This window comes from Xenopus tropicalis, chromosome 4, assembly GCF_000004195.4.
Source record: "Xenopus tropicalis strain Nigerian chromosome 4, UCB_Xtro_10.0, whole genome shotgun sequence".
Lineage (NCBI taxonomy): Eukaryota > Metazoa > Chordata > Amphibia > Anura > Pipidae > Xenopus > Xenopus tropicalis.
In genome coordinates, this window is record NC_030680.2 from 16,511,576 (window position 1) to 16,655,754 (window position 144,179).

Here is a 144,179-nt window from a genome sequence, read left to right on the forward strand (position 1 = left end):
ACGGAGGTGTGTTTTTTTTTAATTCACCATCATATTCTATGGGGGTCATTTACTAAGTGCAAAGCAAGATGCAACAGTGGGTGCAATCCTACATGTTTTTTGCACTTTGCACCCTGCCCTTAGAAGAACTGGCACTGAAACGGAGAGCAGAGACCGGGTTTGCCCCATGAATACAGTATTGCCAACATTCGGCAGCTCTGTATTCATAAAGACAAGGTGGAAGGGCATTTTTGGACTCCTTAATTCCCTTGCACTTGCATTCGGGTTCCCACTAAATGATCCCTTATGTATTATGAAGGTTGTATATAAATTAGGGAGTAACAGAAATTCTCAGATTCATGGACAGGATGGGCAGAAAGGGGCAGAAAGGGGTTTAGACCTTGCCCCCACAGCATCACAGAGTCTGATTAGGTAGAGCAGATCAAAGTACAAAGTACATATTATGATGAGTAACTATTGATAGATATTTTCAATAAAAGAATCAGGGATATCCAACATGTGCCCCCCCCCGCAGATATTCCTGGCGGTTATGATAATAACTTCATATATCACTTACCTAACTACCAGGTAAAGAAACCCTGACCAAATGTTGACCCATGTATTGAGGTAGCAAACTATGGGTCTTGTAACCCATAGCAACCAGTCACATGATTGGTACCCAGTAACTGATATGTGCTGTAGATGAGGAGAAAACTTTATATTGATGATGTTACAGTGAGACAGTGGTGTCTCTGGCCAAGGTGCAGGGGTGGGCTTGCAATTGGGCCCCCGTTAAAGCCAATGAATGACCAGCATCACTCTCTGCTCCAATGCAAACTCTATATTATGGAATAATAATGAAGGCTGGTAAATCCTCAGGCTGCTCAGACTTTATCAGGTTCAGATTGGCACAAAGAATCCCCCAGTGAGTTCCAGTTTAGCATTTGATTACAGTGTTTTCTGGGTCAGATTAATAATTCATGGGACAAGCGAGTGGAACAGCCGTTGTCATCTTGTGTCACATTTAGGTAGGTGGCCCCGTGACAGGAGGAACAGCAGCCGCTGCATCACGTACAGAGGGGGAATCACTAGATATATATAATCCGGTGTAAAAAGTCATTTTCCTATTAAAAGCGTATCATAGAAAGTACATATATCTCTGGCCATTAGAGAATCCACTGAAGCCTGTGATTGGTCGTAGTCCAAGGAATGTCGGACTGAGATCTGGAATTTTTATTGTCCAAACAAGACAAGAATTACATCTCACTTCTCATTGGGCATGAATTATTCACAGTAAGAATGGTACAGTCCTGCCCCATAATTAGGTCACAGTTGCACTTAAAGAGAACCCGTCACACTACTGGCCTTAGAGGGAATCATTAGGGAAGACTAATAACTACAGACTATACAATTTCTTTCATACAATACAGAATACACACATTCCCTTCCCCTTACCTTTTATGAAATGCCTTCTGCTCTGAGAGCTGCCATGATGGGGGTGTGGCTTTATATGGTATTCCTATTGCCACACCCCCCCTGTACAGGTGTGATTACCCTGCTCCCGTCAGACATGCCATTAAACTCACTGCAGAAAATGGATTGAGAGCGTTATATTAACCACAGATATACCAGTAAGATTACCACAGATATTACCGTCGATTCAGATTGGCAGAGATTGAGTATGTGGTTCACCTTCAGGATAACTATTAGTAGGTTATAGACCTTTTCTTTTCAATTGGTCTTCATTTTTTTTAGAATTTCCTTTCCTCATCCAGCTTTCAAATGGGGGTCACCGACCCCAGCGGCCAAAAACCAGTTGCTCTGTGAGGCTATTGGTATTGTTATTTTTTATTCCTTATCATTCTATTCAGACCCATTGCTATTCAGATAGATATTCGGATAGTCCAGTCTCTCATTCAAACCACTGCCTGGTTGCTAAGGTAAACAGGAGCTTAGCAACCAGATAGCTGCTGACATTCCAGACTGGAGAGCTGCTGAACACAAAGCAAATTCAAAAACCACAAATGAAATATGAAGGCTAATTGCAAACTGTCTTTGTATGGCAGTCGCTACATCATACTAAGAGTTAATTTAAAGGTGAACAACCCCTTTCATGTTATACTGTAATAAAAGAAGCATAGTTTGCACCAGGACTGACACGCAGTCGTATTCCGAACAATAAATCTTCCATGAAAGACACATGGCCACATATTCCCCCTGATTGCGACTCCATCTCATATTATAGATTGCTATTCGGATGGCAAATGAAGGCGGCAGCGGGATCATTGCTCCCTGGGATTGCTATTGCTTGGCTCAATTTCCTGGAGGAGCGAGGGCTTTGCATTTACACGGAGCATTTTTACAAATTGGCACATGTGGATCAGAACCCACTCGGGCAGATCTATCAGCTGGGAATGTATTTCCGTACTTCATACGCGGCTATTTTTCACCTGTTTGTAAAATTGTGGGGGGGGGGTTTGTTCCCAAAGTGCTTTTCTCTGGACGTGTCCGTGGTATTAAGTGCTCATATATATGTGCAGTTGCGGCCTTTCCATGGGCGTCCACAGAAGGGGGCAAGAGAGGGCACTTGCCCCCCCCTGGAAAAGTAGCAAAAAAACAAAAACCTTACTCCGTTTCTGCACTTTCCTCTCAAGCCCGTTTTTGCTGTGCTCCGATTGGATCTTTCTTCTTGTGGATTCTCCAATCAGAGCACAGCTTCCTTGACAGACAGTAAAATTGACCAATCAGAGCACAGATGCACACAGGGATCGGGAGATTTTGCAAACTGGAAACAGAAATAAAGACTGAAAAGAACAATCTGCCCCTGTAACTTTACCTAAGAACCAACTCTCAACTTTTGCTGCAGTTTTCATCCCACAGGTACTATACACAGGTACTATACACAGGCACTATACACAGGTACTATACCCAGGCACTATACACAGGTACTATATACACAGGCACTATACACAGGTACTATACCCAGGCACTATACACAGGCACTATACACAGGCACTATACCCAGGTACTATACCCAGGCACTATACACAGGCACTATACCCAGGCACTATACCCAGGCACTATACCCAGGTACTATACCCAGGCACTATACACAGGCACTATACCCAGGTACTATACCCAGGCACTATACACAGGCACTATACACAGGCACTATACCCAGGCACTATACACAGGCACTATACCCAGGCACTATACACAGGCACTATACACAGGCACTATACCCAGGCACTATACACAGGTACTATATACACAGGTACTATACCCAGGTACTATACCCAGGTACTATACCCAGGCACTATACCCAGGCACTATACACAGGTGCTATACCCAGGCGCTATACCCAGGCACTATACCCAGGCGCTATACACAGGTACTATACCCAGGTACTATACCCAGGCACTATACCCAGGCACTATACACAGGTACTATACCCAGGCACTATACCCAGGCACTATACACAGGTACTATACACAGGCGCTATACCCAGGCGCTATACCCAGGCACTATACCCAGGCACTATACCAGGTACTATACCCAGGTACTATACCCAGGCACTATACCCAGGCACTATACCCAGGTACTATACCCAGGTACTATACCCAGGTACTATACACAGGTACTATACACAGGCACTATACACAGGTACTATACACAGGCACTATACACAGGCACTATACCCAGGCACTATACACAGGCACTATACCCAGGCACTATACCAGGTACTATACCCAGGTACTATACCCAGGCACTATACCCAGGCACTATACCCAGGTACTATACCCAGGTACTATACCCAGGTACTATACACAGGTACTATACACAGGCACTATACACAGGTACTATACACAGGCACTATACACAGGCACTATACCCAGGCACTATACACAGGCACTATACCCAGGCACTATACACAGGTACTATACACAGGTACTATACACAGGCACTATACAGTTCTAAAGAATCACTAGCTGACATTAAATTGTTTTTTGCCTGACCTGACATCTATAATAATTTATAATCTATCCCCTACCCTAACACATGGAGGGTAAGTTAACTCTTTCCCTCTGAAAAGAAAAAGTGTTTTTTGCACTTACTATTTTTTTTTTTTTTTGTCATTGTTTTGTTAATTTATAGTAAGTTACAGTGGAGCCAATGTTGTGTATCAGTGCCAGTGTTATAGTGCCAGGGCCTGAATATCTGCCATCAGTACCCACTGCATCTCCCTGTATATAATGTGCTGGGTTTGTAAATACGGACTGCGTCTCACTGTATATAATGGGGAGTCAGTACCCACTGCCTTTCTTGCTATAAAACTAACATAAACACATCTAAAGGGGTGGTTCACTTTTAAGTTAACCTTTAGTATGTTATAAAATGGCCTATTCCTAGCAACTTTGCAATTGGTCTTTCTAATTAATTTTTTTGAATAATTTGCCTTTCTCTTCTGCCTCTATACAGATTTCAAATGGGGGCCAAAAAATATTGCTCTGTGAGGCTACAATTTTATTATTATTATAATTTTGTATTACTTATTTTTCTAAGTAGGCCCCTTAACTATTCATATTCCCATCTCTTGTTTAAACCACTACCTGGTTGCTAGGGTAAATAAGACCCTAGCAACCAGATAGCTGCTGAAATACCAAATGGAGAGCTGCTGAACAAAAAGCTAAATAACTGAAAAACCATTAAAAATAAAAGTGAATTCGAATGCGAACTACCCCTTTAAGCTAACTGATCACAAACACAAATGTTTGCAGATCCCCTAACAGAACTGCGCGTATGAATACTTTTACATCCTAAACATTTTAGGGTAAAAAAAAAAAAGCACCCCCACCCGCACTTTTGTACAGTATCCCTGGGAGTCAGTGGGAACGGCAAGAGGTAGTTGGGAGGTTAACTTTTTACGCCAGCAGCGAATCCACTAAGTGTCACATTAGCTGTAGGTCAGTCTGTGTATGGGCCATCTTTAGCCTCCCCTAGTATCATCCTGCAAAAAAAAAATATATATTTTTATATATATATATATATATAAAAATATATATTTTTATTTTTATATATATATATATATATATATATATATATTTGTCTGTTGCAGGATGATGCTAGCTTACTTGCCCCCCCTTGGAAAATTTTCTGCGGACGCCCATGGGCCTTTCCATGCTGGGTGCCTTGGGAGAGACTCTCTATAGGCTATAGTCAATGCATTTGGAGGCCATATTCAGGGCCGCTTAATGGTACCAGTGGGCCAGGAGCCCTGCTGAGAGATTTGCCTCAGACGGCAGCAGCCTACTAGTCACCAGCGGTGGCAAAAAGCTGCTCCCAGTAACTTTAAGAGCTGAATTTCCGTGCAAGTACTCTCAATCCACCTTATGGCAGCAGTGCCGAAAAGGTAAGCACGGGGGTCCGGCATCTCGAAAGGTGGCATTAGGGCTAGAAACGCCCCTGCAGTGGGCCCAGGGCAAAGATCTTATGGGTGGGCCCCCACAACTGCTCCAATACATTTCTAATAGGGTAATGTTCAAGCGCAGGAACTTGGATACACTAAGACAGACAGAAAAAAAGTCTGTGCTTCCTGAAATAAACACGAGGTCCAGCCATCTTGGCTTGCCAGCCTGTACCAACAGCCCCGGGAAAAGATAAACTGGGAACACAATCGACAGCTTTTTATGAAAAATCTATCCTTTAGGAACAGGTGTTCTAATAGGAAAAGTAAATGTTACATTGAGATATTCTATTGGAATAAAACGAGGGGTCTTCCATTTCCTGGTGGGACTTGGGTAATTGCCCCTTTTGGCTATTATTAAAATGGCCCCGGCCACATGGGATCTTTCATATATAGGGGTTGCCACCTGTTGCCCTTTTATCCCCAGTGCCGTTCAGTTCAATATTGGCTGCCCACGTTATAGAGTTCTGCAAACCAGACAAAAACCTGCTGCCGTGATCCTTCATTTTGGTTGCCCACCTATCCAATTTTACCCAGACAACCCAATTTTTGGGCAGGACTCTAAAACTTTAGGAAATCTGGACAGGACTATAAAGTGAATAATGCCGAGATGAGCCAATCATCAATCACTGCATTGTAACCCTGTCCCTACTGTCACTGGTGGCCCATGGAATGGCACCTTCCCTGCCTGAACTTCACCTAATAAAAAGGAGGCTACCCTATCTCTGATCCAAATCTGGAGCTTGATATCCCCAGTTTGAGCTTTCAGGCCCATGACACCTTATTCTCCAGGAATTGTACTGAAGGCTAAGAGCCTCCCAATATCTCCATCTGGCAAAAGGGAAATCCCAGCAAGGTCATTCATATCTACTTTGGACCATATAAATAGATATCTGTGCTTTGGGTTCCGGTGGGATATTGGAAGCTGGCCATGAAGGGGTTACATTGGTGGAACCAATTAAACATGCACCCTGTGTCCTTCGCCGGCTCCTACTGTGCCACCATGACGTGCCCGGGCAGGGTGAAAATGGTTTGTACAAGCGCAGTATATCATATTTTGTAGACATATGAAAGCAATTATATGGCGAGAGAGAGAGCTTTAATGTCCTTCTCAGGGAACATTCTGATTGCCTCACGGGGGGACGAATGCTAACGTACAATCTGGGTCAATGTGCGTGCCGGGACATACGCGCTCTTACACTGGCACTCTGGTATTGGATAGATCAATCAGAGAGGGGGGGATATTAATAACATGTGATAATAGATAGATAGATAGATAGATAGATAGATAGATGTTACATATATAAATATAGTTACATAGTTAAGTTGGGTTAAAAGAAAAGAACCAAAATCTATCAATTTCAAACCCTCCAACCGACCCAAGTACAGATAGATGATAGATAGATAGATAGATAGATAGATAGATGATAGATAGATAAATAATAGAGAGATAGATGGTAATAAAACAGACAGATGATAGATGGATAATTTGATGATAGGTAGGTAGATAGATATTAGATAGATAGATAGATAGATAGATAGATAGATAGATAGATAGATAGATAGATAGTAAAAAGACAGGCAGATGATAGAAGGATAATTTAATGATGTGTAGGTAGGTAGCTAGATGAATAGATAGATGGATAGATGCTAGATAGATAAACAGACAGAGAGATAGATACTGTAGATGATAGATAGATAGATAGATAGATAGATGATAGATGATAAGATAGATAGATAAATAGATAGATAGACAGAAAGACAGACAGACAGACAGACAGATAGATGATAAGATAGATAGATAGATAGATGATAAGATAGATAGATAAATAGATAGATAGACAGAAAGACAGATAGATAGATAGATAGATAGATAGATAGATAGATAGGTGGATGATAAGATAGATAGATAGATAGATAGATGACAGAAAGACAGATAGCTAGATAGATAGATAGATAGATAGATAGATAGATGATAAGATAGATAGATAAATAGATAGACAGAAAGACAGATAGCTAGATAGATAGATAGATAGATGATAAGATAGATAGATAGATAGATAGATGATAAGATAGATAGATTAGATAGATAGATAGATAGATAGATAGATAGATAGACAGACAGACAGACAAACAGACAGATAGATGATTGATAGATAGATAGATAGATAGATAGATAGATAGATAGATAGATAGTAGAGAGATAGATGGTAATAAGACATACAGATGATAGATGGATAATTTGATGAGGTAGGTAAGTAGCTAGATGTATAGATAGATAAATAGACAGATGGATAGGTGTTAGATAGATAAACAGACAGAGAGATAGATCAAGATGAGTCCAACACAACTTGCCCTCAGTGCACCAATATGGGCGCTAATACGAGTCAATTTTGGACAAACCAGATGACTTATTCCAGTGATCTTACTAGATGTTTTTTGTTCATTTAAGGCCCCCAACCCCAAAACAGCCTAATGGTGGCCTGAACTAATTACACTGATTGGCATATAGATGAGTACGGGGGACCTATCGTTCCCAATTATTCATGACAAAAAAGACCTACAAACTTAAATAGTAATTATATTATTAATATACCAACACTAACCCTAATAATACTGGTTTCTAGCAATGATGGAGCATTTATGAGACTGCTGATTCATTATGGCAACCGACGTCTACGCTCTTACAATGTGGCCCTTGTTCTGGAGTCGCCATGGGAACCCCCGTGCAGCCTGGGATCTGGCCGTTGCTATTCATGTTGCACAGCAGCAAACAAAACCGAATTTTGGCATTTAGTGGATTGAACAGACTCCCAATGCTTTCCCTTTGTGTGGCCCTTGGTGGTGTTTACATACAATCATGGCAGCTTGGAGACCCAGGCGCCTTCAGACAAAAGGTTCTGTTTGCCCAATTCATTACTGACTGCAGTTCAGAACAATATTTTGCTGTTTGGGCCACATCTGGTTTTCAAAGAAAAAGCTTTAAATACATATTTCCAATTTTCAGTGCCATAAATTCAGCATGGGAACTCGGGAACTTAGGAACTCAGGATCGGCCCAATCCAAAGGTGGGCATATCAAGGAAAGATACGCTTGTTTGGCGACCATACCAATAGAACAGATACGTCACTGTAGGCCCAGCTTAGCTTTCTGGTGGAAATCATCATGGGTTAATGGAAATTTTCCTAGAATGGGGCCCACTGGGGGTACAATATGGTGAAAACCTAGGGGGGCAGCAGTTACCTACCCATTCCCAAGTATTCCCAAGATTTACTACTGGCCAGGGATTAGGATCATTCTTTACATAGCAAATAATTCCCTCTGCCATTTAAACTTTTATTCTTGAACCAACAAATGTATTTGTAGCTGTAATATTGGTGTGTAGGCGCCATCTCAGTGCATTGTGCCTGAGTCTGAGCTTTCAGCCAGCGCTACACATTAGAACTGCTTTCAGCTAACCTATTGTTTCTCCTACTCCCATGTAACTGGAGGAGTCCCAAGCCGGACTTGGATTTCTTACTATTGAGTGCTATTCTGATACCTACTGGGAGCTGCTATCTTGCTCCCTTCCCATTGTTCTGCAGATCGGCTGCTGGGGAGGGGGGGGGGATATCACTCCAACTTGCAGCGCAGCAGTAAAGTGTGACTGAAGTTTAGGAGTGCACAGGTCACATGGCTGTGGTACCCTGGGAAATAAAGAATATGGCTGTGTTTTTGAAAAACAGATTACAATGCGGGATTCTGCTGGAGAAGCTCTATTAACTGATGGGTTTTGAAACTGGAAGAGGAGGAAAACCACTTAGTGCTTGAGAGACAACACAGAGCCTGAACAGTAGTGCAAAGAGGGAGAAAGAGAGACAGAGTTGGAGCACCCATACCCACAGACAGTCAGAGGCACTCTCCCACAGAGGCAGCTGATCACCTACCAAGCTGTTGATGCTCTTTCAAAATATTTCCTCCTATCTTCCTATGGATAAAAATTCAATAGACAAGGTGTTACATGAAACTTGTATATATAAATAGATGTTGATTACATCCCATTCTTAAGAAAACATAATCTCCCTCCCATTAGTTGCTCTTCCCTTCCCAGTCTTTCATTTAAATGGTGCCTAACGAGACGATGGTTTAGATATCAATTGTGTAGAGCAGGAATTGGCATCAATGGTATTGGTATCAATGGCTCTCACTTGGCATTGTAGAACATCAACAGAAGATGACAGTTACGACACCTAAACAATTACCTTTGGAATTATAAAACGATGTTACTGATGGGTCCCCTGGGTCAGATGGGCTAGGGATGAATTTTGGGCAACCATTTTTTTTGGTTGGGAGCAGATCAGATTGGGGGAGTGCTCTCTCTCTGCTCCCAAAGGTTTCCTGCCTTGGAACCTAAGCGGCTGCAGAAGAAGCATATGAATATGAATATGGCTTGGATGTGGCTCCTACAATGGCGGCATTTTGCTGGTTAGGGTCGGGGCAGGTAGAGTTTCTGATCCACACGTCACTACACCACATTAAATCATAAATACAGGCAAGCTTTATAAAGTTTTTAGACTGAGGGGGAGAGGTGTCGGTTTGAAATGTCTCGTCTACAGAATTATCTGCAAGACATAAAGGAGACTATTTAACTACATCTCATTCCTTCTGTGCAATCATTTTTTAATATTTCTAGATTAAAAAATCACATCTTGTAAAATCCAACACCGCTACCATTGTTTCAAATTTAATTTCATGCCAAGCTAAATTGCCTTGTATCCAATTAGCATCCAATTGCAGCCTGCCAGTCATCCCTCCTTGCTCTTCTACCCTAGCTACATCCGTATCCGAGCGGCTCCTATTCGTGCTGCATACGAGTTTAGAGATGTGCGTCACGCCACAGGTTCAGTCAGCCACGGGGGTCCCTGCTCTAGTGGAGCTCACAACCCAGTTAGGCTCTGTTTCATCAAACACCAAGTAACCTGCCTGTATATTGTTAGACTGTGAGGGACACTCCTATACACAAGGCTCAATGCAAGGAGAACCCTAGTAAGAAATGACCCAGGGCTGGAGGCAGCAATGCCACCTATTGTACCTCCATGCCATCTGATACCCCTACTGATGAAGAATAAAAAACAATGCTACGAGTCACTGAATCAGGTAACCTATTGTTTCTCCTACTCCCATGTAACTGGAGGAGTCCCAAGCCGGACTTGGATTTCTTACTATTGAGTGCTATTCTGATACCACATGCCCCCTTATGAGGCCCAACGATTGGACAGGGTCCCATTAGCCAAGGTTGCAAACACATGAAAAAATTGCTGCTTCTGGCTTAGTTCTGCCTAGGACACCCCAAATCTTTCTATCTAATCTAACTGACCTCCAAGTTGAGCTTCCAGAAGAATCTAGGACAGCAAATAGGCATTATCCCAGATGTGTCCCTATCTGGCCTGGGTCCACCCAACAAAGGCTCCTAGAGCAGGGCCGGAACTAGGGGTAGGCAGAAGAGGCAGCTGCCTAGGGCGCAACGATTGGGGGGCATCAGGCAGGAGCCTCTCCTACCTACCCCTAGTCCTCTGTCTTTAGTTATTGCCCCCGCCGCTTGTCCTTAGGCGGTGGGAACAATGATCCATCACATCGCGAACCCCGCCCCCCCCCTGCGACTATGCATGTGCACCAAAGCGGGGGGATGAGGAAGGTGCAGGGGCGAGGTGGCCGACTGGGTTGCCTAGGGCGTCTGGTCGGCTTGGCCCGCCCCTGTCCTAGAGTATCTCAATGTAGAATCCAGCAGTGGCTTTTCAGTACTTTGTCCCTTGCCTTAACTTACGCCTAAACACACATCCATCCTTCTTCCTTGATGGGGAGTGCTCAAGAGAAACATCTTAGGGCTAAAGTAATTACAGTGGCAAAGCTTGTTATTGCGTATGCTCCTGGTTGGTGAGCAGTGCCAGAGAGGCTCCATATGGATGTGATGCATCTAAACATAATGTTGGCCAACCCTGTTGCAATAATCAGGGCAGGTCCAGGGCAAGGGAGGACACCATGGGGCATTAGTGAGGGGGAAGGGAGTTTTTTGGGGCTTTTTGTTTCCTTCTCAGTTAAAGTGCTATAACAGATTAGAAGGGACCCCGGAACCGGAATATCTCCTCCTATTGTAGTTTTAGGCTATACTTATAAGTTTAAATAATGCATCCTTCTGATTGGATGAGATATACAGATATGCATTTATAATCTCACCTAAATATGTCATTTAATGCAACAGCTTCTTTAAAAAAAACACAACAAAACAAGCTAAAATGGTTGAAGTGAGGGGAGTGTGGGGCAGCAATGCAGTACACAACCCTCTAGCCAAGACTTTCCTTCACCAAAGCGTTTCCCGGGCTGTGATTTGATAGTAATGGTTTAATTGGGGGGCTCTGCCTGCACATAGCATTTACACATGAACGGTTCCCAGTAATTACACATTTCTGTGCACTTCAGGCTGGTGTAATTGCTGCTTGAAGCCCAAATTATAACTTAGCGGTAACTGTAGATTAGGCGCCGATTATAAATCTTTTGCTTTTATAAATAAAGGAATAAACTGAAACGGTGCTTTAGGGAAGGAACTTGAAATATTGAAGAAATGTAAAAAATTCATCTTATAATACTCAAAAGCCATGTGTAGCAGCGCTTTGTGATGTCATAATGTATCAAACAGTGCTTGTGATGTCATGATTTATCAAAACAATGCTAAGTGATGTCATGATTTATCAAACAGTGCTTGTGATGTCATGATTTATCAAAACAATGCTAAGTGATGTCATGATTTATCAAACAGTGCTTAGTGATGTCATGATTTATCAAACAGTGCTTAGTGATGTCATGATTTATCAAACAATGCTTAGTGATGTCATGATTTATCAAACAGTGCTTGTGATGTCATGATTTATCAAACAATGCTTAGTGATGTCATGATTTATCAAACAGTGTTTAGTGATGTCATTATTTATCAAACAGTGCTTGTGATGTCATGATTTATCAAACAATGCTTAGTGATGTCATGATTTATCAAACAGTGCTTAGTGATGTCATGATTTATCAAACAATGCTTAGTGATGTCATGATTTATCAAACAATGCTTAGTGATGTCATGATTTATCAAACAATGCTTAGTGATGTCATAATGTATCAAACAGCGCTTAGTGATGTCATGATTTAGCAATCAGTGCTTAGTGATGTCATGATTTATCAAACAGTGCTTAGTGATGTCATGATTTATCAAACAGTGCTTGTGATGTCATGATTTATCAAACAATGCTTAGTGATGTCATGATTTATCAAACAGTGTTTAGTGATGTCATGATTTATCAAACAGTGCTTGTGATGTCATGATTTATCAAACAATGCTTAGTGATGTCATGATTTATCAAACAGTGCTTAGTGATGTCATGATTTATCAAACAGTGTTTAGTGATGTCATGATTTATCAAACAGTGCTTAGTAATGTCATGATTTATCAAACAGTGCTTGTGATGTCATGATTTATCAAACAATGCTTAGTGATGTCATGATTTATCAAACAATGCTAAGTGATGTCATGATTTATCAAACAGTGCTTAGTGATGTCATGATTTATCAAAAAGTGCTTAGTTATGTCATAATTTATCAAACAGTACTGAGTGATGTCACTTGACTCATTGAAACCTGTATGGTATTGGATACTAGGAGACTTCTATTTATTAAGACAGGTCCTCAATTGCACCCCCTATTTAAAAAAAAGATGTTCAAGTCCAAAGATCTGTAAAACTGGCCTGTGGCCCTGTGCCTTTCTATGGTCATAGAACTCCTCCTCGACTTTCTACACAAATGATAATATCCAGCCCCCCCTCCCCCCCATCCCATTCTCACCCACGGGGCCCCTTCTGCAACTGATTAGTGCAATGTAAAATGGGAGGGGCTGAAACAGGTGATACCCAGACTGAGATTTGAGGCTGCAGGTTCCCACCAGTCCCACCTGTAGATTATAATAAATAATGGACCCCCCTCCTAAAATGTATATATATATATATATCTATCTGGTCACGTAACTCCTTGGTGACTTCTAATGTCTTTATCAGTTACAGTCGGGGGTACATTATCCTTTATATGCAGCCAATAGCAATGTGTCAGTATGGGAACCAATACAAACAGAATACAGGCAGGAATGACAGCCGCCTGGGCACTTAATGTTGTGCTTTAATCGCCCCTAATCACAATGTTTTCCCGCTGGTTCATGATTTCGCCCTCCTGCCTATTAATTGGACGTGGTTTTACGCTCCTTCCAGTGCCTCAAATCCATAACGGTAATGGGCACGGGGAGACGGGGAGAGTGAGACGCGGCTGCACTCGCAGAACATGAGGCTGAGAAGCCAAAACAAATCTTTTTTTTCTTTTTTTGCCGAGCCGTTTTATAAATGATACAATACGTGCCCAAATTACATATATCCCAGTGCTCTACTGAAGTATATAGTATACTGTATATCGTTTTTAAACTAATTGCCTTCTTCTTCTGCCTCTTTTCAACTTTCAAACGGGGGTCACTGACCCCGGCAGCAAAAAACTATTCCTCTGTGAGGCTACAGTTTTATTGTTACTGTTACTTTCTATTACTCATCTCTGTATACAGGCCATTACCTATTAATATTCCAGTCTCTCATTCAAAGCAAAGCCTGGTTTCTAGGGTAATTTTGACCCTAGCAACCAGATAACTTCTTAAATTCCAAACTGGAGAGCTGCTACATAAAAAGCTAAAAAAAACATAAATAATAAAAAATGAAGACCAATTGCAAATTTTCTCATAATAGCATTCTCTACATAAAGAAAACCCCAAGTCCCAAGCAATCTGGATAACAGGTCCTATACCTGTATTTCATTACAATCACCTCTTTTTCTGTATGATAGGCAGGAATACAGGTAGCGCCCCAGCTCTGTGCAAGAGTAAACATTTCCAGAAAATGAGTTTAAATATAACGATCTAATAAGTCACCAAGGAGTTCCATGACCTTTTATACAGGTGACTTCATATTTTACAACAGGGGGTAAAGTCACATGACAGTAATGACATCACTGAGCACTGATTATAACCGATGACATCACTAAGCACTGTTCGTAAGGATGTAAGGTATTAAACATGTATAATGACACTTTCCATTAAAAAAAGAGGCTGTTGTTGCTGTTTGTCAATGGCTGACTGCTTGCATCACAAAATGGAAGGTGCTATGGGAATACAGTTGGGGGTGTGGATGTCTGGACATAATGAAGTGAGGGAAAAAATGTCTAATTCTAATATGGGGTATGCTGGGTGAGTGTGAATAGCAGTAACCTAACTAGCACCCCCTGCGCAACCGGGCCCCCCACTGCGCACCTGGTAAGTAGGACCTTGGCTCACTCTGATGCCCAGGGTGGCACCTTTGGCTTAGCTTGTATTTCAGCCATATGGCTACAGAAAAAAACCAGAATCTCTGACCCCTCTGCTGCCTGTAATTCTCCATATCATAGCTGAGGGCAGTGCAAAGACCTAATTCTCTGTCATCTTGCTGCCCTGTACACTGGGTATGGCACAATGGCACATAAGCACAAACCATAGGCATACATGTCTGGGCCCTCTTCGCAAATATACTCTGGCATAATTATCTCAATGTGACGGGGCCAAAGGGGAATGCATGCAAGCCGCCATGGTCTTTGCACTGCGGTTTGCAATGTATTCCTAAAGGGTAGGCTAAGGGCAACATGGAGCACCACTGGGCACAGGGTTCTATGGTGTCCTATACTTTCTGCCCACCCTAGTGCCTAGGCCCTGGACATGGGTGCTTAGCGGATGAGGATTAAGGGGACAATTTTTCATCTGGGGCCTTTGCAAATGACCCCTTATATCTATGCTCTATCAATGCTCTACTGGCCCACCTGGGAAAATCCCAGTGGGCCCTGATCATGTTGGGCCCTTCCACCTTCCCACAAGCAATGTAGGGACATCTTTAATTTTTTCCCCTGGAGGTGCAGCAAAGCTAAGTGAAAAGGGGCAGCGGGGAAAGTTGAATGGGGCAGCGAGGGCTGGGTGGTGGGCAATTGACCCCAGTCTGACTGTGGATAATAATGTCAGTTGGTGTTACTTACTGAGCTTTAAAGGGCATTGGCACATGGGGTGATTTGGGGAACTTTGGCACAGGCAATTGTTTGTAGCTTTGGGGGTACACTAAATTGCCCTATCAAGAGATTGAAGGCAATAGTGCCTTGGAGATGGCCACACCCCCCTTCAGGGCATTCACAAACCACCCAGTGGGGTCACTTACCCTGTTTGAGCCCCCATAATTATATACCATGAAACAAAGGATTCTCATTAAGGCACCGGCTGCAATATACATCATTTTATTAAGAACAAAATAAGTCGAACATACTGGGTTTATAGAAATAAAACACAGTACATTAAATGCGTGTTTAGAAGATTCTGATTTATATAAAATTTGGAAAAAATCGGAATGGTTGATTTCCTCTCGTATCATGAAATGGAAATAAAACATGCACCACCAACAATACGGTATAATAGAACAGGCCGTCAGCGCCAGGAGATGTCAGTGTAACACTAGGCTGGAAGTGTGCTTCAGGTCTAGTTTCCCATAGCAACCAACGGCTTACTGCTCTGATGTTTGCTATGGGTTACCCCAGCAATGGAGCAGACTTCATGCCTCTAAGTACAATGCCCCCCGACACTTCTCTATCCGCGACGGACGGTCTTTGACACTGCAATAAACACCATTTGAGGAGTCAATGTAACACTGACGTGATAGGACTTAATACAAAACAGAACAGACTGGAATTAAGAGTCAGAAACGATAAGGTTGGATGTGTAGGTGTCATAATTGCAAGTTATCTCAGAAAATACAGAAGAATACGACGATGTGCGGAGGAGACGTATACATGGAATCACCGGCATGCCTGAGTCCCATTCTAGTCATGTAGGAATTAGCCAAAGGGAGAAATCAGCAAAGAGGAGAAAAAGAACCCAAAAGAAAGTGAAAACAAACAATATTGTCTCATCTTGGCTCTTCCCTTCCGGCGTCCGAGGGCGCGGGCAGCGCTTTGATGGTGGCACTTCATGTCCTTGGTCCCAGTCTCCGGCATTTTTCTCTCCCCGGAAGAAACCTTCTCATTATGGAGAGGGGGGACCCTTCAAAGAATTGCACGACCCGTTGCCTGTGGCTGCGGCCTGAGCAGACCACTGCATAGAGAAAAGATAAGAGAAGCATAAAAGGGGAGAAAAAAAACAATAGAACAATAGAAAAATAAAAACAAAAATGGCATGTGTTATTATTGGAATTGCCAAATTCAGTGTTTTGGGAACCAAACTGTATAACTATGATCCCAAGCAGGGTTAGACTGGGCCAGTGGGAAACCAGGAAAGAACCCCGATCAAAAGCATAGCCACTCCCCTGCTGACCTCCCTCCTCCAATAAGGAATGCAAGCTTGGGGGCGGGGTTAAGCAGTTGGTTGACGGGCCCATTGGGGGTGTGGGTCACTGTGGCTGCCACCCCCACACACCCCAGTCCGATGCTGATCCCAAGGCAATCATCGGTCTGTCAGTTAAACCATCACAACTATTAAGTTGCCCTTCTGCATAATGCCCAAGCCAGGATTGGACTCTGTAGACCAGCGGTTCTCAACCTGTGGGTTGTGACCCCTTTGGGGGTCGAACGACCCTTTCACAGGGGTCGCCTAAGACCATCGGAAAACACATATTTCCAATGGTCTTAGGAATAATTTTATGGTTGGGGGGTCACCACAACATGAGGAATTGTATTAAAGGGCTGCGACATTAGGAAGGTTGAGAACCACTGGTGTAGACTATGGGGCTCATTCCCCAAGGCAGTTGCAACGCTGGAGCTACTGCCACCAGCAATCACAGCAGACTTATGGGTGAAAAGCACTGCCTTATGGGTAAAAAAAAGTGTGAAAAAGGAGCACCATCTGCCATGTTTTTTGCACCAAGCTCCATAGAGCAGCAAGACCCCAGGCAGAGGTGCTTTCTGAAAAAGCTTTCGTGCCCCTTAGTGCTCTTATATTTCTGTCCGGTTAATTAACCTGTTAACTTCCCTCATGTCCTTTCCTAACCAGAAGAACATCAGATCAGCCCTCTTTCTTTCTCCTGACAACTTCCTCGACTACGTAATGTTCAGAAAGTGACCAGCAGGTGGCGTTGTTGTAAAAAAATGCATTCATATTAACAGTACTTTATCCCTTAATATCTTGGAAAAAAATAACAATAATGGTAAATTACAAAAGGGCTTAGAATAGCACTCTCATCAATGTTACATCAACTTATTTGAAAGGTTTACTTATCCTTTAGACAGACAGAAATGTAACAAAAGCACCTATTTAATCCCTTTTGCCTGATTCGGCACAGTTGCTGCTGCAGAACGAAGCAGAACCTTTCACCCATGTTTGAGCGCTCGCCCATAGCTGGTTAAACAATGTGCTGCTAAATGTGATTTCATTATTGTTCTCGCTGTATTTTGATTATTCCCTGCTATTGCGACGCATCACTCCCCGTCGGGCCATTTCTCATGGCTCCCACCTGTTTCGCCCGCACTAATTGCACGCTGGTATGTACAAAGCTCTGCCATGTGACTCACTCGGGTGCGCCACACAGACAGATTAGGAGTTTATATGGATTGTATTAAACTCACACAACTCTTCTTACACAGTCATCAGAAATGTCAGACATATCATAAACGCACCAGTGTGGGGGGGGGAGTTATTATAACAGCAGCCGTGTAACTCCAGCCCAGGATGCCTGGCAGTCAGATTGGACCCCCCAGTGAGCCACAGGGCTGTCACTTTAATAACATAATATCAGCCATGGCCGGAGAGGTGGTAGGAGTCTCAAACAGGCAAGGACAATGGCCAGAGCTGAGCCTAAATTGAGTTGCACCCAAGTCAAGTCCTGCCATTATATGCCCCTCCTCCCCCATCTTTCCCCTCCCCCCTTTGCTTGCTAATTTTCTCCCACAATGCAGGCAACTTCACCACCTCCATGCGCTACTCATCTGGTCTCTGTTGGCCAATCCTGATGCCTAGGGCTGGAGTTTAAAAAAAACAGCAGAGCTATGTGTTTAGGGTCCTAGTTCCCCCCCTACCATTGCACCCTAGGCACGTACCTCTTCTGCCCACCCCTAGTTCCAGCCCTGAAGATAGCACCCAATCGTCTTACTATAGTCTGTGCCGGGCCAAATGGCCACCCATGGCAAGCCTTGATCCTCCCCTAGAAGGTGATGATTTGGGGGGGCAGGTATCTCTTTGTAACCCTTTCCCCTGCTTCTTACCCATCAAGCACAACAAAGATCCTTCAACTGGAAGCCAGACCTTTCCCTAGTTCCAACCCTGACTGTATTAGCTCAAAAACACAGCCCCACGGAGGCCAAAACCACTCCCTGTAGGCTACCCTTGAAATGGTCTTCATAGGCAGCTATTGTGTCACAAGAGCATACAGATAATATCAATAAAGGTCAATGGGGAGGGCAGAATCTGGCCCTTGGCAGTGCATTTTTGGGAGCACCCTATGAGCCATTACCCTAAGTAAGAGGTCGGGGGGCTAGGGAAAGCCAAGGTGTTTGTTTTAACAGGTTGGGAAGCTTGGAAGAGACACTGACATGTTCCTATAGAAACCTGGAACGTGTCAGTATCACTTTAATGGTGAAGGTATATTTATATTATATATTTATGTAAAGGTTGCATTGCTGTTTCAGCCTTGCCTAGATTGCCATTGTCCCTGGCTGGTCACAGCCTTTCACCCCTTTCCCTTTCACCTTCCTATTGTTATCAAATCTCATGATGCCCCTATAGGAAGCGAGGGGTGTGTCCCAGCAGCCTATGGGGTAAGTATGAGCCTCATTGGGGTGTAAACAGACAATAAAGGGAATAGAGTTACAACTCTATACTTTCTTCTAGCAAAGAAGGCCCCATAAATCAAATTTCAAGTGCTTTTCTTGATGATTGAATATTCTCGGCTTCCAAACAACCTGGTGAGTTGGCTCCTTTACAGAAGAAGTTACTTGTTAATTTTACTTTTTAAATGATACGTGCACTTTTGCCTGTTTGTATAAATTAATCCAGATCTCATCTTGGCGAGGATGAATCACTTTCACGGGCTCCTGCTAAGGTGCTGATTTTTCTCAGCCCACAGTACAAACAATGACAAACTCCTCCTGAACCATTTATTTTACATTGCTTCGATCTGGAATTAACCGTTTCTTTGGCTCAACCTTTCCTGCATTGTACCTCCAAGCAGGAGCTCTTAGTTCTCACAGACCACCCAGACATGGTTCCTCAGGGGCAATCTGCCGCCCAAGGTGACAAAGGACAACTGCATCATGGTGGCTCATAGCCTGATTGTCCTCTGCTACTACATGTCCAGCAGGCAATCATGTGGCCAGGAGGGGAAAGGTTTAGCGTTGCCACCTTTTCCGTGGCACCTTACCAGCCAATGATGTGGAGGCATGGGGGGATTGAAATATATGTGGTGTTATAATGTGGAGGGGCTATGATGCCGGGGGGGGGGGAGCAGAGGTGCTAAACTGTCTGGAAAACCAGAGGGAGCTGCAGGGTGAAAGAGGTAATGGGTGGGATGGAGGGGGAGTAGCAGGGGATGAGGCAGGGTGGGGGCTGAATTGGGGCAGGCTGGAGGCAGAATATTAGGGATTACAAATACCAGCAAGTACTTGATTATCAAAAGTTTGTGGACCCCCTCACCCTGCACAGGCAGCTCGGCCCCCAAATTATCTCCTTTGCCAAACTGCATACCCAATTACATGACCGGCCCCCTCCCCCTCCTACCTCCCCCATAACAGGTCATTATGTTCATGACACAGTGAAGGATGGGTGATAGTTTAGGAAGGCACAGTTTGAAGGGTAGAGAGACAAGAGACGGACATAAGCCAGGCCTGTTAAGTTGGTATGGACAGCAGTGAGGTTCATACAGCCACAGTAAATCCCCCTTTGCCCATTGATTAAAGTGGCCCTCTTGACAGGTCTGTGCTGTTGATAGGACAACTGAACGCAAATATTTCCAACCACAGTGAAAATACTCATGTCAATATGGTGGAACGTAGGTCTTACCTCAGTAAGAGGATGCCAATGTGCTATAGGTTTCCTTGGGTACGACAGCATCTCGCTCCAGTGTTCCCGGCCTAAACTCTCCGCATCGTTGCCAACTTGACAGATACCAATAACCTCATTGTGACCTACACTGTGAAAAAGTTGGATATTGTTTTTCTGAAAATGTTAACTAGTAACATGGCGCTGAAAGCATCAATGGCAATTGCAAAATAATAATGTGTATGAACAACCCAACCAGAGACATGCAGTGCACCATCGCTCCGGTTGCGCCCAACATTACAAATAATAAACTCTGATAGCTCACCGGTCGTAATCCATTACGGCTATTAATAAACTGATTTGATCAATATTTTCTGGAGGGACATCGAACACTATGGCTTCATTGTAAACTGGATTGAGGGTGTTCCTCTTTGTGGATGTTTTCCTTTTCTTTAGCCTCCTCCCTTCGCACATGATTGAAACCTTCACGTAGGGATCTGCAGGATGACAGGAGGGGAAAAAAAAGGAGGAAAGATTAATTTGTAAGCATTAGGAACTATTGGCCATTGTCTGTTTTATACTCATAACTCAAGACTTGGATTTGAGTCCCTTATCTAGTACAACAGGCTCAGATATGTTTATTGGACAGCAAATATCATAACCCCAATGATGTATAGATCTTCTTATCAACTTATCTTCTGCTCTGCCCACCCTATACTTGATAGCTATTACTGCCTTGTCCCATCCTATATTCCATCACAATCAAGCTAATACAACATACATAAAGCTCTTCTACTTCAGCCTACTTTCTACCTTGATCACCTGAAACTCCATCAATATCCCACCCATACAATGGACAGTTCTTCACATTCAGCCTAGGTTATGTCTAGTCCATCCTATCATACCCAAAGAATGCAGAGATTGTATCATTCAGCCTAGGATCTTCTATTCTATAAATCATCAATATCATAAACAAATCTATATATAATTTGTCACATTCAACCTTTTTTCTGCCCTGTCTATTCTATACTCTTCCATGATCATGCCCAAGCATTGCCTAGTTAGTAACATTCAGCCTAGGTTCTACCTTGTCCATCACTATCACACACTCAACGTCTAGATTTTTTCTTTTAGCCCATTTTCTGCCTTGTCCATCTAAAATTCCATCAATATCACATCCATACAAGGTGTAGGTCTCCATATTCATCCTAGATTATGCTCCATCTATTGTGTACACCATCGCTATTATACCCAAAAAATTAGAAGATCTCATGCGACCTAGAATCTCCCTTGTCCAAACAATAAACCATACATATTATATACATACATGATATACGTATTTAGCCTAGTTTCTGCCTTATCTATCATATATACCCTCAGCATCATTCATTAATATGTGTTCTCTTCTCATTAAGCCTAGGATATGCCTTGTCCACCATATACTCCATCACTATCACACCCAAAGAGTGCAGAAATGTTCTCATTCAGCTAAGGATCTTCCTTGGCCATCTTATACTCCATTGCTATCATGCCCAAACAATACAGCGCCTTCACCCAGTAATATTTATACGTAGGCAAATTAGTGAAGCTCTGTAAAGCACAAATTTGGGGCAGGGAAAAAAAAAAGCAACAGGATCTTTTTAAAAGATATAACACGTATGTCCTAAACCAGGGATGGCCAGACTTGATTGCGACCGGACCGGCACGGAATGCGGAAGTGCAGCGTGAATGCGTACGTACATGATGCAGCATACGTACACATTCACACAGCACTTCCGCATCCCCGGCTTGATTGCAGTCTACCAGAAATCCATAAGGGATCATCTGGTGGACCACAATCGACGTATGGGCCACCCCTGTCCTAAACTATCTCATAATTTGTGGGTGAAAGCCCAACTGCATCTATTTCAAAAAGATAACCTAAGCCAGGGATCTTTAACCTTTTTTACTCAAGAGCCACACTTAGATGTAAAAAGTGTTGGTGAGCCTGAAAAAAGTTCTTTGGGGATGCCAAATAAAGGCTGTGATTGGCTATTTGGTAGCCCCATGTGGACTGCTGGCCTGCAGGAGGCTCTGCTTGGAGTAAAACTGTGTCTTTGGGCTTCCAAAACTTGCCTCCAAGCCAAAAATTTAAAAAAATAGGCACCTACTTTGAGGCCACTGGGAGCAACATCAAAGGGGGTGGGGAGCAACATGTTGTTCACGAGCCACTGGCTGGGGATAACTTAGGCCCTAAGCTTTCAGGGGTAACTCAGCTTCCTCAGGTGAAACCATCACAGTATGTATGTATCGTAGGACTGAGTCACTTTCGTTCCAAACAGTTAATTATGACTAACTTTCCTGAATACCTTCTGCCATATGTTGAGCTGGATATTTATAGAAGATGAATTCCAAGAAAAATAACTTTTCAATCAAGCAACCTTCTCACCTGATGCTCCCGTGATATCCATGGCCTTCAGGTTTCTTGCCTTTATGATCGTAATTGTGAGCCTTCCCGCAGTAGGGAGATAGCAGAGCGAAAACATCAAATCACCAAGATCAACGTTATCCTGCAAAACAGAAAGGGCTTGAAAAACTAAACACAAGACGCAAGCCTATTTATAGTTCCGCAAACTCCCGAGCAAACAGCCGGCTTTAGTACTCCAGCTACAAATCCCATAGCACTGTTCTGAGCTATCAAACGGAAAAGAATTTCCTAAAAGAGCTCCATTTTAAACCCAATTATTTCCATCAAAGGGATGAATTACTTTTTTTTTTTCTCCGTAAATCACATTTTAAAGGTTACTGTATCTAGAAGGCTAGCTGTCTGTCAAGTAAAATAATATTTGCCTTGTTCCTGGATGGAAGAACAGTGAATATGCATTATATCAGAACAGTTGCTATTAAATACATCCATCATGCTGTAAAAAAAAGTCAGCAAAAAGTCAGATTGCAGAGTTTTTTGTATTTTAGGTTTGCAATTACCTTCCATTTTATCCCTGTGTAACTTTAGATAAAACTGTGTATGCTTGATAAAGGGGTCACGTTGCCCCGAAACGTTGCACCTCCGCAATAAAAAAATTTTTAAGGGTTTTTCCCTTGTTTATAGCCCTGAGTGCCATTTGCTTTTTTTGTGGTTGTAACTTTAGAATAGGGACATGGGAAACCGGTTTAAGCAATCCTGGTTATAGTTCAGAGCAATCACCAGCTGGCGAACAGCAAGTAAACAGAGCCCCCACAACTAGCAAAACGAGACTCTAGAGCAGTAGCCCTCAAACTGTTAGGCTGGCCACCATAGGGTGGCTTGGGGCAGTGGTGAGCTCAGTCTAAAGGCCATTGAGTTTGAGAACTAGGAAGAATGGCAGTTAACTATTCTAGATACTCCTGAAAGCCCACCTTGAACACCAGTTGGGTGAGATTAGGGGCGAATATGTAGTTTCCGTCCTAGATATTCTTGATTATGAATGTCTAACTATGACTGAATTACTGATACACCAACAGTTTTCTATACCTGTAACCATTTAATTAGATAAGGGGAGCCCTGGTCAAAGTTCGAACCTTAAGGGGCCTTGAACAAACATTGGACCTTCAAGGAGGGCTTGGTCTGTAAATGTTTGGCAACCATCGTTCTATAGGTCCAGGCACAAGGCAAGGGCTTGTGACTGCTTCCTATTACATCACAAAATATGGCAATCACCCCCCACCTTGATGCCTACTAGGCATCTTGAAGTATCTTGAGGATACTAGGGTCATTACATAAAGGGTCATAGCAACTCTCCAACCTATCACATTTTGTGGAGCATCGGTCTCCAATATATTTGCCCTCTAGCACTGGTATTAGGCCAGCAACGGGCATCGACTCCCAACATATCCTGAGTGACTATTACAAGAGTGTTGCCCTAGTGTTCTCCAAAGGGGGCCCCAGGTGTAACTTGCCCATCTGTCAGAAGCAGCTATAGGGGGAATATATAGGCAAATTCACAAACGTCTCCTCTCTGCTTCAACTTAGCATTGAGGATGTGAGATACTAGGATGTAATAAGTGGGACACAAGTGTACAAGTGTTGATTTGAGCCAGTGATCAAAAGTATCTACAGAGGAAGCAGACCCTGTGGTTGCAGGAGGGCCCTTAGTTACTGAATTTGGCCGAAACCAAATCCTTCAAAAAAAAAAGGCTGGATTCACCCTGAATCCCGAACCGAATCTGAGATTTGGTGCATCCCTACTTTCACATAATAAATGGCTTGCAAGACCCCAAAACAATGTACATATCAATTCCCCATCCTCAGATAAACCAAGTAACTGGCAGGAGCAGTGTTTAACTGTTCACTAGTAGGTCCTGAGACTTTTCTTTTTGAAATTACAGGTTCCAGCAAACCTAATCCATAGGTTCCAAGAAAGCCTTTATTTTTGTTCTACTTTTTATTGTCCGTGTGGCTTATCCTGTAGCGATCAATAGGGATAAGCACAGGACTTTGTAACAGCCAACCAGATGAATGCTTTCATCATGTTAACTGTATTATTACCATCAAATCTAACTGGTGATTGGAAGGTATAGATTGCAATGCTACGGAAAAGGTTTAGTAACTTACTTAGAATTGTGTGTCTCAACTGGGTATACATGTAAAGATCTGGCTGACCAACCATGTAGTGGGTCAAATCAGCTTATTTTAACATTCTGGTTCATGGGCCAATGATCAGGTTATTATGAGGTCTTATGTGGTCATATTAAGAATTATGGGCCGCCTCCTGGGATCATATGACTCACAGTGCACACAAACAAGCCAAGGCACACATACATGCTAGGCCCCATCAGCCAATGAATGGGCAAAGTTCTGCCATTTACTCCCACACTACTTCCTGTTACAGTTAGAGCTGCATTATTTCCTGTCAGCTGATCTCTGAGGGAGCACACAGCCCATCACTAAATGGCGGCTCAAGGGAAAGGATGTAAAAGGGCAATATTTACTGATATATATATCCCAGTTTAGGGAGATTCTTTAATAGGTCACTTAACATAATATAAACTGTCTGTTGGTTAAGTGTTCATTCTGGGGGGATAGTGTTCCTTTAAGCTGTGTCATTACTAAGGAGTATATTTATAATGCTGTGTAAAAAGTGGATAAAACATTAATGGTGATGTTGCTCGTAGCAGCCAATCAGATGCTTTGCTTTTCTAACTTTTGAAATCTAATTGCTGATTGGATGCCTTGGGCAACATCACCGGTAATGCTTCACTCCACTTTTTACACAGCATGATAAATATACCACTAAGTTCCCCCTAAGCCCCCCTAACCCATAAGCCCCACAACAAAATCCATTTAAGGGCCCCCTATATTTATGGAATAAGACCCTAACCCTTGGACATAATATATTATACTAAGCTTTCTACATGGCAGCCTCCGCACCTATAGATTTTCAACTGAGATTCACTGAGCTAATGAGATATTATGGAAGATTATATGATATATTGCATTAACCAGCCATTTATATATCTTTTTTACTCAGAATTAGGGACACCGTTGCGGCCCAGAAAAACTCCATTTACATTAAGGAAGGAAGTCGGCACGTGCCCGTGTGTGTGTGTGATATAAAAGCAATTTGTATTTTAGCACCGAGTGCTCTGCTTGAGCGCAGATGGGTCAATGAAAATGACAAAAGCACTTAATAGCTCATCTGTGTTCCAGCATAAATACCTTTCAATTCTACTTTGCTAGCGGCTCTTGCTGGGGAGACCCAGGGTTCTTAGGAAATTCATTTCCATACCTATCAGAGGTTTTAGATTAAACATTGCTGGAGCTTTAGCAGGTAGATACAATTTAAAGAATCAGTATTTGCCATTGACAAAGAGGAGGACCGGCCTGAAGATGGGCTCTCAGCAGGCATAGGTCGGAGTTTGGGTGGAAAAAGGGACAATATTGAAAGGGTTTGTTTGAATAAACAATTAAATAATACATCGTTATTAATGACAACCAGTGGGCTGGTTCGTTACTACCTCCACAGTGTGGGCAAGGCGTCTGCTCAGTTAAAGTTGCCCACAACTTGCCCACGTGTTCATTTGAAATGGCTAATCATGCCTGATCTTTGCCCTAAAGCTGTGTAATGCCAGGGTGGGAGGCACAGATGATCGGTTTGATGACATGACTTTTCAGGATAACGCTAAGCATTTGTAGCAGATAGAACTGACAAATAGTAGTAGCTTAATGTTGCTGATTTTTTTTTCTTTTGTATTTTTGTCTGTGCAACTTTTCCAACTGTGCCCTCCCTGCCCCCATATTAGAGCACAAACACTGGATGTAATACAAAATAGTGTATCAATTGCTCAGGTTTAGCAGTAAAATCCAATAAAGTTTATTTATATTTACACATGAATGCTACATAGCCTTACGCGTTTCGTACCAAATGGGTACTTAATCATTTAAAGTCAAAATGGCCAGTCACATTTCAAGAAGGTTGACCAATCACTTGGCACATAATTAACTTTAATTATATGTCTATTGTGATTGGTCAGCCTTCTAGTAATGTGTTTGCCCATTTTGACTTTAAATGATTAAGTACCCATTTGGTATGAAACGCGTAAGGCTATGTAGCATTCATATGTAAATAAATGTTATTTGATTTTACTGCTAAACCTGAGCAATTGATACACTTTTCTCCCAGGATCCGGAGCGCCTGCTTATTCCATTTTTGTATTCCATATTGGCTCCCTGGTGCTGAAGGTCTGGGGCATGAGCACCTGGACCCCCAACCACTATTGGTAAGATTTCTACTCAGTTTGCTTAGCCCCATATCCCTCATTTGATTTCCCCAAACACTGGATGATAAGGACTTCTCTTGTGATACTGGCTCATTCCATTTAATTTCCTAGATGCTTTAGAAGTGATTCCATACTCCACTCTCTGTTACCTCCTTAGAGACTCCAGTAACACTGCGATTCCTTCTTGGAAGGACATGAAATCCACTGAGACCTGGTGTAATTGCCACAGCAATAAAAACCCAAAGTCAAACTACTCCAAGTTTTGTTGCTGGGAGAATTTTCTTCTTTCCACTATCCAATAGAATCACGCCTTACAAATAGGTATATGGTATAAGCCTTTTTAATGTTCTCTTTGCCCTTACTTCTAAACATTTCCTTATTTTGGGAGGAAGCATGGATACACAAATATATATAATGCCCCCCTACACTAAGATCACAGTGATTGGGGAAGGACCGGGGTTAATCTCATCCTGCTCTTCCACCATCATTAAAATAAAAGGAGAAGTAAAGTGATGTAAAAGAACTTGTCAAGGCACAGGGTAGGTAAGTACCCAGGAGGGTTGCAGTCTTTAGGTTGAGTAGCAGCAATGGCAGAAGAGGTATTTTCTGGCCTACAATGAGGCTATACCTACCCACCAAGGCAAGGATTGCAAAATGCCTACACAATTTAGAATGAACTCACCAGAACATTAATTCCACATGGCTATGGCCTAGAGTGAGGCATATGTTGAAGGCCTATGGGGCACATTAATTTAGATGATTGTCAAGTGGTAAGTGTCAATCTTATTTGGCCCTTGATCAAGACCAGAGATTTGCTAAAACATAGGTTTTGGACTTTACACCCATTTTGTGGTGGCGTGTATTTTAGTTAGGTTGAAATGGTTGATAAAGTAAGTCAAGCTTTAGTTGGCATTAACATGGAAGCCAATTTTTTGTTAATATCTGTGCAATAAAAGGGGATACTTTCATTTTCAAACCTATGTATTTGGTGTTGTAGTGTGGCTAAACCCAAGGATATGTCCTCTTATGCTCCAAGGATATGTCCATCTGAGCAAGAGCTACCAAGCAGTGACTCCAGTTGTTCCGACAGACTCATCATGGCCCAGGTGAGGATATTTTAGAATCTTCTACCAAAGAGGTCTATTGACCTCAGTAGTAGGGTATACTTTACTTTTAAAACCTACGTATCTGGCGTTGTAGTGGGGGAAAACCCATGGATACTTCCATCTACTGTATACCCCAAAGGTATGCCTACTTATACCCCAAGGATACTGTATGTCCACTTATACCCCAAGGATATGTCCACTTATACCCCAAGGATATGTCCACTTATACCCCAAGGATATGTCCACTTATACCCCAAGGATATGTCCACTTATACCCCAAGGAAATGTCCACTTATACCCCAAGGATATGACCACTTATACCTCAAGGATATGTCCACTTATACCCCAAGGATATGTCCACTTATACCCCAAGGATATGCCCACTTATACCCCCAAAAGTATGCCCGCTTATACCTCAAGGGTAGGTCCACTTATACCCCAAGGATATGTCTACTTATACCCCAAGGATATGTCCACTTACACCCCAAGGATATGTCCACTTATACCCCAAAGGTATGCCCACTTATACCCCAAGGATATGTCCACTTATACCCCAAGGATATGCCCACTTAAACCCCAAGGATATGTCCACTTATACCCCAAGGATATGTCCACTTAAACCCCAAAGGTATGCCCACTTATACCCCAAGGATATGTCCACTTATACCCCAAGGATATGTCCACTTATACCCCAAGGATATGTCCACTTATACCCCAAAGGTATGCCCACTTATACCCCAAGGATATGTCCACTTATACCCCAAAGGTATGCCCACTTATACCCCAAGGATATGTCCACTTATACCCCAAGGATATGTCCTCTTATACCCCAAGGATATGTCCATTTATACCCCAAGGATATGTCCACTTATACCCCATGGATATGACCACTTGATCAAAAGGCCATCAATCAGTGACTCAGGCTGTTCCGACAGACTAACTATGACCCAGGTGAGGATATTTTAGAACCCCCTATTGACTGACCTTGTAAAACCTGAGTTCTCGGGCACATAAATCTCTAGAATTCTTTCACTGGAAGAATTTCTCCTGCGGGGGCTGACTTCTTGCATTAACCATATGAAAGTGAGCGCTGAACACTCATTATGTCCTCATTAGTATTAACGAAGGGAAAATTGCTTACAACTGCTGGAGATGTAGATGCCAGATAAGAACAACATTACGGTAGCATTACCGTGGGCTTAGCAAACAAATGAATCGCTCGCTGCTTAATTACAGCAACAGATCATTTCCTCTGGAAATATTGGAACCACCGCCCTCCAAATAATTGCCCGTAAACAGAAGGAACAAATTCATCATAGGGGACTGTCTAATTAAGGCTCAGCGTTTCAGTAGGCGCTGCCAAGGTGAATTCCTTGTCGTCACGGCCATAACATTTCTAAAGCCGGATTTGTTGTTTTTTAATGAGTAATATGTTAGGGCGCCCAAAAAGTGCTAAGGGCTGGGAAATGACATTTCATTTTTATTATTGACAGAATGGGACGTAGAGCTATTCACAGGCTGGGATTTTTTTGATGGAAATAAAGGTCTTTCAAATAATAAGCCCCAAACATTTCTACTTGGCAAAAACTCATTAAGTAAGACGAGCAAGTGGAACTGGTGGGACCACAATATACAGTATACTCCCTATAAGAGCTTTTCAGTCTTCATGATCGTCCAACCTTGGCTCTTCAGTCTTTATTGGACTAGAGTATTATAATTATAATCCCCCTTCAGATATCACGGGTGCCTTATTCCTTAGCGACCCCCTTTGTCTGGGCCCCCCACTGGGACTGGGCATATCTCAAGGCTCCCACTACACCCCCAATGTTACCCTTTACTCCTCCACTCCACTCCATTGAAATGCATAAATTATTGCCCAAAATCCTGAAATGCAGTGGAGCATCCACATCACTTCACTTTTCCAGTTTGTACCTTTGTAGAGGTGCAATATCAAGTGCCATTTTGGTCACGGTGTTACATGCAAGTGTTACTAGGCGCAACAGCTTTTTGGTTCCCCAATCACCCCAGTTGGTTGGCTTACTATACACTATATAAACTGACAGTCGCTGGTGGCTCCTCAGTTCACTTGTTGGTTCGAGTATAGAGAAACCTCACCTCTCTATAAAAACCAGTGTATATAATTGTATATTTGTACTTCACCTCAATGTAGAGACATAAGATCATTAGATGAGCAGATCATTAAAGCCCCATTATACATTGATTTATGAGACGTACAGAGAGACGCAGCATCATTAAACACTCGGGGTCATTCCCGGTGAATAGACATATGGAGCAACTACACTAAATACTGTGTCATCCAAAGCTGATCCAGTGTCGCTATGTAAAGAAGCATTCGTCACTTTCCTCACTCAGCCCACACTATCCATATTCACTTCTGAAATACATGTAAATATACACTCTTACGCCCACTCACATATGGCAATAGGATAGTCAGCCTTGGCCGCCTCAGCTGTTGCAGGACTATAACTCCAGGGTGGGGTGCTGGGATTTGTAGTTTAGAAACTGTTTCTGGCAGCCCAGAGGCATCACCAGTCAGAAGCCGCTCTGCCCCCTGGTGACCTTACTGTGTTTAATTTCAGAGATGGGAACCTTCAATGCACTTGCGCACAGAACAAGTCGCTCCCTTACCTGGTATCATAGAGTTGGTAATCAACGTGGGCACAGTACAACAAATACCCCCCAGTATTAAGTCAAGACAATTAGGACCATAACCCACCGATCTACTCCAGGCAGTTACTCCCAGACACACACATCCAACCTGCTTTGACTTGACACCCTACCCACTATCCCCTTAGCCATTACTTTGAGTCCAACCTGCTTGACTCCCTACCCGCTATCCCCTTAGCCATTACTATGAGTCCAACCTGCTTGACACCCTACCCACTATCCCCTTAGCCATTACTTTGAGTCCAACCTGCTTGACTCCCTACCCGCTATCCCCTTAGCCATTACTTTGAGTCCAACCTGCTTGACTCCCTACCCGCTATCCCCTTAGCCATTACTATGAGTCCAACCTGCTTGACACCCTACCCACTATCCCCTTAGCCATTACTATGAGTCCAACCTGCTTGACTCCCTACCCGCTATCCCCTTAGCCATTACTATGAGTCCAACCTGCTTGACACCCTACCCACTATCCCCTTAGCCATTACTATGAGTCCAACCTGCTTGACACCCTACCCACTATCCCCTTAGCCATTACTTTGAGTCCAACCTGCTTGACACCCTACCCACTATCCCCTTAGCCATTACTATGAGTCCAACCTGCTTGACACCCTACCCACTATCCCCTTAGCCATTACTATGAGTCCAACCTGCTTGACTCCCTACCCACTATCCCCTTAGCCATTACTATGAGTCCAACCTGCTTGACACCCTACCCACTATCCCCTTATCCATTACTTTGAGTCCAACCTGCTTGACACCCTACCCACTATCCCCTTAGCCATTACTTTGAGTCCAACCTGCTTGACACCCTACCCGCTATCCCCTTAGCCATTACTATGAGTCCAACCTGCTTGACACCCTACCCACTATCCCCTTAGCCATTACTATGAGTCCAACCTGCTTGACACCCTACCCACTATCCCCTTAGCCATTACATTGAGTCCAACCTGCTTGACTCCCTACCCGCTATCCCCTTAGCCATTACTATGAGTCCAACCTGCTTGACACCCTACCCACTATCCCCTTAGCCATTACTATGAGTCCAACCTGCTTGACACCCTACCCACTATCCCCTTAGCCATTACTATGAGTCCAACCTGCTTGACACCCTACCCACTATCCCCTTAGCCATTACTTTGAGTCCAACCTGCTTGACACCCTACCCACTATCCCCTTAGCCATTACTTTGAGAGTCATGACCTGAATCTGTTCTGCCAAAACTGGCACCATGAGGGATCTGATGTCTTTAAACTTGGCTAAGTGACAAAGCAGGCAGTGCAGTAACCTTAAGGTATGGTGATCTAAATTACAGAAAGACCTCTTATCCAGAAAATCAGCGGTCATAAAAACAAAATTAAAAAAATGTTTTTGTTTCCCTCCTCATTTTTTTTTGGAATTTTTGGCTACAATGTTTATGTGGAAAAACCTCTAAAGAAAAATAAAGAGACTTTAATAAATATTTGACAGCAGTCTCTGTTGCAGAACAGCAGGTAGGGTGGGTAATGCTCGCGGGTAGGATTGTCAGCTGTACAGAGACACAATATCAAAGAGAATGAGAGATAAAATATTCATCCGCCTGTTAATTATATCTAAAAATCAATATTTGTACTTATTTATACAATAATAAGAAAAGCAATTTTGTTCCAGTGCAGTTGCTGCTAGCAACCAATCGGCTATTAATTAGAATAAGGAATGCACATTGTCTGATTGGTTGTTCCTGTATACAGTATATAAAAGGGGAATAAGATACAAAGAGGAGATAATCCCAGTTAGAGATACCACAAATGTTAAATATATTGGTTATTGTTAATAAATAGGCTACGGCTGTAGCTGGTCTAGGCATTGGGGGTGGGTAAGTGGATGCTGTTAGGGTTGAGGATGACTATGTCATACAGGGCTGCCATCAAGGGGATACACACAACCCTGTCAAGGACCTTAGTGAATCACCTGGACCGGCATGAAATGGGTGGGACTACTCAGTAAATAGGCACAGTTTGGGCAGATCAGGGACTTGGTCAGAAGGGCATATGGGGATTAGGGATGCACCAAATCCCCTTTTCTTTATTCGGCCGACCCCCTGAATCCTTCGTAAAGGATTTGGCCAAATACTGAACTGAATCCAAATCCTAATTACCATATGCTAATTAGGTTAAGGGAGGGTTAAATCTTCATTAACTAATTAGGTTTACGGGAAGGTTATATTTTCAACATCTATGTTTACGTGATCACGTGATTTTTCGGATTCGGTCTGGCCAGGAGCATGGATTTGGCCGAATACAAATGTGGCCATACACCTAAAGATCCGCTCATCTGGCAAGGTCGGATCTTCTCCTGATATCCTTACATATGGGTGTGCGGTATTGGGGGAATTTAGATCCAAATGATCTAATTATAATGACTGGAATAGGCAGTCGGTTCAGCGACCGCATCAATGAGCCGATGCAGTTCCCGATCCGACTGATTTTTTTAACCTGCCCGATCGATATCTGGCCGATTTCAGTGGGAAAAACTATGTGCCCGTTTGGAGAGGTTCCAGGTACCAGTTTATGCACTTCTAGTGGGAAGATTTAATGAAAGAAAGTGATATTACAGTGATATAGTTATAATAATAATAATAATAAGCACAGATTAAAGGAGAAGGAAAGGCATTTTGGCATTTTACTTCCAATAGATTAGCCACATTAGTGCCACATAGAGTGCTTTATCTATTCTGCAGAAAGCTTTACCATACCTGAGTAAAGAGCCCTAGAATTTCCCTCCGTTTGTTTAAGATAGCAGCTGCCATTTTAGCTTGGTCTCCCCAGCTTCCTGCTTGCAGCTCTAGCCATTGGTAGCTGAGATCACACATTCTGATGGGAGGGGGGAGTGAGTTCTTATGAATTCTTATGGGAGGGGGGAGCAGGAGAAGGGAGAGAGGAGCAGACTGAGCAGACTAGTGCCTCAAACCTGAAGGAGCCCTAAAGGAAAGGAAGTCTGACACAGAAGAACATGTGTACAATAGATGAATAGAAATTCTGTGTTTCTTTTGATAGAGGACTGTATTTACATAAAGCTTACTTATTTTTTACCTTTACTTCTCCTTTAAGTATTGAAATTACGCTCTTCATTGAGGACTTTCTTGTTAATTCTGGTAGGGATGCTATTATGGAAGTACTGATCTTTTATTATCCAGTGGCCAAGTATAACAGCCCAGCATCATACAGAGTGGGAAGCACTCTGCCAAGGTGACCAAGACTGGGACAAGTATTACTGGCATTCAGCCCCCTCCAGTTACCACCACTGCTTGCTCCTCCACTTGCCTGCAATACCTGCTGCTCTCTTATAAACTGCTCCCTCGCCTATAACGCCCCCCAAAAGTTATGCCCGGGACCCATTTCTCTTCTCCCTATCCCTAATTCCAGGCCTGACCAGGTCTGAAAAGAGCTTCAGCTGATAACTCTGAAAGAAGAAGACAACTGTTGGGCCAATGATACCATACCAAACCACAAGACCATACCCTTTGTTGGCTTCTTGTAACGGGTTTAAGACAAATAGCTAGAAATAGACCATGGTGCTTATGAAAGACTAGTGGAAAACAAATGGAACAATAATTAATATTCACTCCTTAGTATTTCTATTACAAATGAACCTTTACATTTGTAGGCTTTCCCTTAAAAAACTCATATCCAACTGCATGTCCATCAAAAACATGAAATAATTTCCTTTGTCCGTCTGTTTCCAGTGGCGCTGCCTATTGTTCCCAGTTTGTTCTGCTCTCGAAAATGTTCCCTTTCTCCATTCAAACCAGATTTAACAGGAATCAGACAATCCTGCACCTATTATAAGTCAATGAGTAATCCCAGAAGCTATTGATCGGAGAATAAAGTAACTGCCTTCCAGTTTCACAAAGCAATTTATACCATTTGAAAGGCAATATCTGATCATCCATCTGTCACGGTGCAAAGCAGAAGCATCATTGAATAGATTCCTCGTTCCTCATACATCTCAGCAGCGCAGTTGTCAGTTGTTGCTGAGCTGCGACCAATTGAGTAGATGAGGATATCAAGCCAATTCAGACAGGCCTAATGATAGAGTGGTTATGCCATGCAGCATATTGTTTTCCAGAGGTTGACATACAAGATGGGAAGAGCTGAGAAAATAGACAAGTAATTGTAGGAAGCCATCTCAACGTGAGAGGTTCTTTCAATTTCGAATGCTCGAGGGTTAGTATATTGCTTGTGTTGGGGATGAATAAAGAATGAGGAGAGGCAAAATATAAAAAAAAAAATCTATTGGCTACACAGTTCATGTAGCACATTATGTAAAAACATTCATTTCAATCAAAAATGGTGTGATAATGATCTACTCAAGAGATGTGGTGGCATTTGGTGAGTCAGCCCAGCCCAAGGTCTACATGAACATCTTCTATCTGCAGTTGCATGTCAAATTTACTGTTAAAATGATCTTTCGTTTTTCAAATACAATGTAATAGGATCCGGAAAAGAGTGTCCAGATGGAGCAAATGCTGTTTTGCCTAAAGGGTCACTGTTGTCTTCTACAAGCTACAAGCATGGGGCTGTGGACCGCAAATGGAAGCCTTGCATCTTCTGAAGCTGATAAACCTTTCTCGAATCCAGCCACAGACCTGTTTACATTACACACATGCCAAGGAAGTGGTGGGAGGGGCTATGGGCTAATGAAGTGTCTACCATTAATGTCAGAGAACATAATAAAAAATACTGTCTCTTTAATAAGATAGAGTGATACATAAAATTATTGCTACTCTTATGCCAAGTGCCTAGGGAATTCTATTGTCATGTTTACGACTGCTGCTTCCTTTGTGTTTTCTAGTAGGTTTTACCTGTCTACAGTTTCATACCCCCAATGGCCCTTATTTCAGCAGGACAGTCTTTAATTGGAGACCCCAACAGAACGAGACTTACTAACTCAATGTTGTGACATTCCTATAAGCTGAATGTAGGATTTGCTCCCTTTTCTAGTCTTGCTCTCCACTTCCCTTCTCCAGGTCCTTCTGATTGGAGTTGCTGAAACTTGGTTGAATGAGTCTCATGACTGGGCAGTTAATATTGGGGGGTATACATTGTTTCGGAGGGACAGGGGCAATAGAAAAGGAGGAGGAGTGTGTCTGTTCATTAAGCAGGAATTAAAAGCAAATATTAGAGAGGAAGTGATGGGGTTAACAGAGGGAGCTGAATCCTTATGGGTTGAGCTTCTCACAGATAGTAAGGAATCTACCAAACTAATTGTAGGGGTAGGCTATAGACCCCCTAATGTAAGCGAAGAGGAGGAGGCCCAGCTCCTGTTGCAAATAGAAAAGGCTGCTAGTTTGGGGCAAGTGATAATAATGGGGGATTTTAATTACCCTGATATTGACTGGGGCAATAGTACTGCCAGGACAGTAAATGGGAACAAGTTTATAAACTTGCTGCATGACAACTTTATGTCACAAGTTGTTGAGGAGCCAACCAGGAACCATGCTATACTAGATCTAGTGATCTCTAATGACCCAGAACGTATAGCAAATGTGCAAGTGGTTGAACCCCTGGGTAATAGTGACCATAATGTTATTTCATTTAATGTTTGGTGCAGGAAACAAATTTACACGGGGGCAACAAAGACAATGAATTTTAGGAAGGCAAATTTTAGCTCCTTAAGGGCAGCGCTTCAGGGCATAGATTGGGGCATTATGTTTTCTGATAAAAATACAGAGCAGAAATGGTTGTCATTTAAAATGATATTAAATCATTACTGTTCTCAATTTATTCCATTAATAAGAAAAAGTAGAAGTGTTAAGAATCACCCCATGTGGCTTAACTCTGAGGTAAAGAAGTTAATTGGGAGAAAAAGGAAAGCTTTTAAGAAATATAAGTCAGAGGGGACAGTAGCTGCGTTTAATGATTATAAACACTATAACAAGTGTTGTAAAACAGCAATCCGGAAGGCAAAGATAGAAAATGAGGAGCGCATCGCGGCCGAGGCCAAGACTAACCCCAAAAAGTTTTTTAAGTATATTAATAGTAAAAAGATGCAGGTTGAGGGTGTGGCCCCATTGAGTTACAATAACAATATGGTTACAGCGGATACAGAAAAGGCAGATGTGCTTAACCAGTTCTTTTCTTCTGTGTATACAGTAGAGGAGCCAGTGGGCCAAGTCCCACCCAATAGCTGCACTGTTGCCTCAGCTCCAACTACACAGTGGTTGGCACAGGATATGGTGCTTAAAGGGTTACACACGATAAATGTAAACAAGGCACCTGGGCCAGATGGAATACACCCTCGGGTACTGAGAGAGCTAGGGGCAGAATTGCAGTGGCCCTTGTTTCTGATATTCTCAGACTCTCTTTCATCAGGTATGGTACCTAGGGATTGGAAGAAGGCGAATGTCATTCCCATATTTAAAAAGGGAGTAAGATCTCAGCCTGGCAATTATAGGCCTGTAAGTTTGACATCCGTGGTGGGCAAGTTATTTGAAGGCTTGTTAAGGGATCACATTCAAAATTATGTAGTGGAGAATGGCATTATGAGCAGTAATCAGCATGGCTTTATGAAGGACAGGTCATGTCAGACCAATTTAATTGCTTTTTATGATGAGGTAAGTAAGAAGCTGGACAGTGGGGATGCAGTAGATATCATCTATTTGGATTTTGCCAAAGCATTTGATACCGTTCCCCACAAACGACTGCTTTCTAAGCTAAGGTCTATTGGTCTTAGTGAAGCCGTTTGCACATGGATAGAAAACTGGCTACAGGATCGGGTACAGAGGGTGGTTGTTAATGGCACATTCTCTACTTGGAATAAGGTCCTCAGTGGGGTCCCTCAGGGTTCTGTACTGGGTCCACTTTTGTTTAATTTGTTCATAAATGACTTAGGGGAGGGTATTATGAGTAATGTATCAGTGTTTGCAGATGACACAAAACTCTGCAGACCAGTCAATTCTATCCAGGATGTGACATCCCTGCAGCAGGATCTTGACCAACTGGCAATCTGGGCAGCTAAGTGGCAGATGAGATTTAATGTGGATAAATGTAAGGTCATGCACCTGGGATGTAAAAACATGCAAGCCCCGTATACCCTTAATGGGACTGCACTAGGCAAATCCATGGAGAAGGACCTTGGAGTCCTTGTAGATAATAAACTTGGCTGTAGCAAGCAATGCCAGGCAGCAGCTGCAAGGGCAAACAAGGTTTTGAGCTGTATTAAAAGGGGTATAGATTCACGGGAGGAGGGGGTTATTCTTCCCCTTTACAGAGCGCTGGTAAGGCCCCATCTAGAATATGCTGTTCAGTTTTGGTCTCCAGTGCTCAAACGGGACATTACTGAGTTAGAGAGGGTCCAGAGAAGGGCAACTAAGCTGGTAAAGGGTATGGAAAGTTTCAGTTATGAAGAAAGACTGGCCAAGTTGGGTCTGTTTACACTGGAGAAGAGGCGCTTAAGAGGTGACATGATAACTATGTATAAATATATAAAGGGATCATATAATAACCTTTCTAATGTTTTATTTACCAGTAGGTCCTTCCAACGGACACGAGGGCACCCACTCCGTTTAGAAGAAGGGAGGTTCCATTTAAACATTCGGAAAGGATTTTTTACAGTGAGAGCTGTGAGGTTCTGGAATTCCCTCCCCGAATCAGTCGTGCTGGCTGATACATTATATAACTTTAAGAAGGGGCTGGATGGATTCTTAGCAAGTGAGGGAATACAGGGGTAGGGGAGATAGCTCTTAGTACAAGTGAGGGAATACAGGGGTATGGGAGATAGCTCTCAGTACAAGTGAGGGAATACAGGGGTAGGGGAGATAGCTCTCAGTACAAGTGAGGGAATACAGGGGTAGGGGAGGTAGCTCTCAGTACAAGTGAGGGAATACAGGGGTAGGGGGGATAGCTCTCAGTACAAGTGAGGGAATACAGGGTTATGGGAGATAGCTCTTAGTACTAGTTGATCCAGGGACTGGTCCGATTGCCATCTTGGAGTCAGGAAGGAATTTTTTCCCCTCTGTGGCAAATTAGAGAGGCTTCAGATGGGGTTTTTTTGCCTTCCTCTGGATCAACTAGTAGTTAGGCAGGTTATATATAGGCATTATGGTTGAACTTGATGGACGTATGTCTTTTTTCAACCCAACTTACTATGTTACTATGTTTCTCCTGGTCCATTGCCCCATGGATTCCACTTGACTGCCTTCCTTATGGCCACCTTACTTTTCTTCCTCAGAGCATGTCCCATCCACCTCAGTTCCCTGTCTTTTATCCCATGCCCAAAGAGCTTTTTGATAGGGGAAGGGCCAAATGGAAAGTTGTGTTTTAGCCAGACTGTGGGAGTGTTTGTGGGTAACTGGGTAGACTGGGTATGCCTCTAAATAATCAATTTTTGAGATTTTGTAAGTCTCCTTAGGGCAATGGGTGATATTGTGTATTTTGTCAGCAAGGTGTTTAGTAACTATGTGGGCGAAAATTGCCCCTTTGGCAACTGGCTAAAAGAACTGGTGGGGATTGCCTTGGGGTACCTTTTGTTTCAACCCAGCTCTGCAATTGCCATTTAAAGAGAATTGTGGGAAATTTCCAGTGTTTTTACCCTAGCTCACAGAGCCACAAAGCACCCAACCTCCCCCCTTGTGCCTTTACCCCTAACCCCCAAATGCCACTATGATACATCTCTGCACAACCCGTAATCTAGCACTTGCCTCCTCTCTTCCTCAACATCACACATTGTTCCAAGGCTCAAATAAATGCATTTTCTGTTGAAGGAATTCTCTCCGTTTGTGATAATACGGGAAGACAGAATAGGCCAATTCCTGACACATGAGACAGCTGAATGATTGGTGTTCCTCTGCCAGCAAATGAGGCATGGGCTTGGGGCCGGTAAGAAAGTGGATGGAATCTCGGCTGTCAGTTCCGCAGCAAGAAACTGTAAGTTACAATTTGTCACTTGGTTGATGTTCGGATTGGGTTTAGGGTTCAAGCTTTAAGTAAGTCAAATTGCATTTGTCCATTAACATAACACAGGCCGAGCTGCCTGGTCCCTGTGAGACACGAGCCGGGCATGGCTATCTGATTCCTACTGAGGAAAGACCAAAATCATTTCTGTGTTACAGCTCCAATGTAATTGGGTTATCTAATTTACATTGGATTCTATTAATGTAACACAATTTCAGCCAAGACTCTTTAGATTGTAAGCTCTTCTGAGCCCTCCAATCCTATTTTTATTCTGTAGCCCTAGTTTGTTTAGATCAGGGATCCTTAACCTTTTATACCCGTGAGCCACATTTAAATGGAAAAGTGTTGGAGAGCAATGCAAGCATGGAAAGTTCCTGGGGGTGCCAATAAGAGCTATAAGTGACTACTTAATAGCCCCTATGTGGACTGGCAGCCTACAGAAGGCTCTGTTTGGCATTATAGCTGGGTTTTATGCAACCAAAACTTGCCTCCAAGGCAGAAATTCAAAAATAAGCACCTGCTTTGAGGCCACTGGGAGCAACATCCAAAGGGTTGGGGGCAACATGTTGCTAACGAGCCACTGGTTGGGGATCACTGATTTAGATATTGCAGGACCTGTGTCATTATAATTGCTATAATTGTAACTTGCTGGCACTATATAACTATATATGTAGAGATTAAAGGTTAATGACCACCATCCCACCCCTGCCATGGCCAGTGATGCCCAGGCATGCCCCAAATCTGCCCAAACCCCTTCCTGTAATCATGATCTACAATTCCTCCAACCAATGTGAAGTATGGCATCCAAATTCCTCTTGGGCCACCAATGTCACCAGGGGTTCATTTTTTAGTAGAGATGCTAAGGGGGAGATTTACTAATCCACGTACGGACCGAAAGCAGCCGAATGCGTTTTTTCGTAACGATTGGTATTTTTTTATGACTTTTTCGTCGCCGACGCAATCTTTCATATGTCCCGCGATTTTTTCGTCGCTATTACGACTTTTTTCGTATATTTTGCGCAACTTTTTAGCCGACGTCGCGAAAAAATCGGATTGGTTTTTCCGCCGTTTACTACCGCTCAATACGAAAAAATCACAACGGCGACGAAAAAGTTGCACAAAATACGATAACGTCGTGACGGCGATGAAAAAATCGCAACAAATACGAAAAATAGCGACGGCGATGAAAAAGTCGCAAAATTTTCGTTTCCAATACGATTTTTTCCCTTTTCGGGATTCGGATTCGTGGATTAGTAAATCTGCCCCTAAGTGTCCCCAAGAATTTAAAACTGACCAATTGCATAAAAGAATTTACTTTATTCTATGATTAGAAATCAGCTCTCAGTGTCTGTTCTGAAACGGGGCGCTATGTCTGGGAGTCTGACTTCGGCTCAGGGGATGCCTGGGTAAGGGGGGCAACATGGCGGTGGCCTGGCATTCTAAATTCTACCCCAGGATGCTGCTTTTTCATGGAAGAGGAGCCCTAAGTAAGAGGTTAGCGATTGGAGTCACTACGGTGTGCATAACAAATTGGCAAAACCACCCCACAAAGCTACTTTTTGTTTTCCCTTAAAGGAGACATATAAAGAGTTACACCCCCTGCAGAGTCCGCCCCCCCTGAACTGCACCACAACAGATGGGCAATGCTGCAATCTTTGCCTAATTAATTAGTAAAAGGTAAAGTAGAGCGTCAGTGTTGGGGGCCACCATCTTGGGTCCTTTTACCAGCGATAACTGACCAAGAAGCATTCCCGGTTCACTGCACTGGGGCCCCCTGTGGCCTAATTTGAGAGGAAGCTAGGAGGGCTGTGAAAGGGGTACATTCTTACTATGGCCCCTAGTGGCCCCCACTAGGCTAGTGAACCCTACAGTTTGGGAGGAGCCTAGAGGGCTTGTTAACAATGCAGTCTGCCCATTTCCCCAACTTATGATGCCATTGCCCCAACCCCATGATCTTCCCACGCCCAACCCGAAGACTGGTATTATGGCCGGTAGGATGGTATACGCGGCGCCGCAATTTGCCAAAGTGGCCAAAGTTTCCTCTCAAAGCAACTTAGCCGACTTCAGCAAATCGCGGGGCCGTGTATGCCATCCCATTGCTGGGAGATAAGTCGCCCGCGACAAGGGAGATTTGTTGCAGCACGACTAATCTCCCCGTGAGTCACGGCCCTTAATAGAAAAAAAAGGTGGCAACAGTAGGGAGTGGCAGGAATGCCAAAACCAATGCTCATTTTTGTCCATATATTTGTGTGTGCGCTGCTGCCATAAGCTGTGAGCGTAGATGCTACAGCGAAGGAGAAAACAATGTTTTTAGATGGATGTAGAGCCATCGTCAGGGGGGTTTGTGTAGGAATAAAGCCAATTAAGAGCAGTTAATTAGGAACTCGGCTAAGTGAAAACAAACACAAGACAAAGGCTTAGTGACAGCTAATTCCACACATTTGTTGACACAAACACGGTAAGTCCATTACGCTTTATGACTTTCTCTTATACATAATTGATAACGTGGTTACCTCTCAGCGCGGCTGTCAAGCACTTACCCGTAATGCTTGCGAGATTGAGAACCAATTGGATGTGAGTGTGGGATTAAGAACCAATTGGAACAACTTGTCATTTTTTCTTCTCACTTGGTAAATTATTGTGAAAAATTTACTTTCTGGTAACCAAAAATGTGTTGTTGGCACGTCAACCTGATATCCCTCTCTTACCCCATTACCCACAGTAACTACCCAGTCACCTAAATCTTTCTTACCCTTCGAGAAGCATTGAAATGCACCCGGAAATCCACATTGAAATGAGCAGAGCAGGGAGTGTGGTTGGAGGATGTGACCTGGGTGGAACAGGGGCGGGTCTGTGGGCAGAAAGGGCATGGCCTGGGCAGAAAGGGCATGTTCTGGGCAGAAAGGACATGTTCTGGGCAGAACAGGGCAAGGGTAAGATGCACCTGGTTTATAACAGAGCTGTGTTTGGGTGAAGACTTTTGCACGATTTTGATACCTATGTTTGGGGCCATATACGGCTGATCCAAAGTGCCATCTAGTGATGTCCAAACCTGCAGGTTGGACAGGATCGGGCTGACTCAGAACCTCTTTAGTAGGTTTGCAGGCAGGCCTGAAATTTGCCCATAACCAACCCCGTGTGCAACTTTACTCTGCAGTGGGATGCCCCGGTGGCTGCCTGCCATTTTTTTATTATACTTGTGCCTGTGTGCCCCACCCTCTCAGCAATAAGGGGGTCATGGGTATATAAGTGATGTTGATGCAGAGGGTCACGTAGGGTTTGGCTTGGGTGCAAGCAGGTTCCTTCATACAGAGACTGGTCAAGCGAGTGCTGACCTTGCCCAATAGTATTGTCAAACCCACCCAATATCCCTGCTATCCCTGCTATCCCACGCCTGATCCTAACACTCCGCACCAACCCAGGCCCCTATTCATGGACTAACGCTCAACCAGTGCTGGACTCGGAACCCAGGGGCCCAACAGAAAACCTTAGACCTAGGCCCGCTTTTGAAACTATTTTTCGTCCTTTCCTCAAACAACATCTTTATTCTCCTAGTCTTTTTTATTTCCATGCTAGCATCTATTCTTCCATCTATTTCTTCCCATTCAGAAATAGGGAATGACCAAGAAATGGGCCAAATGTTGAGCAGGAGGGCCCACTCACACCTGGGCCCACCGGGAGTTTTCCTGGTATCCTGGTGGGCCAGTCCGACACTGAGCTCAGCCCACCTATCTGTGATGTCACAAAGGGGGCGGGAGGAATAGGTGCCCCTATAAATACAGGCTGCCAGAGACAGAAGTGGGGCATAGTAAGGTTGTGGGTTGGGCAAGGAAGGAGAAGCTTGGCTCAAACCCTCCCCTACACTAGTGTTGGTTGTACCACCCCCAAGACTTTAGATGGCGGCAGTAAGAGAAACTGAGTTACAGTGAATCGTGTGAGCCGGGCACGCGCACGCTCGGAACCTTTCCCCTCAGTACGAAGGGGAGACTGTGAGAAGAGCAGGTGTGAAAATGTAAATAAATTAATTAACAAGAAAGTAGTAAATTTCACTGGAAAGGTGCGAATGACGGCACTGCCTGCGCTATAAATACATTCGCATCCCGAGGTGAAAGAAATTTCCAAAGTCGTGACAAATCACCTAGAAATTTCTGCATTAATTCTGCAGAGGAACTTTCTCATTCAGCTTTTTTTTCATTACTAACCTTTAATTGTGGTACAGTTACAGCCCTGCTTCTAACGAGCTTCCTGACACACAGACAGGGAATGAACACGGAATTAAACTTCCTGGTTTAGGAACACGCCCCTTCCTATCCCCCAGGAACAAAATCCGGAAGGGTTTTTTTCCCCTTGCGACGCCCCCCTAGTTAAAAATGCAGGGCAGGTGAATGGAAAGCTCATAGGTCTGTTGAGGGCCAATGGGGTGTGGTCTGTCCTAAAGGGGGCATAGCTAAAAGGGCCAGAAGAGTTAGCAGGTTTTTGGGGTTTTTTTTTGCAAATGCCAGAGGGGCTGCTGTAAGATGCCATAGACAGTCACTATTTATTGGGCTAGTGGGAGGCTGTTTGGGACAGCAGGTTTTATCCTGGCTTTAGATGAGCATTCTCCTGATTGGCAGTTGTGGGCAGGAAGTTAGAAACAGGAAGTGATGTGGCTGAAGATGGCAGCTGCCAATTGCACTGCTTTACTTTGATGTCCTTCATTGGTTGTCCTTTACTTTGATGTTCTTCATTGGTTGTCCTTTACTTTGATGTTCTTCATTGGTTGTCCTTTACTTTGATGTTCTTCATTGGTTGTCCTTTACTTTGATGTTCTTCATTGGTTGTCCTTTACTTTGATGTTCTTCATGGAGCCAGGTCACCTTGTTTTAAGTGCCCAAGCTGGTGCTGTGGTTATAGATCTTAGCTAAAGCCATGTTTTGTTGCCTTGCTGTTTTTTTGCCTGAATATTGACTCCTGTATCTCTGCTGCCTGCCACCGACTTATGCCTGACTTGACTTCACCTCCGCCTGATCCCTTTTTGAACCACGTTCACTGGAATACCTTGGCCGTGTGTAGGATCCCTGTCAACTCCGCCACAGAAAGTCTGGGGCCCCAAAAGGGCGTTGGTGAACACTGGGGTTGGCAGGGCTCTCCTGTTACACCAAAAAGGTTACTCCTGGCAGTTTATGGGCTCCTCTAATCTACAGTCCGTAATAGAAAAATTCTCGCAACCATGCAGGTGGTTCCCAGTCTCCCCAAATGTAGGGTTTCCACCTTTACAGGTCACACTAAGGGGGGCGGCAAGGGGTGGATCAGTGATGCAACGGGGGTAGAGTAATGAGTAAGGGGGGGCATGGTGAAGCAAAAGGGAGTAGAGCAGTGACATAAACGAGGGGTCTGATTTTGTGAGTATGGACAAGGAGCTGAGTTGAGATGGAAGTGGGGATTGGCGGCAGGACTGGGGTGGAATGACAGCTAGTTACACATTTACTGCCAAATACATTGCATTTGTAATACCAGCCCCGGTCTTTGCCAGTAAAATACCAGCTAGATATCAACCCTACTAACAAGCACAATAGTTTTCTCCTTCAGCCAATCCGCCCCAGATGGGACGTCCCTTCCGGTGTTTTAGTGACGTCACTGTTTTCAGCAGGGATCCCCAACCTTTTAGACCTGTGAGCCACATTCAAATGGAAAAAGTGTTGGGGAGCAACACAAGTATGGAAAAGGTTCCTGGGGTGCCAAATCACTTCCAGGGTGTGGCCAGAAGAGTTGGTTGGATCCTTTTTAATCTGGATATGGTTTGATCTGGGGAGCTTGGGGGTTGGATTGCTGCTTTGTAGGTCTGGATCAGGAGCGGATCTGCTGAACTAGACCAATGTGAAGTAGCATTGCTGCTACAGGGGCACTTTTAGCTGCTGGCACCAACATGGTTGGGTAGGGGAAAGGGGGGTCTCTGGTGGCATCTATCAGTTAAAGACACAGCGAGGGTGGGGTGTAACTTGAATCCATTATTATTATTATTATTCTCAATTTTGTACATACAAAGGAGGTCCAGAGCCTGTGCTGTATGCTTGTGGTTGTTTTCATATTTAGCTGAATACAGTCTGCCTCTTGGAACCATTTTCACAGTCGCTTCCTCCGCAGGCACTGGCAAAATACAAACATTTTGATGAGTTCTTACAAAAAAAGTAAATGTTATTTTAGGGGGAAAAGCCACAAGGTTGTTGCTTTCATCCACACTGCTCAGAAGGGCGAGACACGTCTTTATGTTTGAGCGGCTTGCCAGGGCGTGAAAGCTGGGCCCCCCCACAGCTGACTGCTCTTGTGGCCAAATGATGCGCATCCCAGAAGTCCCGAGTCGCTCAGTAGTCAGAGATTTGCTTGGCTTCCCGTGGCTCCTGATTGCATTCATCTCGCCGGCAGTTGGAAAAATACATTTCTCTCAGCTGCTCGGCTCACAACGGGGCACGGCTGGATAAAACGGCGCGGTTAGAATGGCACGTAGGCCTGAACCTAAACACAACAATGGCTTTTTGTGTCATCTGAGGCAGCAGAGATGGGTTAGGGGAAGGAGACAGAGGCTGAGCTCTACCAATCTTTATGGCACATGGGACGTATTCTCTACTGGCAGCTCTAATAGCAAACTTCTGTCACAAGTACAATTGCTTAACCCTGTAAAAGTGGTTGCTAGCTGCCAGCTCATCCACTAAAGAACAAATTGGCAGTTTAGTGGGGAGCTACAGCCTGCATGACCGATATCTGCCATTGACAAAGACAGCATGGGGTTGTTGATGTGTGTACTCTTCCTAGGGCTCTATTATAATTTGATAGTTTGCGGGGGGGGGCTGCAGTTTGATCATCCTGGTGTAGCTCACCATCTGGTTGTCCTATTTAGGTTAAGATACACTTTTTTGGCCAACTTGCTAAAAGTGCAGGTGTTTCATGTATAGGCAACCTAAAGGGGATGAAAATTCTTCCCCCAAGGGTACATGTGGTGTGAGAATTTGTATGTGTCTGGCCTAGCTGGCAAATGACCACCTATACCCTGCCCCAATTGGCCCATACCCTGCCTCGAATGCTCCCATGCCCTGCCCCTAATTTACCCAAAGCCATCTGTTACATCACCACTGGCCTCCCTGGACTGCAGGCTGGTAAGACTCAGGGAAAAATATGGCAACCCTAGTGAAGCCTGGGGCCCCAGAAGTGGGCTAATTAAGGAAATGGACTCCTGTCAATATGGTGACAAGTGAATAAAGAGCTCTGTTGTAGGAAGTACAGCAGCACAAGGTACAGAAGGCTTGTAAGCTTGGCATTCATAGGCCCCAACGAGGAATATTAGGTGGCTTACAGTCCCAGAAGTTATCACTGGGATCGGATTGTGAGTGTTAAGACTAAGGTTACTGCAAAGTCCATTATAGCGGTCCAGCCCCTGGAGGTCAACTTTCTGGGCAAGGCTTCCACAGTTATTGAGTGTTCCACTTGTTACGTGCAATTAATCAACCAATCTACAACAGCACCCCTGCCCCTTTGATGTCTACCGTGCGTGCCCCTTCATAGATAGTTTCCCATGCCTCCTACAGAATAGTCCGGTCATTAACAATTACACATCTTCTACAACGGCCTTGTCCACCACAAGATAAGACTAGAAAGCTTACTGATCTGCCACCCTTAAAATATCTGCTCTTTATAGGTAATTGCATGCCAATTACCTTATACGCTGCCATATTGAGTGTCTATTGCATTGTTTTTTAAACTGAACCCAACTTGTTCCTTCCTATCATCTCTTGAAGTAGGTCGAGCCCACCACCACTTTGCTGCACTGAGCTAGAGCTCGGGACTGTGTTGCCTTCATGTAACTGCTGTAGGATAGAGCTCCAGTGCTCATTAAATATAGATAACCTCTCGCTTGCGCGGCTGCTCTCTAAGAGTTCTCTGTTCTTGCCCCTCCAACAAGGGAATCCACTGGCGCTTTTGAACACTACAAGCGAAAAGTGACCCCCGGGCTTCCTTCTTAAGAATAAATGCTTCAGAAGTTTAGCCAGTAAAAAAGCCAGTGAATAAAACATATTGCATGTCAAGTCCCTTTTATCTGCCATATGCATTATATTTTATCTTGTTCCGACAGGAGAAGCTTAGGGAGGTAGTCACTTCCTTACGCGCAATAATTCTTAGCCGTCTTGGCCGGAATAGTTTCTAGATATCATCTATTTACAGGGATCAAAATTAGCAGCGGTGCAGCCGGGACTGTATAACCAATAGGATACTGTATATTCAGACAGGAGATGGCTGCATTGATGTATTATTCTCTATTTACTTTCCCAGAGTTCAGTTTGCAGCCTTTGCCCTTAGGGTACAGGAGACAGTATAAACAAACATTAGGGGTTGTGCCTATGTATTTCCTCGCAAGGTGATTATCAAACTGAAAGCCAAGAACAATGGAGAATCAGTGCAAGACAGAATGTGCAGACTTTGCTGATCACAAGGGTGGGTCAAACTACTCGGCTTCTGATCTCCCAACAACAACTTGTATTAACTGAGACGAGAGGTACCAAAATACCTTCTTCTAAAGGCTGGGCAAATTTGCACCCAGGCAGTAAACCATAGCAACCAACCAGTGATTGGGTTTTTTTCAGGTTGATCAATAAAAGCAAACATTTGATTGGTAACCATGGGTTACTGCCCAGGTGCACGTTTGCAGCCTTTGCCGTACTGTACAGGGGACAGTATGGGCACCAGGCTGACCCACACATCATTGGCTAGTAGTGGATTTATGTCTATCCAGGCCTAGTGGACCCTTTGCTGTGGAGCAGGACACAGGAGCAGAGCTGGGGTGAAGCAGTCATAATGGGGGTGCAACATGGGTTGGGGAAAGAGGGGCACATCCCAGGGCCAGTGTAGCAATTAATCCACCCCTGCCTCTAGTATAACTATATTTTTCTTAAATGGCTTTCCCTACCTTTTAGGAAGATCTCTGCAGATTCTGTCTTGCATTGGAACACTAGCCATTTTGATCATTGTCTTATAAGAAAAGGCATAGGCACAACCCACCGTCCCTGTATAGGGTGGGGCTTGGGCAGGACATGGCTACCACCTTTTATTGTTGAGGGAGGGGTGGTGGGGAATGAGCATGTTGGGTGCAGTCAATTTTGTCCGTGGGGAGGTTCTGGTCATAAAAAGCAGTTTGGAGCAACTAAAAATTAAGTTCTGCTGGGAGAAACTTAGGAAATAGGGGGAATTACAAATTTACCGGCTGGTAACTAAGAGCACTGGCCCTAGCAGGAGATTTACTGGCTACGGAAGGTAGCAAATTAAACTACTCACAAGGTCCCTTCATGCTTGGGACCATCCCTACCTCCCAGCCTTTAAAGTAGAGACACACAGAGCTTCTTAGTAGCAGCTCCTTGTCACGGGTACTACTAAACACCAGAAAATCCCCTGCCATAGACAATACTGAGAATTGCCTCTGCTAAAACACACGTAGAGACAGTTATCAGTAAATTATCAGCATTGTCTATTTTAGTAGCCACGACAAGTAGCTGCTACTATTATTATTATTATTATTAACATTTATTTATAAAGCACCAACATATTCCGCAGCACTGTACAATAAGTGGGTTTCATACATTGGACATACAGGGTAACATATAAAGCAACCAATAACCAATACTAGAGGTAAAGAGAGCCCTGCCCAAAAGAGCTTACAATCTGCTGTGTGTGCCTTCACCCTAACACCAACAGATCTGGGAGTTGGTTAGAGGTCGGAAGCTGTTTGGGGTGTTTGGGGTGGATGTGGGTCACAGTGACAAGTACAAAAAGGAAAATAATGCAAAAAAATAACCAGGGCAGAAACCTATAGCAACCAAGCCAAAAATAAGTCTCAGATTGGCAGCTGATGAATTACCAAACTTTGCCCAGTAAGTGAGTAAATAAGCCCCGGCGTATGCTCAAACACAGCAATCAATGGCGCAGATACAGTAGCACAAATCCGTTTGTGCTTCTGAGTAACGTCAATGCGAACGATCTTGGTGTGAAGCACTTCAAAGCCGACATTAAATATGTATAAGGGGGAAAATATTTAGCATAACTCCCGGCACCTATTGGGACGTATAAAATAACATCTACGGAGAGCTTGGCCCGTCCTTTAAAGGAGAAGGTCTCCGCAGTGTTAAATAATGTAAGCTAATGAAAAATATCCGCACAGTAAATTGTCTGCTGCGCTCTCCAGTAGATGCTTCTGTGTGTTGTGTGGAAATTGTTGCGCATCTGGAGATGCCAGTTCTGCTTTGTAAATATTTAAACCCGGCATTGCATTATGGCGCTCATCTGGCACAGGGAAAAGGCGTGATTGGTTTCTTGCGGTGTAGTTTGCCATTAAATGAAGTTTTAGTATGATGTATCCAATGGTATTCAAAGGCAATGGATCATTTTGGGATTAATGTTTTTTTTTGTGACATGTAGCTCTCCAGTTTTTAATTTTTTATCCCTGGTTGCTAGGGTCCTGGTTACCCTAACTACCAGGCTGTAGTTTGGAAGTCATGAATAAAAAATGGCTTCTTTAGAAGGAGGAAGTAATAACATGTAACAAAAAAAAAGATGTAGCTGTTAAAAAGAATATTTATTTTTTGGTTGCCAGAGTCAGTGACTAAGGTAATTCTTTTTTTTTACAAATTCCTTCACATTGTCCAATGTCCCATTCCACTTATACCCCAAAACCCATGGTAGGATAAATACAGTGCCAATTCCATGTATAATACCCCAGAACACATGGCAGGATAAATACAGTGCCAGTTCCATATATAATACCCCAGAACACATGGCAAGATAAATACAGTGCCAATTCCATGTATAATACCCCAGAACTAATAGAATGATAAAGTGCCAATTCCATTTATAATACCCCAGAACAAACGGCAGGATAAATACAGTGCCAATTCCATATATAATACCCCAGAACTCATAGAAGGATAAATACAGAGCCAATTCCATGTATAATACCCCAGAAACCATGGCAGCATAAATACGGTACCCTTTCCACTTATAATGCCCCAGAACCATTGGTAGCATAAATACAGTGCAATTCCAAATATAATACCCCAGAACACATAGCTGGATAAATACAGTACCATGTATCATACCCCAGAACACATGGCAGGATAAATACAGTGCCAATGCCATGTATAATACCCCAAAACCCATGGTAGGATAAATACAGTGCCAATTCCATGTATAATACCCCAGAAAACATGGCAGGATAAATACAGTGCCAATTCCATGTATAATACCCCAGAACACACAGCAGGATAAATACAGTGCCAATTCCATGTATAATACCCCAGAACACATGGCAGGATAAAAACAGTGTCAATTCCATGTATAATACCCCAGAATACACGGCAGGATAAATACAGTGCCAATTCCATGTATAATACCCCAGAACACACGGCAGGATAAATACAGTGCCAATTCCATGTATAATACCCCAGAACACATGACAGGATAAATACAGTGCCAATTCCATGTATAATACCCCAGAACACACGGCAGGATAAATACAGTGTCAATTCCATATATAATGCTCCCAGAACACACAGTAGGATAAATACAGTGCCAATTCCATATATAATACCCCAGAACACACGGCAGGATAAATACAGTGCCAATTCCATATATAATACCCTAGAACTCATAGAAGGATAAATACAGCGCCAATTCCATGTATACTAGCCCAGAAACCATGGCAGCATAAATACGGTACCCATTCCACTTATAATGCCCCAGAACCAATGGTAGCATAAATACAGCGCAATTCCAAATATAATACCCCAGAACACATGGCTGGATAAATACAGTACCAATTCCATGTATAATACCCCAGAACACATGGCAGGATAAATACAGTACAAATTCTATATATAATACCCCAGTAGAGATGTAGCGAACTGTTCGCCGGAGAACTAATTCGCACGAAAATCGGGTGTTCGCAAGTTCGCGAACTTTTAGCGATGTTCGCAATTTTGGGTTCGCCTTAGCTGGAGCCAAATTTTGACCTCTCACCCCAGAGCCAGCAGATACATGGCAGCCAATCAGGCCGCTCTCCCTCCTGGACCACCCCCGGACCACTCCCTTCCATATATAAACCGAAGCCCAGCAGCCATTTTACATTCTGCCTGTGTGTGCTTGATGAGTTAGCATAGGGAGAGAGCTGTGCAGGGGTTTGAGGGACAGTTCAGGTAGCTTTGCTGACTAGTAATCTACTTTCTACTGCTCTGTATGTAGCTGCTGGGGACAGCTGTCCTGCTGATCTCATCTGCTGTAACCCAATAGTCCTTGTAAGGACTACTTTTATTTTCTGATTACTGTTACTCTTCTTTTCATTGTGTACTGCAGCTCCGTCTGTGTGTGTTGGAGACAGGTGTGCTGCTCATAGTGCAGTAAGCACCAACCACACATTCACATCATTTTTTTTTATTTGTGTTTTTTTACTTTGCTACTGTAATTTATAGAGCCCAGTGCTATTAGTCTAGCTGTGTTGGGGACTGGTGTGCTGCTCCTAGTAGTTCACCCCCAGCACCAACCAGAGATCACTTTTTTTTTATTATTTATTTTTATATTTTTTTTTATTTAACTTACTGTTCTTTAACGTGCCCAGTGCTGTTTGCTGTTATTCATAGTAGTGCACCAAACACGTTACACATAGTAGTGACATTGCATTGCAATAAAATCTCCTGAGCGATGTTTTTCCACCAGCAATAATATATTCCGTATCCACTACTGCGGCGTTTTGTCTTTGCGTGTGAACCGGCTGTAACCTTTACACGACTTGATTGGCATGTAGACGCCGGATGTTTTAAAGCAGTTTATTACACAAGTTTAGAAATGTAGTGTGATTTCTGCCCTTTACAGCACAAAACGCAACGCTGTGTCAACAACGTATTTTTCAGAGAAATTTTTGCCCTTGATCCCCCTCCGTCATGCCACTGTCCAGGTCGTGGCACCCTTTAAACAACTTTAAAATCAGTTTTCTGGCCAGAAATGGCTTTTCTAGTTTTTAAAGTTCGCCTTCCCATTGAAGTCTATGGGGTTCGCAAAGTTCGCAAAAGTTCGCACTTTTTAGCGGAAGTTCGCAAACGGGTTCGCGAACTTTTTTTGTGAGGTTCGCTACATCTCTATACCCCAGAACTTATAGAAGGATAAATACAGTGCCAATTCTATGTATAATACCCCAGAACTCATAGAAGGATAAATACAGTGCCAATTCTATGTATAAAACCCCAGAATTCATAGAAGGATAAATACAGTGCCAATTCTATGTATAAAACCCCAGAACACATGGCAGGATAAATACAGTGCCATTTCCATATATAATACCCCAGAACTCATAGAAGGATAAATACAGTGCCAATTCTATATATAATATCCAGGAACACATGGCAGGATAAATACAGTGCCAAGTCCATGTATAATACCCCAGAACTCATAGAAGGATAAATACAGTGCCAATTCAATGTATAAAACCCCAGAATTCATAGAAGGATAAATACAGTGCCAATTCTATGTATAAAACCCCAGAACACATGGCAGGATAAATACAGTGCCAATTCCATATATAATACCCCAGAACTCATAGAAGGATAAATACAGTATCAATTCCATGTATAATACCCCAGAACTCATAGAAGGATAAATACAGTGCCAATTCTATGTATAAAACCCCAGAATTCATAGAAGGATAAATACAGTGCCGATTCTATGTATAAAACCCCAGAACACATGGCAGGATAAATACAGTGTCAATTCCATGTATAATACCCCAGAACTCATAGAAGGATAAATACAGTATCAATTCCATGTATAATACCCCAGAACTCATAGAAGGATAAATACAGTATCAATTCCATGTATAATACCCCAGAACTCATAGAAGGATAAATACAGTATCAATTCCATGTATAATACCCCAGAACTCATAGAAGGATAAATACAGTGCCAATTCTATGTATAAAACCCCAGAATTCATAGAAGGATAAATACAGTGCCAATTCTATGTATAAAACCCCAGAACACATGGCAGGATAAATACAGTGTCAATTCCATGTATAATAGCCCAGAACACACGGCAGGATAAATACAGTGCCAATTCCATATATAATACCCCAGAACACATGGCAGGATAAATACAGTGCCAATTCTATGTATAAAACCCCAGAATTCATATAAGGATAAATACAGTGCCAATTCTATGAATAAAACCCCAGAACACATGGCAGGATAAATACAGTGTCAATTCCATGTATAATACCCCAGAACACATGGCAGGATAAATACAGTGCCAATTCCACGTATAATACCCCAGAACACACGGCAGGATAAATACAGTGCCAATTCCATATATAATACTCCCAGAACACACAGTAGGATAAATACAGTGCCAATTCCATATATAATACCCCAGAACTCATAGAAGGATAAATACAGTGCCAATTCTATGTATAAAACCCCAGAATTCATAGAAGGATAAATACAGTGCCAATTCTATGTATAAAACCCCAGAACACATGGCAGGATAAATACAGTGTCAATTCCATGTATAATACCCCAGAACACATGGCAGGATAAATACAGTGCCAATTCCACGTATAATACCCCAGAACACACGGCAGGATAAATACAGTGCCAATTCCATATATAATACCCCAGTACAAACGGCAGGATAAATACAGTGCCAATTCCATATATAATACCCCAGAACTCATAGAAGGATAAATACAGCGCCAATTCCATGTATAATAGCCCAGAAACCATGGCAGCATAAATACGGTACCCATTCCACTTATAATGCCCCAGAACCAATGGTAGCATAAATACAGTGCAATTCCAAATATAATACCCCAGAAAACATGGCTGGATAAATACAGTGCCAATTCCATATATAATGCTCCCAGAACACACAGTAGGATAAATACAGTGCCAAATCCATATATAATACCCCAGTACAAACGGCAGGATAAATACAGTGCCAATTCCATATATAATACCCCAGAACTCATAGAAGGATAAATACAGCGCCAATTCCATGTATAATAGCCCAGAAACCATGGCAGCATAAATACGGTACCCATTCCACTTATAATGCCCCAGAACCAATGGTAGCATAAATACAGTGCAATTCCAAATATAATACCCCAGAACACATGGCTGGATAAATACAGTGCCCATTCCATATATAATACCCCACAACTCATAGAAGGATAAATACAGCGCCAATTCCATGTATAATACCCCAGAAACCATGGCAGCATAAATACGGTACCCATTCCACTTATAATGCCCCAGAACCAATGGTAGCATAAATACAGTGCAATTCCAAATATAATACCCCAGAACACATGGCTGGATAAATACAGTACCAATTCTATATATAATACCCCAGAACTTATAGAAGGATAAATACAGTGCCAATTCTATATATAATATCCAAGAACACATGGCAGGATAAATACAGTGCCAAGTCCATGTATAATACCCCAGAACTCATAGAAGGATAAATACAGTGCCAATTCTATGTATAAAACCCAAGAATTCATAGAAGGATAAATACAGTGCCAATTCTATGTATAAAACCCCAGAACACATGGCAGGATAAATACAGTGCCAATTCCATATATAATACCCCAGAACTCATAGAAGGATAAATACAGTGCCAATTCCATGTATAATACCCCAGAACTCATAGAAGGATAAATACAGTGCCAATTCTATGTATAAAGCCCCAGAATTCATAGAAGGATAAATACAGTGCCAATTCTATGTATAAAACCCCAGAACACATGGCAGGATAAATACAGTGCCAATTCCATATATAATACCCCAGAACTCATAGAAGGATAAATACAGTGCCAATTCCATGTATAATACCCCAGAACTCATAGAAGAATAAATACAGTGTCAATTCCATATATAATACCCCAGAACTCATAGAAGGATAAATACAGTGCCAATTCCATGTATAATACCCCAGAACTCATAGAAGAATAAATACAGTGTCAATTACATATATAATACCCCAGAACTCATAGAAGAATAAATACTGTGCCAATTCCATGTATAATACCCCAGAACACACAGCAGGATAAATACAGTGCCAATTCCATGTATAATAACCCAGAACACACGGCAGGATAAATACAGTGCCAATTACAATTATAATACCCCAGAAAACATGGCAGGATATATACAGTGCCAATTCAATGTATAATACCCCAGAACTCATAGAAGGATAAATACAGTGCCAATTCCATGTAAAAAAACAAGAACACATGGCAGGATAATTACAGTACAAATTCCATATATAATACCCCAGAACTCATAGAAGGATAAATACAGTGCCACTTCTATGTATAATATCCAAGAACACATGGCAGGATATATACAGTGCCAAGTCCATGTATAATACCCCAGAACTCATAGAAGGATAAATACAGTGCCAAATCTATGTATAAAACCCCAGAATTCATAGAAGGATAAATACAGTGCCAATTCTATGTATAAAACCCCAGAACACATGGCAGGATAAATACAGTGCCAATTCCATATATAATACCCCAGAACTCATAGAAGGATAAATACAGTGCCAATTCTATATATAATATCCAGGAACACATGGCAGGATAAATACAGTGCCAAGTCCATGTATAATACCCCAGAACTCATAGAAGGATAAATACAGTGCCAATTCAATGTATAAAACCCCAGAATTCATAGAAGGATAAATACAGTGCCAATTCTATGTATAAAACCCCAGAACACATGGCAGGATAAATACAGTGCCAATTCCATATATAATACCCCAGAACTCATAGAAGGATAAATACAGTGCCAATTCCATGTATAATACCCCAGAACTCATAGAAGGATAAATACAGTGCCAATTCCATGTATAATACCCCAGAACACACGGCAGGATAAATACAGTGCCAATTCTATGTATAAAACCCCAGAACACATGGCAGGATAAATACAGTGCCAATTCCATATATAATACCCCAGAACTCATAGAAGGATAAATACAGTATCAATTCCATGTATAATACCCCAGAACTCATAGAAGGATAAATACAGTATCAATTCCATGTATAATACCCCAGAACTCATAGAAGGATAAATACAGTGCCAATTCTATGTATAAAACCCCAGAATTCATAGAAGGATAAATACAGTGCCGATTCTATGTATAAAACCCCAGAACACATGGCAGGATAAATACAGTGTCAATTCCATGTATAATACCCCAGAACACACGGCAGGATAAATACAGTGCCAATTCCATATATAATACCCCAGAACTCATAGAAGGATAAATACAGTATCAATTCCATGTATAATACCCCAGAACTCATAGAAGGATAAATACAGTATCAATTCCATGTATAATACCCCAGAACTCATAGAAGGATAAATACAGTGCCAATTCTATGTATAAAACCCCAGAATTCATAGAAGGATAAATACAGTGCCAATTCTATGTATAAAACCCCAGAACACACGGCAGGATAAATACAGTGCCAATTCCATATATAATACCCCAGAACACATGGCAGGATAAATACAGTGCCAATTCTATGTATAAAACCCCAGAATTCATATAAGGATAAATACAGTGCCAATTCTATGTATAAAACCCCAGAACACATGGCAGGATAAATACAGTGTCAATTCCATGTATAATACCCCAGAACACATGGCAGGATAAATACAGTGCCAATTCCACGTATAATACCCCAGAACACACGGCAGGATAAATACAGTGCCAATTCCATATATAATACTCCCAGAACACACAGTAGGATAAATACAGTGCCAATTCCATATATAATACCCCAGAACTCATAGAAGGATAAATACAGTGCCAATTCTATGTATAAAACCCCAGAATTCATAGAAGGATAAATACAGTGCCAATTCTATGTATAAAACCCCAGAACAGATGGCAGGATAAATACAGTGTCAATTCCATGTATAATACCCCAGAACACATGGCAGGATAAATACAGTGCCAATTCCACGTATAATACCCCAGAACACACGGCAGGATAAATACAGTGCCAATTCCATATATAATACTCCCAGAACACACAGTAGGATAAATACAGTGCCAATTCCATATATAATACCCCAGAACACACGGCAGCATAAAAACAGTGCAAATTCCATGTATAATACCCCAGAACACATGACAGGATAAATACAGTGCCAATTCCATGTATAATACCCCAGAACACACGGCAGGATAAATACAGTGTCAATTCCATATATAATGCGCCCAGAACACACAGTAGGATAAATACAGTGCCAAATCCATATATAATACCCCAGAACAAACGGCAGGATAAATACATTGCCAATTCCATATATAATACCCCAGAACTCATAGAAGGATAAATACAGCGCCAATTCCATGTATAATAGCCCAGAAACCATGGCAGCATAAATACGGTACCCATTCCACTTATAATGCCCCAGAACCAATGGTAGCATAAATACAGTGCAATTCCAAATATAATACCCCAGAACACATGGCTGGATAAATACAGTGCCAATTCCATATATAATACCCCACAACTCATAGAAGGATAAATACAGCGCCAATTCCATGTATAATACCCCAGAAACCATGGCAGCATAAATACGGTACCCATTCCACTTATAATGCCCCAGAACCAATGGTAGCATAAATACAGTGCAATTCCAAATATAATACCCCAGAACACATGGCTGGATAAATACAGTACCAATTCCATGTGTAATACCCCAGAACACATGGCAGGATAAACACAGTACAAATTCTATATATAATACCCCAGAACTTATAGAAGGATAAATACAGTGCCAATTCTATATATAATATCCAAGAACACATGGCAGGATAAATACAGTGCCAAGTCCATGTATAATACCCCAGAACTCATAGAAGGATAAATACAGTGCCAATTCTATGTATAAAACCCAAGAATTCATAGAAGGATAAATACAGTGCCAATTCTATGTATAAAACCCCAGAACACATGGCAGGATGAATACAGTGCCAATTCCACGTATAATACCCCAGAACACACGGCAGGATAAATACAGTGCCAATTCCATATATAATACTCCCAGAACACACAGTAGGATAAATACAGTGCTAATTCCATATATAATACCCCAGAACTCATAGAAGGATAAATACAGTGCCAATTCTATGTATAAAACCCCAGAATTCATAGAAGGATAAATACAGTGCCAATTCTATGTATAAAACCCCAGAACACATGGCAGGATAAATACAGTGTCAATTCCATGTATAATACCCCAGAACACACGGCAGGATAAATACAGTGAAATTCCATATATAATACCCCAGAACACATGGCAGGATAAATACAGTGCCAATTCTATGTATAAAACCCCAGAATTCATATAAGGATAAATACAGTGCCAATTCTATGTATAAAACCCCAGAACACATGGCAGGATAAATACAGTGTCAATTCCATGTATAATACCCCAGAACACATGGCAGGATAAATACAGTGCCAATTCCACGTATAATACCCCAGAACACACGGCAGGATAAATACAGTGCCAATTCCATATATAATACTCCCAGAACACACAGTAGGATAAATACAGTGCCAATTCCATATATAATACCCCAGAACACACGGCAGCATAAATACAGTGCAAATATCATGTATAATACCCCAGAACACATGACAGGATAAATACAGTGCCAATTCCATGTATAATACCCCAGAACACACGGCAGGATAAATACAGTGCCAATTCTATGTATAAAACCCCAGAACACATGGCAGGATAAATACAGTGCCAATTCCATATATAATACCCCAGAACTCATAGAAGGATAAATACAGTATCAATTCCATGTATAATACCCCAGAACTCATAGAAGGATAAATACAGTATCAATTCCATGTATAATACCCCAGAACTCATAGAAGGATAAATACAGTGCCAATTCTATGTATAAAACCCCAGAATTCATAGAAGGATAAATACAGTGCCGATTCTATGTATAAAACCCCAGAACACATGGCAGGATAAATACAGTGTCAATTCCATGTATAATACCCCAGAACACATGGCAGGATAAATACAGTGCCAATTCCATATATAATACCCCAGAACTCATAGAAGGATAAATACAGTGCCAATTCCATGTATAATACCCCAGAACTCATAGAAGAATAAATACAGTGTCAATTCCATATATAATACCCCAGAACTCATAGAAGGATAAATACAGTGCCAATTCCATGTATAATACCCCAGAACTCATAGAAGAATAAATACTGTGCCAATTCCATGTATAATACCCCAGAACACACAGCAGGATAAATACAGTGCCAATTCCATATATAATACTCCCAGAACACACAGTAGGATAAATACAGTGCCAATTCCATATATAATACCCCAGAACTCATAGAAGGATAAATACAGTGCCAATTCTATGTATAAAACCCCAGAATTCATAGAAGGATAAATACAGTGCCAATTCTATGTATAAAACCCCAGAACACATGGCAGGATGAATACAGTGCCAATTCCACGTATAATACCCCAGAACACACGGCAGGATAAATACAGTGCCAATTCCATATATAATACTCCCAGAACACACAGTAGGATAAATACAGTGCCAATTCCATATATAATACCCCAGAACTCATAGAAGGATAAATACAGTGCCAATTCCATATATAATACCCCAGAACACATGGCTGGATAAATACAGTACCAATTCCATGTGTAATACCCCAGAACACATGGCAGGATAAACACAGTACAAATTCTATATATAATACCCCAGAACTTATAGAAGGATAAATACAGTGCCAATTCTATATATAATATCCAAGAACACATGGCAGGATAAATACAGTGCCAAGTCCATGTATAATACCCCAGAACTCATAGAAGGATAAATACAGTGCCAATTCTATGTATAAAACCCAAGAATTCATAGAAGGATAAATACAGTGCCAATTCTATGTATAAAACCCCAGAACACATGGCAGGATGAATACAGTGCCAATTCCACGTATAATACCCCAGAACACACGGCAGGATAAATACAGTGCCAATTCCATATATAATACTCCCAGAACACACAGTAGGATAAATACAGTGCTAATTCCATATATAATACCCCAGAACTCATAGAAGGATAAATACAGTGCCAATTCTATGTATAAAACCCCAGAATTCATAGAAGGATAAATACAGTGCCAATTCTATGTATAAAACCCCAGAACACATGGCAGGATAAATACAGTGTCAATTCCATGTATAATACCCCAGAACACACGGCAGGATAAATACAGTGAAATTCCATATATAATACCCCAGAACACATGGCAGGATAAATACAGTGCCAATTCTATGTATAAAACCCCAGAATTCATATAAGGATAAATACAGTGCCAATTCTATGTATAAAACCCCAGAACACATGGCAGGATAAATACAGTGTCAATTCCATGTATAATACCCCAGAACACATGGCAGGATAAATACAGTGCCAATTCCACGTATAATACCCCAGAACACACGGCAGGATAAATACAGTGCCAATTCCATATATAATACTCCCAGAACACACAGTAGGATAAATACAGTGCCAATTCCATATATAATACCCCAGAACACACGGCAGCATAAATACAGTGCAAATATCATGTATAATACCCCAGAACACATGACAGGATAAATACAGTGCCAATTCCATGTATAATACCCCAGAACACACGGCAGGATAAATACAGTGTCAATTCCATATATAATACCCCAGAACACATGGCAGGATAAATACAGTGCCAATTCTATGTATAAAACCCCAGAACACATGGCAGGATAAATACAGTGCCAATTCCATATATAATACCCCAGAACTCATAGAAGGATAAATACAGTGCCAATTCCATGTATAATACCGCAGAACTCATAGAAGGATAAATACAGTGCCAATTCCATGTATAATACCCCAGAACACACGGCAGGATAAATACAGTGCCAATTCTATGTATAAAACCCCAGAACACATGGCAGGATAAATACAGTGCCAATTCCATATATAATACCCCAGAACTCATAGAAGGATAAATACAGTATCAATTCCATGTATAATACCCCAGAACTCATAGAAGGATAAATACAGTATCAATTCCATGTATAATACCCCAGAACTCATAGAAGGATAAATACAGTGCCAATTCTATGTATAAAACCCCAGAATTCATAGAAGGATAAATACAGTGCCGATTCTATGTATAAAACCCCAGAACACATGGCAGGATAAATACAGTGTCAATTCCATGTATAATACCCCAGAACACATGGCAGGATAAATACAGTGCCAATTCCATATATAATACCCCAGAACTCATAGAAGGATAAATACAGTGCCAATTCCATGTATAATACCCCAGAACTCATAGAAGAATAAATACAGTGTCAATTCCATATATAATACCCCAGAACTCATAGAAGGATAAATACAGTGCCAATTCCATGTATAATACCCCAGAACTCATAGAAGAATAAATACTGTGCCAATTCCATGTATAATACCCCAGAACACACAGCAGGATAAATACAGTGCCAATTCCATATATAATACTCCCAGAACACACAGTAGGATAAATACAGTGCCAATTCCATATATAATACCCCAGAACTCATAGAAGGATAAATACAGTGCCAATTCTATGTATAAAACCCCAGAATTCATAGAAGGATAAATACAGTGCCAATTCTATGTATAAAACCCCAGAACACATGGCAGGATGAATACAGTGCCAATTCCACGTATAATACCCCAGAACACACGGCAGGATAAATACAGTGCCAATTCCATATATAATACTCCCAGAACACACAGTAGGATAAATACAGTGCCAATTCCAAATATAATACCCCAGAACTCATAGAAGGATAAATACAGTGCCAATTCTATGTATAAAACCCCAGAATTCATAGAAGGATAAATACAGTGCCAATTCTATGTATAAAACCCCAGAACACATGGCAGGATAAATACAGTGTCAATTCCATGTATAATACCCCAGAACACACGGCAGGATAAATACAGTGCCAATTCCATATATAATACCCCAGAACACATGGCAGGATAAATACAGTGCCAATTCTATGTATAAAACCCCAGAATTCATATAAGGATAAATACAGTGCCAATTCTATGTATAAAACCCCAGAACACATGGCAGGATAAATACAGTGTCAATTCCATGTATAATACCCCAGAACACATGGCAGGATAAATACAGTGCCAATTCCACGTATAATACCCCAGAACACACGGCAGGATAAATACAGTGCCAATTCCATATATAATACTCCCAGAACACACAGTAGGATAAATACAGTGCCAATTCCATATATAATACCCCAGAACACACGGCAGCATAAATACAGTGCAAATTTCATGTATAATACCCCAGAACACATGACAGGATAAATACAGTGCCAATTCCATGTATAATACCCCAGAACACACGGCAGGATAAATACAGTGTCAATTCCATATATAATGCTCCCAGAACACACAGTAGGATAAATACAGTGCCAAATCCATATATAATACCCCAGAACAAACGGCAGGATAAATACAGTGCCAATTCCATATATAATACCCCACAACTCATAGAAGGATAAATACAGCGCCAATTCCATGTATAATACCCCAGAAACCATGGCAGCATAAATACGGTACCCATTCCACTTATAATGCCCCAGAACCAATGGTAGCATAAATACAGTGCAATTCCAAATATAATACCCCAGAACACATGGCTGGATAAATACAGTACCAATTCCATGTGTAATACCCCAGAACACATGGCAGGATAAACACAGTACAAATTCTATATATAATACCCCAGAACTTATAGAAGGATAAATACAGTGCCAATTATATATATAATATCCAAGAACACATGGCAGGATAAATACAGTGCCAAGTCCATGTATAATACCCCAGAACTCATAGAAGGATAAATACAGTGCCAATTCTAAGTATAAAACCCAAGAATTCATAGAAGGATAAATACAGTGCCAATTCTATGTATAAAACCCCAGAACACATGGCAGGATAAATACAGTGCCAATTCCATATATAATACCCCAGAACTCATAGAAGGATAAATACAGTGCCAATTCCATGTATAATACCCCAGAACTCATAGAAGGATAAATACAGTGCCAATTCTATGTATAAAGCCCCAGAATTCATAGAAGGATAAATACAGTGCCAATTCTATGTATAAAACCCCAGAACACATGGCAGGATAAATACAGTGCCAATTCCATATATAATACCCCAGAACTCATAGAAGGATAAATACAGTGCCAATTCCATGTATAATACCCCAGAACTCATAGAAGAATAAATACAGTGTCAATTCCATATATAATACCCCAGAACTCATAGAAGGATAAATACAGTGCCAATTCCATGTATAATACCCCAGAACTCATAGAAGAATAAATACAGTGTCAATTACATATATAATACCCCAGAACTCATAGAAGAATAAATACTGTGCCAATTCCATGTATAATACCCCAGAACACACAGCAGGATAAATACAGTGCCAATTCTATGTATAATAACCCAGAACACATGGCAGCATAAATACAGTGCCAATTCCATGTATAATAACCCAGAACACACGGCAGGATAAATACAGTGCCAATTACAATTATAATACCCCAGAAAACATGGCAGGATATATACAGTGCCAATTCAATGTATAATACCCCAGAACTCATAGAAGGATAAATACAGTGCCAATTCCATGTAAAAAAACAAGAACACATGGCAGGATAATTACAGTACAAATTCCATATATAATACCCCAGAACTCATAGAAGGATAAATACAGTGCCACTTCTATGTATAATATCCAAGAACACATGGCAGGATATATACAGTGCCAAGTCCATGTATAATACCCCAGAACTCATAGAAGGATAAATACAGTGCCAAATCTATGTATAAAACCCCAGAATTCATAGAAGGATAAATACAGTGCCAATTCTATGTATAAATCCCCAGAACACATGGCAGGATAAATACAGTGCCAATTACATATATAATACCCCAGAACTCATAGAAGGATAAATACAGTGCCAATTCCATTTATTATACCCCAGAACACACCGCAGGATAAATACAGTGCCAATTCTATGTATAAAACCCCAGAACACATGGCAGGATAAATACAGTGCCAATTCCATATATAATACCCCAGAACTCATAGAAGGATAAATACAGTATCAATTCCATGTATAATACCCCAGAACTCATAGAAGGATAAATACAGTGCCAATTCTATGTATAAAACCCCAGAATTCATAGAAGGATAAATACAGTGCCAATTCTATGTATAAAACCCCAGAACACATGGCAGGATAAATACAGTGTCAATTCCATATATAATACCCCAGATCTCATAGAAGGATAAATACAGTGCCAATTCCATGTATATTACCCCAAAACTCATAGAAGGATAAATACAGTGTCAATTCCATATATAATACCCCAGAACTCATAGAAGGATAAATACAGTGCCAATTCCATGTTTAATACCCCAGAACACACGGCAGGATAAATACAGTGCCAATTCTATGTATAATACCCCAGAACACATGGCAGGATAAATACAGTGCCAATTCCATTTATAATACCCCAGAACACATGGCAGGATAGATACAGTGCCAATTCAATGTATAATACCCCAGAACTCATAGAAGGATAAATACAGTGCCAATTCTATGTATAATACCTCAGAACACATGGCAGGATAAATACAGTGCCAATTCCATGTAAAATACCCAGAACACATGGCAGGATAAATACAGTACAAATTCTATATATAATACCCCAGAACTCATAGAAGGCTAAATACAGTGCCAATTCTATGTATAATATCCAAGAACACATGGCAGGATATATACAGTGCCAAGTCCATGTATAATACCCCAGAACTCATAGAAGGATAAATACAGTGCCAAATCTATGTATAAAACCCCAGAATTCATAGAAGGATAAATACAGTGCCAATTCTATGTATAAATCCCCAGAACACATGGCAGGATAAATACAGTGCCAATTACATATATAATACCCCAGAACTCATAGAAGGATAAATACAGTGCCAATTCCATTTATTATACCCCAGAACACACCGCAGGATAAATACAGTGCCAATTCTATGTATAAAACCCCAGAACACATGGCAGGATAAATACAGTGCCAATTCCATATATAATACCCCAGAACTCATAGAAGGATAAATACAGTATCAATTCCATGTATAATACCCCAGAACTCATAGAAGGATAAATACAGTGCCAATTCTATGTATAAAACCCCAGAATTCATAGAAGGATAAATACAGTGCCAATTCTATGTATAAAACCCCAGAACACATGGCAGGATAAATACAGTGTCAATTCCATATATAATACCCCAGATCTCATAGAAGGATAAATACAGTGCCAATTCCATGTATATTACCCCAAAACTCATAGAAGGATAAATACAGTGTCAATTCCATATATAATACCCCAGAACTCATAGAAGGATAAATACAGTGCCAATTCCATGTTTAATACCCCAGAACACACGGCAGGATAAATACAGTGCCAATTCTATGTATAATACCCCAGAACACATGGCAGGATAAATACAGTGCCAATTCCATTTATAATACCCCAGAACACATGGCAGGATAGATACAGTGCCAATTCAATGTATAATACCCCAGAACTCATAGAAGGATAAATACAGTGCCAATTCTATGTATAATACCTCAGAACACATGGCAGGATAAATACAGTGCCAATTCCATGTAAAATACCCAGAACACATGGCAGGATAAATACAGTACAAATTCTATATATAATACCCCAGAACTCATAGAAGGCTAAATACAGTGCCAATTCTATGTATAATATCCAAGAACACATGGCAGGATAAATACAGTGCCAAGTCCATGTTTAATACCCCTGAACACACGACAGGGTAAATACAGGGCCAATTCCATTTATAATACCCCAGAACACATGACAGGATAAATACAGTGCCAATTCCATGTATAATACCCCAGAACACATGGCAGGATAAATACAGTGCAGATTCCATATATAATACCCCAGAACTCATAGAAGGATAAATACAGTGCCAATTCCATGTATAATACCCCAGAACTCATAGAAGGATAAATACAGTATCAATTCCATATATAATACCCCAGAACTCATAGAAGGATAAATAAAGTGCCAATTCCATGTATAATACCCCTGAACACACGGCAGGATAAATACAGTGCTAATTCTATGTATAATACCCCAGAACACATGGCAGCATAAATACAGTGCCAATTCCATGTATAATAACCCAGAACACACAGCAGGATAAATACAGTGCCAATTCCATGTATAATACCCCAGAACTCATAGAATGATTAAGTGCCAATTCCATGTATAATACCCCAGAATACATGACAGGATAAATACAGTGCCAATTCCATGTATAATGCCCCAGAACACATGGCAGGATAAATACAGTGCCAATTCCATATATAATACCCCAGAACTCATAGAATGATTAAGTGCCAATTCCATGTATAATACCCCAGAATACATGACAGGATAAATACAGTGCCAATTCCATGTATAATACCCCAGAACACATGGTAGCATAAATATGGTGCCCATTCCACTTATAATGCTCCAGAACACATGGTAGCATAAATATGGTGCCCATTCCACTTATAATGCTCCAGAACCAATGCTTGCATAAATACAGCACCAATTCCAAATATAATACCCCAGAAAACATGGCAGGATAAATACAGTGCCAATTCCCTATACCCTAAGGGTAATTTATACCTACTCAAGAGTCTGAACTAGCAGAGCTGAAAGGCACAGACAGACACTACTTCCAATAGCAGTTGCTACAATAAAGTTGCTAGGAATTTCATTCTCTTGCATTACACCAATTTTTATTTTGGGGTTATATCCCCTTTAGAAGAAGAGAAATTAAAGATATACCTTGTCCATATACAGTATATATAGATCTATTTCCCTTTAACAGAAATGTTCCTAAAGACTGTGCTTTTCCTACAGGAGAAGTACAAGGATAAGTGAGAAAGGGCAAACAGCAGAGAAGTAGAATTTATTGCCACAACATGGAATATTGACAAATCCACCACAGGGAACCCTCGTGCTGTGTCACAGCCAAGCTCCAGCAGCAGGTGTTTCTATGGCTACCAGAGGTTACCATCATCTCTTCTCTATGGGGAGGGGGGATTAACAGAAAATGCACAGATCTATCTACAGTATTTATCTATCTATCTATCTATCTATCTATCTATCTATCATCTATCTACAGTATCTATCATCTATCTATCTATCTACAGTATCTATCTATCATCTATCTATCTATCTATCTATCTACAGTATCTATCCATCTATCTATCTATCATCTATCTATCTATCTATCATCTATCTATCTATATATCTATCTATATATCTATATATCTATCTACAGTATCTATCTATCTATCATCTATCTATCTATCTATCTATCTATCTATCATCTATCTATCTATATATCTATCTATATATCTATCTACAGTATCTATCCGTCTATCTATCTATCTATCTATCATCTATCTATCTATCTATCTATCTATCTATCTACAGTATCTATCTATCTATCTATCATCTATCTATCTATCTATCTATCTATCTATCTATCATCTATCTATCTATCATCTATCTATCTATATATCTATCTATATATCTATCTATCTACAGTATCTATCCATCTATCTATCTATATATCTATCTATCATCTATCTATCTATCTATCTATCTATCTACAGTATATATCTATCTATCTATCTATCATCTATCTATCTATCTACAGTATCTATCCATCTATCTATCTATCTATCTATCTATCGAACTGTACTTGTTTGGTTCAGAGAAATGGATTTAAAATCTGGAAACATTACAACAAGGTCTTGGTATTGGAATTTAAAGAATAACTATTCCCTCAGAATGAATACTTAACCAACAGATTATATCATTTCAAGTGGCCTATTAAAGAACTTACCAAACTGGAATATATATATATGAGTCGATATTAATCTTTTACACTGTTTACCTTGAGCCGCCATTTTGTGATGGGCTGTGTGCCTCAGAGATCAGCTGACAGGAAATAATGCAGCTCTAATTGTAACAGGAAGTAGTGTGGGAGTAAAAGGCAGAACTCTGTCCATTCATTGGAATGCCATGACCATGTCCCTGATGTCATTTGTGATGACACTGCCTGGTTTTGAAAACGACTAAAGTTGGCAATGCTACCCCCATACCTCCCAACTGTCCCGATTTTCGCGTGACAGTCCCTCTTTTGACAGCTCATCCCGTAGTCCCTGAAAAGTCCCTCATTTCCCTTTGATCTCCTGCACTGAAGCTAAAAAAGATACAAATTTAATTAAAAGTAGCTTTTGGCAGAGCCCAGAAATCTTAATGAGTGTAACCCGCATTTAGATACAGTATTTCTCACTTTTAATTACTGTAAATAAGTGGGCTTTTGGCAGAGAGCCCAGAAAGCAGTGTCGGACTGAGATGGCAGGGGCCCCACAGAAAACACTGGATCATGGGCCCACTCTCAGAACTTTAGTTCCTCCTCCCTTAAACTCTTTATTATCCTAGTCTCTTCTCTCTACATACTAAACTATTCTTCCATCTATCAGGCTTCCTTGTTCCCATACAGGAATAGGGAATGACCATGCAATTGGCCAAATAGTTAGAAGCAGGAAGGCCCCTTGACACCTGGGCCCACCGGGAGTTTTCCTGGTATCCTGGTGGGCCAGTCTGACAATGCCAGAAAGGTAAAAAGCCCCCCTGCACTCAGATACAATTGTAACTAATAAGCTAAACAGGTCTCTTAGGGGGACTGAGACTCACAGCTTTAAGGACAATTTCACCTTTTTCAGCAAAACTGTAATAACACATAAAACAGGGCCCCAAAACCCCCACAAATGTGTTCAAACTTTAAATAACCTGCCAAATTTAGTCAAATAGAAGTGGTATTTAGGGGTGTGTGGTCACAAAAATGGGCGTGGTCAAACAAATTTGTATCTGTTTTCAAAATGTTGGGAAGTATGCTACCCAAGTACTGAACCCCCCCACCCCCCAAATAATATGGTCTTTCCCAAAGCACGATGTACTGTGTTATATATGGAGCAGTCCTTATAGTAAAGGGTCAGTATAATTCCTATGGCTGCTCTAGCAGGTTTTAGAAAAACAATTCCTTTGATATTTTCCCTGTACATTTGCAGACCTCAACCCTCCTGGGCTGTTCTGAAGCCCCCCCCCATATTTATATCCTGCTGGGGGCAGGGCTTGGGCATGATCTGGGCAGAACTGAGCATGGTTTAAGCATATCATGTGTATCTCACATATGTCTAATACAGGCATGGGTTCCGTTATTTGGAAACCCCTTATCCAGAAAGCTCTGAATTACGGCTAGCCTGTCTCCCATAGACTCCATTTTAATAAAAGAATTCAGATTTTAAAAATTGATTTCCCTTTTCTCTGTAATAATAAAACAGTACCTGTACTTGATCCCAACTAAGATATAATTACCCCTTATTGGGGGCAGAACAGCCCTATTGGGTTTATTTAATGGTTAAATGATTCCCTTTTCTCTGTAATAATAAAACAGTACCTGTACTTGATCCCAACTAAGATATAATTACCCCTTATTGGGGCAGAACAGCCCTATTGGGTTTATTTAATGGTTAAATGATTCCCTTTTCTCTGTAATAATAAAACAGTACCTGTACTTGATCCCAACTAAGATATAATTACCCCTTATTGGGGGCAGAACAGCCCTATTGGGTTTATTTAATGGTTAAATGATTCCCTTTTCTCTGTAATAATAAAACAGTACCTGTACTTGATCCCAACTAAGATATAATTACCCCTTATTGGGGGCAAAACAGTCCTATTGGGTTTATTTAATGGTTAAATGATTCCCTTTTCTCTGTAATAATAAAACAGTACCTGTACTTGATCCCAACTAAGATATAATTACCCCTTATTGGGGGCAGAACAGCCCTATTGGGTTTATTTAATGGTTAAATGATTCCCTTTTCTCTGTAATAATAAAACAGTACCTGTACTTGATCCCAACTAAGATATAATTACCCCTTATTGGGGCAGAACAGCCCTATTGGGTTTATTTAATGGTTAAATGATTCCCTTTTCTCTGTAATAATAAAACAGTACCTGTACTTGATCCCAACTAAGATATAATTACCCTTTATTACCCCTTAATAGCTGACTGTAGCTTGCAGTTTCAGCCTTGAATAAAACTTCATTGTTCACTATGTAGACATCTTTAATAGTTAAGGATTTTTTTTTTACTGTTCAAGCCTACCCACGGATCTCATACATTGATTCACACCTAGCATAAGGATTATTTATTCCGGCAGACATCATCTTCACAGGAAATTTCTTGCGGATATGTCACTGCTCTGGAAAAGAGGAGCAAAAGGAATTGACTTCAAAGTTTAATGTAAAATACGGTCTATGAAATGAAACACTTTGGTTCCGGTCGCACCGCGCCGCCATTCGCTTCCCTTAATGTCTCGGCAATAAGCTTTCCGCTAATATGTATCATCTTAAACACTGTCACATTGTATTACAGAGCAGGGTGACCTGCACACTGTAACCATAGTTACCCACACAATCGGTTTCAGGCTTGTATAAAAAATGTGGTATTTTTTTAAGGTAGCAAGTAATTTATTGGAAAAAAGGGGTTCAGTCTGGCTGCCTTAAGCCAATGAGAACTAGAATGTAAAGTCCTGCGCGGAATAAATTTTTGGCCCCTATGTGGCCCCCAACCGCGACCTGGACCTGCAACTCGCATTTCTACCCGCTTGGACCCACCACCCCACCCGATCCCCAACTGCCTTATCCATAACACGATCCGTGACCCACTGACTACCATTAAACAGGAAGTGTTGTTGCTGCAAACTGGAAGTGACATCATCAGAAATGGGTGGGGATAGAAAAAAAAATTAAAAAATGTTTAAAGGGGACCTGTCACCCAAAGAAATAATTCCAAATCCTTTTCTATCATATTAGTTAAGCAAACTAAATGTTACTTATACTATATAAATGATTTCATTTTTTTTCCCTTTCAGTCTTAGAATTTACAGTCACAGGCAGCAGGCCGGCGCCATTTTGTGGATACTGTAATTAAGGAAATCTTTGTATCACCCCAAAATATTATGTTTTGAAATCTAGGTGATGTCAATGAAGTACAGGTATGGAACCTGTTATTCAGAATGCTAAGGACCTGGGGTTTTCCGGATAAGGGATCTTTTCGTAATTTGGATCTCCATACCTTAAGTCTACTAAAAATCATTTAAATATGAAATAAACCCAATAGGGCTGTTCTGCCCCAATAAGGGGTAATTATATCTTAGTTGGGATCAAGTACAGGTACTGTTTTATTATTACAGAGAAAAGGGAATCATTTAACCATTAAATAAACCCAATAGGGCTGTTCTGCCCCCAATAAGGGGTAATTATATCTTAGTTGGGATCAAGTACAGGTACTGTTTTATTATTACAGAGAAAAGGGAATCATTTAACCATTAAATAAACCCAATAGGGCTGTTCTGCCCCAATAAGGGGTAATTATATCTTAGTTGGGATCAAGTACAGGTACTGTTTTATTATTACAGAGAAAAGGGAATCATTTAACCATTAAATAAACCCAATAGGACTGTTCTGCCCCCAATAAGGGGTAATTATATCTTAGTTGGGATCAAGTACAGGTACTGTTTTATTATTACACAGAAAAGGGAATCATTTAACCATGAAATAAACCCAATAGGGCTGTTCTGCCCCAATAAGGGGTAATTATATCTTAGTTGGGATCAAGTACAGGTACTGTTTTATTATTACAGAGAAAAGGGAATCATTTAACCATTAAATAAACCCAATAGGGCTGTTCTGCCCCAATAAGGGGTAATTATATCTTAGTTGGGATCAAGTACAGGTACTGTTTTATTATTACAATGAAAAGGAAATTATTTTTAAAAATGTGAATTATTTGATTAGAATGGAGTCTATGGGAGATGGCCTTTCCGTAATTCGCAACTTTCTGGATAATGGGTTTATGGATAAGGGGTCTGATACCTGTAATGAGAAATATTTAAAAAACAGAAATAAATACAAAATGGGTGAGCAGTAAATGTTTCCTTTAATGTACAATGTTGACCCTACTCTCTCACTGAAGCATTGGTGGCTACTGCTAGTCCTACACAAGGCTACAGATATGCATAGAGCACATATAGGGTGGGGGGGGGGGTAAGTATTTGCTTTGTTTTCCTGAAAAGAAATGAAAAATTGAAGGGTGAAAAGGTTTTGGGTAGAGAAATAGGAGACAAAGAACCCCCCCCCTCAGCCACCATTTCTATATTCAGTAAATACTGTTAAGAGCTTAGTGGATTGTTATACAAGGGGTTGCGTGACCCAGATTTATCCTGGATGGTATTAGAACTGGGAAATAAAGCCAAGCAATGCTTTTTCCCATAAACCCAGCACAGAGCAGAATATCTAAATACAAACCAGTGCTAATCACTGTACATGCCATATGACATAGCATTTAGCCATATTGCAGGTCTTGACGTAGGCACAATTTATATTCCAAGTTAAACGCGGGCACTGCCATCTCCTGTGAATCAGCTATGATGAGAGTTTGTTAATTTAATCACCAAAAAGCCATATGTCCAATGAATAGGATATTTAAAGGGACACTAGACTCAAAGTAAGGTTTTATTTTTCCTAAATGCTCAGCATAACATATTGGCCAAGGTCCCTTGATTATCTGCCTAAGTGTGTTTATGTGCATCAAAGGGGTCGGCCATGTTGGTTCTAATTAAGGGACATCTTTTCAAGACGTTTAAGAACCAATGCCCTCTAGTGGCCAAATAATTCAGAAATATTATTCAGCTTGCACAATTAGTACACATTAAATAAAGTAAAGTATCTATGAGCCCAACAGACAGACCCTAGAATCAAGAACCTATGGGGTAGCAAATAATTCTGCTGTAAATTTAACAATAATGCATCAAAATTGTCAGAAATTCCCTTAATAATACAGGTATGTATTCCGGATAAGGGATCTTTCCATAATTTGGATCTCCATAACTTAAGTCTGCTAAAAATCATTTAAACATTAAATAAACCAAATAGGCTTGTTTTGCCTCCAATAAGGGGTAATTATATCTTAGTTGGGATCAAGTACAGGTACTGTTTTATTATTACAGAGAAAAGGGAATCATTTAACCATTAAATAAACCCAATAGGGCTGTTCTGCCCCAATAAGGGGTAATTATATCTTAGTTGGGATCAAGTACAGGTACTGTTTTATTATTACAGAGAAAAGGGAATCATTTAACCATTAAATAAACCCAATAGGGCTGTTCTGCCCCAATAAGGGGTAATTATATCTTAGTTGGGATCAAGTACAGGTACTGTTTTATTATTACAGAGAAAAGGGAATCATTTTTAAAAATTAGAATTATTTGCTTACAATGGAGTCTATGGGATATGGCCTTTCTTAATAATGGGTTTCCGGATAAGGGACCCCATACCTCTATTAATAAAAAATAATAAATACTGCTCTGTGTAACAATGCACATGGTTTGGAGTATCTTTTTACCCCAGTGATGATTGAGGTACTGGTTAAAGTGTATTGGGGAGGCATTTGCAATATGTAGCCTCTGTGCTGGGGGGGGGAATCAATGATGTAAGAGAGCTGTGAAAGTGATGCAAATGGGTAGAGTGATGACATGAGCGGAAGGACCTATGTTTTTAATGGGTTGACTGTGGGCATATTGTGACCGATCAGGACAGGTAATATTTTAGCAGGCATAGGGTGGATCAAGGGCAGAACAAGAGTGTGTTACAAATTTACAAGTACACTGATGGTAAATTTGTTATACTGGCCCTGGACTTGGGTGCTATTTAAGTTTGCCACCTCTGCTGGCCTTCTTAGCCGGGCAGGGGGCGGGGGGTGATGTCACGGGGGGGAGAAGAAGTGGGGCTGTGGCATTGTGGGGTGGGGAAGAGGCGGGTTGTGTCATCACAGGGGCGGGGCAATGATGCCACGTCAATGTTAGTAAGTCCTGCCTGGTTTTCCTGGGAAACCGGGCATTAGATTTTGACCAGGAAAGGCCTTCCGAAAACTGGGCTGTCTGGGTCAAAACCGGACAGGTAGTAACCCTAGCGCTATCTTACCTGCTAGGCTAGTGAAATTCTGGCCAGTTGGCAACCCTAATTAGACTGGGCCAGAACTAGGGGTACACAACAGATGCACAGCAAGGGGGTAGCTGGGTGCAAGATGGTGGTGGTGGTGGATGTGGTGGATTGTAAAAGACGGTGCAGTGTGGACCAAGTGGGGGGTGAGGGTGGTAGACAGGTGAATGAGTGGGTGGGGGCAGTCAGGAAGCCAAGCTAAGTAGTATGGCTGTACTATTGGTCACCTTACTGGCCTGTAGAGAGTCCCCCATTGACCCAGCACACCAGTACGGCAAAAGGAGTGTTCCTGAGTGTGCCAACTCCTTCGCTAAAGCTCCATTTGAAGCAAAGAATATTCATAAAGAGCTTTGTCCTGAATGAATTTACTTCTAGTCCAGGGCTTAATAAACCCAGAGCAACCAAAACCTTAGATCTGTGGCCGTCGGAGCCTCAGAACATCATTCACAATAAGAAGAAGAGAAATCCATGTAACCATCACTGAGGCCAAACGCACTGAATTTTTAATAAGGAGATGCTTTTGTGTTTCGGTCGCCAGCGGATGATTAAGTAAGTTGCCAAATTCTAAAGTGATGGATTCGGCAGCCGCTCTCTTGTTACAAACTCCCTGATAAATGACACGGGGTCCCCGCAGATGTCCCACCCAAAAATCAATGGCAGCGACAGAGCAGAAGCGCCGGGCTGGGGAAGAGTCGAGATGTAGATCGCTAATGCAGAAGATGACAGGACAAAATTCACAACAACACATAAATCATTTAGCATGAAAAAAAACCCCAAACACGCGAGTCTATTCAATTTACGTGAAACGCAGTCGCCAGTTTCACGCAGTCGAGCCAATTACATTCTTTATAACAGAAGAACATTGTCCTTACGTTACCTTCCGGCTAGAGCAACAGTTACCCAATCATGTCTGCAAATGTAGAGTATAATGAGCTATTTTATAAAGATTAACCCTACATTTACATGGGCTATCCTAGCAAAAGTGACTCCTTAATGATTAAGATGAAAGGATAGACTATCACTCCCTTTTCCTCCTTGTCCCCTCAGTTATTTTATTTTGTCTGGCTTTTCTGATCTTCCTCTATATTTTTTTACATTGTGTCATTTATTTTCACATTATTAAACCCTTCTGTTCTAGGGTTCCCCCTGTCTGGTTTTAACCTGGACAGATGGTTTTTGCAAGGGCTATCTGGCTCAAAGTCTGCCTGCCCAGTTTCCCAAAGTAGGAAATCCAGACAGGAATCCCTTTGAATGATCAGCCAACCGCCAATCGCCATGTCAAATCCCCAATGTCAAATACCTGATGTCACAATCCCGTTCTTGACTTACCCAGTCCCGCCCCCATGATGTCAACGCACCGCCCCTTGCCTGGAATTAGCGAATGAAAAAGGTGGCAACCCTATTTTGTTCTTCTTGTCATGAAGTCAAGGCTATCAGTGTTCAGGGCAAAAATGTTGGAGGGCAGATTAGTGACAGAAAGAAGGCCTGGTCGGGGTCAGGTGGAGACTAATAAGCGAGTGCAAAGGATAGGGGAATTACCAACCCCAGCTGGTAACTTACTGGCAAGACTGATTAAAGACTGGGCAGATGGCTACCCTAGGCCTGAAGAACAATGTAAAACTTGGGGCCAAAAAATCTTAACAAGGCCTTGCCCCTTTTATCATACACTCTTGTGGCACCCCTGCTGTCATGAGTGCTGCATAATCAATTTACATTTACCTTTGCGTTAATCGTAGACATGCCAACATGATCACTGCATAAAATGAATAACTGCCTTTACATTAACCCCAGACATGGCAGTAAGATCACTGCAGAAAATGGATAATCTGCTCTGCAATAACCCCCAAGGCTTGCCAGCAAGATAACTGCAGAAATGGATAATCAGGTCTGCATTAACCCCAGACATCCCAGTAATATAAACTGTAGAAAACGTATGAGCTCTGCATAAACCCCAAGGCATACCAGTAAGATCACTGCAGAAGATGGATAATTGGCTCTGCATTAACTCCCAACATGCCAGTAAAATAACTTTAGAAAATAAATAAGCAATGCAATGACCCCAGATATGTCAGTGACACGAATGTAGAAAATGGCTACTACGCATTGCATTAAGCCCAGATATGCCAATAAAACAACTTTAGAAACTGGATAATGAGCTGTCTAACCCTAAGACATAGAGAAATCACCTCAGAAAATAGACAGTAAGTTTTGCATAAACCCAAAGACATGCTAGTAAAATTATTGTAAAAATCGGCTCTGAATTTACCCCAGACATGCCAGTTAAAAAGCTGTAGATAATGGATACTTAGCATTGCATTTTGTCCCCCGTCCCTGTAGATTGTGCCCCTGCTAGGAGCTTTTTCTGGGTCAGCGTTTGATATATGACTGGGTTTCTTTCTGTACGTAGAGGAGCCGTGTAATTAGACTAAAGGTCTACATTTGCAAGACGCTGCCATGACTAAATGTTTTGGAAGGAGCTGTAGGGTTGGCACCCAGCTGGTATTTGACCGGCCTAGCTGGCAACAAATTTACGGGCAATATACCTATAAATCCCTCCCTTCCCTGACTCATGGCCAATCAGCCGCTTTTTAAATAGACATGGCGTCTGCTCTGCCCATCTCCCCGCCCCACACTCCCATTGCCCACCCCATATGTGCAATCCCCGGCCTAGCCCACCCATTTCCCTGCCCGTCCCCAAGTGAAGTCACTTCCTTACCCCCTAAGATTCCAATTTGGTTCAGCCAGAAGCGCAGATTTGTCCAAATCCTGTTGAAAAAGGCCAAATCTTGGCCAAATCCCGAACTGAATTCTGGATTTAGTGCATCCCTGCTGCCAACTCCCCAAAATACTCTTTGACTGTCCTGCTCCATCAATCTACAGCTTTAAATATCTCTTGTCATGACTTATCGTGCTTGTGATGTTCTGTAGGTACTGATATTGCTTATATTCACATACATTTATATTAGATCGGCTTCATCCTGCAAATATATATATCTCACATGTTGCCAGCCCAAGGTGCACATTATCTACAAAATATATTTCCCTAAAACAGGACAATTGTGCTGTACTTACATTAGTGACATGCTCAATATCCCTCCAGATATTGCTTTCCCTGGGAAAATCAGCCAAGTCTAAAAAATTATCCACTATGACCTGGCCAATGACATCGTGTCTGGAAAACCTGTCGAAGTCATAGACGGAGAAGTGGAGTTTCCTGGTGGGCAGGTCATTATAAGGTACAGGGAATAGGAAAACCTCATCGAACACCGGGTTGAGAGTCTTTCGATGGACCTTTGTCTGGTGCTTGGTCTTCCGATCTGGAAGCAAGTAGATCTTGACATAAGGATCTGAGGTTCCAGAAAAGTCCTTGGCTGGAAGGTTGACCGCTTTGTGAATCTTTACTATAAGTTTTTCCAAGTCACAATCATACTTAATGATGAAATTGAGCTTCCCGCAAGATTTGCTATTGTTCCTCCTGCCATCGTCCGTCTCCACCGACTTTTGCTTGTACAGCTCTGGTTTGATTCGCCCAATGCCCGTCAGCTGCTCTTGCTTTTGGAACTGCTGGATGTTGAAATCCGGGTTGGAGAGGTTTAGTTGCCTCCTAATGGAATTGTGTCTTGAAGAAAAAAGAAAACATTGATTACAACTACATAATAGAAATGGATAGTCTTGGACATGTTAAAAATTGTAGGGTTGCCAATGTCCTAAACATTGTTGCTCCACCATATGGACTACAACCCTCAGCATGCTGCACCTTATTATCAAAGAATGTTGGTCGCTGTGGTCAAGCAAATGTATAACTGCTCAATAAAATGTTCCCTCAGCTCTCCAAGGCCGAGCTCTCTCAGCTCTCCAAGGCTCTCCAAGCCCAAAGAATGCCAGAGGATCCACCAATGAGAATCCTGTCTGCTCTCTGCACATCTGGCTCAACATTTTTTGTTCTTGCTATTGTCTCTGGAGGAAATAAACAGGTCCAAGCATCCCAAAAAGGGCTATACCAGCCTTTCTGATGTTTAATTAATATCAGCAAGCCAAGCTTTCATGTTAGATGACAGCAAGATGACTGATATAGTGCTGGAGGGCGTGATTCTTTATTGAGCAAATACTTGCATCTGTAATTAACCTTGGCCTCCCATTGGAGAAAGTGTATGTTTATATCCCCTATAACTATTGTATTAAAAAGATTTCTGTATTGGCCCTCACTAAATGGACACTTGTTAAAAAAGCCTGGTGTGTAGCAGCATATACTGAATACTAAATCCTCCACAAAATATTTGGCTGCAACAACCAGACTTGACCTCTTAATGGCATATTAAGAATTGAGAAAAATCCCCCAAAGGCTTTAAAATCTCTTGACTTGTACCTGGACTTGCTTCAGCTGAACACTTTGGATTCAGACAAGTAAAAAGTGCTTGGGTTTGGCTGAATCCCAAACAGAATCTTGGAATTGATGAATCCCTACTGAACCTTCTGACCTGTCATCATTTTAATGCTATCTAGTGTTGGAACTATATGACATTTATATGATTCCAGTGCCACTAATGAAGGAGCCATGGGTTATTGCCCTGTGGCAATTTGTGCAGTGTAAGTTAGTGTTTTGTTGTATATGGGCAGTGGGCAGGGCCAGAACTAGGGACAGGCAGAAGAGGTAGGCACCTAGGGCAAAATGGTGTTTAGGACTGCCACCTTTTCTTCAAGTCTTTATATCAGTATGAAGTAAGGGGTAGGGACAGGTCTGAAAGGGGCAGATTAACATTGTGGGGGTGGAGTAATGACATTGAGGGGCAGAGCTGGACAGAGACTGTCAAAATTCTGTGAGTAGGCCAAGACTAGGGGCATACAGGACAAAGGTAGAGAGGGTATCAGGGCAGCTTGAAGGCCGGCAGGGTCTAATAAGAAGGAATTACAAATTTATTAGCTGGTAGATTGTTATGGCCCTGGCCCTGGCTGGTATTTTACCAGATACGCTGGGTGCCAGGTGGCAACCCTAAGGGTGGGGGTAGCACGTACCCTTATGCCTGCCTACCTAGACTTCTAGCTCTTCTGCAGCTAATCACCACCCCTGCTCATATGACCCAAATACCTCCTGCTCCTTCTGTAGCATGGGCATCAGCGGAGGGGGTCAAATTTTGGAACTTGATTGCATGGGGGTAGGGGGAGGAGCTTGAGGAGGTGTGACAAGTGATGGGTGGCATGATAAGTGGGGTTCCTGCCTTAGGTGCATTCGCTGTATTCAAACAGCAGCACCTACTACTGCATACAGTATGTCGGAGCTGATAACCAAGGGGGTAAATGTGTGTCACCAATACAAAGTCATTACATTAGAGTGCGCCAGTGTCACCTTCGCTTTTATACTAATGTCAAGTGGCTGAATTTAGTTGGGTGACATTCAATTTTAGCCGCCGCTGGACAAAAGATTAAGTGGAATTGCCTTGTCCAGAACCAGCGCCAGTTCATTTGTGCAACAAAAAGGAGTTAATCATTATTTTATAAGGTTTCCTAGAATTTCCAGATGGAAAGGCTTGATCTCAGTGGGTCCATATGTCTCAATTGTAAGTCATTAAAGCTGCGGCTGCTGCAGCCGTTTCTTTTCTAATCCTTCGACTCTGCACAGAGAAAACGAGATCCAGGACAGCCCTGCTTGTAATTGCCCCTTCAAGTGAAATCCTCTGTGTTCTTTTGCAGCAGCCTAGTCATGTTGCTGGAGTTTTCCGACACTTGTTTAATGCCTCAGCGCTTAACAAACAATGCTAGGAAACAAGAAACCAAAGAGCACGCAGAAAATTTTATGTGGTTGCGGGAGGAAATGTTCCTTCGCGTGAAGCGTATAATAGCAGCGACACTGCTAGATAAATTGACTATAATTTTCTCTTTTTTTACATTTGGCAGATGGAAATAGTTTATTCAGTATTGCCCAGGAAACGGGTGCAGCTCTGTGCTTAAGCATTTGGGTTTGAGGCAATGGCTGCTATAAATTTTTGACTATACAGTATATTTTTCAACATTGCTGCCATTAGGGTTTGTGCTGGACATACACTTTGCCTATGCTTTTAAAGAGAAAATATCTATGTTTTTTTGGTGTTTATTGCTCTAAAAAGGGCGAAATTTTAAAACACAACTAAAGGCACATTCTATTTCTTGATCCCAAACAGCAAATTCAAACTAAAGGCACATTCTATGTCCTGATCCCAAAGAGCAAACTCAAACTAAAGGCACATTCTACTTCCTGATCCCAAAGAGCAAACTCAAACTAAAGGCACATTCTACTTCCTGATCCCAAAGAGCAAACTCAAACTAAAGGCACATTCTACTTCCTGATCCCAAAGAGCAAACTCAAACTAAAGGCACATTCTACTTCCTGATCCCAAAGAGCAAACTCAAACTAAAGGCACATTCTACTTCCTGATCCCAAAGAGCAAACTCAAACTAAAGGCACATTCTACTTCCTGATCCCAAAGAGCAAACTCAAACTAAAGGCACATTCTACTTCCTGATCCCAAAGAGCAAACTCAAACTAAAGGCACATTCTACTTCCTGATCCCAAAGAACAAACTCAAACTAAAGGCACATTCTACTTCCTGATCCCAAAGAGCAAACTCAATCTGAAGGCACATTCTATGTCCTGATCCCAAAGAGCAAACTCAAACTAAAGGCACATTCTACTTCCTGATCCCAAAGAGCAAACTCAAACTAAAGGCACATTCTACTTTCTGATCCCAAAGAGCAAACTCAAACTAAAGGCACATTCTACTTCCTGATCCCAAAGAGCAAACTCAAACTAAAGACACATTCTACTTCCTGATCCCAAACAGGAAATTCAAACTAAAGGCACATTCTACTTCCTGATCCCAAAGAGCAAACTCAAACTGAGGGCACATTCTATGTCCTGATCCCAAAGAGCAAACTCAAACTAAAGGCACATTCTACTTCCTGATCCCAAAGAGGAAATTCAAACTAAAGGCACATTCTACTTCCTGATCCCAAAGAGCAAACTCAAACTGAAGGCACATTCTATGTCCTGATCCCAAAGAGGAAACTCAAACTAAAGGCACATGCTACTTTCTGATCCCAAAGAGCAAACTTAAACTAAAGGCGCATTCTACTTCCTGATCCCAAAGAGCAAACTCAAACTAAAGGCTCATTCAACTTCCTGATCCCAAAGAGCAAACTTAAACTAAAGGCGCATTCTACTTCCTGATCCCAAAGAGCAAACTCAAACTAAAGGCACATTCTACTTCCTGATCCCAAAGAGCAAACTCAAACTTAAGGCACATTCTACTTCCTAATCCCAAAGAGCAAACTCAAACTAAAGGCACATTCTACTTTCTGATCCCAAAGAGCAAACTCAAACTAAAGGCACATTCTACTTCCTGATCCCAAAGAGCAAACTCAAACTAAAGGCACATTCTACTTCCTAATCCCAAAGAGCAAACTCAAACTAAAGGCACATTCTACTTCCTGATCCCAAAGAGCAAACTCAAACTAAAGGCACATTCTACTTCCTGATCCCAAAGAGCAAACTCAAACTAAAGGCACATTCTACTTCCTGATCCCAAAGAGAAAACTCAAACTAAAGGCACATTCTACTTCCTGATCCCAAAGAGCAAACTCAAACTAAAGGCACATTCAACTTCCTGATCCCAAAGAGCAAACTCAAACTAAAGGCGCATTCTACTTTCTGATTCCAAAGAGCAAACTCAAACTAAAGGCACATTCTACTTCCTGATCCCAAAGAGCAAACTCAAACTAAAGGCACATTCTACTTTCTGATCCCAAACAGCAAACTCAAACTAAAGGCACATTCTACTTCCTAATTCCAAAGAGCAAACTCAAACTAAAGGCACATTCTACTTCCTGATCCCAAAGAGCAAACTCAATCTGAAGGCACATTCTATGTCCTGATCCCAAAGAGCAAACTCAAACTAAAGGCACATTCTACTTCCTGATCCCAAAGAGCAAACTCAAACTAAAGGCACATTCTACTTTCTGATCCCAAACAGCAAACTCAAACTAAAGGCACATTCTACTTCCTAATCCCAAAGAGCAAACTCAAACTAAAGGCACATTCTACTTCCTGATCCCAAAGAGCAAACTCAATCTGAAGGCACATTCTATGTCCTGATCCCAAAGAGCAAACTCAAACTAAAGGCACATTCTACTTTCTGATCCCAAAGAGCAAACTCAAACTAAAGGCACATTCTACTTCCTGATCCCAAAGAGCAAACTCAAACTAAAGGCACATTCTACTTCCTGATCCCAAAGAGGAAATTCAAACTAAAGGCACATTCTACTTCCTGATCCCAAAGAGCAAACTCAAACTGAGGGCACATTCTATGTCCTGATCTCAAAGAGCAAACTCAAACTAAAGGCACATTCTACTTCCTGATCCCAAACAGGAAATTCAAACTTAAGGCACATTCTACTTCCTGATCCCAAAGAGCAAACTCAAACTGAAGGCACATTCTATGTCCTGATCCCAAAGAGCAAACTCAAACTAAAGGCACATGCTACTTTCTGATCCCAAAGAGCAAACTTAAACTAAAGGCGCATTCTACTTCCTGATCCCAAAGAGCAAACTCAAACTAAAGGCGCATTCTACTTCTTGATCCCAAAGAGAAAACTCAAACTAAAGGCACATTCAACTTCCTGATCCCAAAGAGCAAACTTAAACTAAAGGCGCATTCTACTTCCTGATCCCAAAGAGCAAACTCAAACTAAAGGCACATTCAACTTCCTGATCCCAAAGAGCAAACTCAAACTTAAGGCACATTCTACTTCCTGATCCCAAAGAGCAAACTCAAACAAACCAGCAGTCATCTAAAAAGCCTCTATATAAGGAGATACTCTTTAGCTGAAAAGGCTAACACTCTGTAGCTGGGGAAAGGGATGGGTTTATTTATACAGAGGCTTCTCAGAGTGCATTGCTGGTTTATTTGACTTTGCTCTTTGGGATCAGGAAGTAAATGTGCCTTTAGATTTATTCTAAATTTCTGCCCCGTTTAGAGCAATCGAGTACAAAAAAATGGATAGTTTATAATTAAATAGGCATAAAGTATCTTCTTCTCTATTCATTTAGCCAGTGTCCAAAAGAGGGGTATATAGTCTCTTTAAGTTCTAGAGTGTAGCACTATTGGCTAGCAGCTGTTAGGACTAGGGTGGAAGGGCAGGCAGTTGGGTTTGGGCCAACATCCACACAATATTAGCAGGTTGCAGGTGGTTCTTATTTCTTCCATCAGCCTCGCTGTCACCTTAATATGCCTGGTTATATCTCTGGGAGCCTCTATTTATAGTTGCGTGCCTGCCCCACCCTGCCCTCTTCATTACGTCAAAGCATGTGTAGGTCTATAAATAGGGGTGGATTTCTGAGCCTGGCTGGGTATGGGCATATTAAAGTTGGGGGGTGGGATGACATTTGTTGACTAGCACATCACCAATTGACCATTCTCGGCCTCCCAATGGTTTCATCTCAACAGTTTGGGCACCGCTGACTTGCAATGGTCCATGGTTTGTGGTGACTAATAATTATGGGTACTCGGTTACTTATGGGGAAGAAACCAAAGTCCTGGCCCCTTGTCAAGCTATTTTACCCTGGTCATCTTCAGTTGTGTTGAAGAAGAACCCCTAGAACCTGGCTTTTATTCTGTGTATTCTGTGATATTCAGCTGCCATTTTTAATCAGAGCATCTTTACCGTAAATATTCATTTCACAGTTTCCCTTTCTTTAATCAAAGTTTCATTTTATTTATTACTGTTGGCATGAATTCCACAGTGACAATTGCTCCCTTTCGACCCCTTTACAGGCTGTCATCTCAAACTGTCTAGTGCCACCAAAAAAGCACAGGCGCTGTAGCGTGATCTTGTTAGAGCCGGCACAGGTGTCGGAGCTATTTTAGACGTGTTACATATTGTTCTATACCCTGACACCCAACTAGTAAAATATGTTCGGATGGGAAATGCAAATCTCTATGTTCTCTCCTGCGAAATGAGGGTCCACTCTACCTTTATTACTTTCCCTTTATATCTATCTAATAGAAATATTAACACTTGGATGTATATTGTTATTTTGCTCTTGTTCCTCCCAGCTTCTGGGGCTAATGGCACTGACCTAGCAGAGGAGGTTGGCTCTGTGATTTGGCGGTGCATCCGGACATTATGGACACAGTTTTCCTTGGTACTGGTCTTGGCTTCCAGTTGGATATCGGGGGAGGTGTGGCTGATCTTCATTGATGACTCTGGAAAGAGCGAGGGTTGCCCTAGGTAGTTGTCGCTGTAGTCGCGCTCATTGGTGTCGCTGTCCGTGTAGTTAAGTTGCTCATGTTCTGTGATCCCTTTCAATCCATGCTCACGCCATGGGATCCAGCAGAGTTTCCAAGACACAAAGAGTGAGACCCCAAACAGGGCAAGCCCACAAGCGGTGACCAGCAGGGACAGCAAGCTCACCGAGACATCTGAAAATAGGAGAAAAATAATAAGAATTGGTCAAATGGCAACAGTCTTGGACACAATTAACACAAAATACCTCATACTGCGGGGTTTGGTGGAACTTTTCTACTATCAACCCTCTCAGAATTACCCATGACTGCAACTAAGCCCTAGTAAAACTTGCTCCAAATCTTTTCATTGCACTACTTAGCTCGCAATGCATATAGATAAAAACATATTTACATATACAAGAAACCATATTGGGCCATGTCTTATCCAGTTTTAGGCTTTCTGTTAGGTCTGCCAAGCAGGAGCACATGCACTGGAGAATGATTGGCCCCTGGGTTGGGTCCTGGTTGCCATTGCACATGTTCCTGGTTGGTTGGTTGCCAGGTGGTTGGGGGGGGGGGCAAGGGCCCACTGTGGAGGTGCTAATAGTTAGGGTTGTAGGCTGTTCTTCTTACCATAAAACCATGGCAGGATACGGCCCTTCTGCTGAGCACAGGCATTCAGCTGTAATAAGCACAATTCTACAGGAAAATATAAAGGCATAGCTCTCCTTATCTGTAAATTATAAAACTCATTTATCATATATATTCCTGCCAGTTGTGCCTGAAAAAAAAAGACAATGCCAAGTCTCCTCCATTCATAGAAAGGCAAGTTGAATTCTAGAGATGTTGCCCAATACACAGTGTTGAACTGGCCCATCAGGATACCAGGAAAACTCCCGGTAGGCCCAGGTGTCCCTCCTGCTCACCCAACCAATTGCTTTGTATGCCTATACCATGGCCATTACTCAATTATATGTGAGGAGAAATGGAGAAAAGGATAGATATGTACGTATAGTATGTATAAAGAAGTAATTAAGAGACTAAAGAAAGTGAGTAAACAGACAAATGGAGAGTGGGCCTAAGGTCTAAGGTTTTCTGGTGGGCCCTTTGCACCCCAGTCCAACACTACCAACACACCAGCAGTTGCTCCTCAGATACTGTCCTGCCGATGCACGGCATGTTAGTTTTACAGTAAAGCAATGCCCACCAACCTCGGAGGAGGCCGCTCTCCCCTCCTTTGCTTTTTTTCCACTTGAGATGAGATCTAAAGAAGTTCATGGAAGTCACATGTAATACATTTCCCCTTTGCCGCTCTGAAACTGCTGCAACCTTATGTCCTTCAGCCCATAGAGAACATTATCACTTTCCAAGTACAAAGCCCCTTGTTGCAATTTCACAGCATTTCCCACAAGCCCTGGGGCCTTTCCCTTAGGATCTGGGTCATGAAAGGGATAATGTAACTTCCTGGCTAAATGTCTGCACTGCCTTTGTGTAAGGTGCCAGCCTTAACACTGACCCTGTACCCTGTGTTTGGGTTGAGAGTCAGGAGCCAGTTAAAGAACAACTATACCTCCAGAATACTCAGATTATTATTATTATTATTATTATTATTAACATTTATTTATAAAGCGCCAACATATCCCGCAGCGCTGTACAATAAGTGGGTTTCATACATTGGACATACAGAGTAACATATAAAGCAACCAATAACCGATACAAGAGGTATAGAGAGCCCTGCCCAAAAGAGCTTACACTCTACAAGATAGTTTATATCATATTAAGTGGCCTATTAAAGAATCTTACCAAACTGGATGCAGGGACAACTCCTTAGCTAAACTCCAAGCCTGAAACTCGCACTATGCCAGAACTGATATTTCACATTATTCTGCAGAGTAAACTGGCCTATTACAGGGCATATTTCCCTGTGTGATTTTGTTTGTAATAAAAACAAATAATAAACCAGAAACTCTCGCAATAGGAAAATAAAGTCCTGCTCGGAGGCCGCTACGTTACTACGATAAAGCTGAAATGATGTTTCAGATCAGCAGAATAAGAGCAGCATTTAAAGAGAAAAGGGATTAGGGATTATACGGCAGCAGCAAACAGCCCAGAGCATGGTTATATGAAGGTTGGCATGGCGACTGCAGCCCAGCAGGTACCTTACATATCAGATAAAATAACCCCCTACTATACAGAATACGGATACTGGAAGTCACAGCGGATTTCCGTCATGGAATTTGAAATTTTATACCTATAGGTGGGAGCAACCATACTGCTGGCCCTTTGTTTGCTTGTTTAAAAAAAAAAAAGAAAACATAATTTCAAGCAACTTTACAATATACATCAATTAGAATTAGCCTGCCTTCAGCCTGCATCCTCCTAATCCCACAATTCCCTGCACACGTGATGTCAGTAAGGAAAGGAACATCACAGTGCAATGCATTGTGGGTTATGCAGTTCCTGCAGGCTGTCTGTAAGCTGTGGAGAAGTTGTTACAATTTGTAACATCTGTGTTTTAGTCCCTCCTCCCCTGCCAGGAATTCAAATAATACAGAAAGGGAAGACTGTTCATTCATACTTAGATTATTAGGTATATTAGGGGTTTCTGTGTTGTGTGGGGATCTTTAACTAATATTGGTTCGGAAGCCGAAGTTGCCCTTTAATATTCCACTTACACTCGGCTATCTGCAAGAGAATAAGGACCTCTGAATTATTGATGGACAAGTTGGAAACCTATCAATGAAAGGAATCATTCATCATTTTATTTAAGAGTGACGAATAACCGTACGATTCATGAGAGGTGGGGGGGTCCATCTGTCATCACATCCAAATCCATATTTTCCCAGTTCAAACTGAATAAAGAAAGGGTTTGGGGCCAGGAGCTATTGTTTACAGAATTGCCAGATACATTATATATCACTTAATAGCCACAAAGCTGAAACCAGACGCATTACTGGCTGCTCTCCGGAAGCCCAAAATGTCTGCAGAACATCTAGTGGGACTGAATCCCCTTACACGCTGTTTAATAATGCATGTTCCTGATGGCACTCATGGCACTAGCGCAGCGTTCCGCACTTGGGCCTCATTTCCTGCACTTACAAATAACCAGTATTTTCCATGGTGTCAACAGGGGCAATTAGTTATAACAGGGTCTCATTTCCAATCATCATAAAAATCAATTACAATATGGGATCCCTTATACGGAAACCCGTTATCCAGAAACTTCTGAATTATGGAAAGGCCATCTCCCATAGACTCCATTATAAGCAAATAATTCCAATTTTTATAAATGATTTCCTTTTTCTCTGTAATAATAAAACAGTACCTGTACTTGATCCCAACTAAGATATAATTACCCCTTATTGGGGGCAGAACAGCCCTATTGGGTTTATTTAATGGTTAAATGATTCCCTTTTCTCTGTAATAATAAAACAGTACCTGTACTTGATCCCAACTAAGATATAATTACCCCTTATTGGGGGCAGAACAGCCCTATTGGGTTTATTTAATGGTTAAATGATTCCCTTTTCTCTGTAATAATAAAACAGTACCTGTACTTGATCCCAACTAAGATATAATTACCCCTTATTGGGGGCAGAACAGCCCTATTGGGTTTATTTAATGGTTAAATGATTCCCTTTTCTCTGTAATAATAAAACAGTACCTGTACTTGATCCCAACTAAGATATAATTACCCCTTATTGGGGGCAGAACAGCCCTATTGGGTTTATTTAATGGTTAAATGATTCCCTTTTCTCTGTAATAATAAAACAGTACCTGTACTTGATCCCAACTAAGATATAATTACCCCTTATTGGGGGCAGAACAGCCCTATTGGGTTTATTTAATGGTTAAATGATTCCCTTTTCTCTGTAATAATAAAACAGTACCTGTACTTGATCCCAACTAAGATATAATTACCCCTTATTGGGGGCAGAACAGCCCTATTGGGTTCATTTAATGGTTAAATGATTCCCTTTTCTCTGTAATAATAAAACAGTACCTGTACTTGATCCCAACTAAGATATAATTACCCCTTATTGGGGGCAGAACAGCCCTATTGGGTTTATTTAATGGTTAAATGATTCCCTTTTCTCTGTAATAATAAAACAGTACCTGTACTTGATCCCAACTAAGATATAATTACCCCTTATTGGGGGCAGAACAGCCCTATTGGGTTTATTTAATGGTTAAATGATTCCCTTTTCTCTGTAATAATAAAACAGTACCTGTACTTGATCCCAACTAAGATATAATTACCCCTTATTGGGGGCAGAACAGCCCTATTGGGTTTATTTAATGGTTAAATGATTCCCTTTTCTCTGTAATAATAAAACAGTACCTGTACTTGATCCCAACTAAGATATAATTACCCCTTATTGGGGGCAGAACAGCCCTATTGGGTTTATTTAATGGTTAAATGATTCCCTTTTCTCTGTAATAATAAAACAGTACCTGTACTTGATCCCAACTAAGATATAATTAATACTTATTGGAGGCAAAACAAGCTCATTGGGTTTAATTAATATTTAGCAGACTTAAGTTATGGAGATCCAAATTACAGAAAGATCCCTTATCCGGAAAACCCCACGTCCCGAGCATTCTGGATAACAGGTCCTATACCTGTATTATATTCTTTTATTTTTGGGGTGGATATGATTTCATTCTGTTGTATAGTTTCTTTAAACATTGTCCTAAAATATCATTGGGGTGGTTGGCAACAATTTGCTTTTATTTTTTACAGGGCCAGACTGGGCCAGTGGGCACGGTCAGATTAGGCCAGCAGGAAACCGTGAAAAAATCCGGTGGGCCCTGGGGGCCCAGACCTGGCCCTTGCCAGCGATCCCGTGGCCAACAGTGTTCCTCCCCTGACACGTTACATTTACGCGTGCTCAGGGGAGGACATCGGGCAGGGGCCCCTTAGGGAGGTTAGGGAGGCTCAGTGGGGGCCCCTGTGCGAGGTTAGGGGGTGCAGTGGGGGCCCCTAGGGGGTGCGGGGGACGCGCCGACAGGGGCAGGGCCTTGAACCCCCAGTCCGACCCTGCCAGTGGGACACTGTATGGTGCTGCTGAATATGTTGGCGCTATAGAAATACGTTACTAATAATGATAACAGATTCTCTCCCTTCACTTCACCCCAATACCTCCAGCCATGTCTATTTCCCACACACACAGATGCTCTGATGTTTCTGCACAATAAGCTGCTCAGAGCCTTCACTAATCACCGTGTCACTCCCTGCCCCCCCATGATGTCACTCCCTGCCCCCATGATGTCACTTCCTGCCCCCATGATGTCACTCCCTACCCTCATGAGGTCACTCCCTGCCCCAGGACATCATGATCCACCCCCCTGCCGAAAGTTCAGGGCATTAGAGGTGGCAACCTTAGTCCTGGCCCAGGTCTGCTCTCTGCAGCCTTGCGCCTAATAAAACAAATGTGATGCAACGTGAGTGCATGAATGTGTGCGGGGGCTTATTGGCTGCAAGTGTAGGAACAGGGAATGCACCTGGGGTGGGGGCCCTTGGGGTGACAGCTCTGGTGGGCACCCTAATCCGAACTCCAGTTTGGAATTCCAGCAGCTTTGTGTTTGTGCCAAGCAAGTGAATGAGCCCCGCTGACAATCCTGCCCTATAACACGTCTGTATAATACAGCGCAAGGCCAGAGATAACAGCAGGCAGGTTTTTAAAGCTCAATAAACGCAACTCTCATTTGACCTTGGGAGCATCAGCTTTTCCAGTGGATAAAAAGGATATGTATTTTTTTAATGCTCTGGGGATTGTGCATACATTTAACATATGTCTACTTTGCTGCGCTGAAGGCACGGATAGCAGCAAGCACAGTTTGTCTGAATCGTGAATCTCTTACTGTGTGTAGAACAGGGATTCCTAAAGGGTAAGTAAACCTTTAAAATATGCTGAGGTAAAATTGATGAGACTGCTATACTAAGGCCTTTTGTAATATACATTCATTCATTATTTATTTATTTTTAATTCCAAGATATTAAGGGTTAATATGACTGCAGTCGAGGAAGTTGTCAGAGAAAGAAAGAGGGCTGATCTGATGTTCTTCTGGTTAGGGAAACATTAGAAACCTCAGATAACTTTTCTCACGTCTTTCTCATGCCTCGTCAGCACTGCGGTCCCTTCACTTTAGCAAGCAGAGCCCAGGGGAGAGATACTCCCTGCTATCAATCCTTGTTGGAGCACAGACAGCCCCTACTAGCTAAATCTATCTGTTTCACTTTCCTAAAAAGTGCTATAACAATAAGGAACCTGCCACTGACTAAAGCCTCATTCATGGGGTCCCTGCTCCCCGACTTCACTAGAGGTAGGGTCCCTGCAGGGCAGCACAGCTTTACTAGGGCCTCATTGGTCCCAGGCTTAGTGGAACATCCCCCTGGTACAACAGATACAGGCCAAAGGGGTAGCCCCACCCCTAACCAAGCACTAAATTAAAGTGTGGCAGGAAGTGGTCATAAGCCTAAGGGCCAATAATAAAAATATACTAATTAGATCACCCTGACACATGGGCATCTGCCCAACAACTAGGGAATAACGAAGTGTTGGGATTTAAAGCCATAGGGGCCATTAACCCTATGGATCCCTACAAATCAATAAAAAAGGGTGATAGTGTCTATCTATATATATATATATAATTTATATTCAGAAATGTGGGGACTGTAGAAGCCAGTAACTGGATATAAGAAAAAGAAAACTGAGTTCCTCACAATGCATTCTATTTCCTCCCCCCTTTGATAAGGCCACTTCAATGGGACTAAAAAGATGGCACGGAAAATTTGCAAAAGGAACTCTCAATACGCGGTTGGCGTATTCCCATGGCAACGGGACCTTTTTAACTCGAAACACTCACGTTTTACCTTGAAATCTTGTCTATGAACCTTCCCATTGGAAGTGCTTGGAAGGAAAACTACTGACATTATTCAGTTCTGAATTTTGGCTTTTCTCTGTGCATCCCACCGGCGCAAAATCCGTTACGAAAACAACAAATGAGTCTAATTTATTATTTTTTATGAAGGGGATTTAAAGGAGAATGTAACAAAAATATCAAGTGACATTTACAGTAACGTGAACTTCATAGCAGAGTGAATGGTATATAGATATTGGACCTGCAGGGAGAATGGTATATAGATATTGGACCTGCAGGGAGAATGGTATATAGATATTGGACCTGCAGGGAGAATGGTATATAGATATTGGACCTGCAGGGAGAATGGTATATAGATATTGGACCTGCAGGGAGAATGGTATATAGATATTGGACCTGCAGGGAGAATGGTATATAGATATTGGACCTGCAGGGAGAATGGTATATAGATATTGGACCTGCAGGGAGAATGGTATATAGATATTGGACATGCAGGGAGAATGGTATATAGATACTGGACCTGCAGGGAGAATGGTATATAGATATTGGACCTGCAGGAAGAATGGTATATAGCAGTGCTGTCCAACTGGCGGCCCGCGGGCCGCATGCGGCCCGCGACCCCCCTCTGTGTGGCCCTCCACCTCTCTGGCTGCTTTGATGGCTTACCCTTGTGTAAACTTTAAATGGTTTCAGTACTGAGATTAACTGCCCCCCCTGCATGGTTCTCACCTCAGATTCAGGCTGTAATCCTCCTGTATTGTTTAAATATGTAATCAACTGTACTGTTCACACCTTTTAATCTATGCATTGTTCACCCCCTGCAGTGTTCACACCTTAGGCTCAGGCTGTAATCACCCACATTGTTTGTCTGTTCACACCTCAGACATTGTATGTAGTGCCTGGACTATGCTGTCTGTGTGTAGGCAACATAGGGTAGGCAGAATATGGCACATAGGCAGCATAGGGCAGGGAGGGTATGGCATAAACAGGCAGCATAGGATAGGTAAGGTTTTGAACACACAGGCAGCATAGGGCAGAGAGAGTATGGCACATACAGGCAGCATAGGACAGGGAGGGTATTGAACACACAGGCAGCATAGGGCAGGGAGAGTATGGCACACACAGGCAGCATAGGACAGGGAGGGTATTGAACACACAGGCAGCATAGGGCAGGGAGAGTATGGCACACACAGGCAGCATATGGCAGACACAGGCATCATAGGGCAGGCAGAGTATGGCACACACAGGCAGCATATGGCAGACACAAGCATCATAGGGCAGGCAGAGTATGGCACACACAAGTAGGTGCCTGTGAGAGGTGAACCTCGCAGGGGTTTGTTCTGGGAGTTTGTTAGCAGTTGGAAATAGCCATTAAATGGTCCCTAAGGTGTGTAATTATATGCTGGGGGTTGCTGTGCTATCCACAGGGGAGGAGGAGGCATATGGATTTTAGGGTATGTCTTAATATGACATAATATAATTCTTTCACATATGAATGATGGTTGATATTCCTGCAGTGAGGACCAAGCATTTGGGTTTTTGCTGCACTACCACCATTGTGATTAAATGGGTGTGGTTTGAAGTGGGTGTGGTTTAAAAGGGGGGAGTGGTCAAAACTGGCTTTCATTAGCGGCCCTCCACCATGTATGCGCGAGAAATTCCGGCCCTCGGCACCACATAAGTTGGACAGCACTGGTATATAGATTACATCAATAAAGGACTATATATAGGTGACATCAATATAAGGAAAATGATATAAAGGTGACACAGAACACAGGTGGAATAGAATATTGGTGACATCAATGTAAAGAGAACGGCAGATAGGTGACAGTTAGAATGGTATTATGATGGATATAGAGTTGCCACCTTGCCAGTATTTAACTGGCCTAGCCAGTTACAAAATTTACTGGTAATGTACTTTCCCTCCCAGTCTGCCCATTTGCCCTCCCCATTCTCTTTTTCCTTACCCACCCCACCCATTTTCCCACCCCGTATGTCATAGCCCCATCCCCAAATGATGTCATGGCCTGTCCCAGTATTACGATAAGAAAAAGGTGGCAACCCTATTTACCCTGTTTATCAAGATGTCAGCATGGTTCAGGTTGTTTTGTTCTATAAAATCATTATGTGGTGAAGAATCAAGGCAAATGCCAACTAACCCAGAGGTATGATTGCACAGATACCCTATGAACAATGGGCAACGGGGTGAGGACTGTTATGTGCCCTCCTCCACGCCAGCCCATGCCTCTTGAATATAAAGCTGCCAAATAAATGCATAAAGCTGCATCTGTGGTGCAAAGCGCAGGGTAGAATGCAAATGTGCACTTTACAAATGATGCCTTGGATCTTCTAGCAGGCCTGGACTGGGATTCACTATAGGCCCTGGCATTCCAAGTACACAGAGGTGCAAACAGCCCCCCAGCAGCCCAATAAATAGTGACTGTCTATGGCACCTTACAGCAGCCCCTCTGGCATTTGCCAGCATCCACAGATTGCCAGTCTGGGCCTGTCATCTAGGCAACAGTTGGGTGCCACTTGGGAGACTCATTACAGCCTTGTATAGAGTGTGCAAGAAAATTATCTTTTTGTACTTTTTTGTACTTGAAAAAAATGCCACGTGGAAGTGGGTTTTGTCCAAACAAGAACACTCAAACGCATGGGCATGCGTAAGAGCTCACAGCTTTGAAGGAACATTGTCTAGAGACCTGTCCACCTTCTGTATACAGGTATGGGATCCCTTATCCGGAAACCCGTTATCTAGAAAGCTCCAAATTACGGAAAGCCCATCTCCCATAGACTCCATTTTAATCAAATAGTACAGATTTCCTTTTTCTCTGTAATAATAAAACAGTACCTGTACTTGATCCCAACTAAGATATAATTACCCCTTATTGGGGGCAAACCAGCCCTATTGGGTTTATTTAATGGTTAAATGATTCCCTTTTCTCTGTAATAATAAAACAGTACCTGTACTTGATCCCAACTAAGATATAATTACCCCTTATTGGGGGCAGAACAGCCCTATTGGGTTTATTTCATGGTTAAATGATTCCCTTTTCTCTGTAATAATAAAACAGTACCTGTACTTGATCCCAACTAAGATATAATTACCCCTTATTGGGGCAGAACAGCCCTATTGGGTTTATTTAATGGTTAAATAATTCCCTTTTCTCTGTAATAATAAAACAGTACCTGTACTTGATCCCAACTAAGATATAATTACCCCTTATTGGGGGCAGAACAGCCCTATTGGGATTATTTAATGGTTAAATGATTCCCTTTTCTCTGTAATAATAAAACAGTACCTGTACTTGATCCCAACTAAGATATAATTACCCCTTATTGGGGGCAGAACAGCCCTATTGGGTTTATTTAATGGTTAAATGATTCTCTTTTCTCTGTAATAATAAAACAGTACCTGTACTTGATCCCAACTAAGATATAATTACCCCTTATTGGGGGCAGAACAGCCCTATTGGGTTTACTTAATGGTTAAATGATTCCCTTTTCTCTGTAATAATAAAACAGTACCTGTACTTGATCCAAACTAAGATATAATTACCCCTTATTGGGGGCAGAACAGCCCTATTGGGTTTACTTAATGGTTAAATGATTCCCTTTTCTCTGTAATAATAAAACAGTACCTGTACTTGATCCCAACTAAGATATAATTACCCCTTATTGGGGGCAGAACAGCCCTATTGGGTTTATTTAATGGTTAAATCATTCCCTTTTCTCTGTGATAATAAAACAGTACCTGTACTTGATCCCAACTAAGATATAATTACCCCTTATTGGGGCAGAACAGCCCTATTGGGTTTATTTAATGCAAGGATCCCCAACCTTTTTAACCCGTGAGCAACATTCAAATGTAAAAAGAGTTGGGGAGCAACACAAGCATAAAAAAAGGTACCTGGAGGTGCCAAATAAGGGCTGTGGTTGGCTATTTGGTAGCCGCTATGGGGACTGGCAGCCTATAGAAGGCTCTGTTTGGCTTTACACTAGGTTTTATGCAACCAAGACTTGCCTCCAAAGTAGTATTCAAAAAATGAGCACCTGCTTTGAGGCCACTGGGAGCAACATCCAAGGGGTTGGGCAGCAACATGTTGCTCACGAGCCACTGGTTGGGGATCACTGATTTAATGGTTAAATTATTCCCTTTTCTCTGTAATAATAAAACAGTACCTGTACTTGATCCCAACTAAGATATAATTACCCCTTATTGGGGGCAGAACAGTCCTATTGGGTTTATTTAATGGTTAAATGATTCCCTTTTCTCTGTAATAATAAAACAGTACCTGTACTTGATCCCAACTAAGATATAATTACCCCTTATTGGGGCAGAACAGCCCTATTGGGTTTATTTCATGGTTAAATGATTCCCTTTTCTCTGTAATAATAAAACAGTACCTGTACTTGATCCCAACTAAGATATAATTACCCCTTATTGGGGGCAGAACAGTCCTATTGGGTTTATTTCATGGTTAAATGATTCCCTTTTCTCTGTAATAATAAAACAGTACCTGTACTTGATCCCAACTAAGATATAATTACCATTTATTGGGGGCAGAACAGTCCTATTGGGTTTATTTAATGGTTAAATGATTCCCTTTTCTCTGTAATAATAAAACAGTACCTGTACTTGATCCCAACTAAGATATAATTACCATTTATTGGGGGCAGAACAGCCCTATTGGGTTTATTTAATGGTTAAATGATTCCCTTTTCTCTGTAATAATAAAACAGTACCTGTACTTGATCCCAACTAAGATATAATTACCCCTTATTGAGGGCAGAACAGCCCTATTGGATTTAATTAATGTTTTATTGATTTTCTAGTAGACTTAAGGTATAGAGATCCAAATGAAGGAAAGACCCCTTATCCGGAACACCCTTGGTCCCGAGCATTCTGAATAACGGGTCCTATACCTGTTACCTACAACCAAGTGTTGGTGCCTCTCAACATAGCAGCTCCTTAACAATAAAAGCAACCGCTTGTGGGGGTTCTGATATAATATGTAGGAAATCCCTGGGATGACACAGTTCCTGGGTAAGTGAGGGCGACCAATCAGAAAAAAGCCTACAGGTAGTATGATCTTACTGTAAAATCACCATGTTCCTCATTTCTCATAAAATTCTGGTGAAATCATCTAAAAAACTTTTTTTTGTTCAAAATTGTTCCCTGTATTGTTACCCTCCGTTATCTGCTGTTCTTTTATCTATTACAGCAAAAAAACACTTTTAAATCGAAGAGCAAAAAAGAAAAAAAAAATCCCATTAAGGTTTCCAAGATGGAATTCTTTGCAAATACAGTATTTCAGAAGACAGGGACAAAATTGGAAGATGAAAGCTTGCCCTGGAGCTGACAAGGATAAAGCGCTTCTTGCTTTCGGTGGCCACACAAATGCAATTTAAGATAAGACAAGGTCTTACATCCGATGTCCGGTGCTGCCGAGGAGTAGGATATTTGTCAAAGATAAGATTATATCCAATTTGATAAGAAAAGGCTAACGCAATTATGTAATTTAACCGGATTAAAGAAGAGTACACTGGAGGAGATTGAGAACAAGCAGGCTGAAATATTACTGACTTCAATCAATGAAAATGGGGCTAGAAGGAAAGCTGACAAGTGTAGGGACCACGTGCGGCCCAGAGAGCAGCTTAACGCTCGATAAATTCTATGCACTGTCATTAGTGAAGCACCAAATCCAGGATTCGCTTTGGGATTCTGCCAAGATTTGGCTTATTTTGGCAAGATTGGGCCGAATCCATGTGCCTAACCAAATCCAAATCCTTAAAAATCACATTATGTTTTGTCACATAAACACAGAAGTTGAACATTTTCACCACAAGCGAAGTGTGTGGTTCTGGAAATTAGGATTTACTGTAGAGTCAGTATCTAGCTGAATCTTCCATGAAGGATTCGGTGCGTCCCTAACTGTGATACGGTTATAGGGTCTATAAACTGGGGTGTGTTCCTTATGAGAACTTAAGCGACACAACCTTGAAACATACAGACAATCTAGGCACTACATTGTAGATGAACCACAATACATGGGGGCAGGTCTCCACAGACCTCTACAGGCAAGAAAATGAACATTTAGGAAGGCTCACACTGCCCAAAACAGACCAACTGCTACATAGTCGTATCTAATAGAGTCTTCAGAGAGCTTTGCGCAGTGGCAGTATCATAGCCAATGAGGTCAAACTGAGGTGTGATTTTTGCTAATTGTGATGAAGCTGAAGCTTGATGAAAGCGGAGGGGCTGTGTTCCCATTAGGGAAGAGCTGCTGACTTATTTTCGTCGGGGGCTTCGCACATGCTCATTATGCCTAATCATGCTTCACTTCCTTGCCACTGCGATTAGGCGGGAGGTATTTTTCTTTTATTCCTTCCAGCTGCCAGCTGGAGCCTTACCAAGGCGATTAATGGCATTGCACCCGTACACTTCTGCACCCTTTTTGTGTTTGATTTGTGCACCCTGGATAGGTGTCATAGTCCTCTGGGCTTGACCCTAGGCCAAGACTTGGTGGATTTCACCCTAGCTTCGGTGAAGGTGGATCTGCCCACACATGTTGTTCATTGGCGAAAGCCTTGGACACATGAGCATCGGAGCCCATACCTTCGGGTAGGACTCACAGGCAATGACTCAACATTGTATCTAATAGAGTCTTCAGTGGAAGGCCTTTTGTTGTGTTTAACACAACCTTGAATCATACAAACATTCTAGACACTACATTCTAGATCAGCGGTGGACAAACTGCGGCTCTTTAGCCCCTTGAATTTGGCTGTTCCAGGTGCGGGCTCAAATGTACAGTGCGATAGCATTTTCGTTGCCCGTAGCAAAAATCAGCAGGAGGGGTGTGGTCTTTGGGCTACGGGAGATGTGGCGCAGGTGGGGGCGGGATACGCAGAGCAGGGGAGGTTCGCTCCTTTCATGCACGAGTGAGTCAGTGACAGTCTGCAAAAAATTTGGCTCTCAAAAGAAATTTCAATCGCTGTTTTGTTGATATTTGGCTCAGTTGACTAATAAGTTTGCCCACCACTGTTCTAGATGAACCACAATACACTGGGGCAGATAGTCTCCACAGATCTCTACAAGCAAGAACATGAAAATTTATAGAGGCCCACCTTCCCCAAAACAGACCAACTTCTCTATAGTCATATATAATAGGTTCTTTAATAGAAAGCTTCCTGTTGTGTTCACTACAACCTTGAACCATACAAACATTGTACGCACTACATTCTAGATAAACTAAAATAAATTGGAGAAGATCCCCAGACATCTACAGACAAGGACATGAAAATTTTGGGAGGCTGATCATCACCAAAATAGACCAACTGCTACACTGTCATATATAATAGGGTATTCAATGGGAGGCCTCCTGTTGTGTTTAAAACAACCTAGAATCACACAAACATTCTAGATCAGTGCTGTCCAACTTCTGTGGTGCCGAGGTCCGGAATTTCTCTCGCATACATAGTGGAGGGCCGCTAATGGAAGCCAGTTTTGGCCACTCCCCCATTTAAAACCACACCCACTTCAAACCACACCCATTTTATCACAATGGTCGCTGCAGGGATATCAACCGTCATTCATATGTTAAATGTTATGTTAAATTGTCATATTAAGACACACCCTTAAATCCATATGCCTCCTCCTCCCCTGTGGATAGCACTGCAACCCCCAGCATATATTTCCAACTGCTAACAAACTCCCAGAACAAACCCCTGCCAGGTTTACCTCCCACAGGCAGCATAGGGTAGGCAGAGTATGGCACACACAGGCAGCATAGGGTAGGCAGAGTTTGGCACACACAGGCAGCACTCTGTCTGTCCTATGCTGCCTGTGTGTGCCATACTCTGCCTGTCCTATACTGCCTGTGTGTGCCATACTCTGCCTGTCCTATGCTGCCTGTGGGTGCCATACTCTGCCTGCCCTATGCTGCCTGTGGGTGCCATACCCTCCCTGCCTAATGCTGCCTATGTGCCATACTCATGTGTATGTGTATAGGCAGCATATACCAGGCAGTACATACAATGTCTGAGGTGTGAAGAGGTGAACAATATGGGTGATTACAGCCTGAGCTAAAAAGGTGTGAACAACACAGGGGATTACATTTTTAAACAATACAGGGGGTTTACAGCCTGAATCTGAAGTGATAACCATGCAGGGGGGCAGTTAATCTCAGTATTGATACCATTTAAAGCTAACACAAAGGTAAGCCATCAAAGCAGCCAGACAGGTGGGGGGCCACACAGAGGGTGGTCGAGGGCCGCCAGTTGGACAGCGCTGTTCTAGATGAACTGCAAGAAATTGGAACAGATTGTCTCCCAGACCTCTACAGGTAAGAACATAAAAAGTTAGGGAGGTTCACCCAAAACAGACCAGTTGCCACATAGTCATATAATAGGGTCTTCAGTGGAAAGCTTTCTGTTGTGTTCAATACAACCTTGAATCATACATACGTTCTAGGCACTATATTCCAGATGAACTGACAATACATTGGAGCAGATTATCTTCCAGACCTCTACAGGCAAGAACATAAACATTTAGGGAAGCTCACCCTACCTAAATAGAAAGCTTCCTGTTGGGTTCACTACAACCTTGAATCATACAAACATTCTACGAAGTACATTCTAGATAAACTAAAATAAATTGGAGAAGATCCCCAGACATCTACAGAAAAGGACATATAAATTTTGGGAGGCTGATCATCACCAAAACAGACCAACTGCTACGCTGTCATATATAATAGGGTATTTAATGGAAGGCCTCCTGTTGTGTTTAACACAACCTAGAATCACACAAACATTCTAGAACTGCAATAAATTGGAACAGATTGTCTCCCAGCCTCTAGAGGCAAGAACATAAAAAGTTAGGGAGGTTCACCCAAAACAGACCAGTTGCCACATAGTCATATATAATAGGGTCTTCAGTGGAAAGCTTTCTGTTGTGTTCAATACAACCTTGAATCATACATACGTTCTAGGCACTATATTCCAGATGAACTGACAATACATTGGAGCAGATTATCTTCCAGACCTCTACAGGCAAGAACATAAACATTTAGAGAAGCTCACCCTATCCAAAATAGTCTGACTGCTAGTGTGTTTAACACAACCTTGAACCATACAAAGATTTTAAGCACTATGTGCACCACATATATATCTTTGGCTTGTCCATTGGACACACTGATGCACCATGTCTGTAAGTTTGCAACCTGTCTGTGTCATTCATACTGGCCTTCAGGATGGGGGGCTGACAGTGACGATACTTGGGGGTGGGGAAATGGGTAGGTGCCCTGCCCCTTCCGCTAAATGGGTAGGTGCCCTGCCCCTTCCGCTAAATGGGTGGGTGCCCTGCACCTTCCGCTAGTTTTATAATTAGGCCAGGTTTGAAAAATCAGTGAAAGCTGCAAATTGCCCATTTGCAGGGTTTTTTTTATTTTGCATTATAAATGCTTGGCTATATCTGAGTTCCATCCATCTCCTCCTGATTCACTCTAATTTAGCCTTGTGTCTTGTCACTCATTAAACATTGTTTATTGCAGTGTATCCATTCATATATTGTCCATTACTTAATGTCTCTCTATGCATTCCCTCATGTATTGGGCTGCTTGTAAATATTCTCTTTCTGTTCTCCAGTATTCCCCTGAGCAACATTTATATTCTTACAGTGTCAGTCTGATAGCAGGGAGGCTTAAACCGGCCTTTCTTTCTTATTAATCTTGTATCTACCCTTGTGTATTCCCCGAGCTGCACTTGTCTCTGTGTTGTGTCACTGTGATTGGGTGGGGGAGTCATTTCTCAGGCCCTGTGCTATGGCTGTCAATCTCGGGTTCTAATCCCATGTATTTGCTTTTTGGTGTGACTGCAGGTGGCAACCAAAGGAGACAAGTCAGGCAGCAAACCCAATCTAGTAGACATGGTAGGGGTCGAGACACACATTAGCAATACCTATCAATAAAACTTCATCATGCCCAATCAGAAATAGTCTTAACCCATTAGTAATGGATTAAGATGACTTGGAACCTTGGGTTATATTTGGTAGATCCACACTGCACTTTGTACAAATGAATTTAGCCCTGTTGGCTTCTGCCATGTTTACGTTAAAGAAGAGAATAAAAAGTCATGGCTCTATAGGAAACTGAAGTTCTCAATTGTGTTCCAGCAGCAGGCAAGCTCACAGCATTGGGCCCCCAGACATCCTTATAACCTGCCAATGGTCCCTGCAGTCTCCCATACAATTCTTTAATTGAGTCCAATAATAGACCTATGTATAACAGGGATGCAGTGTCTCACTTATGTGTCCCCTCTTTCTCTCTCCCTTCCTCTTCTATATGAGGTGACTTCTTCTAGCCAATAGTAGTTTTATGGTCATCACATTAAGAGTGCCTTGGGACCTGGGTTGTTCTCAAGACCTTGGAACTGACTCAACTTAGGATCCATCCTCTCAAGTTGGTTAGGACAGGAAAAAACTAGGAGGTATTTTGACAGAGAGTGGGTGACAGTTAGCTTTTTCCCTTTCTCCCAAGCTAGTTGGACATTCAACCTTTGGTCAGGGCCCCTTAGCGTATAATATACTACTACGAGGCTCACATTTATTGTTTTTGTCAAGTAGCAAGTGACTTTCTCATCATAAATTGCCTTTAGGCTAAATCCTCTGTCAATGCTCAAAGATTCCCTCACCCTAGGGGGCCAGATCCACAGTTTGGGGACCACTGTCTCAAGATGTACAGTTGAGCCAGGAGGTAGCACTAGAGTCTTCTGTTGGACCAAAAATTCCAACAAGCACTTCACTACTAATTTTATACCCAAGTGCCCATGGCTCTGGCAAGAGTAGCCTAAGAGACTTTAAGATTATAACACCACTCTGGACAAATATATCCGCCACTCCAACAATTGTAATACAGTTCTAATTGGTTGGCTAAGGGGGTGGTAGTTATATTTCCATGCAGCAGATCTTTGAGTGAAATGGAAGATACACAGGAGAGTACAATATTCCCAACATTAAGGAAGAGCTAGAGAATTGGCATTCCTTTGCTATTAGCATGCAACGCAGAGTGACTGTGAGGAGTTTCCAGCACGTCCGAAGATCAATGGACACTAAATAAATGGTATTAATTATCAGAAGAGAGGAAGAGACACTTCCTGTGCACACCAAGCTTAATGATGTAATCGATACGTGTAATGACACATAGATTGTATCATTGCTCCCGTAGCATAGATACCCATTGCTTACTTCCTCAACTACGTGAGAACCTGGATGCCCTTCACTACTAAAAACCCACGAATCTACAATTCTTCAGTGAGAATTAGACTATAATTTGAAGAATAATTTTCCATTCAGTTAGAAAGTAAGTTAAGAATGGTTATCCTCTTAATTGGCATTATTTATGGTAAAGGAGCCAGTGTCATATGATGGTTATGTACTAACCAGGAAGCCTTAGACCAGGGATCCCCAACTTTTTTTTACCCATGAGCAACATTCAAATGTAAAAAGAGTTGGGGAGCAACACAAGCATGAAAAAGGTACCTGGAGGTGCCAAATAAGAGCTATTTGGTAGCCCCTGTGTGGACTGGCAGCCTACAGAAGGCTCTGTTTGGCTTTACACTGGGTTTTATGCAACCAAAACTTGCCTCCAAGCCAAGTATTCAAAAAATGAGCACCTACCTTAACACCACTGGGAGCAACATCCAAGGGGTTGGTGAGCAACATGTTGCTCACGAGCTACTGGTTGGGGATCACTGCCTTAGACATAGCACCTCTCTTGTCCTCCATTTATTAACTTATTTCTTTATTCTTCTCTTGAATCTGTATTCTCTCTTCTGATCTTCTGCTTCACCTTCACCAACACATCCCTATTAACCCCAACTGTAGGGTCTTACCCAACTTCATGTTACCTCATTAGTCTCCACTCCACTTATCTATCTACCTCCTCATCTCCCCTACCCAACCTTTCCAACCCCTTCACATTCTGTTTTCTCCTGCCTCATCCCTTAAGAAATGTTCTGTCACTAAATATGTGTTCACCGTATAAAGAATTTTAATAAGATTATATACGTAAAAGTGCTGCCTCAAACCTTAGTCGTGTAAATGGTGTTGCCCTTCCCATTCAGTCATGTCAAAGTTGGGCTTGGGTAGGTGTGGGTCATTTGAAAGTGGATTAGGGTTGGGCCAGGGTCACAATTTTTCCAACATGTGCATTAATAGCCTATGAACACCCAGCATTCAGGAAGCAGATGTGTTATGAGGCTACATTTTTAATATTATTATTAAGAAGTCACTGATCAACCAGTCCCGTCCCCAGTGCTCCCAGTTACACCCCAATCTTTTCCCTTCAATAACAGCCAACTGCTCCCAATTTTCATGGTCCTGCCCCAATCACTGGTCCCTTACATAAGCCTCCTTTTAGATGGAAAGCCTATGTGCTGGTAGTACAGCGCCTAAAGTTAGGGTTGCCATTGGCCGGTATTTCACCTTCCTAGACAGTAAAACATCCACCAAGGCCAATATTACAAATGTAGCCCTAAATAATACCCTCAAATTTAGCCCCAGGCCTGCATACCTAAGCCCTGGACTCAAATCCTACCTCTTCCCTATCTCCACTCAATCCACCCTCTTTAGCAGTACCTTGTGTTGTAGCTCCTTTGAAGACACCGCCCTCTTGTTATGTCCTCATTTGTCACCTTCCCCGACCAGTATAAATGGTGGCAACCCTACCTTAAGTTTAATTACTATTTTTCTTTCTAGTCAGACCCTCTTCTGTTCATCTTCCAGTCTGTCATTAATTCAACTGCCTTGTTGCTAAGGGTCAGCAGGAACTTTGCAAAAATATAAGTCTGAGTTTCGAACAAAACAATACATAATTCCACAATGGGGGGAAAAAAATAATGGATGATGGCCAGCTGCAAATAGACCTACAATATCACTGTCTACATCATAGTGAAACTATACCTTGTTGATTTTAAGGTGAACGTCCCCACGAGTGACAAGGAAAGGGGACAATTTACTAACGTGTTTGCTGTGCAACTAATATCTAATGTTCTTTATTATTATTATTAACATTTATTTATAAAGCGCCAACATATCCCGCAGCGCTGTACAATAAGTGGGTTTCATACATTGGACATACAGAGTAACATATAAAGCAATCAATAACCGATACAAGAGGTGAAGAGAGCCCTGCCCAAAAGAGCTTAATATCTAATGTTCTTTCAATATATTGACTATATTGTTTAGTCAGCTATGCAACCTGGGATGGGAATCAGAATGCTGATAGACTTGCCACAATGCTTCATGATTTATGCCACCCCAGGGCAGCCCAGTACATTCATGGCATTCTGTATGCACCTCGCACACATCCTGAAATCCTGAAATACTCTCTCAAATCCAGATACTATGAGAAATTCCACATTATAATAGCAGGTCAGACTGGGACATCCAATTCCCTTCATATCACCGGCCATTGTCTGGCAAGCACTAGTGATGATTAGAGTGCCCTCTCCCAGAGCCCTCCATTACTCATCAAGACATTATAAATAATGGGTCATTTCGATTTGCCCGACATTTACCTCCCAGACAGTAACGGCTCAGGTCTTTAACTTTTTACACTTCTAATTAAGCTGTCAGCCTTGCGCCGATTATATTGGTGGGAAGATACTGTATTTTATTTTGTGGCAGCGGCTGGTCCTGATAATCACATTCCCAGCGAGGAGCGGGTCATTATATTTCTGCTGCTATTGTTAGGAAACGTTGGACTTCAGTAACACCCAACATAATTACTTAATGAGGCAGTGCAGAAAATAACAAAATAATAGTATTTGCATTATTTGCGCTCACCCAAAATCTCACCGTTCAATTGAATTGGGTAATAGCTCTGGCATATTAATGCCATAAAGCAACGATGTATGTAGGTTATTAGAATGGAGGATATGATGTCGATAATAAGATGCTGATGGCCTCTCTCAAACCTTCTATACAGAGCTGTCAAGTAGTAATGGGCGAAAAGTTTCACCAGGCATGGATTCGCGGCGAATTTCCGCGTTTCGCCATTGGTGGATTGTTTCGCGAAACGGATGAAAAATTTTGCCGCGGAAAAATTCACCGCACGTCCAAAAATTGTCGCCGGTGTCAAAAAAGAATAGTCGCGAGCGACAAAATAATAGCCGTGCGACAAAATAATAGCCGCGGGCGACAAATCAATAGCTATGCGACAAAATAATAGCTGCGTGCGACGAAACAATAGGCGTGCGACAAAACAATAGCCGCGGGCAACGAAACAATAGCCGCGCGACAAAATAAAAGCCGTGGGCGACGAAATAATAGCTGCGTGCGACGAAACAATAGCCGCGTGCGACGAAACAATAGCCGTGCGACAAAACAATAGCTGCGGGCGACGAAACAATAGCCGCGTGCGACGAAACAATAGCCGTGCGACAAAACAATAGCTGCGGGCGACGAAACAATAGCCGCACGACAAAATAATAGCCGAAAAAAAATTGTCGCCGTTTCGCGGATCTTTGGAAAGATTCGCAAATTTTTCGGCGAAGCAAAACGGAACAGATTCGCTCATCACTACTGTCAAGCCATCTGGTTTATTTGAGAATTACCTGAATTTATAAAGCAGGTAGGGGTGGAGCTGAAGGCATGGTCAGCACGTAATTGGGTCAGGGTACAACTGGGAGTGGTCAAGGTGTAACAGAAATCACTTCCAGGAAGCCTGAGCTTATTTGTGGTTTATGCCTGAGATTCTAGCTTTCTTCAAAACAATATTCAGACCACACTTGTCTTAGGTCCTAATACAAAGCATTGTTTACATCACTGCAGGGTTCTGAGCTCTTACCTGGTGTAATTAGCAGTTTAAAGGTCAAACCATGTGATCGGTCATTTAATATATCAACCAGGTTAGAAAATTTCGGTCGGATTACAATAAAATCGGCGCATGTATTGTGTATCGGATGATATCCTTGGGAACCTACATTGGAAGTCACTTTTGTACAATTGGTGTCTGCCGACTATTCCATGTTCAGAACATTCTCCGATTTGTTATTTTTAGGGCTTTATCCTACAGTTTCAGGCTGAATGTAAGTTTCAGATCGTTGCATTTAAACGTACGACTGATATCAAAACGTTCGTTGGAAGAAGACTAAAATCTGAACATGTATGGCCAGCTTTAGGGCTTCTCTATTTGCCAGAACTCTGCAAGTGATAGGACCAGAATAGTAAAACACCAGCTAGGGCTGGGGCCAATATTACAAATTTAAACACCTGCTCCAAAATTGACACAAACCCCACTCTAAAAATGCCAGACATAACCGCATCCCTTTTGACCCTGTTATAATTGCAGCCAAGCTCTGAGTTGGAACTTGGCTGCATTTATGCTGGAATTATGGGGAACACTACTGCTTTATGGGTAAAAACATAGTAACTTTCATCCAAAACTGCACTGGACACTAAGACGTGACTGTGTAGATCCAGAAATCCCAACAGCCTTGGATATTATCCTTGTCCAAGAAGTCATCCAAGACACTTATAAAAGAGCAATTTTGCTATAGGTTTAAGTTGGCCTTACATATGCACAAGCAGAGAAAATTACTTTCTTTCCCAATTATCTGGGGAGGGGGGTGGGTTGGTGGTTACACTTTCTCTTTAATAAAAACACCCCATGGTGTTATATTGTTTCTGCATAATGTACACATATGGATATTCCATCTACACTTACGCTGCCTGCTTTTTAATAAAGAGTCTCTGGGATCTTTTCCCGGGGGAGCAGTAATATTTCTTGAAGTCTCTAATTGTTGTCTCTGTATAGGTGGAATAATCTGTTTAAGTAGTGACAGTAGTTCAATATACGTTTTGTCATTACGTGGGCGTGTATTTCACCATTGTCTGCGCTCATTATCGAGTCAATTAAATTCTGCTCTTCACAGGAGAAGTTTATTTTCGGCGTGGGGAGAAGGTGTTAAAATAATCGTTAAACATTGTTCTCCATCTGTCCACATGCATCATCCGCTCGCCTTCTACTTTTCCTGGAGGCTGGAAAACAAGTTAGAATCCATATCGACAGTTACGGGATATAAGGAATAATGTTCCCTGTTGTATATGAACATCTCAGGGCATCAAGGAGTTCCACAATGATGAAAGATCAAGTGCGTTTATATAGGTCATGAAGCTCCAAGGAGACGACTTCTATTCTAATATCCAACTGGCATCTCATCCGGACTACAAACCTACTGGCCTGAAGAGATTCTACCCTTCTCCGAACTTCAAAGTTTGCTCTGAATTGCAGAGAACGGAGCAGGGAATTTTTTAAAGAAGGACTTCACTAGAATTTGGCTTCAGGGAAGGATGAGAGCACAGCTGAAAGGTGATGGAGAACAGAAGAGAAGGAAGGCATGGATGAAGAAGGGCAGCAGAGGACTGCAGAAACGTAGCCGTTGTCAGAAGGGTTACAGTGTTTTTTATGGAGCCTACGTGGTGTGTAACTTATAGCAGACCTAGGCTAGACACAAACTGCATGTTAAACAAAAGATTTAATAAGAAAAAAACTGAACATGAAGACCTCAAAAGAAAACACAAAGCAGGTAGAAAACAAGTTCAATTTTAGGTCTAGGCAGGCGGCAAAATATAGTCCGAAAACAGACACAAGGTCGGGGCAGGTAGCAGACAAATGAAAATCCAATAACAGGCCAAGGCCAACAGCAGGGAGTCAGAGCCAGAGGAACAGGTGCACAGGTGGCCCAGGTTGACGAATAAGGCATAAAGGAGACCTTAAACAGCCCCCTCATTGGGCTATTGCCTGCAGCTGGATCATGGGTGTGGTTACCAGGGTATCCACCAGGCCCTAACCACACAAGGTTGAGCAAATTTGCACTGATTCAATCATTCAACCAAAGAGTAATTAGCTTTGATGAGTCTAACTAGGCACAGCTTGCCATAGATGCACATCCACTGACCTTAACACGAATATATATATTTTAGATTCTGTATCTTTAAGACAAGTGCAATAGTTTCATAAGATTCACAGAAAGACTGTTGATCCCCTATATCTCAGCGTAAACCATCCACAGCAGTGCTGCTCCACCCAAATGTTGCCGGGTCTACAACCCCCCTTATACTATCAGGGGATATATCATAATGGCAGGGCAGGATACCAAGTCCAAATACTTAGCGCGTGTCTACATAAAATTGTAATACTGTCTCTACTGATTATAATGAGCACAGGAAAAGCCTCAGCTGAGCCATTTGCCAGTTATACCCCATGATGGGAACATATTCTTCCTGTAAATACTTTCATTTTGAGCCCATGAGCACTTTAAATCGATAAGCAATAAACCCTGTTGTTGCCGGATTCAGAGGGAGTGACAGAACTAAATGATTTACTAAAACCCAAATGCGCACAGATCATAAATGGATGTGCAGACGATACTGAGTCAGAGTGTAACTGTGTGGGGGATCCTGAAGGTCAGCGAGGTTGGCATTGTGATAAGAGGGACAATATTGGGAAATATATTAAAGCCTAATGGAAACCTCAACAGTACCCAAGGGTACCATCTGGCAGTGTTACATCAGACTGGAGACGTATGTAGTCTGCGAGTTGAAGGATGGGGCTTACATGACTCCAAGAGAACTGAATGCAAGGAGTCAAAGGGGCATGTCAATGCTGTGAGGCCTGAGCTTTCATGGGGCTGATGTTACTGTGCACACTCAGCCTTGGTGCCTCCAAATCATCTTTAAACATGTTAAAAATACACATATTTTTATATTGCCAATCAAGATACCAACCATGAACTATGGGATCAGGAGTAACCTACATTACTTGTCCCTCCAAGATACAAATCATGAACTATGGGATCAGGAGTAACCTACATTACTTGTCCCTCCAAGATACAAATCATGAACTATGGGATCAGGAGTAACCTACATTACTTGTCCCTCCAAGATACAAATCATGAACTATGGGATCAGGAGTAACCTACATTACTTGTCCCTCCAAGATACAAATCATGAACTATGGGATCAGGAGTAACCTACATTACTTGTCCCTCCAAGATACAAATCATGAACTATGGGATCAGGAGTAACCTACATTACTTGTCCCTCCAAGATACAAATCATAACTATGGGATCAAGAGTAACCTACTGGTCCCTCCAAGATACCAATCATGAACTATGGGTCAAAACTAACCTACTGGTCCCTCCAAGATACCAATGATGAACTATGGGTCAAGACTAACCTACTGGTCCCTCCAAGATACCAATGATGAACTATGGGTCAAGAGTAGTGATGAGCGAATCTGTTCCGTTTCGCTTCGCCGAAAAATTTTCGTATCTTTCAAAAGATCCGCGAAACGGCGAAAAATTTGCAAAAAATTGTCTCTCGCGGCTATTATTTTGTCACGCGGCTATTGTTTCGTCACCCACGGCTATTATTTTGTCACGCGGCTATTATTTCATCGCCCGCGGCTATTATTTTGTCGCGCAGCTATTGTTTCGTCGCCTGCGGCTATTATTTTGTCGCGCGCCTATTATTTCGTCGCCCGCGGCTATTATTTTGTTGCACGGCTATTATTTTGTCGCACGCGGCTATTATTTTGTCGCACGCGGCTATTATTTTGTCGCACGGCTATTATTTTGTCGCCCGCGGCTATTATTTTGTCGCACGCGCCTATTATTTTGTCGCACGCGGCTATTATTTTGTCGCACGCGGCTATTCTTTTGACGCCCGCGACTATTCTATTTTTACGCCCGCAACAATGTTTGGACATGCGGCGAATTTTTCCGCGGCAAATTTTTTCATCTGTTTCGCGAAACAATCCGCTAATGGCGAAACGCGGAAATTCGCCGCGAATCCATGCCTGCCGAAACATTTCGCCCATCACTAGTCAAGATTAACTTACAGTACTTGTCCCTCTAAGATACTGTAAGTTACTCTTGACCCATAATCAAGAGTAGATAATGATGAACTATGGGTCAAGACTAATCTACTGGTCCCTCCAAGATATCAGTCATGAACTATGGGTCAAAACTAACCTACTGGTCCCTCCAAGATATCAGTCATGAACTATGAGCCAAGAGTAACCTACTGGTCCCTCCAAGATACCTATCATGAACTATGGGTCAAGACTAACCTACTGGTCCCTCCAAACCAAGTCAGGTAATAAAAGTGGGAAGAGTTGACCCGCAGGAGACCTCATAGGAGAATGGTCAAATGGCACTAATCTAACTCGTTAGCCCATGGGCAGTTGCATTCATGTGCTGAATTGTGCATCAAAGGGTTCAACAACAACCCTATATCTGCACCAAAATGGTTAATTGGTCAGTTCCATTTTCACTTTAGATCTAGCAACTCTGAGTATGGCTCACACGCTGAAATCATACACTTTTGTGGTTAATGACCTTATATTGTGTCAGAATCCAAGGGCATAACAATAGGCCCAGTAATGTGCAACAATGGGCCTATAGGTGGCACCAAGCTCCATAACTGACTACTTTACACATTTGAACCAAAAACATTTGCTCTTATAACTGTACTTGCCTTAAGTATTAGCTACTTCCAGGCTTGTGTATCTCTGCCCTGAGCAATGAGTATATTCAACAATAATCTGTCATACTAAGACCAGTAAGAGATACAGAAACCATCACATCCCCAAACTTATTTTGTTGTTACTGTTTGTTATGCTACAATCCAACCTGTGCTCAGAAAACACTATCCTCTTCGCCATCTGGAAACAAATCATTCCCTTAATCTTCCCCAACAGAGCTCGTCCTTAAGACTGAGCAAATATGACAGTGACCTGAATTAAAGGAGAACATGTAACACCATCTGCAATTCCCTTCAATACGTGATTATATGCCCAAAGACATAAATCCCCCAGCCCCACAAAGAAGTTTGCCAGCCTTGCGGGATTGGTGCCATATTCTGTATGCAATTACCGATTGTTTTGTGTTTAATAGACCGTTTGTCACTTATCACCCTGTCAGTGTATGGCAGAATGCGAATACAATGCAGGACAATGGGGCGACGCTGCTGGTCTTTGCTCTGGTAATGGCGTCAATCATCATCCTACTGATGAGCTACAAGACAGGTGCGACTCTCTAACGCTGAATAAGGGGCAACAAGGCTGGTTGGAAATATACTTGCCAGTGCAGTAGCAAGTTCTGATAGCAGTATCTCTCTACAGAGGATCAGGGCCCACCAAGATGGTTCCTTGGGTCCTGGGGTCCATTCTGACCCTGACTTTAAGGCATTACAGTGTGTTAAAGCACCTTACTCCCTTCCATATTTAGTTTATTAATGGTTTAAATATTAATTTACCACCCCCCCATAAGCTGCTATCAGTGAGTCTGGCACACTGCTTGTGGCCTTGGACTGATGGATGGATCATTAACACTAATGGGACGAAATGTCAATGAGAGAGTCAGACTGGTGTATGTCTCTATGGCCAAAGAACAAGAATGCTGCTAAACCAAAAGGGTGGAAACGAGTGACCAAATGAAGTTTGTCCATTGGGTGTAGGCACCCACTTACAATGGCTCCTAAGCTGTGGGTATACACCCACCGTGAACACAACAACAACTGTATCAGCTGTGTGGACCACCTTTGGTCATTATTTCCACATGAATCTACTGACTCCTGGATAGTTATTCCCCCTCCGTGCCAGGGACCACATGGGAAAAGCTTGACTTTCCCTCTAGAGCCAGCTAATGACCCTGATCCATCCCTTTTGCTAGTTTTATCACCCACTCCACTAATAGCTGGGTTTTTTAGACTAAAGGTCCCCATATACGGGCCAATTGTAGCAGCCGATATCAGTCCCTTGGACTGATTCGGCAGCTTATTGGCCCGTGTAGGGGCAGAAACTACGGCTACATCCGACCAATATCTGGCCTGAAATTTGCCAGATCTCGATCGGGTAGGTTAAAAGATTCAGTCGGATCAGGGACTGCATCGGCTCGTTGATGCGGTCCCCGAACTGACTGCCCCATTGCCGCCATTATAATTCGATCGTTTGGCCCCAGGGAATCTTCATGTGTATGGTGACCTTTACTCCCAATCCTCCAGTAGGTGGGAATGGGAAGCCCCCAAATCAAAACCCATTTCCCTCTATTTTAGAGAACATTTTATTAAATCTCTTGAAATCTCTTGGCTGGGAATGAACTAATTGCATAGATATTTCTTATAACATAAATATCACATTATTTAGTCATGGGGGCAGCCATTACAGTTCCAGTCGACATTTATCGTGAAGGGGGTGGGGTTTCTGGCAGATCAGGGCATACATGGGTGTGGGGACATATTTCATGGTCTTCAAAAAGATATGCTATAGTGCTAATGCTACCCCCATTAATAGGAACAGTGATTAAACAGAGGCCTAAGGTAGCCCTTCAGTTGAGTTCAGAATCTGATCCCTGCAGTCACAAGTAATGAAATGAGTATGAAAGACATTATCCTTATTAATAGGGCAATCATATCAGCACCACATTTTGCAGCTAGGCAATTTTGTAAGGATTCCGTGCCCCAAAAGAATTAAGAGCTCAGAGATTTTCTCTTGTAACCGACAGGCAGCTCGAAACAATTGGCCTATCGTTTCTCTTCCAAAAGGGTCACTTTCCAAAAAGGTCACTTGCTTCACTAGAGCCAGAGGTGAATTTCACAGATGGGCTTTACAGGTGAATATTTAGGCTCCATGTTTCTGGTGGACATGATTTTAATTTGATTTTGCACTGCTGCAGGGGTCAGTTTTACAGAAGTTGCCCAGTACCTTATATACTACCTGCTAGGTCTGCCTTCAGTCCCATTCATTCATTATCTATGAACGTGAATATCAGTCACCCTATAAAGAGAATCTATGGTTCCATTCTTTGGAAAATGGCACGTCTGCTTCTTTGCTCCCCGAGCAACTGATTCTGATCCCTGCAGCTGAGATTCCAAGTACTGTAAAGACAAGTCAAGTTGGAGACTTTTTTTTTGCCCACTATGTGCTATGGGCCTGAAATCATCCTAATTGTGTTCTTGTGCGCTGTAAAACTAATCACGTTTATTTTCTTTATCCCCTAATATTGGCCCACCGGGGATGTGCTGGAGTCTTAGTAATTAAGCAGAAAGCAATCTCATAACCCTTATTAAAAACAATATAACTTGCTACTCAGCAAAAAACAACAGCTTATAGCATTCCCCGTAGAGCATTGAATCACCCAACTGAAAGTCAAGGAAAGTGATAAATATTCCCCCAACTAGTCAGGAATATTCCCCCCTGAACTGGGGGCCGGAGCCGGGGTCATGAGTCTTATTTAATTAATCGCTCACGGCTACACATACGAGTAGGTTCTACAAGTCCCTATTTCTGTAGATGAAATAAAACAGATCAGTTGGCCCTTCCTGTACCTCTGCCCAACCCTATCCAGCGCTGCCAGTCCCTAATTCTATAGGAGCAGGGATGGGTAAGGCTTTTGCCCAGTCTACTTGAGAGACAATGGCAGCCAAAGCAAGAATAAAACATTGTGCTCAACCAGCAACTCTTTAATAGAAACTAGGCAGCTGGTTAATTTATTTCAATATCCATAAGGTTTCAGGTTGGACAACACTGCTATAAAGTGCCACTGGCTTTGTACCACCCTATTATACCTGCTATGCCACAGTCCCACCCAGCAGGATACATGAGCTGCACCTATAGGCACAACTGGGCTAGACTGGTGGTGGATACTGGGTATTTTACTCCAATAACTGAAAGGTTGCTGGTTGCACAACACTGCTATAAAGTGCCACTGGCTCATATTATACCTGCTGTGCCACAGTCTCACCCAGCAGGATACACAAGCTGCATCTTTAGACACAACTGGGCAACTATAGGCACAACTGGGCTAGGTTGGTGGTGGATAATGGGTATTTTACTCCAATAACTGAAAGGTTGCTGGTTGGACAGCACTGCTATAAAGTGCCACTGGCTCCTATTATACCTGCTATGCCACAGTCCTACCCAGCAGGATACATGAGCAGCACCTATAGGCACAACTGGGAACCTATAGGCACAACTGGGCTAGACTAGTGGTGGATACTGGGTATTTTACTCCAATAACTGAAAGTTTGCAGGTTGGACAACACTGACATAAAGTGCCACTGGCTCCTATTATACCTGCTATGCCACAGTCCCTCCCTGCAGGATACATGAGCTACATATATAGGTACAAGCTGGGCTAGGTTGGTGGTGGATACTGGGTATTTTACTCCAATAAGTGAAAGGTTTCAGGTTGGACAACACTGCTATAAAGTGCCACCCTATTATACCTGCTATTATACCAGAAGGATACATGAGCTGCACAAATAGGCACAACTGGGCTAGGTTGGTGGTGGATACTGGGTATTTTACTCCAATAACTGAAAGGTTGCTGGTTGGACAACACTGCTATAAAGTGCCACTGGCTCCTATTATACCTGATATGCCACAGTCCCTCCCTGCAGGATACATGAGCTACATATACAGGTACAAGCTGGGCTAGGTTGTTTGTGGATACTGGGTATTTTACTCCAATAAGTGAAAGGTTTAGGGTTGGACAACACTGCTATAAAGTGCCACTTGCTCTGTGCCACCCTATTATACCTGCTATGCCACAGTCCAACCCAGCAGGATACATGAGCTGCACCTATAGGCACAACTGGGCACCTATAGGCACAACTGGGCTAGGTTGGTGGTGGATACTGGGTATTTTACTCCAATAACTGAAAGGTTTCAGGTTGGACAACACTGATATAAAGTGCCACTGGCTCTGTGCCACCCTATTATACCTGCTATGCCACAGTCCCACCCAGCAGGATACATGAGCTGTACCTATAGGCACAACTGGGCTAGACTGGTGGTGGATACTGGGTATTTTACTCCAGTAAATGAAAGGTTTCAGGTTGGACAACACTGATATAAAGTGCCACCCTATTATACCAGAAGGATACATGAGCTGCACCAATAGGCACAACTGGGCTAGGTTGGTGGTGGATACGGGTTTATTTTTCTCCAATAACTGAAAGGTTGCAGGTTGGACAACACTGATATAAAGTGCCACTGGCTCTGTGCCACCCTATTATACCTGCTGGGCTATCTGCGCTAGATGGCAGTTAGTATAGATGACACCCCGTGTGCTGCTTTTAGGCATTGCTTTCCTGCCCAGCAAATGAAGATAAACTGAAGCCCCTCTCTCTGCTCCAAGCCCACCCAAGCAATGTAAGTGTGTTGCAGAGACTGCCCAACACTATAGAATATAACTGGCATCACATCAATAGATACATTCATAATAATAATAATAACAATAGGCACTTGCTGTTGATTTGGGGATAGGATTTGTAGCTGTGTGGGTTAGGCACAAGCTCACAACACATTGAACAATAAATAGCAAATAAAGAATATACAGCGATGAAAAACCACTTCAACTTTTTCTTTCACGGAAACAAAGGTTCCCATCGGGGAAGCAGCTGATGTGCTCGGTGCCTAAGTGCTATATAAGCTCTCAGCTCTGTGTATCCAGAATATTGCTCACAGATCACACACAGACACACACAGACACACACCTGAACCCCTGTGTGTGTGCCATCCCACCCCTCCCTGTGTATTCATTTGGCACCATAGCAATACATACAGGTCAATGCTTATAGTGGGGGTTTTATTGACAAAAAGGCAAAAAGTGGTGGAAATGCAGGGGATTTGGGGGAAAAAATATAAGTCAGTACTGGGTATGAACGGCAAGTGGGGGTCCTGCTGTTCACAGAGACGTGCAGAGGACCCTACATTTAAGGGTGAAGACCCACAGAGCTACTTAGTAGCAGCTACTTTTTCATGACTACTAAACTCCAGAAAATACCCTGCCATAGACAATACTGAGAATTGCCTCTGCTAAAACTCATGTAGAGACAATTATCAGTAAACGATCAGCATTGTTTATTTTAGCAGCTGCGACAAGTAGCTCCGTGCGTCTTTATCCTAAGGGTAAAGACACACAGACCTACTAGTAGCAGCTACTTGTTGTGGCTACTAAAATAGACAATGCTGATCATTTACTGATAATTGTCTCTACATGTGTTTTGGCAGAGGCAATTCTCAGTATTGTCTATGGCAGGGTATTTTCTGGAGTTTAGTAGCCATGACAAGTAGCTGCTACTAGTAGCTCTGTGTGTCTTTATCCTAAAGGGAAGGAGTTAACATTGCTTGGGAAAACTGGTGGCACAGGCGGTGGGTCCGGCTGTACTTTACATGGGGAGATCACTATAATGGGGGGCTCTTTGCTAAGCTACAAGTCTCTGGGCGCTGGCACGCCTGGCAGCAGCAAGTTGGATCCTATTCTTTTGGGCAGGGCCCTCTTCACCTCTTGTATCGGTTACTGATTGCTTTATATGTTACTCTGTATGTCCAATGTATGTAACACACTTATTGTACAGCGCTGCGGGATATGTTGGCGCTTTATAAATAAATGTTAATAATAATAATAATTCTTACCTTCTGTGCCAGGGTAGTGAAATGAGCAAAGGCTCAGTAGTGGGTAGGGGCACACAGAGAGTGCAGGGGGGCTCACTGTGGGGATAGAGACCAATAGCACAGACAACTGCAGGGGGGCATAGAGTTCAATGAGAAAATAGTTTTAAAATGAGTCTTGGGGGCCCTTAAATGCTGTTACTTGAGCCCCTGTAACTTCTTGCTGCCTCCCTGGGAATAGAATTGGGGGGGTGCGGATTTACCTGAGTCGGAGAGTCGGGGTCGGGCACGGTCCCGTAAGTAGTAGATGAAATCCAAGCAGCTCTCGTCCTCCACGATGCCACTATAGCACAGCTCCGCCAGCAGCCTCACCGCTTTCAGACAGAGCTCCTGCTCTCTGTCTCCAGGCATTTCCTACCAGCATCCTTGTGCCCAGCCCTTGCTGCCCCTGCTGCCCTCCTGCCCCGCCGCTCTGCCCCTGGCAGAAATCGCACCAGCGCTTGCAGCTGTAGGAGACGCGTCTTGTCGCTCCCTAGCGCTCACCTACACTTCGCAGGAGGGACCGGCTCCGCCTCTCAGGCTGCTGCTGCTTGGGTTGCACATCCCTTTATCCAGCGATAGTCGCAGAAATTCCTGCTTGGGTCCGAGTAGGCTTGGGGGTCAAGGCGCAGGCAGAAGTGCGATTCAGCGGCTCCCAGGCAGCTGCAACTTTATTTGATGCTGGAAAGAGCCCAGTGCGCCTGTATGTGCTGCCGCCTCCCCAGTATGAGCAGGAGAAGCCCTATGGGCTGGGTGCGCACCGCTGGCTGGCAGGGGAGTGGAGGGAGGGGGGGGGGAGAGGGGAATTACATGGCTGCTGGGGAGTAGCAACTGCCTGTGCTTCTCACTCACACCTCTCTCCCCCAGAGCTTCACCGTTTATTTAACTTTTAGTGAGTTATACAATGTCCTATTCCTAGCAGCTTTGCATTTATTCTTCATTATTAAGGGTGAAGACACACAGAGCTACTAGTAGCAGCTACTTGTTGTGGCTACTAAAATAGACAATGCTGATCATTTACTGATAACTGTCCCTCTGTGTGTTTTAGCAGAGGCAATTCTCAGTATTTTCTATGGCTAGGTATTTTCTGGCGTTTAGTAGCCATGAAAAAGTAGCTGCTACTAGTAGCTCAGTGTGTATAGTTTTTTAATTATATACCTGCCTCTTCTACATCTTCCCAGCTTTCAAATGGGGGGTCACTGACCCTGGGTGCCAAAAATCTTTTGCTCTGTGAGGGCTCTGGCACACGGGGGAGATTAGTCGCCCGCGATTAACTCCCTGTTCGCGGGCGACTAATCTCCCCCGTGTGCCAGAGCCCTGAGGCTACAATTATATTGTGATGTTACTTTTCATTAATTATATTTCTATTTATATTCCTGTCTTTCATTCAAATCTCTGCCTGGTTGCTAAGGTCAACAAGACCCTAGCAACCATATAGCTGCTGAAATTCCAAATTGGAGAGCTGGAGAGGGGGTTGTGAACTGGATGCTAATGCCATTATAGCTGCCATATTATTGCACGCTTTTCGCCAGTGATTTTCCATATTGCTGCAATGCAATTATGCTTGAATTTGGGGAAAGAGGTAACACTGTGGGGAAAGGTATATTTCCACTTGTGTCTGTGTTAATAAATCAGCGCAACTTAAGCCATATGGCAAGTTGTTGGCCCTGTTCCCGTGACTGTAGTTGCCAACCTGGGACCCTGGGCTGGTGCCCCTTTTCTTTTTTTTATTGACCCCCCACATCACCCACTTTTTGTGTGGCCAAGGGCGGCTCAGGGGATCACTGGGCAAATAGATGAATATGGCAGCAACGCAGTCTAATGAGAAGTACCCAGGGTTAGACTGGGGTGTGCAGGGCCCCCGGGGCTGCCACCCTAGGGCCCCCACACCCCCACACCCCCAGGGGCCCCAACTGCCTGACCCCAGCATGCCTAACTCATACTTACCTGACCAGTGGGTATCGGGTTGGTGGGAGCCACTGGGTTTTTTCCAGTTGGCCCAATCCGACCCTAGAAGTACCCAGACTGGTTCATGTTTTTAGAGAAGAGGAGCATCAGCCCAGGGGGCCCAGGTTAGAAACTGTGTGGGGGGGGGGTGCCTAACAATTCAACACCCCTGTGTGTATTTGGCTTATGTTGTCCTTTAGATGTCCAACATGAGTGGATAATTAGAGTTACATAGAGTCACATTTAAACAAAGGGGGCAGGAACCAATGAAAATGCTGGTGCCCTATCTGAGAGGGGGTGGTACAAATAATGGCAAGTCCAATATGGGGTCCTCTAGCTCTTGTTCAGCTACTAACGCCTTATCACCCACATTAGAGTTCACAAAAGGGCCACAGGGTGGACGTCTAGTGGTGATAGCTAGCAGTATAATATGGCCATTTTCTTTATATATGTTTCCCCCAAGGGGGCCCTCAGCTCTGCAGCTCATTCAGAGTTACATGCACTTATTGGAGCCAACTGAATAATGAGCCCTTCTGACCCTCCTCGTAGCGACGTAGCACTTGCTGTTTCACCGATCTGGGGTTCAAAATGCAGACTATGCCCAATGGCCAAATACATGCAAAGCTCCTATACAAGCAAGGACAGGTCTTTAAATAGAACACGAGTAACAAGATGTTAATTAATTATTAATGGGAGTGTTTCTTCGTTGCTATCCACATCCCTTATTGGAAGAATTCCAGTGTAGTAGGTAAAAACACACTTGGCTGAATGGGCCACCTGGACTTGTGGTGCTACTGGCAAAAGCAAATGGTCCAAGCCAAGTGTTTATATTTTTGTTGATAAAGCAAATGGGGGGTTATATAATGAAATTCACTGAGCTTGCCCAGGAGCAGTAATCTATAGCAACCAATCAGTAGGAAGCATTTACTGGTCACTTGTTTCAAAGTAAATATCTTATTGGTTGCTATGGGTTACTGCTCCTGTAAATTCTACCTGGGGACCTGTAAATTCTACCTGCTGATTGGTGGCTACAGGTGATTACAGGGTTGGAATGGGCCAGTGGGACATTAAGAAAAAACTGGTGGTCCCTGCTGACCAATACCTGATACCTATAAGAACTGTCGCTCCCCTGCTTCCTTCCCTCCCCTGATTGTGGTGAAGTAAGTCTAAGGTGGGCATACACCCGTGTATGGGCACTAACGGCGGGCCTGCCTGACCAACATCTGGCCTGAAATCGCCCAGATATCGATTCCAATATGCCGTCCCCGATACCGAATTCAGTCGGACCGACTGCGCCCATTACCGTCGCTATGATTTTTACACCGGTAGGTGTATGGCCACCTTTATCTAGGTGCACAGGGGAAGGGGTGAGTGGGTGGGGGGGGGGTGATTGGGCCCCTGGAGCACCAGCCCCAATGGGTCTCAGACACCCAGTTCAATGTTGGGTGATTAGACCACATATAGGGGTTACTTGGGTATAATGTTGGTACTTGGGTATAATGTTGGTACTTGGGTATAATGTTGGTACTTGGGTATAATGTTGGTACTTGGGTATAATGTTAAGGTACTGCACTTCCACCAGTCCATTTGTGTGGTCAGGAAATCACTTGTATTTGGATCCCAATCAGTTGCCATGTTATTATGTTGGGTAAGTAGATACATCATAAATGGCCAAGGAGAGAATGCTGTTTGTCTCTGAGAATCAGATCCCAGGCACTTATATGGGATGTGTCAGATCATAACAGTGTAAAAATCCTGATCCACCAAGAAATGACTTTCCCTTAATGGGGGCAAGAAGTGGGAAATGCTTCAGCCATAACTCTTCTCAGGGTCAGGGTTGCGAATAAGGTGAAAGACTTGGTAGAGAGAGATGCGCCTAATGGAAAGAAATGGCCGCGGCTGGACTTTTAGGCGGGATTGTTACATGGAAGAGCTTTGACATTAATGGGCACCCAAGGGACCACACGTGTTGAGGAGTGCTGACGAAATTAACCCAGAGAATGATTCGGCAGAGAAAGCACAAGGAGACTTCTGTTCTCTCTCTCTCGTGGAATTAGGTTAGGCATTCTCGGCTCTTAGAAACAGCAACAAACCTTGGCTGTCCTTTGTGCCATGTTTTGTTATACGAACATCATGTGTCTTCTTAAGTGAGCCGGACAGAGAGGGTGAATGTGAAGGTTTTCTGTAGGACCTATAAGATGTTCCTTGGAAGAGAAGATCAGAATAAGAGTCTAATGTGTAACCCAATTCCCTTTCTGAGCGGAACACGTACACGCCTCATCTCATCGACAAGATAAAGAGTCTGGATTAATATTTGTCACATGCTCGGGGGTTCCAAGACATTTATGACCCCAAGACATTTTTTCTTATCACAATTCTTAACCCATTGCTATTTATTTATACGAGCCAATGTTCTCTTTACTGTATTCTCATATAAAGTCATTTGGTACATAGAAAATGTATTGCATGTTCACAGCTATACACAGTAGTGGGAAGGGTTGTGTGAGGGTTAAAAGAGACACACTGTGTGAAAAACAAGAATGTGCCACTGCATTGTACTCCACTATATATAGAAGGAATGTGCTTTAAAAAGTAGTGTTTCAGGCTTATTTATTGAGAAATTTTCCCAGAAAACCTATTAGTCCCGCCCCTGCTGTCTCCTTTCCCAGGCTGTGCAGGGGGGCCGACGGCACTCAGCACACTGCACTGTCGGACAGCAACCAATCAACAGCTAGGCTAACCTGATAGGGAACTGACGCCTATCTTAGCTTGTGGGACTGCAGGGCTGTGATTGGCTATCCCCCTCCTACTGTGCTTCTGGCAGGGACTATTAGGACAAGCCCACCCTTCATTTGAAACACGGACAGGGACCATATCTATAGGGATCTCCAGCACCATATAGTATTTATTTTTGCCTAGAAGATTGGGGTGTTTTTAAGATATGCTATGTTACCTTTAAACATTGTTCAGCCTACAAAGGGGAATATTATCCTCTCTCTCTCTCTCTATATATATATATATGTGTGTGTGTGTGTACATGGGCAGATATATCAAAGTTCTATAGGATTTCCAGACATTAGAAATGTAATGAACTTCTGATCCAGCGGTAGATCATAGATGAGTCCCTTATAGTTCAACCAACACTTAAATGTTAAATACATAGTTACATAGTTACATAGGGTTGAAAAAAGACCAGAGTCCATCAGGTTCAACCCTTCCAAGTAAACCCAGCACACACAACCTATACTTACCAATCTATCCACTCACATAACAACATAAACTATATATACAACCACTAATACTAACTGTGTGGAAGATGCTTCTTTTGCTTCAGTTGGATCTTCTCAGAGGCACAAGTGAATGTATAATGGTAGGAAGGGTTTGGATTCCTTGTATTGTTGTTGGGTTACCCTGTGTGTAGGGAAGTGTTTGAGAATATCTTACAAGTTCCCAGGGCTGACGCCTTCTTCTTCCAAAAATGCCCCGGCCTGGGATACTTTTCTCCGCAGTGCCATGTCATCATTCTGTTCCAGTGTCCCAGCATCCTCGATGCTTGCAAGCCTGAAGTAAACTGCTAGAGTAAGTAATGAGTTACCTAATAATGTGGCACCCCCCCCCCCCCCAGTGATTCTACCTTTCCTTGTCCCTTAAGGAAAACTATACCCCATCTATAAAAATATATTGCATAAGCAACCTCATATGTAAAACTCTGCTTCATCTAAAAAAAACATTTTCAAAAAATATACTTTTTTAGTAGTATGTGCCATTGTGCCAAGGCACACATACATGCTGGGCCCCATCAGCCAATGAATGGACAGAGTTCTGCCTTTTGCTTCCTCGCTTCTTCCTATTACAGATCGAGCTGCATTATTTCTGGTCATGTGATCTCCAAATGAGCACACAGACCATCACAAAATGGTGGATCAAGGGAAAGGAATAAAAGGGAAATATTTACTGATTGCTGTTTTGCCGAGATTCTTTAATAGGTCACTTAACATATTATAAACTGTCTGTTGGTTACGTATTCATTCTGGGGGTATAGTTTACCTTTAATTTGCAATACTATGAGCAGGACACATCTCTTCAATACTCCCAACTGAGATTTGCCCTTTACAGTGAAAACAACCATTTCTCCAGGGATGAAAAAACACATGACCCACGCATCCACCTACACTTGCTCACACCTCACTCACCAATAAAAACTGCGTGACGATATCATTGTTGGAAATGATAATGGCCACAGCTTTATTTATAAATACAAACAGTGCACATAGATTAAATACAAACTTGTAACATTTTAATCATAACAATACATCAAATAATAAGTGCAAATATTAACAAACCGAAAACACTGACCCCGAGCCCCTTGCCAGTCTGCCCTTCCACAACTACCCTGAGCCATGCTATCCTCCAGCCGCCAACTCCCTAGCTCAGAGGATAACCGCCGCCAATCCAGGACCTATCCGGTCCCCTTTCTCAATTAGCCATGTTCAGTACCCACCCAGCGCTTTATAGCGCACCTTTCTTATTCCATCCACCAATGGTCACCCACCTTAGGGGTTAGACCATCCACTCTACCTGATCTGGCATACCAGAACAAGCTTCCCTCCCCGGCAGACTGACAAGGACCCGCCAAAGCTGTGACAACTACCATGACGCCAATAAACCGCGTCATTTTCCTACTTCTCCCCCCCTTTCTAGCTAAATCCTATGTACCCCTAACCCTCCGAGGCCACATAAGTGACAGCTAGAAACAATAAGTAACCCAATAGAACCAACCCCCAACTAGGGAAGGGTGGGTGGGGACCTTTCCCCTGCTGCTATCCTCCAAAATGGTGGATAGCCAGCCCTCACTATGTCTCCTATATATCCTCTCCTCCCGCCTCATTTCTCCCCTCCCCTTTGGCTTAAACTGACCTATCCGGCTAGTGATGCTGGGCTGGGTCATGCAGCCCCTCCTCCGACCTTGCTGCTCCGGGGCTAACACTACTGTTTTTGCTTTTCATAGCTTTTCACAGTTTCCAAACAGTCTCAGGATAAACCTGGTCAGCATGAACACGAAGAGCCCTCACAAACAGAGGAATGGAAGGCTTACTAACTGCATTAAAATCAGCCACTGAAGGAGCCCAAAGAACTGGGTAACCACACACAAATCATGTAGAAGTAAAATGAATACCAGGAGCACTTTACAGCTTAGCTGATACTTCTACATCACAGGACCAAAAATAGCAGATGTAGACGATTGCTCTGGGCTAAATAATATCAAATGGGATTCCCAGATGATCAGCTAAGAGAATATACACAACATATTGGCAATTATCGCAGATACCCTGCAGACCACCTAGCCACCAGATACACAGGCTTCATAAGCACAAGAGAGTCCCTCTGAGTGTTTCATGAGATGTTATAATGCAAATCCATTTTCCATATAAACATGAATTTACGAGATCAATATAAAGTCAGCAAACTCTGCCTTAGCCCTATACTAAACACATTACACATTATAAAAACCCTCCAAAGACACCAACATCATAATATCTCAGTCTGGGAAAAGTAACTGAATAAAGACAAACAGAAGTAAGGTAAAATACCCGGCTATATAAACTGGCAGCAAACATGTTCTAGTCTAGTGATCCCGACATGTTGCTCACCACTCGCTTTAATGTTTCTCCCATTGGTCTCAAATTAGGTGTCCACATGGGGCTACCAAATAGCCAAACACAGTCCTTATATGACATCCCCAAAGAACTTTCTTTATGATTGTGTGACTCACCAACACGTTTTACATCTGAGTGTGGCTGACGAGTAAAAAAAGGTTGGGGATACTTGATCTAGTCCATAGAGTAGGGAAAAATTCACAGCAAGTAGTATGCAATACAAGTCCATAAGATAGGCAAGAGGTCTGGACAAGTGGCAAGCAAAACAAGTCTGAGGAGCAGGTGAAGGGTAAAAAAAAACCAACAAATAATGCAAGATAAAGACAGGACTTACGACCCAGGACTCTCTGGAACAGATGCTGAACCACTAGGAGGAACTCAAAGATCCAACACAGGGTGAAGAAAGAGGCAGAATTGAATACTCACTAAGCTGTACCTCATGCAGCACCTCTAAAGGTCCCCATACACAGGCCGATCTTCTCCTGATATCCCCACCTACGGGTGGCCCTGGGGCCAAACGCTTGAAATATAACGACGTGTATAGGCAAAGTTGGTTCGGGGACCGCATCAACGAGCCGATGTGGTCCCCGATCCGACTAGATTTTCTAACCTGCCCGATCAAGAGATCTAGGCCAGATATGGGTCGGCCGTCCCAGTATGGGGACCTTAATCCTAACCAGGTCAGAAAAATCCTCAGCAACACCTAAAGACAAATTGTATGTTAGATACAATCAGGCCTTAGATAATGAGATATCCAGATCAAACCCTTCCCCTTACAACAGGATTAATGATTCCAGATCTACAAAGGAGAGACTGGACCTTCACCAAGCAATGAATAAGTACCTAAAATTAGACAAGTTCTAAAAACTCAGAACACTATACCTCTGAGATCAAAAGTAGGGTTTGAGCTTACATGTGTGAAAACACTGGGACAAATAAGGGCATTGGGCTTGTATTGTCCAAATGGGAATAGGACTTCTGAATTGAAACTGATGAGCCACGCTACTTCCAAACCTTTTATGAAGTCAAGTGAAATGCCTCAACCATATAGAACTTCCTAGGAAGCTTTTCTATAGATAGTTCTGAATGCTAGTATGACTCCATACAGTCTCTACCAGGTGTATAAGGTAGGAAAAATAGGGAAGGAGGCACTTTGTTGGTATTTAAATTAAACTTTTCACCACATTATCCACTGAAAGTCAAATTCCAACACAACAATAACTGTGCTATGTCATCTACCAGGGAACTCAAACACAGCTCATTAACGTATACTTTCGGGTTTTTAGCTGCTTCATTCTGGCTTAGAATTGAAGAAAGAAGACCCTACTAAGATCAACATTTTTTGAAGGTAACAAAAAATACTCAATAAATAACCTCTAGACACAATGGTGCTGTCTTATAGACTGATCTTAGACACATTATAGTAGACCCTACCACTGAGTGGAAGAATTAAAATGATCTTACTGAATTAAAAGTTGTATTATATTTATTACAGTGATGTTTTTTGAAGTTTCTGTAGGTCTTTCCACGTCTTGTCCATAATAACCTTCCAACAACTTAATTTATTTATTTGTAATTCTCTTTGCATTCTTGCCCATAATAATCTCCCAACATCTTCATTTATTTTACTTCTTCTCTTTGCATTCTTGCCCATAATAACCGCCCAACATCTTCATTTATTTTACTTCTTCTCTTTACATTCTTGCCCATAATAACCTCCCAACACCTTCATTTATTTTACTTCTTCTCTTTACATTCTTGCCCATAATAACCTCCCAACATCTTCATTCATTTGACTTCTTCTCTTTGCATTCTTGTCCATAATAACCTCCCAACATCTTCATTCATTTGACTTCTTCTCTTTGCATTCTTGCACATAATAATCTCCCAACATCTTCATTTATTTTATTTCTTCTCTTTGCATTCTTGCACATAATAACCTCACAATATCTTCATTTATTTTATTTCTTCTCTTTGCATTCTTGTCCATAATAACCTCCCAACATCTTCATTCATTTGACTTCTTCTCTTTGCATTCTTGTCCATAATAACCTCCCAACATATTCATTTGTTGTTCTTCTCTTTACATTCATGTGCAATAACCTTCCAACGTCTTCATTCATTTGTTCTTCTCTTTGCATTCTTGTCTCTAATAACCTCACAACATCTTCATTAATTTGTTCTTCTTCTCTTTACATTCTTGTGCAATAGCCTTCCAACATCTTCATTCATTTGTTCTTCTTTTCTTTACATTCTTGTCCATAATAACCTCCCAACATCTTCATTCATTTGTTCTTCATCTCTTAACATTCATGTGCAATAACCTCCTGACATCTTCATTCATTTGTTCTTCTTTTCTTTCCATTCTTGTCTTTAATAACATCTTCATTCATTTGTTCATCTTCTCTTTCCATTCTTGTCCATAATAACCTTCCAACATCTTCATTCATTCATTTGTTCTGCTCTTTCCATTCTTGTCCATAATAACCTTCCAAGATCTTCATTCATTCATTTGTTCTTCTGTTCTTACCATTCTTGTCCATAATAATCTTCCAACATCTTCATTCATTCATTTGTTCTTCTGTTCTTACCATTCTTGTCCATAATAACCTCCCAACATCTTCATTCATTTGACTTCTTCTCTTTGCATTCTTGTCCATAATAACCTCCCAACATCTTCATTCATTTGACTTCTTCTCTTTGCATTCTTGCCCATAATAATCTCCCAACATCTTCATTTATTTTATTTCTTCTCTTTGCATTCTTGTCCATAATAACCTCACAATATCTTCATTTATTTTATTTCTTCTCTTTGCATTCTTGTCCATAATAACCTCCCAACATCTTCATTCATTTGACTTCTTCTCTTTGCATTCTTGTCCATAATAACCTCCCAACATATTCATTTGTTGTTCTTCTCTTTACATTCATGTGCAATAACCTTCCAACGTCTTCGTTCATTTGTTCTTCTCTTTGCATTCTTGTCTCTAATAACCTCACAACATCTTCATTAATTTGTTCCTCTTCTCTTTACATTCTTGTGCAATAACCTTCCAACATCTTCATTCATTTGTTCTTCTTTTCTTTACATTCTTGTCCATAATAACCTCCCAACATCTTCATTCATTTGACTTCTTCTCTTTGCATTCTTGTCCATAATAATCTCCCAACATATTCATTTGTTGTTCTTCTCTTTACATTCATGTGCAATAACCTTCCAACATCTTCGTTCATTTGTTCTTCTCTTTGCATTCTTGTCTCTAATAACCTCACAACATCTTCATTAATTTGTTCTTCTTCTCTTTACATTCTTGTGCAATAACCTTCCAACATCTTCATTCATTTGTTCTTCTTTTCTTTACATTCTTGTCCATAATAACCTCCCAACATCTTCATTCATTTGTTCTTCATCTCTTAACATTCATGTGCAATAACCTCCTGACATCTTCATTCATTTGTTCTTCTTTTCTTTCCATTCTTGTCTTTAATAACATCTTCATTCATTTGTTCGTCTTCTCTTTACATTCTTGTGCATAATAATCTCCCAACATCTTTATTCATTTGTTCTTCTGCTCTTTCCATTCTTGTCCATAATAACCTTCCAACATCTTCATTCATTCATTCATTTGTTCTGCTCTTTCCATTCTTGTCCATAATAACCTTCCAACATCTTCATTCATTCATTTGTTCTTCTGTTCTTTCCATTCTTGTACATAATACCTTTCTGACATCTTCATTTATTCATTTGTTCTTGTTCTCTTTCATTCTTGTTCTCCTTTCGTTTCTTCTTCCTTGTTTTCAAAAAAATATTCATAAAAAATAACTTTTTAAAAAAAGAATTTCCAGGACTAGTTGCTCGGAAGCAATGCACTGCATGATTTCTCGGCAACAAAAAGTTAATAGTGACGGATAATCTCTTGCCTACAGATACTACAATCTCTCTGCACTTAATAGTGATGGATAATCTCTTGCATACTCATATTAAAATCTGTGCAAACAGTAATGCTCTATTTTTATCATATTCCCCAGCTATCACTCATACGTAATCTTCATCTTGCTTATAATAAAATATGAACAATATTTCAACAATAAATGAGTTAATATTTACATTAAAATATCTTAAATATATTGTATTTTTGAGCCAATATTCCTGCTTTATCTGGCTGCTGTTTAGTGTGCATACAGGTTCAGCCACAAGCCACAAGTCACAAGTCAGTGATTAATGGACCTGCTAAAGGAATTAGGCACAGAAATAATGAGAGACCATAGAATAATGGGTCATAGGATGGAGCTGTGAGCAGGAGGGCTTAAGGTGACATAGAACAATATCATGAGGATTGGTTGCTTGATTTCATATTTTACTGCCTAACCATGCATAGGCCCTTTGGGAGGTGGTTCAAAAGTCTTTCCTATGGTGCCATTAAATTAGAGCTTGTCTACCAGTGCCTATTCACTACTATTGATTAATGTGCATTGAATCACCCTTAAGTGCCATGGGCTGCACCTTACTCACTTTCTATGATTAGTGTAATTTCACTATTCATGTTTCAAACTAATTGCTTGTCTTTATACATTTGATGACAGACCACGACAGGAATGTTTCCAGCATCTAAAGGTGCATTGAACAAACTTTGGACACAGTTGGGATAACTGGACAGGGTCCTTTGCAAAAATATTCAGGGGAGCCCGGCACATACCCTATGGTAAGCTAACCAGATTTTTGGAGCAAAATCTGGGGACAGAGACAAACATTTTTAGGCCACGCCCATTTTGACAGACACGCCCCCAATAAACCACTTCAGTTTTATAAAGACACCCTCAGTAAATATATAAATCAACACAGATAATGGAGCAGAGGAAATCTTTTAGTGAAAAAAGTATCGCAGTCCTTCGGGACAGAGGACTTCAGCTTACAAATTGGCCAATGAGGGAGGCACTTCAGGTTTACAAAAAAAGGTGGAATGTGGTGCTGCTCGTGGCTCCCTGATTAGCCAATGAGGGAGGCACTTCAGGTTTACAGTGAAAGGTGGAATGTGGTGCTGCTCGTGGCTCCCTGATTAGCCAATGAGGGAGGCACTTCAGGTTTACAGTGAAAGGTGGAATGTGGTGCTGCTCGTGGCTCCCTGATTAGCCAATGAGGGAGGCACTTCAGGTTTACAGTGAAAGGTGGAATGTGGTGCTGCTCGTGGCTCCCTGATTTGCGCAGTGACGCCTTCTGCACCGAAGGACCTCCTAAGATGACTGATTGAATATCTGCCGATCCAGGGATTGCACAGGTTTTTTTTTTGCCCCACAGGGATGGCAAACGGGGACAGCAGCTCTGAAATATGGTAGATCCCCGTCAAACGGGGACGAATGGTAACCATACACTATGGCCACCGCCTGTTTGCAGTGAAGGGAGAATACCATACCACAGTTGGCAGTCTGTGCCTGATTCTTGAGTCAACTGATCAATTTAAAAGTCTCAGCTCTGCTGGGCCTACTGAGTCGCAACTGATTACCCTTCAAGGTGGGGGTAGCTCCAGGATTCCAGAGCATCATTAGGTGTTCAATTGTGTGCTCCTAATAAACACTGTGAATTGCGTTGGTCTTTTAACAACTAATACTAGAGATATACTGAGTTAATATCGACCTCTAATCCTTATTGTCATTAATGCTAGAAATATACTTATCTGCGATTTGTAACGTCGGCTCAGTGAAGCAGTCCGAGGCTGAACTGTTCTACCGAGTGTCGTAAAACTGTCCTAACACCAAATTGGAGCTAAATAGAAAGGTTCTATGGGAGCAATAAAGTGCACGTCATAGAGAGTTTCAGAAAGCAAATTCAATTTTATCCAATGCAACTTTATTATAAGAGGGGGACATCTGCACACAACAAAGCCAAAGGATCAATAAATACCCCTTTCTTGCTGGTAAAACTGCAGTTAATAGATTATTGGCATATTGTGGCCTTTATCGCAGAGGGGCAGTTTTAGAATAACTTCTTTGACAATAAAACCAGTGTAAGTTGGTGGGATGTTGGAAACAGATTGTGATTAAATTAAACTCAATCAGTTCAGCCCTTCTGCCTGAATTTTCTAGAGGTGTCCTGGGTTTTTACATGCTGTGGTAATAAAAATGATTACATAATATACATTATAATATGTCCTTAGTGATTTTATTAACTGTTTTCTTTCCAAGTGGCCTTGCTGATGCTAGGGGCCCAAGGTAATTTTCCTATCTAAAAACAACTCCGGGTATCCAGCACTTCTTCTCTTCCTGATTACATATGGGTTCTGGGTCAGACTGTGGCTAAATGATATTAAAATTATATTAAATCATTACTGTTATAGATTTATTTGCTTTAGAAGAAAATTTAGCTGCATTTAAGGTATATAAACACTATAACAAGTGTTGTAAAACAGCAATCTGGAAGGCAAAGATAGAAAATGAGGAGCGCATTGCAGCAAAGGCTAAGACTAACCCCAAAAAGCTATTTAAGGTATATTAATAGTAAAAAGTTGAATTATTGAATTATGATAACAATATTGTTAGCATGGATACAGTAAAGGCAAATGTGCTAAACCAGTTCTTTTGTTCAGAGTATACAATAGAGGAGCCAGAGTATCAAGACCCACCCAATAGCTGCTCAGCTCAATCTAGTCAGTGGTTGATGCAAAACATGGTACATAAAGGGTTACTCAAAGTTAATGTGGCACCAGGGCCAGATGGAATACACCCTCAGGTACTGAGAGAGCTTAGTTTAGTGCTAGCCAGGCCTCTGTTTCTGATATTCTCAGACTCGCTTTCATCTGGTATGGTACCTATGGATTGAAGGAAAACTGATGTCATTCCTATATTTAATAAGGGATTGTGCTCTGGCAATTACAGGCCAGTAAGTTTGACGTCCATGGTGGGCAAGTTATTTGAAGGCTTGTTAAGGGATCACATACAAAATTATGTAGTGGAGAATGGCATTATGGGTAGCAATCAGCATGGCTTTATGAAGGACAGGTCATGTCAGACCAATTTAATTGCTTTTTATGATGAGGTAAGTAAGAAGCTGGACAGTGGGGATGCAGTCGATATAATTAATAATAATCCATAATTACCTTGGTACTACCATGGCTGGTCCTCAGAGTATTTACTGTGACCTCAGCATTAGTTATTGCAGGAGAATATCTACCATTTCTCTTAAAAATCCTCTCAAATGAATGGTCACCTTGGATCTAAATGGATCAAACCACCAAGTTATGACCATGAAAATGAAATTCAGGCTACAAATCACTGAAGTCCTTGCAGACTGCTGGTAACAAAGCCTCTCCTCAAATTTCCCTCAGATCCATACAAAGCCTCATTACCATCAATGAAAAGTTGCATCAAAGCCAAATAGCAATTATTCAATATTTCTCCTGACTTTGATTTGAAGTCTGCTTGTACTGTACCTCCCAACATGGTATGGCTAAGCCCCTGTGGAATATGTTTGAGCATTAAATATTGATCTATGCTATGAATATCCCACCACAGGCTAGCGAGCTTGTATTGGAGAGCTGGGAGATGATAATGGAGATGGGGGTATGTAATTTCAGTTGCAATAGAAGGAATATTCAGCGAGGAGCTATGATTAGAAACAATAGTGGAACAGAAGTATTTATGTTTGTATGTTGTATGGATAGATAGAAAGATAGACAGATAGGTATATATCTATAGAGCAGTGGTTGTCAACCTTCCTAATGCCGAGACCCTTTAATACAGTTCCTCATGTTGTGGTGACCCCCCAACCATAAAATGATTCCTAAGACCATCGGAAATATGTGTTTTCTGATGGTCTTAGGCGACCCCTGTGGGGTCCCGATCCACAGGTTGAGAACTATAGAGCCAGGCTTGTAATAAGACTATTAAATCCTGCTTGCTTGCCTGCATGAACATCTGATGAAGAAGCCCAGGTAGCTCTGGAAGCTTTGTACCTCAGCCAATGGTGTCATTATCTCTGCTGGCAAACGCGGTACAGCCGCCCTATAAATGCTTCTTGTGATATTTGTCACATGTTTTAAATTGTCCTGTAAATTAATTATTCTTAATTAATTTCTGTGAGACTCTCCATCTCAAAACTTTCTGCAAATTTAATGAGTTCTAGCAAATGTGGTAGAGCCTGTCCCATCAGCCAGACAGACTGGTCTACTGAAATAAATGAGGTTTGAAATGCGTGCTGTATTTAGGGGCCACAATACATTTTTTACTTGTTGCTTCAGGCCAGTATCTCTGCCTACACCTGCTGTATCCCAATACCCTTTGCCAAAGTTTTGGCTGACTGTTATTTACCCTCTTGCCTGCCCTGTCCCCTCCTGTCATATGAGAGATTGGTGGGTCGCAGGCCCAGACTGGCAATCTGTGGGTTCTGGCAAATGCCAGAGGGGCTGCTGTAAGATGCCATAGACAGTCACTATTTATGGGGCTGCTGGGGGGCTGTGTGGGCCTCTGGGTAATTGCAATTAGTTTGAATCCCTGTCTTGGCCTGGCGGGTCGGGCATGTGTATATAAGTCATTGCAGAGCAGCAGGCTTGGAAGGCTTCAGGTTTGGTGAGGGCCGGTAAGGGTTGATGCGGGTTAAACATGTTTGCACTACCTTGGAAGACCACCAAATGTTCATACATCCCCCTTAGCTCATAAAAAGGTTCCAGATACAGGAAAACTTAGCCACTCATCCCTAGTCCCAAGAGTATACTGTATTGGAGAGCAATCTCCTTCCAAATCTCCTTCAAATTCACCTTCTAGGAAGGCATTAAGGTATATCTAGGAAAGAAAATAGGTATTATGCTTAAATCTCACACTAAATGGACTTCAGGCTGAGCCCCCTGTCAGGGCTCCCATCAGCAGTCATGTGGCCCCATACTTCTAAGTTAATAGGGACCATCCCCCAGGTGCCCCTACTGTATTTATTAGCCCATTGGTTAGCTGGGCCCCCTGGGTGCTGGGTAACATGTAAAAAATAGTCCCTTGCATGCACATTCACACCCCTGATATGCCACAGCCACTCCCTAATCATGGCAAATCCCTGCCCACAATATACCCAAACCTTACCCTCTCCATAACAAGAACAGTAATATAATTTTTTACTTTTAGGGCCCCCTCTGTCATGGAGTCCCTGACAGCAGTAACCTCTTTACCCCCTTGATAGTGCCCCTGCCCCCCTGTTAGTGTCCCAGCCCCCCCCCCCCCCAGGAGGCCCAGCCCCATAGTTTATGGGCCACAGTCTTATAATATCAAACCAGTCGGCCAGTGTGTAGTTCCTTTACTGTTCAATATTGGGGTAAGTTTAGGACAGGAGGCCATTGCTGTGCTAGTGTTGATATGTCAGTGTCATTTGGGGTGTCAGCCACCTCCATGCTCTGGTTTTATCATTATCAGTGTCCCTTTATTACACTATTCAGATACAATTCCAGCCTTGAATCCCATTGTTATTAGGCTCTACTTACTCCTAATGGTGTTATCCTGCTGTCTAACCATCAGCCCATTACCTAACAACAGAGTCAAAATTGTGTGAGATTCTGTCAAAGAAAATGTACCTTTCAGATCTAAATGTGCTTTCATTTGCGATCTCCTGAAATCTCACCGGCAATTAATCCCAAACAGCCTCGTCTCTTGCGCTCGCCTTCTGTACGGGCCGCTGACAGCGAGATAAGTGTGAATTAAAACTGGGATTTGTGTTGCTAAATGTGGGAGAGAAAGAAGAATAGGTTCCTTTCGGAAATTGCTTGACATTGATATCATCTAAAAGCATCCTGCCGCAGTATTTCCCGCCAAGCAAAACAGTCGCTCGCTTGGCAAATTGTACTTAATAAGATAGATTACAGTGTTTATGAGATTACATGTTAATCAGCTCTGCACCCAGCAGCCAGCAGTGCTCCGGGGGAGCAGGTTTCATTAGCATTGATGAGAAAAGGTGGAATGATATCATGTATAATGGTACTGTATATTGTTACGAGGCATTGGATTGGAAAGGGCCCTGGATGTAGGGTTGCCACCTGGCCGGTGTTTCACTAGCCTAGTCGGTAAAATACCAGCCAGGGCCGGGGTCAGTATTACAAATTTACTGGCAATATTCTTGCAATCCCTAGTTGTCCATCCTCTGGACCACCCCTGATCTGCCCCAGTTCTGCCCCTCACTACCCCATCTTTGGCACTGCCTTCTAGCTGACTTTCCCTTGCCTGATGGTGTAGCAGCTCCTCCCCAGATGTGTAATTTGTCTGCCCCCAGATCCACCCCCAGCCTCCACTTCATTGGCCAGTAAGGGGCCAACGAAAAGTGGGTTGCGATGGTTTTGGGAAGTAGAACGCTACGTCTATTGCAACTCTAACCAGCGATGAATAATGCACAAGGTCACATAGGATTCTGCCCAATGTTCCTCAACCTCAAATGTGGCAAAATCCCATCTTTGAAGTTGATCTTGTCCCATCTGGGAGAGGGTTGTGGGCCCCATGTCCATCCCAAATCCAGATGTGGGGACACCAGATCAGAGATACAGTAGCTGTATACATTTTTACATTAACCATCAAAATGGTGCAGCCACAGAGAAATTCAATATTCTACAATAGGGGTAATTTTCTAACACACTCAATTTGACGGAAACCATGAAGGTACTTACTTCCAAACGCTCTTCTGCCCTTCCACATAGTCGCCATCTGCCAATGCATAGTGTGATAATTGGTGCCCAACTGTGTCTGTGGACACTGAGGAACCCTGGAGCTGCCATCAACCTGGTGGCAGGGATTTTACAATGGAAATACATCAGTTGGCACTAGATATATGTCCAGCGAATCGGATGCAAATGCTCTTGTGAGCGTACTCTATCGAAATATACCTGCATCAGTTCACGGGCACAGGGTCCCAGGGTCTCATTTGCACCCTGCCTTGCATGTAGTAAATGATTCCCATGGTGTCTCCATTGCTGGTTCCAGTAGTAGCCTCCATTAAGGAATCTGCCATGCTCTTCTTATCATACTTACTTCATAACAGTGGCATAACCAGACGTTACTGGGCCCCAAAGCAAATTTAATTTAGGGGCCAAAACATTGGTAAGTTGGCCTATTCTACCAATACATATTAAAATTGCTCAATAATTAGGACCTAACATGGCCCTCTACACTTCTGGGCCCCCATGCACCCCCAGGCTCTCACCCCTTTTATATATTCAAACACAGAACCACATTTGTGGGTGTTGTCATGGTAAGCAGAATTATTTCAGGCTGCCGATGGGTGCCAATAAGATCCTATAAGCAATTGCACCACTAAAACACGCGGGATGAAGAGCGGATCGTTGCTTCCGTTGCTAAGACAATCACACAGTTTCTCTCTGTGAAGAGCTGATAATGATCTTTTTCCACTTCGGCACAACACTTGAGTCTTTCCCCATCTCACTTACATTATATGATCTATGAACCTTGGGAAAGTCTCTCGGGGAGATCATGTGAGGCACTTGCAGATTCGAGAGAGGCTTATAGCCACGTTTTACATAGCAAATTACAACTGAAACCTTTAGTAATACAATACTGTATATCTAATTGTCTTTACAGTGTCTCTTTCATGAACCAATGACATCTGGACTGGCCTGGATTTGTGGGAAGGCCACAAGGGCCCAGGCCTAGGGCGGCATGGCATTTGGAACAGAGGGCTTATTTATCTGCTTAATTGCTATTAATGATTACAGAGTTACCACGATTGCTCTAGCAAGGTAACCTTATCCATAGACCCAAGTGAAACAGTAATATATATTGTACAGTATTGCACTTCCAAGTGGTTGCCAGTGCCTGCCCCTTCTGTTGATTGGTGGTCACTGTCCCTCTTGATGCTGGGGAACTCTAGAGCTGCCACTACCCTAAACCTGGCAGTAGCTCCACGGTTCCCACCAGTGGTGTTACTATATGGTGCCGGGTCCCTTTCCCGTAAAAAGTTTTTCAGAGGGGCCCGGGGTGCACTGCAACATCTTATGTCTCCCATTGCTCCGTATGGGAGCAAAATTTCAGGGTGGTGGGGCGGCATGACATCCCTAAATTTGTGCCGCCCTAGGCCCGGGCCTTTGTGGCCTCGCCTCAAATCCAGGCCTTTACAGCTATAGAGAAAGCAGGCCTGCAACCATAGGGTCTGCTCCCTCTATCGTTACGTCATTGGTTTCCATGGCAGATTGGGTCAATGGATGCACAAGTCCAGTGAATAAAGTGAACCCACGCTCTGAAGGTGTTGCAACCTGTAATAGTACCTGTACTTGACGGTAACTAAGCTGCATGAATCCATATTGGTGCCAAAACAATACTTTTGGGTTTTTTCATGTTTAAATGATGAGACTTAATGAACAGACTTTAGGTATAAAGATCCAAATTAAGGACATATTTCTCATCTTGAAAACCCCAGGAATTCCGGATAATAGATCCTTTACCTTAACTGGCACAAAATAGTATTGCTTCTCCAACCAGAGTGTGGGCTCTATTAGACTCAGTCACACTCAGAACATACATTTAAACACTATTATTATTAAATTATTACCACGTACTTATAAAAACATATTCTGCAAAGCTGTGCTACTCACAAAGCTACTAGTGCCAATACTAATAAGTCAGTTTCCAGCACGGTAAGCATCTTTATGCACGTTGTTTATCAAAGCAGATGCTGAGAAATCCCATGCATGGGCTGTGTGCTCCCTCAGAGATCACCTGACAGGAAATAATGCAGCTCTAATTGTAACAGGAAGTAGTGTGGGAGTAAAAGAACTCTGCCCATTCATTGGCTGATGGGGCTTAGTATGTATGTGTGCCTTGGCTTGTTTGTGTGCACTGTGAATCCTATGATCCCAGTTTTCTATTTAGGATTACCCAATGGCACATACAACTAATAAAAGTATGAGATGTTGCATGCAGTGTATTTTTATAGAGACCTGAATTGTTCAGGGGTATAGTTTCCCTTTTATTATGTCCTCCCCTTATACTATTCTCCCATTTCCTGTTGATTAGATGCTGACGGGAGAGTAGAATCCATAACTACGGCAAGTAGGCAAGGACAATAGAAAAATCATTCCCAGAATAGTTTTGCCAATTTCTCTTAAACGTATGAAGCCAATAAATCCCAAACAATCTGCCCAATCAAATGGCATAAAATAAATATCAGATAAATACGCTGCATCCAGGGGATATGACCTGGCCCTTTGCCAATGATAGGCTAGATTGGTACATTAGGTGTCCGGGGAGTAATGTGAGAATGATGGGAGAGTGCATAAGGGTAATATAAGCCCTGACTTGGGGAATATGATTCCATAGATACAGTCTTTACAAATTCTATTTCGGTTCTATAAAATCTATTCATCACGGGGCCAGAAGTATCTTTATATTTCATTTAGATACAGCAAGAACTGGAGATGGCTCAGTGACCGGATACTTGGAAGTAATTATCGGACTGGATTTATTAAGCAGTCAATATCTTTAGCTTCTAGATAAAGCTCTTGGCATGAGAGATATCATGATACAGGTATGGAAGCCATTATGTGCAAAGCTGGGGACATGGGGCTTTATGTATCTCCATGACTCAAAGGGAAACCTTAGGGCAGAACTTGCTTTTTGCTTGTTGTTTTAATTAAGAAATACCTATTCCTTGCTCAAAATAGGAAGCCCTCTGTATAAACCCCTCCCATTTGTTTCATTATACAGCTGATTTGTTTTGATTGTGCTCGTATGAACCAGGAAGTAGAATGTGACTGTACTTTCAATTTCAGGCTTTATCCCGATTCAATCATTAAAAATAGTTTGCTCAAAGGTGCTTAACTTTTAGTATGATGTAGAGAGTGCTATTCTGAGACAATTTGCAATTGGTCTTCATTTTCTATTATTTGTGGGTTTTTTTTAATTATTTAGGTTCTTATGTAGCAGCTCTCTAGTTTGGAATTTCAGCAGCTATCTGGTAGTTAGGGTCCAAATGACCCTAGCAACCAGGCTTTGATTTGAATGCGAGTCTGGAGAAAGATTAGGAGATGGCTTGAATAGAAAGGTAAGTAATAAAAAGTAACAATAACAATAAAACTGTAGCATTGTAGGAATAGTTTTCTGGCTGACAGGGTCGGTGGCCCCCATTTGAAAGTTGGAAAGAGGCAGAAAAGGGGGGTAAATAATTAAAAAAATCTATAAAATAGAAAAAAATGAAGACCAATTAAAAAGTTGCTTAGAAGTAGCCATTTTATGGTAAAAGTTGACTTAAAGGTGCACAACCCCTATAAGGACTGTTTGAAATATGGCATTTTTGTATTTTTCCGGATAATAGATCCCATTCCCAAAATATGTCCAACAGGAAAAGAGCGTTCTCGAGGTCTAGTAACCCACAGGGACCAATCAGCAGGCAAAGCTTTACTGTTTGAATGCAAGCTTTTGATTGGTAGCTCTGAGTAGAGTCCTGCACCGAGCCAGGGAAAACAAACCCATGCAGGAACCTAGCTTTGGGCTCCAGACCTGCAGCAAATTTGGCACTTCTCGTTACGCTAGCCCCTTAGTAATATATGACTGCTCTGTAGTATGCTGATACCATCAGGGTCGGGCTGGGGTGTGCTGGGGCCATTGAGGCTACCACCCCAGGGGCTCTTGCCCCCACCTGAGGGCTCATATCTGATACTTACCTATGTGTAATCGGGGGCGGGAGGCCAGCGGGGGAAACGTCGGCAAGGATCAGGTCTGGGTCAGCGAGGCCCAAGAGGGCCAGGGATGAGTGGAGGTCCTGCTGGCCCAGTTCGATCCTGACGTCTGTTATTGTGTACAAACAGCTACACAACAATGCAAGTAAATACATGATATATAGATATATAAACACAAGAACAATATCCAGTGAAATGTGTCCTTATCTGTATTATTTAAAGGTTATATTTTTATTTGTATACAGAGCTGCAGAACAGAGCAAAAGATAAATTATGTACACGGTCTATATAAATAATGTAGGGTCCACCACCAAGTACTATGTGAAAAATATATATTTTTACTCAGTACAAATCATAAATGTGAAAATCCTAACTCTGTATCAGGCAACAATTTGCCAATCTTTAATACATTTAACTAAATTTTATTTTTAACCCTTTTTCTTCTGCTCCCTTAGCTGCACCCCCCTCAATTCCTTGTTCCTACATCCTGCAGATAGACCTTGCTCACAGCCCCTCCCCTTTTCCACATGTGACTCCAACATCTATACTGACTTTTCCAGCGTAAGTGAACACAACCCCTGTTATTCTCCACATTCTCTCTGTCTTGTAGAGAGCATTTTGGGGAGAGCTACACCTTCCCTTTAGAATAGCGCCCACCTACTGTGCCACAATATAACACTGTCATTTATGAAGTCTCATTATAAAAATCAGGTATGAAACCCGATATCCAGAATGCTCGGGACCTGGGTTTTCTGGATAAGGGATCTTTCCGTAATTTGGATCTCCATAACTTGAATAATTGAATAAACCCAATAGGGCTGTTTTGCCCCCAATAAGGGGTAATTATATCTTAGTTGGGATCAAGTACAGGTACTGTTTTATTATTACAGAGAAAAGGGAATCATTTAACCATGAAATAAACCAAATAGGGCTGTTCTGCCCCCAATAAGGGGTAATTATATCTTAGTTGGGATCAAGTACAGGTACTGTTTTATTATTACAGAGAAAAGGGAATCATTTAACCATTAAATAAACCCAATAGGGCTGTTCTGCCCCAATAAGGGGTAATTATATCTTAGTTGGGATCAAGTACAGGTACTGTTTTATTATTACAGAGAAAAGGGAATCATTTAACCATGAAAAAAACCCAATAGGGCTGTTCTGCCCCAATAAGGGGTAATTATATCTTAGTTGGGATCAAGTACAGGTACTGTTTTATTATTACAGAGAAAAGGGAATCATTTAACCATTAAATAAACCCAATAGGGCTGTTCTGCCCCCAATAAGGGGTAATTATATCTTAGTTGGGATCAAGTACAGGTACTGTTTTATTATTACAGAGAAAAGGGAGTCATTTAACCATTAAATAAACCCAATAGGGCTGTTCTGCCCTATTCTCAATGGCACCACTTTTTTTATCAAGAGATGAAAATAAAGCATACTAGGGTTTTTATGATAAATAATTTATTTAGCTTTGTTTTTAAAACAAAATGTTCATTTTTGAACGAACGGACAGCAAATTATTTCACTTACCAGCATCGTTTCCCTTCCGGATCCCTCATTAGGGGGAAAATTAATTTAAAAATGTTTATGACGTCAGCAAGTCTAATCCAGCCACTAGGGGAATAATGAGGTCTCTGGGGCAGCACGGAGGGGGCATGTTTTATGGTTGTGCAGCAATAGATTTGTTACAAATCCTGCCGGAGTTAATGCAGCTTTGCAGAATTAAAGCCAAACTAATGTTATGTATGAATATTGGGGTTAGAGCCTCTCCTGCCTTAGATTATTTCTGATACTGAAATTTAACACCGAGCTTTGCAGATTTACAGAGAATTCCAAGCAAAGAGCGGGTCAGAGAGAGATTGAAGCTCATTACGGATTATCTGCGCTCCCCAGCTGTGCGGCAATACCGAGAGCCACCAAAGGCCAGAAAGCTGAGCAGTCGGTGAGTGCAGTTATCCCAGCGAGCAACTGTCAGCTCTGCGACTTCCAAACTGGGGAAGCCATGATACTGGTTCAGCTTGATAGGAACGTGAGATAATATAATAAATAGGGCTGATGGGGAGAAGCAGCAAAGGATTTATCTTCCTGGATCCTCATGGGATACTTTAAAAAATACAATTAATTTTCATCATTAAAGGGGAACTCCACCTAACACAATTTAAGATTTTTGACATAGGTTCAAGCAAATTTGCAATATACATCAATTAAAAAATATACAGCCTTTTTTAATGTAATAATAGGGTTTGGAACAGTTCCCTAAGCCCCGCCCCCTGTTCCCCTGCTGGTCTGGCTGGCTACTTTGTGACTCAGATAAATGTAACAGTAGTCGACTATCCTCAGCCTGCCTTCAGCCTGCATCTTCCCAATCCCACAATTCCTGCTGCACAAGTGATGTCAATAAGAAAAGGAACATCACAGTGCAATGCATTGTGGGTGATGTAGTTCCTGCATGGTGTCTGTAAGCTGTGGAGAAGTTGTTGCAATTTGTAACATCAGTGTTTTAGTCCCTCCTCCCCTGCCAGGATTTCAAATGATACAGAAAGAGAAAAACTGTTTTGCAGCTGGATTTCAGCATATAAAAATGGTATTTATTCCTACTTATTAATAGACAGATTACAGGGATAGGTATATTAGGGGGTTCTGTGTGGTGTGGGGCTCTTTAATAAATTTTGGTTGGTGTTCCCTTTAACAGTTAACTTCATGGCATTTAGAAAAAGGAATCCTGGGAAATGTAGTTTGTCCTGAAGAGGTTCCACCAATAACATGCAGTAGAACCCTGGGGGCAAAAAAAATTCCTTCCCCTGGGGAGGAAAGAATGCCACTTACAGCCATTTGGAACATATTTGCCTTTACACCAGGCTGGTTAGAGTGATGCAGGGGGAGGCTGTGCAAACAGACAGGACATCCCTTTAAAGAATTAAACAAGAGATGAAGTGGATGTGTTTTAGACAGCTCAGGCTTCATTTATTGCACATATACATTTACATCCTAATTGATGGTACATTAGAAGCTGATAATTGGTGTCCATTAGATCCTTCACTTGCCATTCATTACAAACATACATTCAGCTTTAAAGGGATACTGTCATGATTTTTATGGGGTACTTTTTATTTCTAAATGACACTGTTACACAGCAAATAATTCCCTCTGCCATTTAAACTTTTTTTCTTGAACCAACAAATGTATTTGTAGCTGTAATATTGGTGTGTAGGCGCCATCTCAGTGCATTGCGCCTGAGTCTGAGCTTTCAGAAGGAGCCAGCGCTACACATTAGAACTGCTTTCAGCTAACCTATTGTTTCTCCTACTCCCATGTAACTGGAGGAGTCCCAAGCCAGACTTGGATTTCTTACTATTGAGTGCTATTCTGATACCTACTGGGAGCTGCTATCTTGCTCCCTTCCCATTGTTCTGCTGATTGGCTGCTGGGGGGAGGGGGGGGGGATATCACTCCAACTTGCAGCGCAGCAGTAAAGTATGACTGAAGTTTATCAGAGCACAGGTCACATGGCTGTGGCACCCTGGGAAATGAAGAATATGGCTAGCCTCATGGGAAAAACAGATTACAATACAGGATTCTGCTGGAGAAGCTCTATTAACTGATGGGTTATGAAAAATACATGTTTTCCCATGACAGTATCCCTTTAACTAAACACTTGACTTTTTGTAAGGAGATTATATCTGGGCCAAACATTGCTCACCAGCAATACAAAATCTCTTCACTCCATGACCCCCCCGGCGCTCCGTACTACGTGAAAGAGCTTTTGTGTTTATCTAAGGCTCATGAGGAAGAGGCACAGAACAGAAGGAACAAAACAGACATTGCAAGTTAAAATATTTATAAGAGAAGTTGACCTTTGGTCGTAATGATGGGATTGAGTG

The 144,179-nt window shown here is 42.1% G+C and overlaps 1 protein-coding gene and 1 pseudogene across 2 annotated transcripts; one reads left to right on the forward strand and one right to left on the reverse strand.

Moving 5' to 3' along the window:
- Positions 1–15,786: 15,786 nt before the first annotated feature.
- On the reverse strand, positions 15,787–118,799 carry syt9 (synaptotagmin 9). Of its 2 annotated transcripts, XM_002938037.4 has the most exons (7): positions 118,271–118,797; positions 85,511–85,853; positions 78,475–79,021; positions 22,954–23,074; positions 20,851–21,022; positions 20,547–20,676; positions 15,787–16,652 (listed from the first exon to the last, which is right to left on the reverse strand). In XM_002938037.4, exons 1-7 carry the CDS (start codon positions 118,416–118,418, stop codon positions 16,584–16,586), a joined length of 1,530 nt encoding a protein of 509 aa, XP_002938083.2. In that variant the 5' UTR covers positions 118,419–118,797; the 3' UTR covers positions 15,787–16,583. The 2 variants fall into 2 exon arrangements, with proteins under 2 accessions (XP_002938083.2, XP_004913505.1); XM_004913448.4 differs by lacking the exon at positions 15,787–16,652 and having other exon boundaries at positions 20,578–20,671; positions 118,271–118,799.
- LOC116410680 lies at positions 98,712–98,868 on the forward strand (annotated as a pseudogene).
- Positions 118,800–144,179: the final 25,380 nt, after the last annotated feature.

Excerpts from the sequence above, each read along its gene's own strand:
- syt9 (XM_002938037.4), bottom strand. The coding sequence starts at position 118,418 with ATGCCTGGAGACAGAGAGCAGGAGCTCTGTCTGAAAGCGGTGAGGCTG. Across the intron at positions 20,677-20,850 it reads GCCGTAATGGATTACGACCG|TGTAGGTCACAATGAGGTTA; the intron begins GTGAGCTATCAG and ends ACTTTTTCACAG. Across the intron at positions 16,653-20,546 it reads ATTGGCATCCTCTTACTGAG|TGGTCTGCTCAGGCCGCAGC; the intron begins GTAAGACCTACG and ends TTCTCTATGCAG.